At 46.9% G+C, this 132,247-nt stretch overlaps 1 protein-coding gene and 2 long non-coding RNA genes across 9 annotated transcripts; 2 read left to right on the top strand and 1 right to left on the bottom strand.

Annotated features, from left to right (window-relative positions):
- Positions 1-11,301: 11,301 nt before the first annotated feature.
- FLI1 (Fli-1 proto-oncogene, ETS transcription factor) lies at positions 11,302-131,943 on the bottom strand. 6 transcript variants are annotated; one of them, XM_070623409.1, is made up of 10 exons: positions 131,661-131,943; positions 130,383-130,463; positions 62,145-62,356; positions 52,897-53,051; positions 48,418-48,621; positions 40,165-40,230; positions 18,491-18,556; positions 16,779-16,838; positions 14,551-14,598; positions 11,302-13,291 (listed from the first exon to the last, which is right to left on the bottom strand). In XM_070623409.1, the coding sequence occupies exons 2-10, from the start codon at positions 130,419-130,421 to the stop codon at positions 12,762-12,764; spliced, it is 1,380 nt and encodes a 459-aa protein (XP_070479510.1). In that variant the 5' UTR covers positions 130,422-130,463; positions 131,661-131,943; the 3' UTR covers positions 11,302-12,761. The 6 variants fall into 6 exon arrangements, with proteins under 6 accessions (XP_070479510.1, XP_070479513.1, XP_070479512.1 ...); XM_070623412.1 differs by lacking the exons at positions 130,383-130,463; positions 131,661-131,943 and adding an exon at positions 125,548-125,649; XM_070623411.1 differs by lacking the exons at positions 130,383-130,463; positions 131,661-131,943 and adding an exon at positions 124,270-124,726.
- Positions 89,115-100,268, top strand: LOC103551407 (uncharacterized). 2 transcript variants are annotated; one of them, XR_011540960.1, is made up of 4 exons: positions 89,115-89,203; positions 90,211-90,817; positions 97,771-97,915; positions 98,577-100,268. It is a non-coding gene; the product is annotated as an uncharacterized lncRNA (long non-coding RNA). The 2 variants fall into 2 exon arrangements; XR_011540959.1 differs by lacking the exon at positions 89,115-89,203 and having other exon boundaries at positions 89,990-90,817.
- LOC103551406 (uncharacterized) lies at positions 124,276-125,753 on the top strand. The gene is made up of 2 exons (XR_545006.2): positions 124,276-124,413; positions 124,973-125,753. It is a non-coding gene; the product is annotated as an uncharacterized lncRNA (long non-coding RNA).
- Positions 131,944-132,247: the final 304 nt, after the last annotated feature.

The following is a 132,247-nucleotide window of genomic DNA, read 5'->3' as shown; positions in this document are numbered from 1 at the left end:
TTTTAAATGGGCTGGATTCACAGAGGCTGGGGGAGGGAGCGCCGCGCGGGTGCAGGAGGAGGGGCGCGGCGGGGAGGGGGCCGCGGCCCTGGGTGGTCAGGCCCGAGCTGGGCCGAGGGCTGCCAGGTGGCGTCTCCCCTCGGAACCGACCCTCCCTGCCCTGGGTCGGGGGGTGGGGCTGCTTGATGGGGGCGGGAAGGGCTTCCAGAAATCTTTCTCAAAACAAAACAAATTACGAACCTTTCTTTGGTGGGCCAAATGTTGCTGCAGAGGTAAACTTCTAGAAACTCTTAGTGCAGCTTCCTCTTCCATCCAAAAGAGCATCTACCTTGTCAAATGAGGATTTGGGGATGATACAGAGCAGATCTTCAGAGGAGCCATGGGGCTTCCGAAACCTTACGTGTGAAGTGGGTCTCAGACTCTGCCCATCTCACACGACAGCTGTTCCTGCAAGAGTGTGCTGGGCACCCGCGGGAGGCCAGCATGGTCCTGGGCGCTGGGATCCAGCAGGGACCCAAACAGAGAAGACCCTGCCCTCAAGGATCTTCGGTTCCAGTGGGGAGACAGACAATAAGCAAATAAGTAGGCAAAATACTTAGACAGTGATGTATGTGACAGGAGAAAGGAAGTGTGTGCAGATGTTTTGAAAACTGGAAAGTGCCTTGTGTTTCAGCTCTGAGATGGAATCAGCTCTCCCGCTTGGCCGCTGGGCCTCCTCTGTGGCACGTGTCAGGAGGTGAGTCCACATGGTGGAAACGCCAAGAAGACTCAGAAGGCTCCATAACCGCTAGCTGTCCGGCGGTGGCACCAGCAGGCCTAAGTCCAAGTCTACCCACTAACGTAATTTCAGAGCCTCAGGACCCTCAGCAACGAACTGGGCTCCATCATGCCTACCTCACTGGGCTGTTGTAAAGGTTAAATGAAAATCGATAACGCACTTCACTAAATGTTAGTTCTTTCCTACCCAAAATGCCATTTTAGTCTAGGCCCAGTGGAGATGAAGTATCTTTTTGTAATATGATTTTTAGACTTTCCATAACATAATTTAAGATTTCTAGGTGAAACATGGAGGCCAAGTAAGTCCTGGAGGCAGGGGCTTGGGATTCCTTTCATAGGAGATGCTGCACTGGGTCATTCTGCACTGAGTGTCATCCTGACTCTGGCAGTAGGGATGGCCTAGGCCAGTCAGTCCGGGTGCCCACAGCTCCACTCAGGGAGAAGCCAGGGCTGCTCTGTAACAGGTGACCCTCCTGGCTACCGCCATTGACCTTGACCCAAGGACATCCAATCCATAGACTTCAACTAAACCTTGAGGTACTTGGAGTGACGGCACAGTAATTAGCTTAGTAAGTAATTAGCTAGGCACGCCTTCTCTCTCACACATGTTAACTGGGAAATCTGGAGAGATTGAGGCACTGGCAGTGGGAGGCCAAGTGAGAAGGCGTGAAGAAGGTTTCTCAGTCACGGGGATATAGGAGCATTCTTCCTTGGATCCCTTGGACTCCAGCAGCTTTCTTGTTCCAGGCTCCACGAGGCTGTCTGTCTAGTTTTACGAAGTTCCTCCCTCCTCCTCGTGGTGTTTTACAGTAAGTTCCCAGGACTCAAGGAAACCTGAGTGAGCGTCTATGCCTCACTTTTGGAGGGTCCAAAGATGCTCCCTTCTATGGAGTCTGTCTAAATAATGTAGAGATGTTCTTGAACTATGTGTGCCCAGGGGAGAGTGGAGGGAAGGGCAGACCAAAGAGATGCATGTAGTGTGCTCAGTGGTGTTAAGACTCCAGCAGATAAAGCTATGTCAAGAGTTTTCCTGCTTTATCAGTTAGGAAGGGCCTCCATGCTGTCAGAAGATCGGCTGTAAAATCCTGAAAAATAGCTTCTCGTATCCTAATACTGTTTTCTCTGTCCTGGGAGATGGCTGGACAGAGGGGACAGGGCTGATTTACTTAGTCTTTGTGCTGGTTGGGCCAGGCTGGGGCTGAATTTATGTCACTGCTCTTCATCAAGAATGTGGTTTTCTCCTTCTGCCGAGATGTCCTCAGCATTGATTCTTAGCTCTGAGCTTGCGGAGAGATTAAACTTGGGCTCAGGCAACCCAGTGGGGGTTGATGGCCCAGGAAAGATTATGATAAGAAAGGGGTGAGGGACAGGGACAAGGGTGGTGTGTTGGAATTTGGATAATTGAATTTGCTGTGCAGTCAGCAGTTATGACCTGGGTCATCCGCTGGATCTTTGGTCGTAAATCCACTAAGACCAGGAAATTCCTTGGTTAGGCCAATCTTTCCATTTTTTCTCAGAGACTAAGAGGGTTGAGGACTTAGAGACATGATTTTCACCTTCTAAAGATGCTGTGACTCTCAGTAAGCCGATCTTTTTGCATTAAGATTGTTAAACTTATGTCTTGGAAACCAAATATCAGTCTGCCTGTCTTCGTGTCATAGTTTCTCCCAGGAAAATCAGCGGACCCTCATGCATAAAGGACGTTTGTCGGTCTGCTCTGATTACCCAAATGCTGGAGGTAGAGTAGGTTCCCTCCAGGGACCCACTGCCTGTAAGTCACGAGTCTGAGGCTGTTGTTTGACTCCGGTTTTCTCCCCATTGCCTTTTGGGCATTTGCTAATGCAAAGCTGTGGGGCCATTTGTAGTTAACTCAACAAACTGAATAACTGGTCTCCTGAAATCTAGGTATTTCTTGCAAAGTAAGATTTAACCTACGTGCACATTGTATGCAAGTGATTTTTATGGTACCTCCCGGCATTTTCTGGAAACCCTACAAATACTCAGAATATCTCTCTTGGAATTAGCCACATCTCCTCATAGGTAAGGGGCTTGCACCTTCTAGGAATACAGGTCTCCTAAGAATGCAGGGCAGTTAGGAGGACTAACTCCTAATGGTGGACCATGCCTCTGGCCGTGTGGCTGGCTGTGAGGATGAAAACCGCTGCTTTGCTCTCCTGCTCTCTCTTCACTCCCGTCTCCCCACACCTTCAAAGGTTGGTGTTGAGCACAAGTGATAACCCTAGGATTGCGTGGCTGGATTGAAGCCACTTGAAAAATTGGGTCCATTGGAGTTTTATGTCTTGGCTTCTCATCAGGTAGTTACTGAAGTTTATAAAGATTCAGTGTGAGAGGAAAAGACTAAGAATTATGAGAAGTACTCTTTTGAAGGCAGGTTTAAGCTACAGTCCAATTAACTTTGCTTTTCAGAAGTTAGTGGCAAGTTCATATTTCTTCCCTGCAGACCAAGTACCTATGGATGAAGAGTTTGCACTCTCCACGTTTTAAAGTTCTCAGATGACTGTCTGGTGCAAATTGGTTTCCTGGTGGTCATATGTTCTATTATGATTTTTTTTTTTTTGGTGACAAAACTTTGAATTACTCAGAAAAATGCTAGATAAGTAGAAGTTCTTAAAAAAGACAGAGAGAGCAAAGGAAGGGAAAGTTTTCGGGAAAAGCTGAGGTGTCTTGAAAGTATGGCTAGAAGACATGTGATGCTAAACATTTCTGAAAGCCAGAGCTTCGGGGCAATAGAATAATCAGTGGGCAATGAAATCTGCATCTCCTGGGGAACCCAGCAACACAAAGCACTGACTCAGTGAAAACTGCCTGCCAAATCTGAGTGCTCTAGTCTTCTCCTTTAACTGTATCTCCCATGTTTATACTTTCTCGGTGTGTCTCTGGAGTCAACTGTGGTGGAGCAGCAGACACCTTACCCTGCCTCTCAGGACTGCTGGGCAGCTGGGCTTGGGACGTGCAGTTTGACAAACAACAGACTTGTATTGGACCCTTCTGTAAAGCCAGGCCCTGGCTGGGTGCTAGGAATTAAAAAGGAAAAATTAGACACAGTTCCTACCGTTCATGTCCTTGAAGTCTAATGGAGGACACGGACCTTCCAACACAAATGGATGCTGGGGTCTCGAATCGCTCTGTCTTAGCACTGCCCTACAACCAAAAGTAATTAAGAAACCATGCCATTCTTTACCCCAGCCTCTATCAAAGGACATTAAGGGCACAGCCCAGAGTATTGCTTTCCCACACCCACCAGCCATATCCCCCACCTTCTTCCAATCTCTCCCCTGAATACTTAGCACAAGACTTTTTATTTCAGTTTGGCCACCGATCCCCCATTCTCAACTAGCCCCTAGCTCGTTAGTCTCTCTAGTTAACTCCCATCCCATTCTCTCCTTTAGCCGTTCTCTAGATTCTGCATCTCAAAAGGTGCAGGGATGTGTGTGAGCGTGCCATTATGTGCACACGTGCACACACACTCACACACATATTTCGATGGGGGAGTGCAGAGGCAGGCAAAACGCACAAATTAATGAATGGTGTAGTCCCTTGTTCCCACCCATGGCCAGCATACACGTCAGTGAGATATGTGCAATCTTAAAAGTATATTCACAGATCTTCCCTTTTCCACTTCCCTTCTTTTCCAGAACTCTTTCCTTTCCATTCCTTTCCTTCTCATTTCCCTCCCCTTCTAGAGTATTTATTCCTGAAGCCATGAGGGGAGCAGAGCAAGGTAAGTATCTGAGTGAGGTGGTATCAGGGCCTGAACAGGGCATCCACGTGGAGTATCCTGGAACACGGTGTTAGTGCCCAAGTGGAATAAAGAGGGCACGATGAGAGACAGGAGCGCAGCCTGTTATGGGAGTTGGGGCTTGAGCAGATTGAGGAAGATGGAAGGTGTCCCTGCAGAGGAGTGGCCAGGATGGGAATCGACAGCTAAAGCAGGGAGAGGAACAGGAACACGTCACATGGGGTGGTGGTGCAATAGAGATAGGACACTGGTTACATGCAGGAGGATTGATAAGTAAGTGCATGTATTAGGCTCAATGGGAACCATGTTGCTCATTGTCAAATAAGAGAACCACTAATATGGAAAGGGAAAAAACTAGGGTGAACCGTGTGGTGTTAGGTGGGAAATGGATGCACCTGAGTGGACTCCAGGGTTTCAATATATACAGATAGAGAAATAAATATAGATATAAATGTCTATGCATATGTCACAGTTAATTTTATGTGTTGACTTGATTGGGTTAAGGGAAGCCCAGATAGCTGGTAAAACAATAGTGCTGGGTGTGTCTGTGAGGATGTTTCTGGGAGAGATTAGCATTTGAAACAGTAAACTGAGTAAAGAAGACTACCCTTACCACTGCGGGTGGGCATCATGCAGTCTGTTGAGGGCCTGAACAGAACAAAAAGGGTCAATTTTCCTTCTCTGCTTTAGCTGAGACATCCACCTTCTTCTGTCCTCAGATCTTGGCACTTCCGGTTCTCAGGTTTTCAGCGTCAGACTGGGACTTACACCGTTGTCCCTACCCCCATTCTCAGGCCTTTGGACTCACTTGGATTGAATTACACTACTGCCTCTCCTGGTCCTTCAGTTTGCAGATGGCAGGCTGTGGGACCCCTTGGCCTCCGTTGCATGAACCAATGCCTATAGTAAATCTCTCCTATGTATCTCTACATATCCTGCTGGTTCTGTTTCTCTGGAGAACACTAATATAGCAGGTGCATGTAGATAAATGTCTGTGTGGGTATATGTGATATAAATGTGTATATATACATTTGTTGCAAAGCTCTATCTACTGAGAAGGCCTAGGAGCAGTGACACTACAAGAGCAATGAGCACACCTAGCAGCCAGATATTGGCTTCTAAATATCACTTTCCACTAAAAGTAACCAGAAACCCCTGGAGAAGTGACTGATTTCAAGGCTGGGAGAGGGAGCCCAAAATATGTTGTTGTGGCTAAAACAAGGAAGTGCTTAAAGATTGATGGGAACGTGTCAAAGGACACAGAAGCCAGCTTGAATGGCCTCCCACTGGAACAATGTGATCATCAAAATAAATAATGACAAGACCATGTCATATCCAGTTAATAAGATAAGAAATCGTGAGTCTTTAGAGAGGGAAAAAAATGAATGGATACATTGAAATTTGATGATGAATGGGATATTTAGATAATTTCAAAGTACCTCTGCACAAAATACTTACTAATTACAAAGGAGAAAAGAGTAACTTCCCAGTGGAGAAGCCTGGCAAACATCACCTTAATCAAAACATCAAAATGAACTTCATCAATAATGGGATAAATTCAAATTGTATGCCACCCATACGCTGCAAGAAGAAAGCAGCGTCACCTCTGTGATGTTCCTGTCAGAGACGCCCAGCCTATATCCAATCGTGAGAAACACCAGAGAACCTCAGCTGACGGCCAGTCTACAAATCAACTGGCCTATAATGTTCAAAGTTGTCAAAGCCCTAAGAGTCAAGGAAAGACCTTGGGAGTGCACCAGGCTAAAGACATGTGACAACTAAATGCAATACGTGATTCCGGAATGAGATCTTTTTGCTACAAACAACGATAGTAGGACAATTAGTGAAGAGGGAATGGTGTCTGAGGGTTACGTGGTAGTAATCTGTCCTTGTTTGCTTTCTGATTTTCACGACTGTGCTGGATTATGCAGGAGAACATTGTTGTTTGCAGGAAAAACACACTAAAGTATGTGGGTGTGATGGAGCATCAAGTTGGCAACTTACTCTCAAATGGTGCAATAAAAAATGTTCTTTGTGGGACGAGCCTGGTGGCTTAGTGGTTAAGTTTGCACACTCTGCTTTGGCGGCCCAGGGTTTGCTGGCCTGGATCCTGGGTGTGGACCTATGCACCGCTTGTCAAGCCATGCTGTGGCAGGTGTCCCATGTATAAAGTAGAGGAAGATGGGCACGGATGTTAGCTCAGGGTCAGTGTTCCTCAAAAAAAAAAAAAAAAAAATCTTTGTACTGTTCCAATTTTTCCATGAGTTTGTAACTGTCTCAAGCTTTTATAATTTTTTTCAGTTAAAATAAAAGTATATTCAGGGGTCAGCCCAGTGGCGCAGTGGTTAAAAGAAGTATATTCATACTATGCAAAAGAATAGGGGAGTATGGTTTAACTCTATCTTATGACATCAGGGAAGAACAGAGACTGATACAGAGTTTTGAATGATAAGAAGAGCTACCTACCAAGACAGTGTCTTGCATTTTCATAGTTCTTTTCAACCTACAGAACATTTTTACTTACAGTGTCTTACTTAACTCCTGTGGTAACTTTGTATGGTTATGACTATAATCCTAATTTTACAGGTGGCGACATCAAGCTCAGAGGCAGTCAGTTATAATTGGGGCGGTGGAAATGCTGGGCTTCACACCAGCTCTCTCTGACTCTGCCCCTGTTCTTTATTTATCCTCTCAGCATCTACCAACCGACCAACTACTGGGTGCTGCCTCCACCAATCCAGCAAACAAAATAGACAGTCTCTCCTCTCATGGAGCTTACAGGCTGCTTCGTGTCTTCAAACAATGTGGAGCCAAGCTTACTAGGCATACGGTCCCAGCTCCTGGCCTCTATTTCTTAGCTGATTTAAAAACTCAGCCCAGCATTTCTGACAATGTGCACTTTTTGCATTCCTGCAGAACAATCTCATTTTATTTGCAACATCCTGCAGCTTGGCAGCATGCTCTATGGACTGTGGGTGTGCACAGAGCCAGGAAAGGGCAGAGACCCAAGTGGGGCATGGCGAGGGCTGGGGACGGGGAAAATGCAATGGATCTCCGGAAAGTCCATATCACTTCCACTTTTCACTCTGACCACAAAACAAAATCTAGACTATACTGAACTCCCTGAACAGAGCGCTCACCAGTTGCCAAAGACTTAATACGATTTCTTGGAAAGACCCGGCAAATACTAGCAGATAACAGTGATTATATATAAACCTCCTGTACAGTATTCTATAAAGGGTTTTCCACAGGTGTCATCTAGTACCTCACAGGAGCTCTTGAGGAGGTAGTACTCAGCCCCCCAGTTCATAGGTGCAGACAGACCAAGGTGAAGGGCCGGAACTTGAACCCAGGTCCTCTGCCTTACATCCTTGCTCATTTGTCTACATAAATTGCCTCTCTCCTTCCACTAAGAAAACACATGAGGTAACCCAGTTAAAATCCAGAAGTTTGGGTTAGCAATTGTAGGTAAGTGAGTGGTCTCACTGGAAACTTTTTCTGTTTCCCCCAAGAGCTTTTAAGCTAAGTGTAAATTGACTATGTGCTTAGGAATTTACCAGCTCAGACAGACTGAAACAATTAGACAGGAGGCCGAGTAAGAGCGAGAGCGGAGACAGACCCCAGGCATGCGAGCCGACATTCCTTTTACAAACTTCCCTCCAGATCCTTTCTCAATTGGCTGAAACTCTAGAGGTTTGACTGGCTAAACCACTTCCTCTCACAAGTGTCTGTCCCCCAGGGGAGCCTGGGGTTTGTAGTCTTGAAATCAGCTGACCTTTCCTAATCCTTTAGCTGGACTCCTGTCTGAAGGAGCACAGTATCAATTTCAGTAGCTTTCCCTGTGATGAAGGGGCCAGTGTGCTTCTTGCAAAACACAAAGTTCTTCCTGGATAAGAGTTGAAGTCTCTGTTTATTCACCAGAACCCAGTCCCCTGGGCCCTCATCCCAGGTCTTTACGACCTCCCCCCTCTCCCCCATTGATACTAAGCACCATTTTACTGCCTCCTCCTGAGGGAGTGCTGGACACGAGCCCAGCACTGCTGTTATGGTGGAGGAAGCTCCGGGAGGCAGATTCCCAGTGAGGTGGGGTAGGGCTGGACAGCAGGGGAACCAGGCTCGAGGGTTGCTTCCCAAAGTGGTACCTTTTCAATGGTTTTTAAGGTAACGTGTATACGTAAAGGTTGTTAATGAATAGATATAAGAGGATTGGAGTGTGAAATCAAGTCCACAGACCACTCACAGAAAGCGCTGCATCTTGATATGTCTTGCTTTTTGACTTCCTCATCAACCACTGCCTTGGCCTGGCAGCATCTTGGCTTAGTAGAGACAGATGTTCCTGTCCACCCTGGTGTTCCAGAACCTCCTGATCTCATTTGGCCTAAATCCATCTGAAGGCCCACACTTTATGTATCACCCATGGACTAAATAAACATCGTACACATTCCTTGTTCAACTGCACACAGATATTATTGGTTAAATAAAATGGCGATCATTTTAGGTGTTATTAAATTTCTAGTGGTCATTGACTGTTAAAAATGTTGCAAAACAACAGATATTGAAAATCTAGCTTCCTTTATGTGGGAGTTAGCAGTATTTTTTGACACTAAAAAAAAAGTGACCTCCTACTCCAAAGGGCTGTTGCCTAGTGTCCTAAACTGTGGGGAGCACACCTTCCATTAGAATTGCTCACAGGCTCACCGCGTGACTCTCTGCTTGGCTGGCAGTGTTTGTTAAATGGAATAACTGCATGGATAGGTACAGATTGGTTGAGTGGGTAACATACTGGACTAGTGGCCAGGATGAAAAAGACCCTGAATGTCCTCTGTGACTGGTCAGCTGGATGCCCTTGAGTAAGCTAGCAGACCCTAAATCTGGGCATTACAGGGGACTAAATGCCAGCTCTCACTCTATACAAATGCTTACAAGGAGAAAATGGTGTCCTGGACCTGTTAGTGGACCAGCTTCCTAAATGTGGAATAAATCATTGGGCACAAATTCAAGGAGCAAGATTTGGCCAAAGTTCTAAGACTTTGTAGAGATGATAGACCTAAGCCAGTAGTTGAACAGGGCATATAAAGAAAACCTCTTAAAAGGGTGAGCTCCCACTGGTCTCAGAATCCATTCTTCTTACAGCAGTCAGAAACATGTGCCTCTATTTTCCCTAATGAATACTTTGCAGATTTCAAAAGTGATGGGTAAATTGCTTGGCCTAGATGGAGATTTACAAAAGAATCCAGCTAGACTATTCTTAAACATACCCGGCCTTTATCATTTCTCTTTCTATGCTTGGGCCACTAATACCAAGTTTTTATTTTCTCCTTTCTTAGAAGTCACTAGAAAATCCATATAGATGTATACATACATACTTATTCCTCTAAAGACTAACTTTCTTGTTGAGTGTTGACAGTAAGAGATATGCAACACAAAGAAAAGAAGAAAACATTAGAATTTCAGTTTCGATTTATTTTTATATTGCTGTTTAAAATTGTGTTCGTTTTATAATACAAATAATAATAATGTAACTGTCGAAACGATTTATAAATCAATGTGCATTTATTGAGAATATTTGTTTAGCACATTTTTTAATGGTAGGGAGCAAGTTAAAAAAAGTTGGAGACCAATGTTCTGGAACACATCTCATTTCATTTAGGTAGACAAGTTGTCTAGAAAGTACTCAGTGTTACCCAGGGAAGATTATAGGGTTACCAATGCTGTGAGTCGAATTTCTCACAACATCAAGGAATTTCCAGGTCTCATTCATTTTCATTATAAAATAGAGGAAATGAAAACAAGCTACCTAACAGTGAAGCAATTTGAAGCAAGTTTCTTCTTTGGGAAGAAAAAAGACCTTAAAAATCTGCACAGGATGTCAAATCCTGGCCTGGGACCAGATGAAACTGGGCCATCTTATTCGCTGTTGGGAGTATCAGGAGAGCGACCACTTGGGTTTGAGGCGCTCGGTGGATGCAACAGGATGCAGTCTAATGGACAAGGGCCATCTTGGATGGACCTGTTTGCTTTGTTCTGGTTTTGGACGCAGGTAGCCAGGGCCTTGGCTGTCATCCTATATGACCCTTCTAGGCTGGAGGAAGATTGAAATAACATTAAAAAAGTCTCTGCAAACATAGTCAGCAGTGTGAAGGTTAATTTTAAGTATTGACTTGACTAGGCTACCGGGTGCCCAGATTCAACGTTATTTCTAGGTCTGTATGTGTGGGTGTTTCTGGATGAGATTAGCATTCGTATCTGTGACTCAGTGAAGTAGATTGCCTTCTCCAAGGCTCTAGGGCATCTTCAATCCTTTGAGAGTCTGAATAGAACAAAAGGCAGAGGAAGGAGAAAGTCACCTCTTGGCTTCCTGCTTGCCTCCTTGAACCAGGACCTTACTCTTCTCCTACCCTTTGACTGGGATTTACACCATCAGCAGCCCTGGTTCTCAGGCCTTCCGGCTCAGACTGAAACTACATCACCAGCTTTCCTGGGTCTTCAGCTTGCAGACAGCAGATGGTGGGACTTCTCAGCCTCCACAATCGCGTGAGCCAAGCCCTCATAATAAATCTCTATGTGTATATGTCCTATTGGTTCTGTTTCTCCGAAGAACCCTGACTATACAGACAATAAAAACCACATTGATTTTGTGCTTTCTGCCGTACTGCAGTGTGTACATGTGAAAAAAGTCTTCCTGGTGCAAGAGGTCAATAGAAAATTTCCCCTGGGAAAACCCGTTGACCTAAAGGTGATAAATGAGAAAACGGTGTCCTCAGTTCCGAGAGAAGAAGGCACAATTTATTTAGTCAAATTATTTTACAACATAATCTTCATTGACAGTTGTCAGCTTAACACTTAATATAGTTTTTAAAAAGTCAATGATTACTTGCAAAATTATATATATTTTAATATCTAAAAAATATATTGCATATATAGGGCAGGAAAATCCCTCGTCTCCACGAGGGAAAGTTTGGTTTTCTTTTCGAAGTTGTGATTATTGCGGTACGGTTATTTACAAACATTTCCAAAGCATTGAAGATTGAAATGGCTGCCTCTACAGCTCGTGCCCGCCTGGTAATACCTGCACCAGTGCTTCTCTTACTATAAGTCAGTGACTTAAACGTCTCCTTTACTTTTCAGTAATAGTCACATTATGCTTTTTAAAAACCAGCTATAAAAACGTACAAACAGCCCAAATGTACAGATTGACAAAAGATGTACAAATTACATTAAAAAAAAATAACGACTGATTTGATAGTAAAATTGTATTTGTGACCGAGGTCAACTCGTTTATTTATTCTTCTTAATTTTTTAATTATTTATTTTTAATACTGTGAGATATAGGAAAATAACTCTGCATAATTTATACAGTAAGTTGCCTTTTGATTGGTTGACCCTGGACTGATGGTCTGACAAGCGCACAGCGCTTGCGAATCTGTCTGTGTTTAGAAATCCCTAAGACTTTTCAAAGTTCTGGGACCCACTGTCATTATTTTTAAAAAAAATTAGTTACTTAATTCTCTGTCTTTCAGGAATGTCTGCATTTGCATTAACATTTCTTAGTTCCTATCTTGATTATTTCTAGAGAGAATGGTCAGCCTAGTGCAGACCGCCCACTGAGAGGGATTTTGCAATGCCCATGGCTTCTTAAACACACACATGTTCTTTCTTTTAAATTCCAGTTGGGTGAAAACTTCACTGGCCTTACAACCAATGTTCCAGTTGCCATCCACTGAAGTAGGTCCTCCTAAAATAAGATTATAAGCTTCCTACCTCTAGTTTCACTAAGTCTCAAACCAGAGCATAACTGGTTAAGTCCATGATTCTTTATCATACTGAACCCTACAAGGTCCATGATGAGACCCGTGTGTTGATATGAAGAAACTGCTTTGGTCATAAAAATATAAAGAACATTTACAGTTTCTTTCCCCAAACCATGATACACCCATTCCAGTAATCTAAATATTCAGCTCATAAGATGATAGGAGGTTGAGAATCCAAACTGGTGTACTGGCCAACGGAATCATCCATCTTTGTTCACGGTAGAGGAAGCAGAATCACCAACATTAAAAACAAAGGACTGTTTTTAAAGGACAAATACAAAGGTTCTATCCAACAAGAAAGAACATCCAGTTTTGTTTTCTCTTCAAGGCCACGTATGTCCTTTAGAGTCCAAAATATCCCAGGAAGTGTGAGGGACGGGCCTTCAGCTAGAAGGCCACCGATGATTAAGCTTCTAGTAGTAGCTGCCTAAGTGTGAGGGCACGTGGGCGTTAGGATGGCGGGGGACATTGGGGTTGGGGTAGATTCCACCTGTGGGGGAGGTCCAGTATTGCGACGCTGCTCCAAAGAAGCTGGAGGAAGTGACGGGCATGGAGGACGGGTGTGGAGGGACAAAGTTCACCTTCTGTTGGTGGGCGTGGTAGGAAGGCACGTAGGAGATATCAGAAGGGTACTTGTACACGGACGCCTCAGTTGGATGCGGCTGCAGGGCCTGGGCAATGCCGTGGAAGTCAAATTTGTAGGCATACCTTTTGCCGTGCACTTTAGTCATAATGTTTTTATCATAGTAGTATCGCAGGGCCCGGCTCAGCTTGTCATAATTCATGTTGGGCTTGCTTTTCCGCTCCCCCCAGCGCCTGGCCACCTCATCGGGGTCCGTCATTTTGAACTCCCCGTTGGTCCCCTCCCAGGTGATGCAGCTGGCGTTGGCACTGTCGGAGAGTAGCTCGAGGAGGAACTGCCACAGCTGGATCTGCCCACTTCCTGCAGGCAGCGAGGCAAACAGGAGAAAACAGAGTATCTCAGCCTAGGGAAGTCAGATCCAATTCCCTCAACACAAGGATCCTCTTGCCTTTTATCGGAAACCCTTCACATCTTTTTACATTCAGAAGTTACTTGGCAGCCCCTTCTTTTCATTGTTGATTTGTTTTTATGTTTACCACTGAGATTGGCATAATAAGCAAGGTTAGATCTTAAGATAATTTTCCCCAAGGCCCGGTAAAATAAAATGCACTGTGGGTAATGAGGGGATGGATGGCCCAGTACTAGCTGTGTGATTGTGGGCAAGCCACTCCTCATCTCTTTTGGCAAGATCTTTGAATCTCTTCTTTTATAAAGGCCTGAATCACAGTCTAATCTCTATTTAGTGATGACGTTCTCCCCAGCCCCCCACCCTGGTATTCCCTGTCTGGGTAAAAGAGAGTCAGGGCCAGGCAGGAGACTGCTGTCAGTGTCACACGGAGAAGGTTGCTGGGACTGGACTGCTCCTAGCAGAGCCCTAGTGCTTGGCTCTCACCTCTAAGTTCTACAGAGAAGAATGTGGGTGGAGAGAAAAGCCAGGGATGAGGGAGCGGGTGGCTTCTTTCTCCTCTGAGCAGGAACGGCCGCGCACTAAAGAATGGGCCTGGAGACACTGGCGGCGTTAGTTCCCTGGCATGGGGAGGTGAGGGCCTCGCTACTGCAAAGGGCCTACTAGCTCACATGATCGGTGGGCTTGCTTTAGAACTCAAGGCTTATTTGAGGCTTATTTTTAACAAGAAACCCTTAAAATACATTGTGAAATTTATCTGCAACTTCTCAGGGACATGCCTCTTTCATAAGGCCGGACAACCCTGCAATGCTTTCTAAAGTCGAGAATAAAATGCCTTTGGAATATTATTCACTTGTGCCTTACATGAGGAGGATAACTGAGAGCTCAGTGTAATTGTTTCCTTTTGTCCCCCATCTTTCCCTACTGAAACTTGTACCTGTGCCGTTTATGACTAATCTAAACCTCAGCGCAGATATGCGGTGCTAATATGCTTGTTTTCCAGAAGCATCCTCAGCTAATGGACATTATTGCCACCTAACAACAAGCCCTGAACTCTCCCTTGAACACTAGAGAAGCGGATGCCGAACATTCAAGGAAAGCGGTACAGGGCACTCGCCGGTCAGATGTCTGAACTTAGGACAGAGGTCTCTGTGACCTCACAAAGCTACAGAACGTTTTGGAAAGAAAAGCTTGCAGGCCAAAGGAAACTCACCAGGATTGGCTAGGCGACTGCTGGTAGGGCCCAGGATCTGATATGGATCTAGGGCAAGAAAAAAGGAAATTTGCTTCACAGTTATTAAAAGTATAAAAACAACAGCATTAACAATAAGAAACCTCAAGACTTTATGCTTCTATTTCAGTAGCATAGGAAAGGCTGATTTCAGAAAACTTTACTGTTTTACTTGCTGACCTCAAAGATCATGATCATGGTTAGGGTCTTCATCCCCATAACTACAGAAACAGCGTGGAAGAGTAACGGCATCATTTGTTTTACATTTGGTGCCTAAAATTGGCAGATAATGCTGTTATTATTTAAAACAGCGTGATGAAACCACTTGGAAAGGAGCTGGCTACGATTCAGTTATAACGAATAAGGTGAAAGACAGCTTATTTCAATGGGCTTCAAGAAGGTCTAATGATTCCTGGTCTTTAAGAGCTCTCTACCTGTTACCAACAACTTCACGCGTCTCTGTTTTCTGACGTAGCATAAAACACACGCCTGGAAGCCAGGCAGCCTGGTTCTGGCCCCAGCTGCACAGTAAACTAAATAAGGCCCTGCGCAAACTCTGGGTGCTAGCTTTCCCACCTGCAAAAGAAGTGGGCTGAGCTGCTGGGCTCCTCAGCTCCCTCCTAGCACAACATTCTGTGATCTTAAGCTTGCAAACGTCAACACTAACCAGAATTTGTATTTTTGCTATAAAGTCACAATTCTTAATGTCTCAGTTTACTTAAAACTTATGTGATTATTTAGCTATAAAAAAATCTCTGCAACATTGGTTTACGTGAGGTTTGTCTTTCTTTTTTCAGGTGAGGAAATCATGGCAGAGAGCTGGAACACCATTTGGCTGTGTTGTCAAATGTTTGCTACAAACATATACCAAACTCTTTTTACAATTTTAATTGCAATTCTTAAAAATCAATGTGGTTTTTGGATTTCTGCTTACAATCGTGAATTAACTTGAAGAGTCCTTAAGGCTACTTAATCTATGCTTTTCATCCACACAGTATGACAACTAAAATATTTTGGCAGGTGAGGTCTAATTTTGTTATTGTTGGGGATTCTTTAAATCCTCTATGCCAAATCCTCTCTCTGTCTAAAGTAAGTTCTTTCTTAACCTTGCTGATGAAATGTAGCTCAATTTTCTATCGCTCTGTCTTCAGTGGAGATGGAAAACAGCGTCTATCCATCTCAGAGCACATGGCTTCTTCAGAACTGAATCTCAGCTGTGTCACATAAAGAAGGCAGCTGCACTTGGGAGTGGGCACACAGCTATTTTCAGATCTATGAAGCATCTTCACATGAAATGCGAGGAAGACTTCTCAAGGGGGCAAACCAGGAAACTTGAGTGGAAGTTATAGGGAGGCGGACTTTGGCTTAAACACTGGAATTGAGCCTACCTAGGTAGTGAACTCCCTTTTGCTAGAAGTATTCAAGTAGAGGTGAGGTAATTATAAGCCTGAGATGTTACAGAAGGAGGTTATAGACCTGGATGTTTCTAAGTTCCATTCCAATACTAAGAGTCTCCAGTTCCGTGATTTGAAAAGTTCCCCTGCCTATTGTTAAGCGATCCATCATTGGATGAGGGCATTTTTGAAAGTAAGGTTTGGTGAAGCGTAAAAGGCTTGGACAGCAACTTGGAAGTCTGGAATAATAGCTCTAGTTCTCTCATAAACCAGCTGTGCAGCTTTTAGCAAATCACTTTACCTCTCTGGGCCTCAGTTTCTTTATTTTACAAAATGAGGCATTGGAACATTTAATCTTTTTTTTTTTTTTAAAGATTTTATTTTTCCTTTTTCTCCCCAAAGCCCCCCGGTACATAGTTGTATACTTTTAGTTGTGGGTCCTTCTAGTTGTGGCATGTGGGACGCCGCCTCAGAATGGCTTGATGAGCGGTGCCATGTCCACGCCCAGGATCTGAACCAGCGACACCCTGGGCCGCCGAAGCGGAGCGGGTGAACTTAACCACTCGGCAACAGGGCCGGCCCCTGGAACATTTAATCTTTATGTTCCTTTCACCTCTGATCTGAACAAGTCTCTACCTGATTCCAGTGCCTGTTACTTAATTCACAGATCTATTACAGAGAGTCTAATATAGACCCTCTATGAAAGACAGCAGTGATGACAAATGCACTATAGGCTTTCAGTCCTCCTCAGCTGACCATGTGCAATCAACAGCTGCATAAGAAGCAAAGGAGGGGTCACACGTGATGGACAGGTACCTGGCTGGGGCCGTTGCTCAGTATTCTTACTCATTGTCTGTGCTCCTGCAAGGGGGGGACCTGCAGCAAGAGGAAAAGACAGATGGTAAGCAGGCCGCTCTCCACAAAGGAGGAGAAACGTTTTGTTGAACATTCTCCAGAAGGACAGATGTGTGTTCTCATTCATGCATCCACTCGCTCTACTCACTCATGTATTCCTTTCATTTTATAACTAGTTCTCTAGAGTCTACCCTGTGCTGGCACTGATCTTGATGCTAGAGGTTCAGCAGTGAACCAGCAGCTCCTGGTAGGACTTTCATTTTAATGGGGGACAATGAGGAAGAGCAATAAATACATAGTCGAGCACGTCTAATGGTATTGGGGCTGTGGCTTCATTTTTAAATAGAACATTTAGAAAGGTCCTTAATGAGAAGGTGACATTTGAGCAAAGATCACTTGCTTCCTGTATTTCCATGTTTTGCGAGCTCCCCTCCACGGCGTCTCTCGCATACATCCTTTCCACTCCTTCCGGGCTTCTACATTGTAGATCTGTGTTGCTTCGTGCACGGTCTATAGCTTAGTCTGACTGGAATCCTCACCACTCCTCCCTCTCCCCACTGACCCATCATATGCTATTTAGTCAGTTTAATCTGCCGAAACCATTTCACTCCACCATGCAAAAACCTTAGCGACTCGTTGCTTAAAGACTTAAGGTCTATCTTCACAGTGTCCTTCACGCCCCCTTCCTTATCTTTCCAGACTTCTTTCCCTTCATGCATCCTAAACTCCAGGAATCCAGAGCGCTCACTGACTATCAAACATGTCAACCTTGATGTCTTTCCCTGGCCCCATCTCTCCTGGGAGGGGCTGTCCTCCCTATCTCCACAAGTCCAAATCCTGCCTCTCCTTCTAGAGCCCCCTCACATGACCCCAGGTTCACAGGCCTTCACGGAGCCCATCCCGATGGAAGGCGCCATGTGTGTGCATGACTCCTCTCCCCTGCTTGAGAGACTGGTCCGTGTCTGCCTCATCTTTGTGAACCCCATAGTGCCAAGTGCTGGGCGCAGAGTAGACAACACATATTATTGAAAGGCATCCTGGTTATTGCTTGGGCATTAATTTGTAATCCCAACCACTTTCTTGAAAGAATTTCCTTCACCATCCATTCATGTGCTTGATATTTTACTTCCTAGAGATAGCAAGATTGACACATTCTGGTTCAGGAGTTTATGAGTCGTTCTCCTTCCATGCTCCCTCAATGGGAGATTTTGGGTCAGACTTCAATACAAATTGATGTCTCAGACTCCTACCAGGTCTTCATCAGGTTATCCTCCACCTCAGCCTGTCATGAAACAGGCATAGGGACACTGGTGTGACTGAGCCTCAACAACTAGGGGAACAGAGTCATAGAGGGTCATCAACATGACGTAAATGACAGAATCCAAATCAGAGGCCTTTCATTCATACACAACCTAATTCTGAGAAACTTTCTAACTTCAAAAGTTCTAAAACTACACGCAAGGAAACCAAATTCAAAAATCTGAATGAAAATCCCATACCACGTTTCAAGGAGTGGGTATCACTGACGGGCCCTAAATGGGCAATTCATTTTGATGCCCACTCAAAAAGCAGCAAACAAATGTTGGCTCCAATCCCCCTTTATTGCAGGACCCTGTTCACCCCATCCTCAGAAGCATGTTTTCCTCCCAAAGAAAAGAGTGACATTTACTTACTTTTGTTGAGGCCAGAATTCATGTTATTGCCCCATCCTCCTCTCCTGACTGAGTCATAAGAAGGGTCTAATGAGAAACAACAAACAGGTCAATCAGCATCTCCTGCTTTTCAGAAAGGTTGCATGACAATTATCTTTCAGTGACCAGGGAAAATGAAATTTAATTCAGCAGTAACTTTGTAAGCATCACTAAATTCCAGAAGTGCCCTCTTCCCCAGGGGTAAGGCTGGGGTGAGTGGAAGGAACACTGACACTCTGATTGGGAGCCAAAGCAACGGGAAGAACCCTGAATTTCAAGGCGAAGGTTCTACCCCTCCCACTATTTGTTGTCACCATGTGGGTGAATCATACGACATCCCTGAGCCTCAATTTTCTTACTATGGAAATAAAAATTTATGTGATTTATCTACCTTATGGGTTATGGGGTTGTGCTAATGTTATGAACTGAAATGTTTGTGTCCCCCTAAATTCATATGTCGGTATCTCATCCCCAATGTGATGGCATTAGGAGCTGGAGTCTTTGGGGGTAATTGAGTTGTGAGGGTGGAGCCCTCACGAATGGGATTAGCGCCCTTATAAGAAGAGGCCACAGAGCTAAACTGCCCTCTTCTTGCCCTGTGAAGGTACAAGAAGTCAGCTGTCTGCAATCCAGAAGAGAGCCCTCACCAGGACCAACCGTGCTGGCACCCTGAGGTCAGACTTCCAGCCTCCAGAACTGTGAGAAAGAAGTTTCTGTTGTTTCTAAGCCTTCCAGTCGATGGCACTTTGTCATAGCAGCCTGAATGGACTAAGGCAGGGAATGATCAAAGGAGATAACGTATGTGAGGCATCTTAGAAAGCTTTCTACAAATATAAACTAATACAAGTTTAGAAAGAAAAAGTGTCTATGGCTGTGTAGTGAAGTCCTTTAAGCATTTCTGAAGAGTGGGCAGTGTCCAGATTAAAGACTCCATGGGAAGACTCTCCCAAAGCCCAGGCCCATGACGGTCACGGAGGCCACCTCCAGCCCTCGCTGCAGTGCGCTGATGATGTGCGGACAGCTCATGGGTGTGAGTACATTCCAGGCTCTCCTCGGCCTCTCAGGCTTTTCTCTTGAGAGTGGAGAGGGCTGGGCCTGATGACCACAGAGAAAGGACAAAGGCCAGAGGCGGGGCTGGAAAAGGGCCTGGAACAAGAAATGAGGGGATGGAGAGATGCTTCCAGCCTGGAAATGATGAGAGGCCTGCTTCCAGGTTGCCCTGCAGAACACTGCATTGAGCGCGAACATTTGCACTCCCAATCTCTTTCTTGAAAGAGTCCACACGCCTCCATGACTGTGTTCAGAAGCTGCTTAACTAACTGCCTGAAAACTCCCTCTTTTCCTTCTTACGGTGTGAGTCCCATTGAGGCATTTTGAAGGAATAGCAGAAAAGCTTAAGGATACAAAATTATGACTTTCAAAGTCTTTCCATGAACAACAAAGAAACCATAAAAACCATCCGAACAAATGGAGCACAAACCTCATCAAACGACAGCCTGACCGGGGAAACACAAACCATCCCTTTTGCCCCTTTGGAGCCTCTCAAAGAAATTAGAATAAGAAGTGCAAAGATGGATGGGCTCATCCGATTGCCTGTTCTCGTTGTTTCTGGCTAAGAAGAACCAAAAGACAGGGACAATTTTCTTGTGGAAAAATCCACGTGCGGATGCACATTCCTCCCGGCCCTGGAAAAGCCAGTGTACTTTTTAAATTACACTCTTTAGCAATTTGCATGAAAAGCAAAACAGAAAGTGAGGGGGTGGGGATGGGGCGGCAGGGCAAGGAAGGGGATAAAAGAGAGACGAAGCTTGACTCTTAAGTTGGCTGTTTTTTAATTTTTATTTGACTTTTTTTCCCCCACAATTCCTCCTGCAAATTCTTCTGCTTGCTTAAAAACAAAATAAAACCAAAACAAACCAACAAGAAAACCGACTTGTTTCTAAGCTTGCAATGAGGTTGAAGGTTCTTGTGGGCATTTTCTGGGCTGTCTTGCAGGGGTCTGCAGGGTGTGTGCCATGCTGGTATGAGCAAAAGGAAAAGAGAGAGTCTTCAAAGATGTTTCTTGGGGGTGGGGGGAGATGCTGGTGAGGCCTCCAATAATTTATTTGGAAGTGACTTCTGCAATGTACTGCGTGCTTGGCCATAGGGTAGAAGTGAAGTAATATGAAACAAGTTCTTCATCCTTGCATTTAAATATGAGAAGATAACTAAGATTGTGAGGAAATATGGGTCATGTGTTAAAGGAGTGATGGTGATATTAAGGCTACTGGAGGTTATGGAGGGAGAGGAAAGTATCACTGGGGCCATGTGATTTGAGTGAGACCTCTTCTGAAGCAGCGAGTGAGCAATGCAGGCAGGCACAAGGCAGAGGTGGGTGGTGAGATTTGAAAGTGATGTCTAGGGGACATTCATGAATGGAATTACATGACTGAATAGAGACATGGGCAAGGAGAGAGGGTTAGAAGAGAGGGCCGAGGCCACGTTCGAGGCCATGTCGATGCCAGCTAAGCAAGCTTAATGACCTTGGGTTACAGGCAGCGGAAACCAAGAGAGGTTTCGGGCACGCAGTAATACCATGAAAACAGGGTGTGGTGGAGAACGAAGCTTGTGCTGACGCGTAGGATGGATCAGAGAGCCTGGGGAGGGAGGTGAATCTAGCAGGAGGAGAACAGAAAGTGGAATAGAAAGTGACAAATTCATGCAAAAAGAAAAACCAAATCACTAAGTTCCAGGAATTGGCGTGTGTCATCCGAAGCTCTGACTGGACTTCTGACTTACTGCACTGATAAAATCTCTGCCTCAAAGTTTGCTAGTCAACGTTTCTACTCAGTCATTAGTCTACTGAAGGCTTCTATCTTATCTGAAAGCTATGGCACATCCATTCAGAAGAACCATTTTCTTTTGTAGCCCAACTTATGGCCATGGCTAGAGTTACCAGAGGCTTCTTATCAACTTTTCCTCCTATTTTTCCAGCTCCGGCACAGAGCAGGCATGCAAAAGTTCCAGAGCGCACGGCTGAATTCCCTCTGACCAACAGAGGGCAAGTGATGACGGGGCTTTTCTGTAACTCTGAGTGCCCAGTTGAGGCACGCAGTTGATGCCTAATTAGAGGGGTGCTCGGCAGCCCCCTTCTTTCCTGTGCTGCCTCAAGGCCTGAGGAGGGACCCAATCCTCCCGCAGGCTTGCCTCAGGGAGAAAGTCAGGCTGAGAGGACTTTCGAGGTCCCAACCAACCCTAAAGTCCTCTAGTAGGTAAAAAAGGAAGTGACAGAAATAGAGAGGCCACCAGCAATCAGCCTGAACTGTGTCCTCACTGTGACGTTAACAGAGCAACAAACAGCAATGGGTCACGTTGTAGGCTGGCATCCTTAGCCAAGACTCCCAGAGCAGCATGTGGGGTCAGAGAAACAAAGACCACGAGTCTCCCTCCCATTTGCTTTTTCATTCCCATATATTTGCATGAAAAATCCTGCCACTGGCACCTGATCCCACAAAAGACATCCCAGCTCCATTTACTGAGGATTTTAACAAACGTACTCCGTGGGCACTGGGGTTTGTGGGGACATCTACTGAAAGTAAGCTTTAAATGAAAACTAGTGTTTCTGGAGTAAGTTCTACTGCAAAGATAAAGCATAAAAATGGAGAAAGCCAAGGCCAAGAACTAAGGCCCGGCGTCCTGCCTTAGAGGTTTGAAGAACCAGGGCAGCCTTGCAGATTAAACGAGATATCCAAGTGAACACTTGGCCTGGGGCCTAGCACAGAGTCAGCCTTGGTAGAAGTGAGCAATTAATATTATTATTTCCATCATTACTATATGTCTTAAAAATGTCAGACCCAGAAACATGTTCGCCAGTTAAACACAGGTTAGCTTTCCCCTCCCCTCCATCCCCCTTACTCAGCTCTGCTTCTTGTTTTCCCTCTTATCACCTAATTTAATCAATAATTAATTCATGTTTGCTGTTGACTGCCCGCATCTCCCACGTGAATGTCGGGTACATAAGAGTAGGGATCTTTCTTCTGTTCTCTGGTGTAACCAAGCATCTAGAACAGGGCCCAGCACAGAGCAAGCACACAAGAAACATTTGTTGAATGAATAAATAAACTGGGCCAATATTTTCTCCTTCTTGCTAAATATACACACTTCCTCTTATTGTTTACTATTTCACTAGCTGAAGAGAATTCAAGGCCCCTAAATTAAGTCTCTCCACTAAATAAAGTCTCTGGACAATTCCAGTCTGAGCGATGAGGAGTAAAGACTGTGCTAGCCCTGTGTGCCCTCTGAGCCTAACGGACAACAGTCCCCCTCTTACAAGGCAGAGGCTAAAAGCTTGTCGCCACAGGGAAGTCAAGGGTGGGATGCCACTCATTTAAGTGGCCTGCATTTTATTTTATAGATTTTTAACAAAGTCATTGTTGAAATGAGGGTTTGTTTTTTTCCTACTAAAAGTCATGCAAGTAAAAACTTAGCAGTGTGGTCAGCTCTAGCTCCAGACACACAAACAGAAATATGTCTATAACCAAAATGGAAAAGCCTGGACTGGGGAGTTAACCCAGCGACTCACATTTCTGCACAAACACCATCCCTCTCTGGGCCTGACGCCTGGCCGTGTCAGGGCTCCTGACCCCTGCTGTCAGTCAGCTTGCAGAGTTCTCCGGTGGGGTGTGCCTGGTCCACAAAGCAGCCTGAGCGTGCACTGAGTGCCCCCCACCCCGAATGTGGTGCCTGCTGTCTGCCCTCTGAGAACTGACTTCTGAAAAGACAAGCTTAAGGAAGCAGCCAGGATATAGTGTTTACAGATGTGACAGTTAGGGACCAGCAGACCAGCTGAGCATCTGATCTGTGTGGTGAGCTCTGTGTGGTGGCAGATGGCTTTATCAGCAGAAAATCACACCCCAGTTCTGCCAAACACACTTTTTACTTCAGAGAAGGCTAACACCTCCTGGCTTTATAAAGTACCAGGATGACCAATCAAAGGGTGATCCCTCTTCACAGGAGTCAATGAAAGGGCTTTGCCTAGAATTTACAGTTTCAGGCAGTCCTGAGATCAACTTTTGCCAAAGCGAAGAGAGACCAGGGCCTTGTTCTAGAGAATCTGGGCACTGCCCAGCATTGTGGATAACTCAGCCTCATGTATATAATGGCCTGAACAGTATCTCCATTATATGATGCTCAGTGTGGCTGAATTTGACACTAAATGGCCTCTTAGATTCCAGGAGAACCTCCTGGGGTAGAGAAATATGAGCGTGGAGATTTTTTTCTGAAAAGTGCCTGTTGGAAGGGGAAAGCTTTTTCTGGACATGACCTTCTCATAGACATCGCAGTGTTAGCTCAGTTTCTGTGTGAAGCTTTTAAACGGGTCCTAGAAATCTGGCCAAATGTCTCAGGAAAGACATTTCTTTCTGCTCTGATGCCTACAGCTTGCTGTCTGAAGGCCTAATGTCCCAGGCAGCAGGCAGCTCTCCACTTTGTCATGACCTCACCCAGAGGCCCAAGATGCCGTGACACCAGCACACAAGAGCCTCTCTCTTCATCCCTTACAACATAAAGCCATGCTCTCAATTACTTGATGGAAAAAGATAAATTTTCCCTGAAACTTCTCGTCGAATTTCTGGTTGCTGCTGAAAAGGCTGGCAGTGCCTCACCCTGTTTATCCTCGGAAAGCCGGCTTCTGAAGGCAGACCTTTCTACTGGAGAATGGAAAAGGCAGCTCGTGCTCAGAGCAAGGCCTCGCTCAGTCAGATCCAGATGTCCTTTCTTGGAAAAGGGAGGATGCCAAAGGAGGAACGCTCTAAGAAAGGGGGCACCCTGAGACACAAACCCTGAACTTCCCAAGAAAGAACCAAGTCCACCCGGAGGAAGTCCCTCCCCCAGACGCTCACAGAGAAGAACTGCATACGGGAGCAACATCCTTTTTGCTGGTGGAGGATTGGGCTAAATGATCCTCTAAAGCCCCTTCTCCCTCTGAGATCCTGGGTTCTAACAGCCTCAGTCTTTGAGGAGGAGCAGGTCCTACTGGCCACCAACCCAGCTCAGGCTGCTTTCCTCTGGGCTCTCCTTCATGCTGCCTCTGATGCTGCACCCTACCCATAAAAGCCTGCTCTGCTTCCTGAACCTTCCCAAACCACAACTCAGGACCAACTTCCTGCCTGCTGCTGTCTCCACTATAACTCCTATTGGCGACCACACTAGATGTCTGACCTACTGGCCTGGCCTCCCACTTCACAGACAGCACAAAGGCAATGAGCGCCTAAGCTGTGAGAGTTAACGCAGGGTGCAGGATGCCCTTGTGGAGGGGTCCTTTCCCTCTGGGAGGCCTGGGCTCACAGCAGTGGTCACGACACAGCATTTAGGATCAGTGAGCCCTGGGTTCAGATCCCAGCTCTGCCATTTACCCTGCTGAGAGATCTTGGTCTACCTTTCTGAACCTCAGGTTCTGCTTCTCTAAAAAGGATTAATAAATGCTTTATAGGGTTGCTCTGAGGATTAGATAAGCATTCGATAAGGGGCAGTTGAAAAATATACACAATATGCAGGTAGTCTATACAATCTTGCTTATACCTCTAAAATGTTTATCTTTGTGAATCGAAGTTAAAAATCTCGTCAAGGAAGAGAAGCCACAAAGGAGGAAGGACAGTTCCATTCCTGTGCTCCCAGGTCAGTGATTCCTAAATGGGAATAAAGTGTGACTCTCTTTTAAAAGAAGAAAAGAGTTACACTGGACCCCTTTGAGAAACACTGGCTTAGAAGACAGTGAGGAGTGTTGGCTCTGGGCTGCCTGCTGGTAGATTAGGCTTAGGTTTTACCCAGCATCCTTCTTGCTCCCTCGACTGTCTGCTCCCCTGATTCCCTGCCCAGCTGGCCGTGAAGCTGAGAGCTGGGTCCTCACCTCATTTCAACCCGTTCTATAGGGGCAGCCCAGCCTTCGCCTCAGTGGCATCTTAAGTTCCAAAGAGCAACAGAAGATCTTGGCTTCCATCGAGACCTCAGGAGGAGGGAAACATCCAGGGAAGGCTTTCCTCAAACTTGGAACGCACAGAAAAAAAAACATCCTGGATCAGATTTCCTCTGCTGAAGGATCTGGTCCTGGAATCCAAACAGCCCCTCAGCGTCAGAACTGGCCCCGCTGTGTGGAGTATAATGGAGGCACTGTTTAAGATATTATATGCGCAAAAGGAAAAAAGACACGCGAGCAAAATGCTTGAAGAAATGGATGGTTTTTAAATACGAAAAGTTTGGAGAGGCAAACGGCACATTCGCCAGGCACAGCCCCGCCAGTCACGCGAGGCTCCCCGCTGGCCCCGGACCCTGCCTTCAGTCTCTTTCTCCCACGGGCTCTGTGTTTAAATGACACAGAAGTCTAAATGACCTCTTTATTTTGATAAAGCCTCAAAGTGGGATTTTTGGGCCAGTCTTATGTGGAAAAGCAATTCATACTGACTAGATTAGTTGGGTGTTTGCCAAAACCCCCCCTCCACATCGGGCCGTGTGGATGCAAGTAAATTGCATACTTCTCTGGTCAAATCTGCCTCAGGTTTAAGAGGATTCCAGGTAGGAAAAAGGAAACATAGCAGTTCACTTAGGTAACCAGGCTTGAGGAGCAAGGAGAGGTGGTCTGCGTTTAGCCCCCTGCTCTGGCTCTGCCGAGCGCGGGGACATGACCTCTTCACCGCGTTTTCACAGTGACGCTGCTCTGGCTGTTTGGCAATAGCTAAATACAATCCGCGTCTGCCCGACAAGTCCACTTTTGCATTTCTTTCCCCAGAGTTCTGCAGGTCAAGGCTCACCGGTGCGGGTCGCATATTCAGCTTTCTAGTGTAACTCCTTGTGAACTTACCTTTCTTGCTTGGTGATAACTTTTTGAAAGAAAGGGACTATGTCTTAATCACCTTTGTTTCCTTCTCACGCCCCAAGGCTCTTCTGCTCGCCCAGCGCTAGCTTATTGGACTTAATTGATATTTCGTGTCCTACCACACATTAATTCATTCAACAAAATTTTATTGAATGTCTACTATTGTGCCAGAGACTGCACTATGTGCTGAGAATACAAGGATGGCAAGACAAACATCTCTGCTCTGTGGAGCTTACACTCAAAGCAAATAGTAAACGACCTTGTATATTAGAAGGTGTTAGTGCTGAGGGAAAAAAGAGAACAGGGGAAGGGGAGCAGGCAGTACCGGGCTGGAGAGAGCCTCACCGACACTGTCCAATTTGAGCAAAGACTCGACCGTCTAATGATATGCACAGAGAGCTCTCCATAGCTCCACGGTTTGCTCATGGAAAGTGACTGGATTGCCCTGCGTTGCTCTCAAAGACCTTCTAGAAAGTCAGTTCCCTGTTATTAGTCCTTTATCCAGTAAGAATTACATTATGCTGGGAGACAACAACATAGCTTTTAGTTTTGTAGCTAAAAAATTTGTCAGGATCTTTTTGATGTTTGGGTCAGGGATAGTAAAAGAGTCTAGTCTATTAAAGAGCTCACCAATTTTTGCATATTTATAATCAGGGTAATTGCCAAATCTGTGGTCTTAGACTCACACTGATTTAGGATTGTCATTCAAATCAAGAAACGTAAAATCCCAACACTTCTGTGATTTGCCTTTTGACCTGCAGCTGAAGTGGTTTGCAGGAAAGGGCAATTCTCTAGGGTCCATGTGGGAGAAGTGGACAGGTGAGTTCCTCCTGAAGCAACACTCCATCTTTGTGGACAGGTAGGCGAGCATGAAATGCTTCCACCCCTGAGTCCTGTATCCACACATCAAAAGCACAGTAGTTAAAGGAAAAGAACCATCAATTCTCGGTAGATGGAATGTGGTCTCACTTATATAACAGAATCAGAGGCTTCTTTTCAGACTGGAAGGGACCTCAGACATTATCTAAACCAGACATGCAAATTAGCACAGGCCTGGAGGCCCAAAGCCTGAGAGAAAGCATATGTGGCCATATGAGAATTTTAATAGAAATTGAAAGTATGACTCACAGCACAAAAACTGCCTTTCTCTAAACTCCTCTAGGATATTGGGCAGGACTGATAATTATTTTACAGGCAGTCCAAAGACATTTTAAGCTCAAAGATTTTTCAAAATTATACCAAGAACGATTTTCCTCTCTTTGGAAGAGTGGTACCTAAATCTTATCAAGCATAAGGTTGTTTGTGGTGTTGGTAAGGGCTCTTAAAGATTTTCATGGGCAGGAATTCCATAATTTCTCTTTAATCCATTCCAAACAGGGAAATAGCTCATTGCAATGGAAGAACTCCGGGTTGGGGTCTCAGAACTCCTTAGTTTGCCTCCCACCTCTGCCAGTTATGAGCAGCGCAAACTCAGCCAAGTGATTTAATCTCTCTGAATCCCAGTTAACCTATCTGTAAAAGGTAGATATTTGGGGAAAAAATGATTATTTTAAAATTTAAGAGTATGGAAAAGCAAATGGCCGATTTAATTCTCGCAGGGTTTTGTTGAGAATAAATGAGATCTCACAGGTGAAAATGCTTTATATATTCCAAAGTGTCCTATAGAATTACAGCTGCTATTCTTTTCCAGAGGTTAATTCATTAGCGATAAGAAGTTAATCTTTCTTGTGTCAACCAAAGCTAATTTCTTCTGGTTCTTTCTTTAGTGGAGCAGAAGGATTGAGTAAATATTTAATTAAATCGACAAACACTAGATTTTCCTTCCCCAGTGAATCCATCAACTGTCAATGGTATTTACTGAACATCTACAGGGCTGGAAAAAAGGATACAGGACAAAACTCACAATTCGAGAAGACAAGGTAATCTGTAATTAGGTCCACAGATAGTTTGTGAGTGTGGTAGGGCTCTGAGAAGAGATCGCAGTCTTTGGGAGTAAGGAAAAAATATCTTAAAGAGGCTAGACTTGAATTGGGCTTTGAAGGGTGTGTTGGATTTTGATAAAGTAACAACCCTACTTAATTTACCACTTTCTCTTTAGAATATGCCTCACACAAGAATTTGAACTTCCGCAGAGAGGGAGGCATGGTAAACTTTTTATTGATCCTCACATGTGGGAGCTTACTTATCCCTGAGACTAGAGAGGAAAACCCCACCCAGGTCCTGGTTAGTGTTTCTAGCCATAGGACTTCTTCCTCAAAGACTTTATCTTCTCTGAAAAGGATGTTTCATGAGAAATATGTTCTTTATTATCTTAGATAGGGACTTCTCTGAAGAGAGTAAATTGTTACATCCACAAAAAGAACTTGGGAAAGGTTTTTATATTAAAATAACCAACAGTGCTATCTGCTATCTATGCCTTAACTTTTCTCTGGAAATGCCCCTAACCCTACACTTCTGTCTGGCAGGAGAGAAGTTTCTCTCTCTTTCTCCAGATAGAGAGATAGACCGATAGATAGATACATAGAAAAAATTTGGCTTATGAACATGAGACTGAACAAGCTTCTTTTAAATATTTTCCAGCAACTGCTGCCCCCCAAACAACCTCCTTGCAGAATTTCTAAATCAGTTTGTTTGGCAAAACAAACACATTTGGAATATTCTGCATGGAGATGTCTACCAGTGGGCCATCTGGATCTCTTGTGGAGCTGGCTTTTTCTTTCCAAAGTACATTGGGACCACACTCCTCAAAACAGCCAATAGGGGTCACTTCTAGTTTCTATTACAAACCAAGACCACATGGTAATGGCAATGGAGTTACATCAACCGAGGCCAATTTCACTTTGAGTCTTCACTTTGCTATCTGAAATGGGATGAAACGTCTAAGTCAAAGTGAAACTTAGTAGAGATGGGAGGCCTAAAATAGTAATAGTCAAGAGTCTGGAGATGAATTGGAAATTTGAAACCTGCATGGCCTGCTTAGTAAATATGAAATTCCACTGAGAAATTGGTGTAACTGTGTTGGAGCTCCATCCCACTGAGCATGCTTGGTCATGGGAGGCCCCTCCCTGGCAGTGGTGGGAGGAGTAGTTGTCTGGCTGAGTCTGGAAGGGTGCTCCAGGGGTCAAGTTGGCCCCAACTACCTTTCCCACAGCCTTGCGCCGCTTCCCCTTCCACCTCTGAGGTTTACTTAAAGCCATTTTCCCTTATTAAAATGCAGCAGGGTTCATGCATTCATTGTCACCATCATTAATACCGCAGAGCAAGTTGGTGCCTATCAGGTTCTTGAGTTCTCCAGGGAGCAGCAAAGAACAGCTTTGATAAAAATAAAGACAAAAGACATGCCCTAGGAGGGCAGAAAGGCCAACGTGGGGACTTTTAAGCATCCAGGAACAGGACCAGGGGTTGGGGTGTCTTCTGGCACAGGGATAAAAAAAGGCCAATACTGTGGTAGCAGAAAGGATGCTGATGCAGGGCACTGAAGGCATATTTCTCCTGTTAGGTATTCAAATAAAACCCTGGCTCTCAATGGTGGGGTGGTGTGGGGGAGAAGATTTCAGAAGCTATGGAAGGCACTTATTCTAAGAACACAGATGCTCAGTTCCAGCTTCCTCCCTGGCTACTTTGCCTACCAAGGGCACATAGGAATTGACAAGGGTGTGTGGGGTGGGGTGGCTGGAGCATCCTGGCCTGTGTCTTTAAAACGGTCCCAGGCGATTCTGATATCTTTGTTTCTCCTCCTATGAACTATGGATCAATGAAGGAATTTTATCGAGGCGAGGGACTGCTTACCTGTTGTAATTTGAGAGAGATTTCACAACTAGATTTATTGGACTAATACCCACCCGCCCTTGTTTTTTGACTTAAGCTTATTGCATTCCTTATTGATAGAAAGAGTGTTCTCGATCTCATTTCCTTTTCTAAATCTCTTCTTTTTTTCCTTTATTCTTTTAAGTATAATATTAAATACAAAAGGAGATGCAATGTTATGCAAATTATAAAGCACAACAATGAAAAGAACATCTGTGAAACCATCTAACAGGCTTCTTGAAATGCAAGAACTGAGAGTCAGATTCCTGATTTTTTGGAGCAGCAGAGGAATCAATTAATCTAATCATATCATCTTCACAACTAGATGACATCAGCTTCCTGGAAGAAATGGGCCTTTCCACGAGGTGGTGGATGGAAGAGGAAGAGGTGATCGTGGGGCCTTGTCACTGCCTGGGTGGGCAGGGGGCTGCGGTAACAGACTCTGCTCTGATTTGGACTAGCTTTGTGATTTGGGCTTAACCTCTCTGAGCCCATTTTCTCATATGTGAAATGGGAATAATAGCAGTATCAACTAAATATGGTTATTAGGAAGTGTAAATGTGACGTGAACTGAGAAGTTCTGGGCACACAGGTAGCCCTCAGTAAATGCCAGCTGTTATCATTCTGGGGGAGGGCGATAAGCAAGCCAAGGAAAGGAAGGTCTCAGTGAGCAGAAACAAAATCTCCCCTGCAATATTACTTTTGCTTGGCTTGGTCCATCCTCGGCCTCTTTTCGCATTGGCACACACAGCAAGGCACCCAGACATGAACAGCCTCCAAAGAGAGTTTAAGCTGATAGAAAATGGGCCAAAAGGGTGAAGTTGGAATCATCTTGTGATTGAAATCTGCTCTTTGTAAGCTCTTCCCTCTATTCAAGGATGGGACAGCTTCAGAGGAATCACCTTGGGGTCAAATGAAGGGGACACTGAAGACAAGGTAGAGAGGAGAGGCAAGTGCCACACAATGTCTGCTGGGGATGAAGCCAAATGTCACTCTTGTATTTAGAAACATCACGAAGAGTTAGTTCTACAGTGAACTCCTGGGGAGTAGTTTAAGGCATTTTGCCTATAACTTTCATCCATCCATCCAATGGCCTTGACTAAAACACAGTGCCCACCTCCAAGAAGCTTCACGTCTTGCAAGATAAAAGACTGCTAGGAGAGCCTCTGTTGAATGTTGCGTTCAACAGACAGACAGTGGGTACAGGCAAAGCGCTGTGGGGAACGGGTGGGCAAGACAGACTGAGGAGGTGTCATCTGACCTGGGCCTTAAAGGGCGAGTGCACCTCCTAGGAGATGAATTGGGGCCGGGGGGTGAGACTGGGTGGGTGGTGGTGGTGAGATGAGAGGAAGGGTATGCCAGGTCAAGGGAGAACGGGAAACATTCAAAATTCTGTCTGAAAATAGACTAGACAGGAATTGGTTCACATTTGAAGGACAAATTTTTTGGGGAGAAACTCAATCAGCAAAACTGTCTTCTTGGGCAAAGCTGTCACACTTCTGAACCCTGAAGTGATCTAGACTGTTCTGGGACTTGTGCTTCTGGAGACGCGCAGAGCTGAACCTGGACGGCCTTCAAATATGCACACGCTGGAAAGGTTGGTTTTTGCCTCACAAGCCCTCATGCTGTGGTAGCAAAGTCAACTGGTCTGAGTGACCAGAGGAGACAGGACAGAGAAGTGCCCGCTGAGAAGTCTAGGGGCTCACCCCAGATGTGCCGTCTGCTTGGCACAACCCCAGGGGCTCGCGGCTCACAGGCGTGTGCCCCTGTGTTCTCTCCTGCAGTGAGATGCACGGTGGTGTATTTCTTTACCGTAATCAATTAATCTATCAAACACAGAAACTGAGGAGAACGATCATTGGAAGATAGCTTTGTATATATTTCCCACAAAATCCTCAAAGGAAAAAAACAGACACAATTCCAATTATTCTCAAGACACATGAGCTTCTAGAAATAAGGGAATGCATGCCTTAACTGGAACTAAAGAAAAAAAGAAATGCACCCCCAAAATTCCTCTACACCTGCCTCTAGTAAGGCAATAGTATGATACGGAAAGTCGTTTGCCTTGTTTTCCCGGAACAAATTTACACTTGTCTTAGGAAGCAGGCTAAGTGTTTCCAATGATTTAGAGAAAGCGGGTCCTAGGCACTGTGCAACCCACATATGTGCGATAACAGCGCACACCCACACCCAGGGAAAAAGTCACAGTTCTTTCACTTAGAGGAAGGAAGGATAATGGTTACTTAGAAAGTGTCCCAGACAAGCTGTCAAACTGAATTCAGAGAGCTGGAGTCTGACTCCGGGACAGGGCTGGCTGGCGAAATTCCCTCGGGATTGGGGTTTCCTGCCTGCTACAGCTTAGAGACAACGAGTCTTTGTTTCCAGCTCCCTCTCTCTTTTTCTCTCTCTTCTCTCTCTCTCTCAATCTCTCTCTGGTGAAAAACACACACACACACATACACAAAAAGACATGCAGCTCTCCAAAGAGGGTCAGATCGAAAGTAGACAAAACATTAACTCTGGAATTTCAAAGGAAAACAATTTAAAAAAATAAAACGGAGAGAGAAAGCTACTGTCTATTCTATAATCATAAATCTTGCCTTTGGACCACAGAAACAGCACACACTCACACACACACGCATTCAGCAATCATCCTGCTTTTGCTAAAAATGGATTAGGGGTATTTCATCATAAAGGAAAAACATATAATGACAAAGTTCTTAACAGGCCCTCCTGTGAGGCCTCAATACCCTCAAATTTTAAGTGCACGTTAGTTAACATAGACAGAGCCTGTGGAGCCACATAACCTGCTACATAAGAGATGTTATTTACTCCCTAAAAATAACAGGAGATTACCTCACAGTATTACAGGCCTTTTCCTACAGGCACACATGTTCCAGACCAATCCCCCATATGTTACCCTCTCCAGGGCGACATGCACACAGCCCGTGCCCACGCTGCACACTGTGCTCACCCTCCGCTCCCACACACACCACACTCAGGAGGCTGCCCACAGCCCACCCTCCCCCACATGCCAGACCCCAAAACACATCAGCCGCCGTCACTGCACCATACACACAGCGCACAGGGTTTAGCAATAAGTATTCTGCCCTCATCTATGTTTTCTCTCATCAAAAGAAAACTTCTTGAGGCATCTTTTAAATTATGGAAAATTTCAAAGACGCAGAAAAGCAGAGAGAACAGTCCACTGAACCCCAGAGGGCCCTTCATCCTGCTTTAACAAGCACGAACACACGGCCAATCTTATTTCAGCTCTGCTCCTGCCCACATCCCCTCCCCAGCCCCGACTAATTTGAAGCAAATCCCCGGCTCTTGGCTCCTCTGTCTCACAGTAAGACGTCCAACTGTACTCAGTCTTTCAGTTTTGACTAAGCCTCTGAGAGTCCCACCCAAGGCTCCCTTCCTCAGGCTCATGCCACATACTGAAGCCTTGGTGCGTACACAGGGCACACTCATACACACCCCAGGAACTCACCTGCGCCCCTTCCCCAAAACCCAGCCTGAACACGTGTGGCCCCTCACCACAGCCCCTACACATATAGGACAGACCTAGGCACAGTGATTGGTGTCATTGGTGTCTATCATCTTCCCTTTGTTTCACTATCTACTTCTAGTGCTACCATGCTGTATGTTCTAGAGACCTTCCATCTTTGACTATGACCTCTAAAATTAAATCATAAAGGACACCCCACAGAGGATGTAAATGCAGGGGGAAATGGCAAGATTTGGTGATAGATTCCCCATTTAATTTTTTACTGACCCATCATCTGTATCTCTCTTTGACTGTCGGCCCCTTGAGGGTAGGTGCTGGTTGGGCACCCTATTTCCAGGGTTCAGCCTGGTGTCCTGTACACAGTAGGTTCTTAATAAATGAAGACATGAATGAATGGGGTGGAGGAGGGCATGGATCACAGAGTTTACATCTAGTCTTGACTAAGGTACTGAGTGACTTCAAGTTCTGTCCCTTGCTGTTTACTCCCTGTGTGATCTTGGCTGGACCCACACCTTCTCTGGCTTCACATCTCTTCTGTCCCGTGAAGGGTTTGGAGTGGATATTCAACTTTAGCTTTTAATAATTTTTCATCTCTTCATTACTTTCAGAGAACTTCTTGTATGTAGCATGCATTTTTCTATTTGATTATGTGCAGTTTCACATTATTCCTTAATAGTTCCATATGTGTATTTCCCTACTAAGGTTTTAAGCAACTTGGCGGTCTCATCTAGGGTATTATCATGCCATATGATATGGTACGGATTCCCTCACAACCCTTGGCATAGTGTTAGCATATAACAGACCTTCAAAAATATTCTCATTGTTTTTCAATAATAATAGTAATTACTGCTATAATTCGTGGAACTATCTTGTATCAAGCACTTATTGCTGTGTAGACCCTGTGAATACTATATCATCCCTGAAGGGGCACTGAAATTATCCTCATTTTATACATGGGGAGACTGAGGCAGAAAAAAGTAAGTGACTTTTCCAAGGTCAGATAGTCTGTTTGTGCCCAGAGCCTGAGTTTCAATCTCTATGCTATACTGCTGAAATAGGACATCAAGACCCACCTCGGGTAAATGGAGAGTATTAACTAAAGAACGTTTAGGATGTCAGATGCTTAAATATGTTGAGATAAGGATGTGAGAAGCAGCCTGGAGGGAGGAAAGAACACCAGCGACCTAGATTTGAGTCTTCCTCTGCCCCCAAACCTGGGTGACTTCCAATGAACCCTGAACTCTCTCTGTGCCTTGTTTTCATTACATACAGAATGGGGTTAATAACAATACCAGTCCTGCCTCTCACGGTGATGGGGTGAGGTGCAAATGAGATAATGGATGTGCAAATGCTTGGCAAACAATAAAGGGCTGCAGAAAAGGAGTTGTCGCCCTGTGCACAGGCCCCCCACCATCTGGAAATCTTGAGAGAAGCAGGGCTCTCGTTAGCAGGATCTTCTGCGCCAGTTGGGCATTTCACTAAAAGGACGTGGAAAGGGACTTTCCCCTGCTCTTTTTGCCATACTTAATGTGTAAGCAGACAGACGTTTTATCCATCAGCCAAGGCAACTGCTGGAGATGGCTATTCTGTGGGCAAGCAATCTCCCGGCAGTGGAGAAGCGGTTTTGCATTCAGCAGCGGGTCCTGAAAGTCTTCCCAGGCTGGGGCTAGAAGCTCAGTGCTCCACCGGCCACGGTGGGTTTATGAGATCCAGGAGTTAATAAACAAGGCTCAATGTCCTCTGGCTTTGGAGAGTCAGAGGTATTTAAGCAGACCCAACATGAGGAGCTAAGGAAATGAGGGTTTAGGCATGCAAAGCAGCTCTGGAAGAGAGATCTGCTGATTCTTGCATGCTGATCTTCCAGCTGAGTACACTGGGAGGGCCCCAGGGCAGGGTTTATCGCCAAACAAGGTGGAGCCCTGACCTGCGCTGGTGCACACGCCCTGGCACCTCAGCATGGAGGGCAGAGAGAACGGGGTTTGGAGAGTCAGCGGTCCTGCTCCAGGGCTCGTATGCGCTTGGAAAGGCCACTTAACTTCCAGAAGCCCAGTGTCCTCCCTATAAATCAAGTTACCAATACCGTATCTACTTGTCAGATACATATAATAAGCACATATGAGAAAGGAGTTTCTGAGATGTGAAGTGATATACTGATGTAAAGTTGTTAAAATCATTAATAATTACAACGTCATCAATGACAAGGATGAAAAAAACCTAATCATGATCATGTGGTCCCTTCACTCAACCTACATCTTCCTTAAAGTACCAACAGGCCTTACTCCTCCTTTTCTAAGTTGATTTGGGATCTGGAAAGGTCAAGATCAACCATCCAGTGCATCTCCAAGAAAGCCTGGGGTGGCTCTGAGATGGGGCTCATTTTCCTCTTTCCGGTTTGCGCCTGCACTGTAAAACAGGGCTTCCCAGTCTTGGCTGCAGGTTATGAGTAACCTGGAGAGCTTCAAAAAAATTTCCAGGGGCCAACCCGGTGGCCGAGTGGTTAAGCTTACGAGCTGCACTTCAGGGGCCCAGGGTTTTGCTGGTTTGGATCCTGGACGCTGACATGGCACCACTCATCAGGTCATGCTGAGCGGGCGTCCCACATAGCACAACCAGAAGGACCCACAACTAGAATATATAGTTATGTACTGGGGGGCTTTGGGGAGAAGAAGAAGAAGAAGGAAAAAAGATTGGCAACAGATGTTAGCTCAGGTGCCAATCTTTAAAAAAATAAATAAAATAAATTTCCAATGCCCATGTGTTACTCCTAGAGATTCTGAATTAATTGGTCAAGTTTGGGGCCTGAGCCCCGTATTTTAAAATATTTTTTATTTAAATTTTTGTGTGTTTTTTATTGTGGTAAACAGCAATAACAGAATTTACTATTTCGACCATTTTTTAGTGTATATTTCAGTGGCATTGAGTACATTTACATTGCGAAACTGCCACTATCAGAACTTTTTCATCCTTCCAAACTGAAACTCCGTATCCATTAAACAGCTCCCCATTCCGCCCTTGTCACAGCCCCTGGAACCACTGTGCTACCTTCTGTCTCGTGAATCAGCCTCCTCAAGGTACCTCGTATGAGTGGAGTGATACAGTTTTTGTCCTAGGGCATCAGTGTCTTTACAAAGCTCTCCAGGTGATTCTCGGCAGTTAGGGCTGGGGGCAGTGCCCAGCAGGGCTTGTATATGAATTCATCTTTGGAAAAGAGAGTAGTGCAGGGACGGAAATGGAGATAATAGTCAGAAAATTGCAGGACAGAGAAAAATAACGGAAAAAAATTCAAATCTCTGCCCAACTACATTTCAGCCAGGTTATTGTTTTCATGCCAAGTCAGCTAGAAGTGAAAGGCTGTGTTTGTCAGGGAGACCATCTAAAGGAACGGATTTGGAATCCTACAACCTGGGTTTGAGTCCTTGCTCTGCTGTTGAATAGCTGTGTGCCCTTCAGAGAGCCACTTGATATTGCTGAACCTCACTTTCTCTCTCTGCAAAATGGACATAATCATATCTTCCTCACAGGAAGGCTGCCTGGCTCAAAAGCACAGGCAAAGGAGGTGAACGTGTCTGAGGTATCACAGAATCCTACACACGACAGTTGCGCTGCTACTGCAAATAGGTAATAATACCTTCCATCCTAATTTGTTTTTTTAAGTGCATTAGCCTTGATACCTAAAGGTAGAGACAGCACAACGGTTCTAGCTAGGTCCAATCCATGACCATAGGTTATTTAAGTCAAAGGGGCTTAAAGACTTATAAATTACTTTTTAAAATCTAGCCTCACTTCCTGGGTACAAATAACCCTTAGAGAGTGCCATCATTTTCAAGAGACATGCTGGAAGGGTGATCGTGCCATTTTAAAGTAAAAAAAGGCATTCCTATTTGGCAAGTGCCTTGAAGAAGCATTAACAGCCATGTCTCCTCACCTTATTTCCTTTGTGCTTCCTGCCAGCACCTGCCCTTTGTGAAGCACAGACACACACACACAGCTCTGGTGCTCTTGATGAACTCTGGGTTTGTTTGTGGCTGTGTGTGTCTTATTCAAACAAGATGGAGCCAAGGTTGCATGATGTCTTCTTTTTATTTTTCCATTTAACATTTTAAGAAATAAAAATAGCTATCAGAGAAAAGCAGGAGAGAGGTGGGGGGAGGCTGAAAGGAGGGAGGGAAGCTTGGTGAGCTTTGTCTTGCTAATGTACTTTGTTTTGTGGATGATGGGCCGTTCAGACAGATTCAGACCACCTCACAAGGCGGGAGGCGACAGAGCAGCAAGACAGCTCAAGTGGAAAGCTTGCCTGGGACAAAAGGTGCACCTGCAAAGCACAGACTTAATCATCTCTAGAGGCCAGGGCCGATGTTGGGAGATAAATGCCCAGCACCACCTGAATGAAGTCCTGGCAGCATGTGCTTGCCTGGATACTAAAGTTAATTCATCTCAGAAGAGGGGTTGCTACACAGCCAGAGCGAGCTGCCCTTGCAATAGCCTGAATGAGCCCAGCAGCATTACTAAATGCGCTCACCTCACACAAAAGGAACAGGGGAAGGAGATGCAGTACTGCAGGTGGAGGAAAGGCTGAAAGCTAGCCCCGGAAGGAGCAACGAGTTGGTTATCAATGCAGTTCAACTCAGATGAATTAGCTTCTAAACTGAAATCTATATTTTAAGCCCGATATCAGAAATTCTCTCATTGGCTCTGCCCCAGAGCATCATTGGTTAATTCTGATATTGTCAGCAGGGCTTAGCCTGTAGAACTGGAGGAACATTCAAGGATTGCCTGTCTTCCTTCTTTCCTTCTCTCCTTCCTTCTTCTGTCCCTCCCTCTCTCCCTTCCTTTCTTCCTGTCTCCTTCCTTCCCTTCTTCCCTCTCTCCGTCTAGTCCTTCTCTCTTTCTTTTCCTTCCTTCCAAGAACTGGATCTCTATCTGCAATGAAATGAAGTTCAAAAAGTGAAACAGATCAAAACACAGTGGTTCTGAATGAAAGCAGAGCCCTCACCCTGTGGCTCCCAGGACAGCTCCTTAGAAGTCAAGAGCTGGAGTCTGGCTTTGACTTACACTGATTTAGTTCAGCCCCTTCATTTGGCAGAAAACTGAGGTTCAGGGGATGAATTGATTTCCCCAAAGTAAGCCAAAAGAGCCCTGACCTCCAATCTAATGTGTTTGTCACTATAATACATTTTCTTTCTTATAACATTTGCAACACGATGTTAAGTACGTAGGTCATCAAGTCAAATGTGGCTGGACAATAGAATGAGTCAATAGAACTTCAGTTTTCATGGCAAAATCCAATAAATCTGATTTGGAAAGGCAAATAGTAGCATAAATAGGCCCGGCCAGGGTGGGGCAGAGGAGAAGGAAGCAAAGGAGAAACACAAAAGTTGGAAAGCAGATTCATCAGGTTGTATATTTCCTCTACTACGTTTTCTGGTTATAAATTGCTAACAGGAAACACAAAGTTCTAGGTGATTCAAGGTGTGACCTTGGCCAAGGCAACCAGGCTCTTTGGGGCTCTGTTTCCTTCATAACTCATGAGGATTTTGAACCAAATGGTCTCTATGGCTCTTCCCTTAGAGGAGCCTTGTATTTCTCAGAAATATTATGCTGTGCTACGTTGCATGCAGCCAACAGTGAACACTTCTGCCTTCTTTCTATGTTATGGCAGGGGTGCGTTACAGAAAAAGTTGAGAAGCAGAGAGAACCAAGGAAGAGAAAATGCCTGACATACTCTTATTCATTCTTCAAGCCCCCAAACAAAAGTCCCCTCCTCAATGGATTGTGCTTTTGACTTGTGCAGATTTTTCTCACTTACTGTGTTTCCTAATAACTATTTGTTCACATTTTCTTCCCCTAAACCAGGTACTATGAATTACTCCCTTGTTTAAATGCCCAGACTCTAACATAGTATCTGGAGTAACAAACCCTCACAGTGTTGTTTCATAAATAAAGAGGCTGAAAATGCTATTGTAATGTTTGCTAAACTCCTCACTGGCAAAAATCATTTGCGGAGACTGTTTTTTTTCTCTCTCTCAACCAAACCAAACCTCCCAGACAAAATCCCCAAATCACCACTTTAAAAATGAATTGGCATTGCTAAAATTTTTTGTAGAAACAAAACCCTTAAAATGAGGTATTGGAAGAATCTTTGAAATCTTCATTTCATTATCTTCAACAGAGAAAATCCCAAGTTTCAGCTTTGAAAGTGAGCAGTATTCATTTCATTCTAATTTCAACACATCTCCTTTCATGGAGTAACACCTCAAGTCATATCTTTATATCATTACAAGATATTTTAAAACCTTGTTGTATTTTTGCAAACAGTGGCACAAGGAGGTTAAGCTTTGGCTTCTCATCTCATATGCCAGAAAAAGCTGAGTGGAGCAAGAGAGTCAGTGCATAGACCTCAGGTTCCCTACACCAATCTTAACAGCATGGAACAGTGCCATGCCTGGTACTGTAGAGAATTCCAAGTGCGTGAGAGAACAGACTCACCTTCTTTGACACTCAGTCTTGAGGACTGGTCTGTGTGGGAGGTTGTGTTATAGGCCAACAGTGAACCTGAAAGGCAAAACAAAAGCAGGTTAGAACCAAGACACGCTTCTGAGATCTACAAGAGTAGGAGATGGAATGAGAAGGGAGCGGGGAGAAGAAGAGATGGGGCGGGGTAAGAGGGACACATGACTCGTTGAGAGAAAGAAAAGTTACCGTAATCCACCATGGGAGCCAATCACGGAGGACTGTCATGGCTTCCAGAGTTAGGGTCCGAGTCAGTTAGGACGGAAGGCTGTGGGTGGGACACCCACGACCCACCCCAGCAGCCACATTGATGGTTCTGATGTTCTTGGGGTCCACACTGTGTCATGGCGGGAGCACAGGACTGGGACTCAGAACACCAGGGCCTGTCCTGGCTCTACTGCTAACTCCCTGGGTGACTGTGGGTAAGTGGCTTGCTGTGTCTAGACCTTGATTTCTTCCTCAGAAAAATGAAGGGGTTGAACTACAATGGGGATTGGCAAACTTTTTCTCTAAAGGCCAGATAGTAAATATTTTAGGCTTTGTGGGCTAAATACAGTCTCTGTCGCACATTCTTGTTTGTTTTGTCCATGGGCCAGAGTTGGCCATCTGTGGCCTGCAGCCTGTAGTTTGCCACACCCTGGGAAGCCAGTACGATTCCTTCCTGCAATGACAAGCTTTGGGTTTACGGTCAGGCTCTTTCGTAGGTGGGTGAGGTGGCTGGCAACACTCTGTTAGTGGAGGGGGTGTTGGCAGTTGGGCAGGGGTGGGGGGTGGTACTCCCAATAATAACTCTTGCCTCCCTTTGCACATGTCTAAGAGAATACAACTAAACAGGAGGCGAAATCCACTGAATTTCCTGTCATCCCAGAAAACTGCTCTACAATCTTAAAATCAAACTTTAATGTGTGACTACTCCCACCAGGCACTAGTCTGGGCATTTTAAAGGGATGATAGTTTTTCCTGTTGCATACAAACAACATTTTCCCCTCTTTCCTAAAACTAGATTTGTTCCTTAGTTTCCAGCGAATTCAAGAGTTGTATTTCATGACACGCAGGCATTTTTGCGATTCTCCTTGAGATTCTCCTGGGGAAACTCTAAAGAACTATCAAGACCAGGGCTGGGATTTGCTTTGACAAAGGACACAATAAGCTTGACATAGTGTTTGAGCCTAAACAGTCGTTCTAAACCATCCCTTCCCTGCTCTCTGGGACGGAGTGCACTGACTCGGGGGCCAGGGCTTGGCGCCGCGAATGGGCTGTCAGACACTCTTCGCTTTAGTCTCAAGTCATGGAAGGGATGCAGGAGCAGAGCTGCTGCCTCGCCCAGCTGTGGGCGTTTGGTTGTGTGCCTCAGAAAACGTGTGCCCTTCCAGGCCAGATGACGAGGGGGAGAACTTTATAAGCATCATCCAGCTGCCCAGAACGTTTGACTTCTGGCTTGAGGAACTGTTACTTCTAGTTCAAAACAGCTCCAGACAAAAAAGAAGAGCAATAGAGGTGGTATTGAGATCACCATATGCCAAAGTGTAGATATGTGGATATAATTTTAGAAATGAGACAGTCACACGCATGTAACATCCAAGAACCAGATGTGTTTTGTTCTTTCACACTCAAAAATGTCAAGGACAAAATGAGGCTGCGACAACCTTATTTTAATATAAGTTGTTATGCAAATGAGAGTTTAAAATTCGACTGGCCTCTTACCACTTGGTGGCTTTGTGACCTCCATCAATTTTCCTAATCGCTCTGAGCCATGCTCCTCATATATAAAATGGGCCAATAATAACACGCACCTAATACGATGTTGTGAGGATCGAATAAAATAATACATGTGAAGTGCTCAGAACAGTCCTTGGCTCATAATAAGGAGTCAATAAATGCTAGCTATTATCATTACTATTTTTATATCCCGTCTCCACAGACACCACAATTACATACAATAAACCCTTTATAAAAGAGCTTGCTGAGCATTCGTCTTGTGCTCTGGAATTAGAGTTATGAATGGGTTCTGCTGCAATAAGAAATAATCCTCCATGACTGGAAGGAGGTTAAGAAATGGACCAAATGTTCCAAGAGAATAGAAAAAAGTCTCAGGAGTAAGACCAAGAATGTCTGCCTCTCCATCCCGACATTCTCTCCCTCAGGCTGAAACCTCATGGCTGCAGCAAATAAAGAAAAATGATGGTCTCAGAGGAGCAATCTGCCTGAGTCATTGGGCCGATTTAGCTGAGAGCACGAAGCTTAGATAAACCACATTGATTAAATTTCCCCTTGCTGAAAGTTCTTCTTTGGGCACACGTGAATTCCACAGGAAACTCCCAGAAAGCCTGGAGAAAGGGTCATTTGGCCTCTGCAAAGCTTGCATGAAATACATATTTCATGGTTACCTAGGAAAAGGATTTCGCCCTGAAGACTCTTCTTGGTTCAAGTTTCACTCCTCGAAGGAGAGGCTGCTTCCCTGAGGAGGGGCTGGTCAGGGCATCTGACCCCCCTCCCGAGGACCAACACTCCCTTCTCTGCTCAATTTTATGTCACCAGGTCCTCAGGCTACAGAGGGTGGCAGAGCTCACTCTTCTTAAGGGAACTTGTTCTGATGGAAGAAGGTCCTCCCTGGAGCCTGGCCTCCCACTCTGCAGCTTTGGGTTTCTTTCTCTTGCTTTGAGGCTCCTTCTGCATGGGGCTAGTGTGCTGCTGAGCTCCTAATCTTTCCTGACACCATCTTGTGGGAGCAAATGGCTGTGATGGGGAGGACGGATGCCAAGACGCTTGGACGCCTACCATGTGCTGGACATCTATTCTCACTTAATCCTCACACGAGCCCCGTAAAGCCAGTATCACGTTATTCCCCTTTCACAGATGAGGAAATCAATATTCAGAGAAGTCAAGTAATTTGCCCAGGGTCACACAGCAAGGAAGGCCAGGTGGCAGGATTCCCATTCTGGTGTATCTACAAAACCTGCCCTCAGTCCAGCAGACCCTGCGGCCCCCAGGCTCAATCTAAGAAGCAGACCAAACTCACATGATGCTGGAAATCAAGACAGGAGTCACCTCTGGGAGGGAAGGGTGGTGAGGAGAGAGGGCAGAAGGGGGCTTCTGGTCTACTCCCGGACCTGGCAGTGCTCGTCCCAGGAGGGCATTGACTCTGTGATAATTCCTTGAGCTGTGCGGGTATGACTTTTACTTCTCTGTATGTTACACTTGAATTAAAACATTTGGTTACTTATTTGTTTATGCATGCCTGCAGGCATATATGTAGGTCTATTTATTTGGGGACCTGAAATGCATGGAGTGGCTGCTGCTGAGAATGGGATGGCCTTCCCAAAGTGAAAGCATGAGGACAACGTAAGTTTCCGTTTCAAGTCCTTCCGTCACTGGATAAGGATTAGGGATCTGAAAGAAGATGGAAACCAGCAGAGTGAAGCTTTGCAGGCGTGGGGTAGAGCCCCAACAATCGGGCCTTCTGCACAGCTCCACCTCATCTGGGACACCTGGGGGAGGGGAGACAATGCTTCTCAGAGGGCCAGAGCCTTTGTCTCCTGCCTCACAGGGAATTCATGCCCCCCTCCCTGTCAGTCAGCATCCAGGGGCCTCCCTTTTCTCTGGGCTGCCATCACAGTGGGGAGGGGGGAGGGAGGAGAGAATAAGGCCCTATCCTCTAAACAGAAGGCCTGGCGGATTCCTGCACCTAGGGAAGTCTGGACTTTTGTTCTGCAGGAATCCTGTTCTCCTTTATTGGTCAGGCCCGGGCCTGGAAGGGATAATACTTCACCAGCTTAATTGCCCGGACCCATCACCTTTGCCCGACCATCTGAGGCTGCCGGTGGGAATGCCGCAAAACGCAAAATGTGTTTTCCATTAAGTTTAAATTAAAAATGGGAATCAAGATAGATACCTTTTCTGTGGTCTCCTTGTCACATAAAATATATTTTATTCTCTTGTGCCACCACTATTTGAAAATGCAGTTTCTTAGGATTTTTCACAGGTCAGACCCAAATATACATACAGAAGACAACTTTTTGTAAAATGAAAAAAGACTATTTTTCCTTCTTCTGTCTCTGACCACCCCCACCCAGGACCTTTTGGGCTCCCAGAAACCCCAAACTCCCCCCAGTGGCCCTGAGTCTGAACTGCCAGTTGGGGACAGCTCTCATTCCTTTGAGGGCCGTCCCAATCTTGCCTCGTGATGCCCAATCTCACTTCCCACAGCCTGCCGTCTGTAAATATGGCCTCTGCCAAATGGGGTGTGCCTGCAAGAGATACTGGCCCGGCCACCAGTCAGGGCCGAGCGAGGGGCGCCGCGGGCAAGACAGGAGGACAGGGTTAGTGTGGTGATAGGTTTGGCTTAATCTGCCTCATTCCAGGAGGCCGCAGGAAAGTTTTCGGAAAGCATTTTATCTCTCGGTACAAATAAAAACAGAAATTGCTGTGGGGAGAGTGGCCTGGCCCTCAATGTGGAACCCCAGGGGAGTGAGGCTAACTCAGAAATAGAGAAGGGAAGACAGGTGTGGGCAGGTTAGCTGCACTGTCTGCTCGGTCATCCCACATCAGAGCATGAGGCTGTGGGCTGGGCTCCACACTGGGACTTCAGAGGCCTGGGTCTTAGACGCCAGTCTGTCTCCACTGGCTGTACACCTTTGAACCAGTTTCTGAGGCCCTCCCCACCTCAGTCACTTTGGCTTTGAAATGGGGATTATAAATAGTTGTCCACGTGGTGTCCACAAGGGGGCATCCTGTCCATGTAAAGTGAATGACACCTGGGGAGATGCACGCCTGAGCCCTGGTGTCCCCAGGGGACTCCAGAATGACCCCAAGTACTGTGAGCATCCTCTCCAGAACCAACCCTCCCCGTCCTCCTCACATTTCAAGTGTGGGTGACGTGACAGAGGGACGGGAGAGGGTACAGCCACTCTGCTGGGGCAGCTGAAAAGCCAAGGCGTGAAGGACAAGCACCTCCAGGCAGGCTGGGTCGATGCCAGGCCATTAGACATGGTGTGGAGGGGCTCAGGACATGGCTCTCTCTTCTCTACCCTGGAAAATACATTTTTTAATTTAAAATTTGGTATTTAAGATTTAAAGTAAACCTCCTCCCAGACAACCGGAATAAATACTCAGGTACCCTTTGCGAAAGTGTAAATTTGACGCCGGAGTTTATAATCCTACAAGGTTTCCTTTTTCCTACTAAACCCAGAAAGATCAGACCCTGTGGAGAGGCGCAACTATTTTGGAGTGTTCTGACTTACAGCTAAATGAGAAGGTCTCCAGCTCTCCTTTTTTGGCTTTCCTCAGCCCTACGGTACTTCCTCCATCTGTGTCAAGGATCTCAGCTTTTTTCCTTCCACCTCTTGCCAAAGTGGAAGTGTTTGAACCCCAGTGTCCTTCTCAACAAAAGGACAGATGACAAAGTGCAAGGAATGAGCATCCCTTCCCCTTGCCTCGATCGGCTGCCCCAACCTCTTTCTCCAAAGCACTGGCCCCCCGCCTCAGCACAAAACACCCCCTGGAAGTCAGTCTGGAAAAACAGTGAAGTGCTTGAGGGCCTGGTGGTGGGCACTGGGGAGTTCCCGGCAATCCAGAGAACACACAGTCACCAGGCACGTGACCTCCTGCAGGAGTCTTAGCAGGCCAACTGCCACCCAGCGCCAGGGGGTCCCAGAAGTTGGACCCTGAGCGTACACATCAATTAGAAAGAAGCAGGAATGAAAACTTTTTTCCACGATAGCAGCTCATTGTAAGTTGAGGTTCCTCAAAGGCACCTAGACTATTACAATACTATGCTGAGGCAAGTTGTTTTGAACTTTAATACAAGCATGTTACTTTTTGCCTTTGCACGCAGACATGGTTTTTATATGAATGCACAGACCACTTTATATTCAGCGGTTTCAGTAAACATTATATCATATACGTGCTTTGTTCTATCTCCTCCCAGCTCTGGAAATTTGCCCACTAAGAAGCTCCTTTCTGAAAACTTCATATTTTTGTTGCTTTGGGGCATCTTCCTTAATGTCTATGAATATTCTTAAAAAGAAAGAAGGAAAGAAGAAGCAATCCACACTTTTTCTTGGCCTGCTACCTATACCGGCAAAATACCAAACTCTCTGGCCTCCACTTCTTCACAACCTGCTCACAACGTTGCGCCTTATTACCTGCTTTCCTCCAGTAGGACGATTCCTTAATGGTTCACAACGACCACCTTCTATAATTCCTGGACCTCTGAAGCACATGTTAGTCTGTGGCTGGGGTTCTTCTGTGATAGGAATTCCTAGTGGGGATCCAGGTTGTTTACGGACCTGCCAGAAAGCAGGTCCTAGGGATCGCACGGCATGAATGGGCTTTTCCCACATCAAGTCAGAATGTGCTTGAACATTCTCCCAACAAGGGCTCTGCCATGGACCCCAAAATTATTGGGCCCTTTAAGTGTTCCCAGCATGCTGTCATGCTGTTGCTGTCTATCTCTTCTCCCACAAAGGAAGAAAAGGGCCAGAGATTCCTGAACCTCCTGCCATATGATGCCAGGAGAAGCGGAAAGGCAGAACTGGTCAGTGTTTTTGCTTTGCTGCTCTCTCCTCACGCCCAGCTTGTGTGTGCCCACCTCCACCGCCTGCCCTGCCTACCTAGCCTCATTGCAGGACTCTGTGCAAAGGTCCTTTTTAAAAAATCGTATAAACACTTAAAGACTGAGAAATACAGATCATTAGAAAATGCCAATTCTCCAAAGCTCAGAAACACTGGGTGGAAAATTGCCCCTTTTTTTGAAATTGTTGTTTCTTGGGCTGACCTCATGTTGCAGCAAGAGTCAGACATGAGGTCACTGCTCTGCAGTTAACACATACTGCATCATCCACGTTCTCCCACTGGTTACCAGGCACCTCGGAGAGGTGACTGGAAAGCCCCGAGGCACCGGTGGAAACTTCCGAGGGCATTTTTTTAATTTGTAATTTTTACAGCCAGTGTGTGTTGTCCCCACCCCATGCTGCACACTCTTGCAGAACAAGACAGAAGACTGCAAGGACCACAAGTTGAAGACCCACCGAACAATGGAGAGCAAGGGAGGAAGCAAGCAACCCCAAGCCCAGGAGCCCAGGAAAAGCGGCACGCTCTGTTCTAGGATCTCGGCTTTGAAGGGGCTTCAAAATCATCAAATTCCTTCCTTGCCAAGCTTAACTCCTGCAAGATTCCCAGCAGCCTTGGCCACTGACAGCAAATACCACATCCTGAGCCGTCAGTCTGTCTTTGGACAGGCCTGACTGTCAGAAAGCTCCTGCACAGAGTGAGCCCACATCTGTCCTCCTGTCACTTCAACGCCCAGATCCCAGTACCATTTTTCTGCCACAGAACAACCCTTCAGTCCTTGGGGTCATGATATATCACCTGGCCTGGGTTTCTGGTGAAGAGTTAAGGCCAAGGATGTTAGTGGGCCTAAAAGGATTCTGTTCCCATCCCTGCGTATGTTTCCTATCAAATCAAGTTCATATCAAAACGATGGGAGCTTGGGGCTGGAGAACCATTGTACTGAATAATCCTCTGCACAACTGCCCACTTGCTTTCATAAACTCTCCCTTTCCAAAGCTGTTTTCCTTCTGACTGTACCAGGAGAACACTTCCAACAGACCCTAACACGCCTGTAGCATCTGCTCCTCTCCCTGTTGAGCAAGGCACGGTGTGTCAGTAGCATCTGGAAAAGGTGGAGTTAGGAGGTGCCAGAGTAACCCCAAGGATAATAGGAAGTTAACATGTATATTTTCAAGACCTTAAATCCCAAATCTATGAATCCAGAGTTTCCTGTAGGAACTTTAAGTTCTTGTTGGAAAATACCAGCCAGGGTATCCATCTATTTATAATGACAGAGGAAGTAGTTTCTGGAAAGGGTTCTGATGGGAAGAGTGTGACTAGCCTCTGGCAGACCCCATTGGGCCCCAGCTCCTTACTTGTTCTCCATTCCTTATTTTGTTTCCCTTGACACTACAGGACTGGGTCAGCCCCCTTGCAGGATCTGTAGGAGCCAACGTGACCTTGGCAACTCCACATGCCCCGACCTGCAGCTCTTGTAGCATCTGCCCCACAGAAACCACCGCAGGGGACCCGATTTCCTTTTCCTGGATTGGCTCTGTGGGGAACCAGTCTTCATGCATTCGGAGCCAAGCCCGCCTTGCAGAGTCTTCTCCCAGCCCTGGGGACTTGGGCTGCACCCTCGGGGGTGTTTCACTGCCCAGAAACACACAGGGCACTTACTTTCCCTGAGGTAACTGAGGTGTGACAACAGCACTTCCGTGTTGTAGAGGGAGGTGGCTCGGAGGAAGTCCTCCTTGTTCATTTTACACAGTTCCTTGCCATCCATGTTCTGGAAAAACGTTGTGTCGATCTCCATCAAGCTATATTCCTTTATCGCCCACTCCAGCCACTGCCGCACGTGCTCCTGTGTCCACAGCGTGGGGTCTGTAGAGAAGAGGACCTGTTAGCAAGGACTGCAGGCATAGGGGCTCCCTCCGCTTCAGGAAGGCTAGGCAGCATCTCCCCCACACCCCTCCTAGTGGGAAAGTGGGTTCCCTCCCAGAACTCCAACTGGCTCCACTGCACCTGGTGCTGCCTGAAGCACTTACCAGTCTGGGGGAGGTTGTAGACGCCTCACTCTGCATCCTCACCCAACATTCTCATTAAAGTTTTTGCAGGGCAATTGAAACCTTTGCCTGAGAAATGGCGACATTAAAATGAAAATAAACACAGTTCCACAGAGCCAGGGACCAACGTCTCTGGAAAGGGAAACCATCTGTATCTTAAGAACACCAGTGATTTCGCAGAACACCGATCTCTCAGATGGCTACAGAAAAGTATGCACGTGTGTACACTTTTACTGCAATTCCATTTGTGTAATTGGAAAACCCAGTGGTGTTAGTCTTTAACATAAATCCAACCTGGGTTTTCTCCTTTTGGGGACAGGTGTGTTGAAATTTCTACCAGATCATGACCAAAATGTTTTTAGGGTGTTTAAATCCCCAAGGACGAGAAGTGGTGTCAGAGAAAGAAGAGGACCTCGCCCTTGAGTGAACATGAACAGTTTAAGGCGGAGGCCATCTCCATGCAGGACCCTCACGGCTCCTTCTGAGCCAAGTGTGTGTGTGTGAGGGGAGCGTGTGTACTTTGAGCACTGGTGATGAGTTCTAGCAGGTTCCACAGTAGGTAGAACGCTTATATCTTATCACTCACCACAGTCTCTAAGCCACACCTTTCCTTGGCAACCAATTATTAGTGAATTCAATAAACACTTTAAATATGCTCATCATAGAATAAAACTACACGGCTCTTCACCTCATTAAAGATCTATCTATATGAAACATTTAGGCAGAAAAGCACACAGGTAAGCAACAGATGTGGTGGTGGTAGTTGAAAGAATCATAGGTGGTGGGGAAGAGTGTGAATTTGGAGAGCAGTGGAAGGCTTCCTGGAGGAGGGGAGGAGACTTGACATTGTATGTCAGCTGTCAGCCCCCACTTCTACCCAGCCTGTTTTATAAGCATGTTTATTGGTAGGAATGTCTGTGCTACCTCGCAACCACCTCACCCTCACATTCTAAGAGTCTGTGAAGGCTGTTGGTAAATGTGGGAACCAGGTTTGGCTGATGAGGAGTGGCCGTGGGAAAAGGAGCGAGGTTCTGCTGTCTCCCTCACACCCTGGAGCTGGGCTGCCAGCAGCAGATTCTCCAGTGCTTTTTCTCAGAGCTTCTGCTGACTGCCCTTGTCAGGCCTGGGTTCTCCACTTCTCCGTGGTTTTCATGTGCGACAAGCTGGGTGGTGGGGGCCAAGTCTGCTTTGCAAAGTGCCCAGCACTGGCCCACGTGTGGAGCCTTGCTGTATTTGTGCTGGAGGTGGAGCAGGTGGCAAAAAGTGATGGGATAGGAGAGGAGAATTTGGAGTCCAGGTCACAGGCTGCTGCTGGATGTCATACCGACAACCCAGTACCCGGTGACCAGTACTAGCCCAGATTTGGGGTACCTAGTATGTGCCAGCTGCTCCCCGTGTCCTATGTTTCACTTATTAAGAATATCCTGCAAAACGGCTTTTCTCTTTATTGTGCAGATGGAAAGTGGAGTCTTGAAAGGTTGGGTCCCTAGCTCAACTGTAAGTCCCAGTCCAAGCTGGGGTTCCAATCACAGTCCTCCCAGGACTTCACTTAGTTGAGAGCGAAGGTCGCCTGATCCACAGCCTCTCCTCTCACCTCCTCACGGTCCTGCCTGAACTCCCCTGTGAGTTACTGAGTTATCAGCCCAAACAACGGAGCTCCTCTTTGAGCTTCACGATACAAGTCTGTCTGCATCTCCCTCTCTCTCTCTCAGATAAATTTCTCACTTTGTTTTACTCTTTTACTGGCCAGAAACAATTAGGCATGGACCACTGGTAAATGGAAATAATTTTGCACATTGCAGAATTCTAAAGAAAAATGGCGGGCGGGTATGTGTGGATTATGTAGCACATTGTTCCGTCTGATCGCCTTTGCTTCTCCTAATTCCTTACTTTGAGATCCAAGGCCTCATATACAATAGGACACCATATATTTTATTTATTTTATTATTTCCTCCCTTGCTTCAGGCTCTATCACAATATTATTTCTCTCCCTTTACAGCACAATGAATTATAAATCTTCCACTCCGGATCACGCTAAACTCTTCCAAATGTATTTCCCGGATGATTTAGTCCTAGTTTCTTCCCATTTGAACTTGGAACTGGTGATTAACTAGGGCCCTCATTTATACTTGTCTTGAAATGCCACCATAAATTCAACCAGTTCTTCCACCAATGTTGTACTGCCTTGATTTGTAGACCTGCCCAAATGAGACTTTCCCTCACGTCCAGAAAGCTGACCTGGAGAAAGCCAAAGTGCCTGAGGAAAAGGCTTAAAGATCTAGCCAGAGGTAAAATAATGAAGTAAATCCATAGCTAGTGAATTCAGTACACAAAGTGCTTTAAAAACCCTTTGATATGAATTTACACTATTTTCATTATTACTGCTATAGTTACCTTGGCTCACTGAAGACTGACATCTGACATTTTGATTTTCCTTTTGAAAGCATTTCAACACTAATTCAGAGCTGAAGATTCATCTAAGCAGTCTGGCCATTTTTGCCCCCTTTCTCCTCCCAAAAGTGACTACAGAAATGAGATGGTGTCAATATTTGACTGAGAGAGAATCTCTAATCCCCTAATTCTTTAATCCTCAAGAGTCGCTTCCCATGCTGGCTACCGTTTGGCAAAGCAGGCAGATTGATACCAAAGGAGCAAAGGCCTGGGGAGACTTGGCTTTGCTTTGAGGAGTGTAGAGAGGTTCCCACCAAGCTTCACTACAGTTTCATTGTCTGCCTTCTTTTGATGAGAAGGGAGAAGACATGGTCTTCTTGGATGTTACAAATGCACCTGAGCTAAACGTTCCTAGCTGGTGTCCTGAGGGAGAGAGGAGATCAAACATGAAAAGATAGGAGTGATGTAATGTAGATAAAGCGGTTGACATGGTGCCTGACACCTGGAAAGCACTCAACGAATGGGAGCTGTTCTTCATCTTCCTTTGTAAGGCCATATGCTTGTGGAAGAAGGGAAACTAAAAATGCTTTAGGAACAATTCCCAAGGCCTATAGGGCCCAGAAGAATTCCCATTAGCCCATCCCTCTCCTGTCTCCCTTGTCCCCATACCTCCCACCCCCTGCTTCATTGAATTTGGCCCCAAACACATGGATTTAGCCATAGTCCTAGGAGCTGGTGAGATAGTTTTCCATGGAATGCAAACATGGAGGGCCTAGGAAGGAGAGGCCCATGACAAAACCGCGCCTTCCTGACCCACAAGCAAATTCCTTGGGATTACCTCAAAGAGAAGTCTAATCCTCTGCCCCCAGACACAACTGCATTTACACTTTTCCAAATGGAAGGGGTTTTGCCTTTTTGGTAGAGTTATTTTGGTAAGATTAACTTTAATCCCTGCCCTGTAATTCGCTTTGCTTAAGATTGGATGTTCTTTTTCCTGCTACCTGGCACCAACTCTACACGTTGCAGTTTTCAAACTCCCTTTCTGACCAGGGGCTGAGCTTGCTGGTCCAGCCAAGGCAATGTCCAGCCAATGGACTGAAGGCTTGAACAATGATTTTATTTTCTGTAACCAACAGCACCAATACCTAGGAAAAATAGGCTATTTTTACATAATGACATAACTTGCTGCACACATGTTAAGGCCCTCCACTTGTTAAATATAGTTATTTCTATTTTGAAACTGAAAGAGCCGGTTGTAATTTGGGAAAGGTGGAAGCCTGCAGATGCCAGGAAGCACCGCCTGATGGACATGACAGACCTCTGTAGCCACTTTTCTCCCTAAGGCAAGGGCGGGCATGTCTGGGAGTTCCCGGGACTCCTTTTTGGTTCAGATGGCCTTGCCTCTGCTCTCTTTGCAGGCCTCATCCTGTGGCACCAGGCACTGATGTAAAGTCTGTGATGTGACCTGTTTGAGGGTGGGGCTTCTGGAATCTACTTCAAGGTTCTGGTGACAGTGGGATACGGTCTTGGAGGGCAGCTAGAGAGAAAGGTGAGAAGTGCAGCCTCCCCAACTAAGCACTCCCATAGAGAATAGGGTACCAGGTGAAGGTCTAGATGCCCACTGGGACAGGCCTGCCCCTCGACTACTAGCCCAGAAGAGTGAGGACATGGATGCCAGCCAGCAGCCTGGTTCCCACAGTACCTGCGGGGACAATGACCCTCCTCTCGTTGGTGGTCATGTTGGGAGGAGGGGGGCCGTTCTTCTCATCCATGTAGCTGTTGTAGTTCATGGCGTTGGACTCGCCTCCACCAACTAGCTTGCTGCATTTGCTAACACTGCAGTCCACCGGAGACTCCCTAAAGTGAGAGGAGACAAAGCCCAGAGGAAGTCAGCGGTGCTGCTGCCATCCACACAGCACAGGCAGCTCGCCCTGGCGATCACTCAGACAACCGTGGGGACCTTTCCGAGGCCCACCTGGTGTCACGACGATGACAAGGATGCTGCTGATGCTGCCTTCCTTCTGTCTTCCATGCCGGCACCAGAGTTTTCTTCACCTCCCAGCCCAATCCTATAATTACAGTACTTACAAACTTTTGGCAGCTCCTTACTGCCCTTAGACTAGAGTCTGAACTTCTTGGTACGGTACTGCAGCCCTCCCCATCTGCCTGCAGCTTACATTTTCAGCCTTGTTTCCCGGCACCCTATACTTCAGAGGCACTCGCACAAGTCCTTGCTCCCCGGTAGGCCTTGCCCACACTCCCATAGCACTTTATTTCGGCCTCGGTTCTAGGACTGGTCATACCACGTGATTATGAGCCTTGCAGAATTGGGAGTTTCCTGAGATGGTATCATTACCTTCTTTCTTTAACCTCAAGTGTCTTATTTAGTGCCTTATATATGAGGCAAACAATCAATGTTTTCTGAGAGAATTATTTCTATCTCATGTACATAATTTTAACGCATTTCTCATATGTTGTTCTACTTGAACTTCCCAATAACCTCCAAGATAGGCATGGCAAGTGCTAGTAGCTCCTTTGTATGGTTAAGGAAACCAGGAGGTGAGGTGACCGGCCCAGGGTCACACAGCTAGCAAAGGGGTAAGCAGGACTCAGGTCATCGGCATTACACTTCTCTATCTAAACACACAGGAAGAGAGTTGGTTGCTACGTGCAGGAGGAATAGAATCCAAGAATTTCAACCTCACAGAGAGGCCGTGGCCCTTGGAACATTTTGCAGCGCTGGCCACCAAGCTCACAGTGGAAGCATGTGGAAATGCACAAGGGGCTGAGCAAATCGCCCAGCCTAGTCTTGAAGTACTTAGCCCAATTAGCACCTGGTATTTTGCAACATAGCAGCAGAGGGGCAGATTATTGGCTTCAGCTCAAGTGATGAGCAGCTGTCTGGAGAACTGAGCTGACACCCCACTTATCCCACTTGTGACCACCTTGTGCTTGGGAGCAGGCTGGCAGAACACTCTATATCCACCCTAAGCTAGTGTCATGGGTCCTCCGGCTGTGCCCAAGGGAAGTGCCATCCTGCCCTAACCTAGCTTCTACCCAGCCACTCGCAGCAGCAGGACCACAGGAGACGACTAGAAGGCCAAGGAGGGGCTGCAGCCGCGGTTACATGGAGCAGGAAGCACCAGTTCTGGCAACCTGGGAGACAGCCAGTTCTTTCGAGAGCTCCAAAGCAGGCCTTCAGACCAAGGAGTTCAGATAAGGTTCAGATTACAGCCGTCCAACTCGGCCGCAGAGCCGCTCCGGGCTTTCCTGGCTACTGCCCTCCCTGGCTCTGCTCTGGGCAGGACAACTCGTCCAGAGGCCTTAAGGAGCAGAGTCCTGCCAGAAGGGGTCCCACCCATCCCACACCTTGGTGGCGGCAGCTCCACAGGCAGAGAGCAGTCACTAAGCAGAAGAGAGAGTAATAGCCCAGAAGAGGAGGGGCTCGGCTGGGTGGGGGAGGCCTGAGCACATTTATAAAGAAAATTAAATGAATTTGTTTCTTAATCTGAAAGGAAAAAAATATTGAAGATCACTTATCATAGCTAGGAGATAAATGCTCCACTGAGATATTAGAAGTCAGACGGTAATTTTTTCCTGATGTCTTACAGAGGGGAACATGGGCTGAAAATGAAAATAAGATGTATAACTTACACATGTTAGAATTTAAGGTTTTACTATTCGCCTACTGTTTTTCCAGGCAGAGAACCAAGAACCAGCCGTCAGAGCCCCAGATTGTTGAAGGTTTAATGTCCCCATGGCAGTCGGAGGGGAGGCAGTAGCACATCGGGCTTTTCACCAGACTTCGGCCCTTTGGCTCCTGCTGTTGAAGGACTTGGCCTGAGATGAAGCAGTCCCACAAAGACCCTAGTCCTGTGTCTGAGCCGAGCTCTGGCCCAGCTCCCCGCCCCCCGCTCCCCAAGGCTACCGCAAGTGGGCGCATGCGCACACGTACACATACGCCACATGCAGGCGCACACACACGTGCAGGCACGCACACCCGCGCACACTCCAACACACGGACACGCACACCACCACGGTCTGGCAGCCTTCCCCAGGATACTTGTCCGTTGTGAGACAACCCAAATGCAGCAGAAGTTTGGAGGATTAAGTTGGCCTTCAACCAAGAGAGCAACGTTTTCACTGGCTGGGAGCTCCGTGGCAGAGGGTGGGGCTGCCAGAGCACACATTTGCCCTGGGGGAGGCCGGAGTGCAAGGCCAGCGGACAGGGGCGAGAGAACTTTGAGCGAGGAGAGCCACGGGCCGGGGCGGGCATGGAGGAAGAGGAGATGTTCCTCCGCGGGCTGCGCTCCCCTTTGGGAACATCGGGGAGATGAGTTTTGAAAAATTCTTTTCCACATCAGCCCGGCCTCTGGGGATTTCTGAGCCCAAAACTGACCCCTTGCCATACAGAGGTAAGAAGTCAGAACCTCAGAAATCACTGAAATGAAGTGACCATTTATGTGATGGGCACCCGTGGCAGGGCCAGATCCTGATGCCAGGAGTGGAGAAAAATAAATTTGCAAAGAGAAAACATTTGGTAAACCTGCCCGGTATGTCACCTGCTAAGAAGAGGAGCCATGAGCACCGTGGTGAGCGAGGCACCTGCTGGGGAGGTGGGTGTTAAGGTCGCAGGAGTGGCCAGCTCCCGGAGAGGACGTCAGAACCATGGTCAGGACCTGGCCCTCTTGCTGGGGTGACCACTGGGGCCTACCGTGGTTGGCACCTCCTTATTTTCTGTCCCAGAGAAGATCTCATTTTTTGGTTTCCTCCTCTCTCCTTCCTCCAGCCTCTGTGCATGCACCTGCTCCCCAGCTGAGCAAGGTGATCTGTCTGGCCTCCCACCCTTGGGTGTGTCTCCTCTGGAACAAGGCCCTCTTCTTGGTCCCAGACCCCTCTACTAGCATTTGCAAAGAGGCACCCTCTAGGAGAAGCCCTTGCACCCCGCCCCCCCCCCCCCCCCCCGGACCTCACACTTGCCCAGGCCAGCCCTCCTCCCACTGCTCCAGGAGAGAAGGAAGGAGAGCTATACCTTTACTGCTGGCCTGCCACACTCCCCTCCATTGTCGAGCTCTGGACCACTGTGCCTCTGCAGACAGCACGGCCTCGCATGGGTCATCGGCCTCAACAGCTACTGCTAAGGGCGAGTACAGGTGAAGCCCAGCATAAAGGCTGCTCTTTATTGAGGCAGCTGGCGCCTGTGAAGAGGCTCCATGAAAACAAGAGCGAGAGGGAGGGGGAGCATGCATGAGGAGAAGAGGTTTTGCCGTTCAGCTTGCCTACACTGCTGCTGATTTGTATTGAGACCTGCACTTACAGCTAGCATGGGGTCGGGGCCCACAGGCAGCTGATAGCCCTGGGACAGGTGACAAGAGGGCTCGGGGCTGCCACAATAGAGCAGGGAGGAGGTGGTGCTCCATCGCAAAACAACAGAAAGCCATGGCAGGGGAGGCTACAGCAAAGGTGACGTGGGCCCTGCAGACTTGTCCTTTATTTGCAACATAAAGTTCTCTACTCCTCTGGTTCTATTTTTGTGTGTTCAGTGCACATTCCTTTGAAAATACTGCTAGTGATTTCGAAAAGTGCCTTGCAAACTGTTAAGCTATTTAAAACAAGGTGAGAAATCTTGAGTGTTTGGGTGAAAGGAGATTTCAAAGACCTCCAAAAAAGATTATCCCTTTAGACTATACAGACATCTTCTCTGCCTTCCCTTTCAACTCAGAGCTACTTAAGTCAGGGGACATCAGCTGGATCCACACAGCCGCAGCCCAGGCTGACTGACTGTCAGTGGATACCCAAGGTTCACACAGCCACTGTGAAGGCTCAGGGGCTGCCCGAGCCACCTGGCTGCATTAGGACCTATCACGTGTGTCTTCCACGTAAAGTGTACATTGTAGAAAAATTAAGCAGTCTGTATTGTCTTTAGGATTTCTGTGGGATCCATACTTAGATGTGTGCATATGACTTTTTTGCTTTTGAAAAGGAAATGCAATAAGTTAAAAGCAAATTTCAAGAAAAGAAAACACCCACAATAAATCCATCACCCTAACCCAATAGCTATTTTCGTCTCCATACGTAGTAGATGCTCATAGCTTCTCCGGAATCCTGAGTACGGCTTCCCCCCTGGGTTATGTGTGATGTGCTTCATACTGCAGGGCTCGGAATCTTAGGAAGGCCCTTAGAAAGGCGCTGCGCTGTGCAGTCAGAGAGGCAGAAGCTGCAGAGCACGTGAGGCTGATCTCCCTGTATGTGAATGTGAAGTCTCCAGGTGTCTAATACAGGCATCCAAATTCTTCAGCCAGTCTAGGAAGTGTCGGGGCAGACTGACACTGGACTCAGGTCCGGGCATACAAGGCAAGCAAGTCCTTACATTTCCCCTCCATAAACCGATATTCTTCCTTCATGGGACGTTTTCCCCAATCCCCAGTCCCTGTGGTTGACACAGGATGCAGCTGAGAGTTATTTGCAGACCACATCTTGGATTAAGTTGCTGAAGTCTACATCCAACACAAAACCTATGGGCCATGCTGTTTCAGGAACAACTCATCCTAACGGGCTCAGCCACAACAGGAAGATGTGGAGAAAGAGAGCAAACCTCCCACAACAAGGGCAAGCTAGACTTTCTCTGAGCTCCTCAGACCTCAGTCTCTCCACTTGACCCTGTGCCCCTTGTCCAAGTGACTTGCTGCCAGAATAAACAGCAAGAAAGGCATTGTCGCTTTAGGTACACAGAATACCTCCTCCAGAGACACAAATATCTATGGGGTCTCCAATAAGCATTAAGAAATAACTCAGAAACCCAAAATGTCAAAGAACGTGGAGAGAATTTACTGTGAATCACAGGATGTTCTAAAACACTCTGGCCCAGAGCTGTCCAATCGAAGTAGAATGTGAGCCACATATATAATTTTCAATTTTCTAGTAGCCACATTTTTAAAATAGAAAAACCAGGTGAAATGAATTTTAATAATATATTAAAATATATTAACTCAATACAGCCAAAAGATTATCATTTCAACATAATCAATATAAAAAACAATTAATGAGATATTTGACCTTTTTTCCATACTAAGTCTTTTAAATCCAGTGTGTGTTTTACATTTAGACTACATGTCAATTTTGGATTAGCCACCTTGCAAGTGCTCAAAAGCAACATGTGGCTAGTGGCTACTGCATTGGACAGTCCACAAGCTGAAAGACCCCAAATCGTATACTCTGCTTTGGTTTTCTCATCTGAAGTTGGGAACTATCTTTTGCATTATGGTAAATCAGCCCTCTGAAAGCCATCAAATCATACATAAGAAAGAAAATGCCAGGGCTGGTCCTGTGGCCGAGTGGTTAAGTTCACAAGCTGCACTTCGGCAGCCCCAGATTCACTAGTTCGGATCCTGGGTGTGGACTTATGTACCGCTCATCAAGCCGTGCTATGGCGATGTCCCACATAGAGAACCAGGATGACTTACCACTAGGATATACAACTATGTACTGGGGTTTTGGGGAGAAAAAAAAAAAAAGAGGAATATTGGCAGCGGATCTTAGCTCAGGGCCAAACTTCCTCACCAAAAATGTAAAAAAAAAAAAAAAAAAAAAAAGGAAAGAAAATACCATTTGCAGTAATTCTCAGGGAATACAAGAAGCACAGTGTTGAGGATGAGAGATTTAAATAGCCTGGCATCCATTTCATCATGTCATTTCTTTTTGCATGATCACATAATAGGACCTGACATGGTTCCATCCTAAGCAAAGATATTTTTCTGAAAATCCTTGCTCCCTGCTACCCACCAGTCCAGCTTACTTGTGAGCACTTAGAGAATATTTACGAGGTGCTGGCAATGGTGGTACCTAACCTGAGCAGCTCTGAGAGTCCACTGTATCTTCTTCATTTCCCCAGAGTAGGGGCGAGAATCCCTCAGTTTTTCGGAACCCACTTTGTCGTCTGCCTGTGGTCTGGGTCAAGACAGGCAAATCAGAAGCAGGGGCTGCTTTGTGCAACCAGAGCCAGGTAACTATCGTGTCTGCTCCCTGGGTGTTCACACAGCTCTCCTCAAGCTGGCTTCTGTTGTGACCAGAGCCAGGGATGAGCTGGCAAGTAGTTCTGAAAATTTATTTCCTTGGGAGACCCTCTTCGCCCAGGATTAGGTCTTGGAGTGCTTGAGGCTTCCCTGGTAGTGTGGAGGGAGCAGTCGGCTCACAAACACAGCCTTGCTGAGCACAAACACAGGCTGCATCCGAGGTGCGGTCAGGAGACCGCAGTCTCTGTCCTGGCTGACACACTACTGACCTACAGGGCTTTGAATAAGCATCTTCACCTTGAGTCCGGTTAGCCACACATTCATTCACGGATTCCTTTAACAACAATTTATTGAGCACCTCTCATGTGCCAGGCGCTGCTCAGTAGACAAAATAAAGCCCTGCCCACATTTCAGTGAGAGACGTGAGGAGAGCTGAGAGGAAGACTCAAGGCGAGAGAAAGACTGACGGGGTGCCGTTTTAGATTGGTGGTCAGGGAAGGCCTCTGAGAAGGTGAAATTCGGGCAGAGACTGGAAACAAATGAGGGACAGAGCCGTATGACTAGATAGATTAGGAATGTTCCAGAAAGAAGGAACACAAGGGGAGAGACTCCAAGGCAGGAGACTGCTTGGGGTCCAGGTGCAGCTAGAGTCTTGTGTGGCTGGTGTGGAGGGAAGGAGTGAGATGGGGGGGTAAAGGGGGGTCAGAGGGATGGGGGGCCATGCTAAGCGCTCTGGATTTTGTCACAAGCCATTGAAAGATTTGGAGGAAGACAGTTAAATATTTCGAAAGGATGACTCTAGCTGCTGTCTAAAGAAGAGACTTTGGGTCAGGCTGGTTTGGGAGGCATTGCTGAATAGCCCTCCTCGCTGTCGGGCGGGTGTTGGCTGAAATGTGAGGATGAACGCAGAAGCACAACACACAGGCAGAGAGGGAGGGGTCGGAAAGGTGGCCCACTTGGCCAGGAATCAGAAAGCCTGGGCTCTGGTGTGAGATTTGCTTCCTCTAAATCCTTAGACAAGTCACGCACCCCGGCAAAGCCCAATTTGCCTTTATACATCAAAATGCAATTACAGTATCTATCTCGTGGAACAATAGTGGGGAGCAAATGAGAAGATAATATGGAAAGATGTTTGACAAGCTATGTCCTACCTATACTGTGAGGAACTCCTCATCCTTATTATTTATGTGGAGAGAAACTCATTTGAGGGGCTCCTGGCTCAGAACCTCTAAGCCTTCCTGAAATCCTAGATTCTGGGAAGGTGGCTGGAAGCCCAGCCCTGGTTTTGGTTAGAGGGATTGAAATGTGGTAGGGCTGGGTGTTCCCACGGGCAGGTCTGACACCAGGGCTGTCTGGAGGAGTCTCCTTCCAGCCGCCCGCTCACTCCCTTCTCTCTTCTCTCTCAGACTTGTTTCCTTAGTGACCTCATCCACTTTCACAGTTCAAACTCTTTGGAGATGATGTCCAAACCTAAATTCCAGCCCCACACTATTATCTGAGCTTCGGTTTCCAAAGCCTGGTAGACGTTTTTATCTGGATATTCTACTGATTGCTCACAACGAATCTCAGGGAACATTGACATCTCTTCTCAAAGCATTTCCTCTCCCCACCTCTTTGTGGTTGCGAATGGCACCATCCTTCTTGGAAACATCCAAGCTTCAGTCATCTTTGATATTTTCCTCTCACGTACCCTCCCCCGTCACACTTCAATGTTTATTCACCTAAGCCCTGTCAATTAGCCCTTGCATATGCCCCTCAAGGATCTACTCCTTTTTATTTCCATAATCATTACCATCCTTCTAGTTCAGAACTTTATAATTTCTTATCTGGGATATTTCATTAACTTCCTAACTTTCCTTTCTGATTCTCCCCTCCCTGCCCTCTGTATACAGTGATTGTCAGCTCTCTAGTCTTAAATCACAGCTCTAATGATGTTAAATGTCATGTCTATGCTTAAAGTTGGTGTCTGCAGGTGGAATAAATTCCATATTTTCTTAGCCTGCCATTCAGGGCCCACTCTCACTTTCCATTCCTCTCTCCCTGTGCTGTAGGCCCATTGGATTACTTGATATCTCATAAATGAGACCAATGTCCTCTCTCCTTCAAACCTGTGTTCATGAGGATCACTCTCGCGATATCGAGCTCTTTCTGAGTCCTCGGCACTGTCCTGGGTCCTTCCCTGCAGCAGCAGAGTTAACCCTCCTGACAGGCCTGTGGAGAAGTCATACTCCAGCCCGAGGGAGGAGCAGAGGAGGCTGGTGCTCAGAGGGGAAGAATACTTGCCTTTGGCAGAGCCGGGACCAGAACCTGGGCTCCGTGTGCACCAGGCCTGCTCCTCCTGCCTCGGTGACTTGTCTCTCCTCCCTCCATTTCTACAAACAAAGCTTACCTGCCCTGGCCACCACCAACTTCAAACACATTTTCCCAGAGCGAGGTGTCCTCCCTCACCGTGAGCCTTTAGAGGCATTCACCTTTGTCGTCACTTCTGGACTTTCACTCTCTGAGTGACTCAGTCCTCTTGCTCTGCTGAGGCCCACCCAGAGAGGTCAAGTACTTCAGGACAGGGAAGGGCATCTTATGGCTGAGTTATCCCCAAGAGAGGCTGTACTTGGGCCTGACACAAAATAGGTATTCCATAAGTACGTGCCTAGCATCATAGGCCTGACTCTAACCTGGCCTCTGAGGGCTGCACTGGGGCCCAGAGCCAGTGGGCTTCCCACCCCTGCACTGTCCCAGCCCTTGGTGTTGTAGTCCTTTCTTGCCTCATCTCTCTCTGGACTGATTCAGGCTCCCTGGTCAAGCACCAGAGCCCCGTCTGCTGCAGACACCCTAAGTGCCGCCACTTAGGTCAGCTCTGTCAGGCTCGTCACCCAGGGAGCAAGCAGCTGAGCCTCCACAGCCCCGGAGCCTCAGAGCCGCACAGGCCTGGCGGGCTTACCTGGACCCATTCATGTGGTCGTACTCGCGCTTGACGTTGACCCTCACCGGCTGACTAATCCACTCCTGCTGCGGTGGGAGGGGGTTGATTTTGTGGGGCTGGCCGTAGTCAGGACTCCCTGAGGCGGTCATGTCGGCCTTGGGGAGATGGGCCGCTGCTCCGTATGCGGAGTCGAAGAGGGACTGGTCGTCGCTCACCACCGACAGAGCCTCCTGCAGGACCAGAGAAGGAGACAGAAAGCCCAGTGTCACTCTTCGTCACTCAGACAAGTGGCACTCTCGCTCTGAGCTGGCAGGGTGGCCCAGGGCTGCTCCAGGCAGCTTGTCCGGACTGCTGATAGACTCACACCCTTACCCTTATGCAAACTTGATGGGTTCTTTGCAGGTTACCCTCAGTGAGGAGGGAGTGGAGTGGGGATGGGGGACCTACGGGAGTGTGTTCATTTGACGGGTCTGTAGGCTGCGACCCCCAGAAGGGAGGGTGGGGAGCAGGAGGCTAAGAAGGGTGTTGACGCAGCGTGCACACTAGTGTTGGGGCACTGCTTGAGCGGCGGGCTCTTTCAGGCAGAAGCAGCACTGCCTCTCACGAGCTGCGTGCAGCAGTCAGGCTTGAGGGGATTCAAGACAGCATTTATTTTATAGGTGAGGCCAGTGAGACCCACCCAGACAGGGTGAGATCTAACTCAAGGTCACACAAGGGAAGGGTGGGGCCCAGGGCTGTGGCCCCCTCTAATTTCGGTTTCCTTATCTGTAAACAGGAGCAAGAATTGCTCTTTCAGAGTTGATAGGTGGCTTAAATGAGAAGATTCGGTACAGGTGTCCAGCTTGTAAGACATGCGCAGCAATTGCTTAGGGGTTCTCGAGGAGGGGCTGTTGCATCTTATACATCCACCATTCGGAGGAGGGCCTCCTGTCTCCCCCAGACAGAGTGCTCATGCTTTCTTGCCTGACTCCTTGAAATGACAGTTTCCAGTCTTAAATCTGATGATTTAGGCTGCCTAAGAATGGTGGCGGAATCTCGGCTATGTGGTAGGGGGAGTCAGGGGAAGACCCTGTGAAAGAGATTGTTGTCTCCTCGCTCATGCTTGCCCATCCCCTGACCAGGTTTAGCTTGTGGGGATCACAGGTTGAGATGGAAGCCTTGCGCTTTCCAGAGATCTTCTACCAACCAGAGCATGACAAGATTCCCCATTATTCCAAGTCACATCAATCACAGGGACCCCAGGTCACAGACTGGAGCGTGATGTTTACCATATCACGTAATTCCACCAAATTAAGTTGACCACTTTTCAGAAAAGAAGGTAGTAATCTAGAATTAATTTATAATCTATAGAACCTATAATTATACAATCTATAATTGTGCAGAGGAGAAGGACTAATACATGGAACATGCTTAGAACAGTCTCTGGCACAGAGTGACACCCAATACTATTAGCTACGATGATTGCTAGTGTTCAAGTAAAGGTTCTCTTAGGCCACCTGCTAGGGGCTAAATTGTTCCCTTAAAGTTCATATGTTGAAGCCATAACCCCAGAACCTCAGAATCTGTTTTCAGAGATAAGGCCTTTAAGGAGGTGATTAAGTTGAAATGAGGCCCCTAGGGTGGGCCTCAATCCCCTGTGACTCATGTCCTAATAAGAGGAAGATATTTGGACACAGAGAGAGACACCAGGGATGTGAATGCACAGAGGGAAAACCACGGGAGAGGCAGCGAGAGGACAGCCACCTGCAGGCCAGGGAGAGGCATCAGGACCTGCTGGCTCCCTGATCTTAGACTTCCAGCCTCCAGAACTGTGAGAAAAGAAATTTCTGTTGCTTAAGCCACCCAGCCTGTGGTATTTTGTTCTGGCCCTAATACACCAGCTTTACTTAAGCCCTCTCTATAGCTGTAAAATTATAATCTGCTCCACCAGCTAACTGTCACCCTTTCTCCCAGGGCCATTCTTAACCCCAGCAGGAGGACAGCCACACTTCAAAGAAAAAGGCTCTTCTGGGGCTATTTCCGGCTGGGATCAGGGAGGCATTACTGGAACATACTCCAGGAAGTCTGCTCCTGCACCAGAAGGCTTATGTATAGTATAGATATGGCCAGAGATGGCAGTTTCAGAGCTCAGCTGCCTGCACAATATTGAAAGGCTCACATCTCTCAGCCAAGTGGGTGTCCTTTGATTCAGACCTAAAATCTGCTGGATCCTTCTTCATTTTTCACCTGCTGACCTTGTGTCACGCTCAAAGAAAAGCTGTGCTTCTTGGAACCATTTGTCTTTAGGTTATTATATCCATTCCCCATTTCAGTTAGGGATCAGCCCTGGCTCCACATCCCCAACCAGTTTTGAACTGTCATCCAGGCACACAGTATTATGGTTCCAAGTTGAAAAGTATGACGTTGTATCTTCCAGGGGGCTAAGTCTGAGGCCATGAAATTCCTGGGGTTCTACACTTGGAGCAGAGATGTATTACCACTTAGGACCCATAAATGCCCCTTTGTTGATAAAGATAAAGAACATTCATCAGTTCTGCTACAAAAAGAGACTACATTTAAGGAATCGGGTATTATCTTTGGCTATGAAGCGTTGCTTACATAGCTTGCTTGATTGTGCACAAATCTTGATGTTTCCAATTAAAGAATTTCTTCCATCCCCCTTCCTCTAGGCTAGGGGAGAAGATGACAGACTAACTGAGGCAAGGAGGCCTGGGGGACAGGGCAGAGGATAGCAGTGCTCTGGTGAAGGGCAAAAGATCCCTACCATCATTATCCCCAAAGAGGGTAGTCTAGGATGCAAGAGAAGGCAGGATTGCCAAGTCCAGGGGGTCTAGCAGATGGCAAAACCAAGGTTCAAAGCAACAGGTTGCAACAGAGACAGATAAGAACCCCGCAGGGTTTCTAGAAGCAGATTGTGGAGAGACTTCTTAAGGAAATGAGAAAAAATAATTTACAGGACAAAGTGTAGATGGGGTAAAGGGTACAAAACTTGTTTGAACCCATTTTGGAATAGAAGTTTCCTTTAGAATATAGGCCACAGTCAAAGGGAACTTCAGTCAAGAGGCAGCATCACAGGAGGAGAGAACCTGATTTACTCCAGAAGACCTCTAGCTCCGCCTGTTGATCCAGTCTGTGCAGGGGGCCCGGCACGAGCCTTCCCACTGCATTTCTCTTTCAGACTCTTTCCTCTATGGCTCCATACCTCCACACTCTTCCCTCATTCAGTCCACCTTGCACATTCCCTGGTCAGATCGAGCTCCCTTGAAAGTTGTAAACACCATTGCCATCCTGTCACAACCTCTGCTCGAATCCCTCCTCCAGCTCGCTTGATAGCAACCACAGCAAATCTAGTCTCATCTGCTTGTTTACCAAGAACTCCCATTGGCCCCAGCTGTCCATCCTTACGTTTCCTGACTTCCCCTACTGCAGCTCCTTCCAAGGATCCTCGGAACGAGCCCTACTCACATACGCTTTGTGTCGGAGAGGCTGTAGTCCTTGCTGGAAGCATCCTTCCTGTACCCTTTCACCTGGACGCACGTCCACCTTCCCATTTTGTAAGGTAAAGGGGATTCTCCTTACTCCGTGAAACCTTCCCTGATAATGCCCTCTGACTTATTGGAGTTTCTAAAGCCTGGTGAGAATACTGCATAGGTACACACACACACATACACATGTGCGCGTGCACACATACACACTCTTTTCTGTTTGCAATCATCGATAGGCAAAGGGATTTGTTTTTCTATAACAGTATGGAGAAAAGAATTGGTGGTGGGGGGAGGCTGGGAAGAGAGAAGAGATAAAGGAAAAGGATTTCCTCTCTGGCCTGCTGGACTGAATTAGAAAAGCTAATATGGACGAGGGAAGGGAGATGAGGGTCACCAAGTAGGAATAATAGATTTGGGGAGACTAGGCCCCAAACAAGCTGATTTGGGACCCTGGTAAAAAATTAGAATTAGGGAGAATGGGCTCACTGCCTCTGCAAGGAAATAGCACCCCTTCTGCCATTCCAGGCGGAAAGCTTTGGGAGCATCCCAAGATCACACCTTTGGCAAGTACATGGCATCTTTTTGATGGGCAGTGGCAGTGGGACCCTTCTCCAGACTGTTGTGTGGGCAGCAGGCACAATGAGGAGAGACATGCCTAGGGCAGGAAAAGGCAAATGTGGAGCATGGCTCCGGGGCACTGCAGCTGACAGACCTGTGTGAGAGCATCATGTCACCGCTGGGGACTCACATGATAAGGGTGTAGGCACCAAGCTGCTGTGTTTAGCAGGGGAGCAGCTGTTGAGCTGATAGGCATTTCAATTACATACTGTGTAGCTTGTTTCATGTGTACTATTGTTATTTTATATATGTCTTATAAAGCTGTTTAATTTTACTTAAATTCTTCAAACTTTTTAAAGTTTAAACATAAAACTCTGACTTGTACTTAAAGCTCTATACAGGAATGAGTACATTGTTGGTGTTCAAGAACTTTTCACTGAGGAATTAAGTATTTCACTTTGGGTTGATAGACTGGATATAGAAAGAACAGCATAAAAATTCACTAACTATTCTCAGAGTGACTAAATTCCTTCAGTTTTCAATGATTTCGCTTCTATTGACTTTGGACGCTACACTGATCTTTGCATTCGGAGAAGGTAAGTTGTTCTTTTAAAGACTTGTTGAGTCCAGGTTGTTTTAGCATGTGCTACGTAAAAATTGACTTCACAGTAGGAAAGACAGAAGGTGTGGGCTCCCTAGTCCTGTGTGGTGTTCAGGTCTGGGGTTACTCCTTGCCCTAGTGACTGTCACTGTGAGAGGAAGCCCTGAGTTGGCTTAGTAATTGGATTCTGAGAAGCTCTCTTCCTCTGCTCTGCTGAATCTTGGAAAGGCTAGGCCTGTAATTCAGGATGCTCTGGGCCCTCAGCCACTGAGTCCTAGACTCAGAGGGAGGCACGAGGTCCTGGCACATGAGTACTCCACTTGACCTGTTTACCAGAGAGCTCAGGCAAGGACAACTACTTGGAGTGGCAGTTTGAGGTCGAGCTAAGTGGATGGCCATATTTGCTTGTAAAAATGCTGACCAAACTATGTCAGCCTTCCTTCCCTTGATCCCCTGCTGGTCCAGGGGGCCAGCAGAGGAACACAGCTAATGAGGCACTTGTGTGGGTATGAGACTCTCCTTCTTGCCCAATTTGGATAAGGTGCCTTTAACACATCATTTAAAATATCCAGTGTTCTCATTATAGAAAATAGATCAAAGTAGCAGGCAATTATCAAAGCAATTATTAAGGGCAAACACTGTTTACATGAGTAATCTAAATTAATCCTCCCAGCAATTCTATGAGGGATGTACTATTATCACCCCTATTTATTCAGATGAGAAAACAGATATTCAGAGAAGTGAAATAGCTTGCTCAGGTCACACAGCAAATGAGTATGATCTGGGATTCAAATCCAGGCCTGCTGCCTGGTGCTTCCCCACCACCATTCACCTCCCAATTGAACTATAAATGAGGGTAACTCTTGGGTTTATGGTAACTTTGAGCACCATCTTTGGAGTCAGAGAGATCTGAGCTCCAATCCAAGCTCCATCGGTTGCTCATTAGGGCATCATCTAGTGCAATTTATCTGTACTCTGTGCACTTTGTTTCCTCATCTGAAGAAAGGGGATAGCGACAGTCCCTCACCTGGTGACATAATCCAAGTGAAGGACCTAAATCAAGTGCCTAAAGTTCCTCGGACATACTAAATACCCAAATTTTTAAAAAAAGTTTTAAAAGAAGCCCAAAGGTGAGAGATGGTGCAGGAACCTTTGAGTTGGAGATGCGGGTAGGGGGCAGATAAAGCCAGAAAGATACTTCCTTCTTCCCTGTGTTGGTTACCTAAAAGTAACCAAGGTTGCCTAAGGTTCAAAATTAGCAGGCTTGGAGGTAATAGTTAGATTTTGAAATGTGAATTCCCTGGGCTTCTAGAGAACAAAGGCTACTTTGCTAATCTGTGTTTCCACTCTTCCTTTTCAAACCACGACAGTGTTCCACTGCAGCCTCAGTCCTCTCCATCTTTCTGGCTTCTGACTTCGGGCCTCTAGGTGGCATAGATAAGGCTCTGTTAAATAACCGTGCAGATGAGAGGAGGAGAGATAATCAAAATATCATGTGGCTAGCACCTACTCATATTGCTGTTCATACATCATGCACGTAGTATCAAAAGAATGCCATGTGTATGTCTGTGAATTCATTAATTAAAAAAACTTCACTTATTTTGGAATTTGTCATATATATTTTTTCTTTCTTTCTTTTTTAATATTAGCAGATGTATCTTCCAACATTTATTTTTCCATAGATTAAGTCAAATGTTATTTTCCATGTGCACGTCTGTTGAATGATAGGGGGATGTGGTCAGAGCATTGCCACATGATGGCCTGGCTGATATTAATGATGAGCGAAGAATTGCATCTCCAAACAGCTTAGCTGAAGCAGAGATGGAAACGCCTCCAGAGGAGCAAGAAAAGGCTGAAGAGGGTGCCCTGAGGACGTCCTCATTCTATTCAGGAATACAGGAAAGACAGTTCTGCCACTGTCCAGTGTGCAGGAAGGATCCTTATTATGAGCCAAATGGAGTTCGAGGGGGAGAAGCCCCAGACGCCATCGCCGAGGGGAGACCCTTTGCCTTTGCTCCTCCTCACAATTAGGCTGAGTTTTTATGTCTAGCACAGAGAATGATCCAAGACATGGAGCCAGAGAAGCGCTAATTCCACTTCGTTTCTATCCCCTTCCTTACCCCTGTGCTGCCCTGAATCTTGGAAGGACAGGTTTCTGGCTGATGAGCTTTGCTGCAGGCGAGTAAAAGGGAGGCCAAAAGCAACCACACCAAGTTCCCGGCTGCTGCCCCTGCACAGTGGGTCCACTTGACTCCCAGACCAGGACTCTGGAAAGCTAATCTCTGGGTCACTGCAGGGAGCACCCTAGCCCTGGCTTTTTATTACATTCTTTGCATAATGACATGAGTCCCTTCTCTTGCCAGACAGAGAGCATACAAAATGCAGACAAGACTCTAGGGAGCAAAGCCCTCTGTCTCCTCTGCTTTTGGAAACCAGCAGGCTTTGCAGCAGTGGGAATGCTGGGGGCAGGGAGGGGGCTCTCACCACAGTCACATCTGAAATGTCAAGAAAGGGTGGCTACTGTTGGTTAGTTCAAGCCTTTTGCTTCTCCCTCTTCTCTGATTGCCAGCCAAGTGCCCAATTCTTGCTCATTATTTCCATCCTACTGAGGGCAGGTGGTAAAAGGGAAGAGAAGGTAAATTCTTTGAAAAGTTGGATAAGGCAGGCGGTGGAAAACATCCATCGGTCACCAAATAGTCCCTGAAAGTGCCTCAGCACAGAGCACAGTGTGGAGCTGCCTGGCTCGTGTCTGGCAGGTTGTCTTTGCCCCAAACGGCCGAAGCAAGATTCCAGTCTTTGCTGCTCCCTATCAAGAGGCAGCCCCTATTTCCCTTCCCCTCAAACCTAGATGGGACTGTATGACTGCCTCAACAAATGGAAGGTGGCAGGAGTGAACTTGCATGACTTCCAAGGCTAGGTGATAAAAGGAATCATGACTTCCACCTGCTTCTTATTCTCTCTTGGGCCACTAGTCCCTGGAAACAGTCAGCATTCTGGGAGGAAGCCCAAACTGGCTCAAGCAGAGAAGCCAAATGGAGAGACCCATGCAGAGAGGAACTGAGGCCACCGGCCACCAGCCAGCACCAACTGCCAGACTGGGAGTGACAAACCTTCAGATAAAGGTTGACAGAACTCATGAGCATATTGGTTGTTTTACGCCACTAGATTTTGGGGTAATTTCTTATGTAGCCATAGTGGAACATCTTACGTTCCGCCACCGCACCTTCTCCTGACACTTCGATCAGCAACAAGAGACCCCATATTCAAAGGAGCTAGAGCACAACTGTCTGAGTATCCTTTCCACTGTGGGTACTGGCACTGGTTGGAAGGAACCGGCCTCCCCACTGCCTAGATGGGGAAGCTGAGGCACAAAGCATAACCTCTCCAGGTTCACACAGTGAGGGGGAGTCGATCTCAGCGGGAAGGCCTCACTCCTCTGATCACCACACAGTGGAATGGCCGCCAGACAAGCAACCAGAAAACAAACAAAGAAAACCAAGCAAGGACCATTTTTAAAAACTACAACAAATTGAACAAGTATTATTTGATAACATGAAGCTTACAAGGAACTTTTATAACCATTACCTCGTATAGCATTTTTAAGATGTGAGTTAGGATCTTCATATTATTGAAAAGGAAACTGAGGCTTAAAGAGGCTCCGTACTTGCCTTAGGCCCCTCCCCTAGAGAATCTCCAAGCTGGTGGCCCGAGGCAAAGCTTATGCCCGTCCCCCAAACTGTTTCCGGTTTGCTAACTCTAGTCCTAAGCTGTGCCACATGGTCAGGTCTGTCATGGAAACTCAGAACTCTCAGCTGATTTCTAAAGTATCTGATTGAAATTTATCTCTCTCCCCAGTGCCCTCTCCCACTCCCTGTCAGTTCATCTTCACTTACTGGGGAGGGGGCTTCTGCCATGGATGACCCGGAGAAAGGCAGCCAGCCAAGTTCCCAGAAGAGGGAATTGGAGTCCTCTGCAGATGACATTACTTTATTTAATGGAGTTTAATAAATTAAGGGGCTGAGCCTAAATGAGTTCAGAGAAGAGGGTCTCAGTTCTCTAAAGGCATGCCATGTGACAGAATCCAGCGCTGCAGCTCTGTTCATCTTGCTCTCTGTTAGATGCTTCTCCAGGTCTCCCGGGAGTATTTGCCTTTGCCTGTTGACTTTGAGTTTTCACAGTCACTTTTTTGACCATAACCACATTTAAAGGGCATCTCTACAGATCAAAGTTAAATTCTCCTCCCACAGAAAATGATTTTACTGCTGAAAAGAAAAAAGTGCCAAATACGGAAACTAATAGGAAGGAGGAAGGAAGGTTAGTTGGAGCCCCAAGAAGGGAAAATTTTACAGGATGCTTTACTTCTGTTTCTTTACAATGGGTCTAACCACACTTCAAGATGCTTTTCCCCCAATGACAGTGGGGATAGCAAAACGGTCAACAATGATCTACTGTGTAGGATTCGTTACATTTAACAATCTGTGCCCGAAGGGACAGGGCAGAATGAGGATGGGATGCTGAGGCTCGCTCGCTATGGTTAGGAAGCATCCATGTTCTCTTCTGTGAAATCAAGCCCATATTCTTCAGCCGGTTCTGAGGGCTGGAAGAGTTAAATAAAGCCCTCGCTGGTGTGAAAGGTGATATGGAAACTGTCAGCCATCAAAACAAAACCACAGATGCCATGGGGAAGGTCCCGTCCTGGAAGGTCACCCAGATACTCCAGCAGAAGCAGTTTGCTATTTATTTCACTGCTCATCACTTGCATTGGGACTGTATTCTGCCTGATTTCATCGGGGTGGCTGTACCAGTTATCAAAAATACTGGAGTACTCCCATATGGGTGGCTGGATTGCTCCTTCTCTGAGCCCCTCCTTTCTCTTCTTGGCCTGGGGAAAAGTAAAGGGTCAATGATTGGCACAGCAGGTCCTCTGGGACCCTGCTCCAAGAGAAGGAGTTGGTGCCCTGGCACCCATGCCATATGGGTGGTTATATATTGGAGTGATTTCCCTGACCTGGAGAGCAGTTTTCTGACGGCAGAGGTGGTGGCACATCACTGAAGATATGCGCTGGGAGCAGCCTCTTTCCCACAGAGGGTCCATGAGTGCAGCAGAAGGGGTCAAAAGGTGAAGGGCAAAGGAAGCAAACCACTTCATCGCTCTCTTCACTCGATAGGGTGCTGTTTTGAAATCTGTTCCAATAAAACGCACTGGCTACCAGCTGGGGCAATGCTGAGTTTTATTGGCTGTGTGACTTTGGGCAAATTATCTAACCTCTTGGTTCCTGGAAAATTTTAACTGTCTTCTACTGAATGTTTAATCCTCTTTGACGATGATGAATGGCCACACTGCCCTGACTACAGAGAGTGGAAAACTTAGAAGAATCATCCTCCATGGGGAGTGGCTGCAGTGTTTCCTCATAGAGTCTGTATGTCACCCACTGCAGGGGTGACAGATGGAACAGCCTGGGAGCCAGGATAAAGTTCCTGTGCTTTCTGATTGCTTGAGAGTAGGGGCTCTAAGAATTTCCTTTGGGGCTTGGTCTTTATGGGTCTGGCCTCATAGCTGGACCAAGAGGATCTCAACTGGTCTATGGTGACAAGAGAGGACTCTGAGTGACCAAGGGAAGTGGGGGAGTGAAGCAGTTCAGATCTGAAACAATGGATTCCCCCAGGGGGCAGACACTGTCCACCAGGGGTGGAGATGACACCTTCTGCAATTTTTTGTAGGCCTTGGAGAGAGGAGGAAGTGTAGGTGGCCTGTGCCCTTAGGTACTTCTTTGACTCCTGAGGTCATGGGAACGTTCCCATCCATTTTCCTCAAAGATGAGTTCTGCTGCGAGAGGCACCCCAAAGAGAAGAACCACGTCAATCTTCTTCATTGTTTTCATCCCCAGTTGCTTGCACAGTTCCTGGCACCTGGTAGATGTGCAATAACTGTTTTAATGGATAAAAAACCCAGAGCATGACGGAAACACAGACGCTCCCTCCTCCGCCAGTGCCTCTACCAACAGCCAGACTTCCTGTTGTATCTCTCAGCTATGAGCAACTTCCATTAAGCCTTGCACCCCATTAAGGATTGTCCATTTTTTTTTTTTAAAGATTGGCACCTGGGCTAACAACTGCTGCCAATCTTTTTTTTTTTTTTTCTGCTTTATCGCCCCAAACCCCGCCTGTACATAGCTGTATATCTTAGTTGCAGGTCCTTCTAGTTGTGGGATGTGGGACGCCGCCTCAACGTGGCCTGACGAGAGGTGCCATGTCTGCACCCAGAATCTGAACCCTGGGCCACTGCAGTGGAGTGCGCGAACTTAACCACTGGGCCACGGAGCCGGCCCCTTGTCCATTTTTTTTTAACCAGACACACCCAGTGACTATTTCTTGTTCAAATTTAAAAACGAAGCCACTGACGGCTCCCCCTCAACAACCACTTGAGGTCCTATTCCTAGAAGCTATGATCTTATCCGACAATATCCTCATGTGACAGTTTCCACGGCAACCAGTGCCCTCAAAATAACAGGAAGCCCACGAGGAAACATGCACACAGGGGTGCCCTTTGCTCTCTTCTTTCCGCCTATACCCAAGGAGCTCCCTGGCAGGAGGACGAAAGCAAAACCAGCCTCAACAGCAGGTGTCCCATCTCATGTGCACAAATCGGGAAATGTCTGAGCCCCGGCTGGCACCAGCCAGGGAGAATGCCATTTCAACTCAATGGACAGACAAAGCATAGCATGAAACTCCATTTTATTTCATTTCCTCACAGGGCACTGGGGAAAGAGGAGCCCCTGAACATATTTCCTGGTTCTTAATGGCTGTTTCCTTTCCATGATTCATCCTGAGGTGCAACACTTGGTGACCTCATGCCCATCTAGTCCTGAGTGTGCAGGATTTCCAACTTTCACATCTGGATGAACCATTCTATCCAAGGTGTTTAGTTCTTTTGTGGCCCCAGGGCATATGGTTACCATATTGTTACAGTGACAGGTGGCAAAAATTTTGAGGATCAGAGTAATGGAAGGAGGTGGGTGCCAGCCATTTTCTGGGCTGGCTCAGTAGCCAGCCCCATCTCTGCCTAACTGTTGTGCTTATTTTATTCTGCTCCTCCATTCCTTTTGCACCCTTGGTTCATTTTTCCCTTCTGCCTTCTTCACTTATTCCTGCATCCTGCTCCCATTCCCTCTCTCTCTCTTACTCCTTCTCCTGCATGTTAATGCTTTTTTTTAAATAGTTTCTCTTCTTGTCATAGGAGACCTCCCACCACTTTCTCACCAGCACTCTTAACCTTTAGACATCTATTTAATACACTTTTCTTGATTGCTCTTTGGGTGTCTGCAAATACCTATGTGAAAATCAGCTTTGCTTTCCCTTTGCTCAATCAAGCTGTCTCTGCATAGAACTGCCTTTCTCATCTCCTCTGCCACATCAAATCTCATTTATTCACCAGACTCTTATGGAGGACCTACTACGTGTCTGGCATTAGGCTTGGCAAAGGGTATATAGGGCAGAGGAAGGCGTCCTGGAAGAGGTGGGGCCGGAGATGGGTGGAAGGGCACCTTCCAGAACACCTCAAGTTCCATCACCTCCTCGGGGGAGGTTCCCTGCCCCCTTCAGCCCACCACAGTCACCTCTCATTCTGCTAAAGTCTGTAGCACTTTCTATCTCCCCCACGGATCCGGCACTTTATTCTAGACTGCCTTGTCACCTTGCTTTTATTTTTATTTGACTCCCGCCTTGTATTGTAGTTTTTCATAGGTTTATGTTCTGTCTCTCCAACTGGATCATAAATCCCTCAAGGATGGATTTTCTTTGTGGTTTGCTGTAGACATTATTAACACTTCCTAACGGAGCGCCTTGGTTCTCTCATCCGTAAAATGGGCACAACGACGGAACCTACTTCAAAGGGTTAGTGTGAGGACTGAGTGACCATTTGTGAAGAGCCCTCCACTATGTCCCTGCTCTCAGAGTGTCGTCACCACTGAGATGTTGCTCCTGGAGTCAGACTGCCAGGATCTGAATTTGGTGTTTACCACTCATTTGTTCTGTGACCTTAGGCAAGTTCTTTAATCTCTCTGTGCCATAGTTTCCTTTTCAGTAAAATAGTGATAATAATAGTATTCTAACTCATGTCTGTCACATGGTAAGCCCTCTCTGAGTTTAATCTTCTTACTATAATTCACAAGTTCTAATATAAGAAAAGCACTTCATTTCTCTAGGCCTGTGTCTTTACCTATAACATAAAAGGACTGAACAAGATGACCTGCAAGATCCCTTCCAGTGCTTCAATCCTAAAATCTGTTAGTGGAGTGATCCTACAGCCCCATTTCCCTGGGACAGTCCCAGTTTATGCCTATTGTTCTAGAAAATGCTTAATTGTGCCTCCTTTCACTCTTAACATTATCCCGGTTTGGAGCATGCATTACATGGTTGCCCTATCTGTGAGTAAGCGCGGATATCTCAGTGTGCCTAAGGCCCATCAGTTGTCATCCTTGCTCTGCCTTCCAGGAAGAAGTAAGGGGAACCAAGGACAGCCTGGTCTATACACAAGAAGCCAAGCATCGGCTCATCTTGGCGCTCAAACTCCATCTCCGGTACACAGCTGGTCTTTCGGTTGGCAGCCACCCTCAAAGCAGTCGCCCACTGGGTTGGCCTTCATCCTTGTTTGACTTGAATGCCAAACCTAGGCAGTCTGGCACTGAGCCTCCTGTCTCTCGGCATTCATCTATAGGAAAAGCAGATACTTTGTGAACAAGTCCTGCCATGGCCTTCCAATGAAAACACCTCAGTGGGATTACATGGAGATATTTTCTTTGTCAATCTCAGTAAAACTATTTGAACAGAAAACCCAGCTGAAACGCACCGACAGTTCCTAGGGACTTGGGACTGATTTAGTTACTCTAAAAAGGGTACTTAGTGTTCTACTCTTGGAAGCTTCTGGAAGTACTAGCTTTGCCCAGTGGGAGCCACGCCTGTCTGTCTGTCTCAAGGACATGTGCCATGGTGGCAGTGAGGCTTAATCCTTGACATTCCAAAAACTCATGGGAAATGGGAAACTAGTCTCCCAGGTGGGATGTCTTGAGGAGATATCCAAAAACCTCATCAAAAAGCTTGTCAGCTCCTTTTTCCTGCTTAGTTCCCTTTCCTTCAGGATCCACTGTGAAAGGTTGTCAAGTTCTTGTACTGCTGCTTCTGTTTGGGTCTCTGCATGATTGGCACCTCCAGGGTTCATTATGGGCTTGGTGATTTTCATGAGAAGGCCCAAGTCGATGATGTCAAGCTTCCCAACTCTACCCTTTTCGGGAAACTGTGGGGAGCAGTTTGCCCCTGGGGGAACCTTGTGGTCACCTTGCTTCTTCTAATCCTGAACCAGGAAAGGTTTCAGGTCTAACAGCCTGCATGATTTTTAAAAAGTGTTGAGGACTCTGGAAAAGAATAACAAAAGCATTCTCTTCAACATTGTCTTATAATAAAATCAGAATTAAGAAACAAAAGTTTATCTAAACCTATTATTCTTTTACATGGAAAGAAATTGAACTCTTTAATTTGGTTCTCTAGACTACTGCTGTCCAACAGAAATTTCTGTGATAGGAAATGTTCTCAAATCTGCACTGTGCAATGCAGAAGCCACTAGCCACGTGTGGCTATTGAGTGTTTGAAATGTAGCTAGCGTGACTAAAGAACTCAATTTTTCAAATTTAATTTTAGCTAATTTAAACTTAAACAGCCACGTTACTAGTGGTGACCATACTGACCAGTATGAGTTCTAGACACTTGTGCTTGATGGCAAGACTACGTGCTACTCAAACCATGCAAAGGTCACTTTGGATTTCTTTAACCTGCCCTGTCTCATTATGAGATCATGAAACATATTTGTCACAGAACAAGCATCCATTCATTGATGCATTCATTCATTTAACAATATTTATTGGACATGTGCTATGTACAAGGCACTGTGACAAAAGTCAGGAATATGTCAATGGAAAAATGACCCTACAGAGTTTTAATGGCATTTGCGGATTGTGAATAGGAGGGCACCTCCCAGATAAGCCAGCAGCAGCTCCAGATCTGCTGTGTAATCAGGGCTTCTGCTCGCAGGCTGGAAGGTAATGGAAGGAGAGGGGGGAAGGGAGGAAGAGCCTGAATTCAATACGTTGGGAGTTACGGTACATTGTGAGGATTAAATGAAATGAGAACAAGGTCTGCAAAAGAACTCTGGAAAGTGTAAGACATTGCATTGTTAATATTATTGTGAGCTCATGAAACAATCTGAGGCGATGGCTTCCCCAGCCACCCAGTGTAGCATCTCCTAAAGCAATAAAGCAGCTGACCTATTGCCTCATGAGGAGGTGGCAGGACGTGAAGTAAAGAGAGATGGCACAACCAACTGCCAAGGCAGGGGGATTTCAGACGAGGGGGGAAGGCAGTGAACTGAGCAGGAATGTGGCTGAGGGGCAGGGCGTCAACACTTCATTGACTGTCAACAAATGTACTGCGAGGGACTTTCCTGGTCATAAATAGCCAGCTAGGACCTCAGGTAAACATTTCATCCCATTCTCCAAAGAGCAAACAGCAGGGAAAAGGGGCATCGGCTCACCACCACCACCACTCTCGAAGGCTGATTCCTATGGGATTTGCAAGGGCACTGTCTCTATTCAGTAAAACCTTGTGGCTCCCACTGCAGGTCCTAAAACACTCCTGAGCCTTGAGGGGTCTGGAAAAGCAGCAGTAAGATCCTGCAGTAAGATGCCCCGTATCCTGACTGCCTGGAACTCAAACTGCTTGCTCAGGCCCCAGAGCCCAGGTCTGAGTGGGCAGGGTGACAGCAGTTCAAACCAGAGCTCACAGATTGTGCGTTCTTGGCCCTGTAACACGTCACCGGTGCTTTTCAAACATCCAGCCCTTAGAAGAGGAGCAACTCTGACTCGCACGCACAGCCTGCTGGCTCTGGCGTGCCAACTCCGCCTGGTAGCCCTTCCCTTTTTCCCTCTGGGTTAACAACAACATTTGCATGAAAACAGGATCTTTGCTGCTGCACATTTTCTCCCTCTCTCCACCTCCCATTCTGTTCACCTTGTCCCGATCCCTCCCAGGCAGTGGCCCAAACATCGTCTAAGCAATCACCTACCAGCCCAACTCTAAGAAGTGGCTAAGAAGTGGCCATGACCATTAGGACGCTTCAGATTCCCTTACCCCTCTGAAGAGAGGACTATACAATACTAGCCCACTCCAGGCCCCAGCTGTCAACGTTTGATGGTATCATCTAACTGATAAGAATTGGTCTAAAACGCTTACTCTTATAACCCAAAGGGATTACCCACCTGTAGTTTTAGAGGGGTTTCCCCTTCCCTCCCAGCAGACTAATCTTCCTAATTATTTTTAATTTAGGCTAAGGTTAAAAAATTTGCATTCTCTAAGCACACAGAAAACTAACTGAGGCAAGGAGGGCAGAGGAGGGGGTAAAAGACAGTGGAACCCTGTCAGCCAGCCGAGGAGAACCCCAGTGAACCACATTGATGGGGCCTTGGTCTTTCACAACCCAACATTGTTCAAGGATTTCTCGGACTTAATTCCAGGACTCCTAGTGGGCCATACTCCTGTAAGCACCAAATGTAGATCCAAGGGGAAAAGTGAATAGATGGAAAAGATGTTGTCTTAGATGCCGTAATTTGTTGTGATAACAGGTTTATTCTTTCAGGCCTATGTGGATCCCTCGAGAGCTTTATGGAGCACCCCCTTTCAGTCTGGAGATAATCTGATCACTTTCCCTCCATGTTGTATGCAGACACATTTTCCAATACTTATTTCAATACACACCTTCTCTTCCAACCCCCACTCTGGGTCAGAGGGTTTCTGGGGAGATTACTCTCTGCACTTACGGAGCACAGACATGCACAGAAGTTGATGGCAAGGAGGCATCTATTTCCTTCTAATATCAGCGCATATGACTCAAGGCCCGTGTATCCCTCACACGTGGGGACAAGAGGCCCAGCCAGAGGGTCTGGCCAGACCTGATGCAGCTCAGACGTGGCCCTTTGCTCCTGCAGCCAGAGGAAAATCCTGTCAAAATGGCTTAACGATCTTCTAATATTTCCATGCAATTAAGGCCACATCTGTCTCCCAGGCCCCCGCACTCTTTGCTAGTGCACAGACATGAACCAAACAGTCTGTCTTGTCGATCTGGAAGGTAACAAAGAGCTCCATTCATGACTCTAGGCACTTTCACCGGTTTTTTTTTTCAAAGTAAAATAGAGTTTTCACTTTGAGAATAACCTGTGTGGCAAGCAAGCGAAGGATTTTTCCCCCCTAATAAATCAAATTCAACAGCCTAATAAAATGCCGGCTCCCCCTCTCTCCCTCCCACCACACTCCCTCCCACTGTCCCACTCTGCCAACAATCTAATAGAGAGTAGTGGGCACACCCAAAGGAGGTAGGGGAAGGTGAGCTGGGAGCAGATGAAGGGAGTGAAAACATCTTTTGAAGGTGCCATGGGCTTGTTTGGCAGATTGGGGACTGGGATGGGTGGAGGTCGGCGGGGGGGCGGTGTGCAGTAGGTAGGTGGGTTGTCTGTCTTCCCTTCCCCTACTGTACCTCCTTTCTCAGCCTTTCTGGGCTTGTTTCAAAATACTCCTTTTCTTCTGCTGCTCCCTCTACCCACTACCCATCCCCAAATATTGGGTAAACCTTCTGCTTCCTTCTTTTGCACAGGGAGGAACAAGAGAGCCATATTCCGAAGGATGGAGCAAGGGCTCTTGGGCCACACCTGCAGCTGAAGCCCTGCAGGAGCTTGCCTCTCCTCAGAACCAGGCTGAGAGATCTCCCCCGTCTTTGAAGCCTCCAGAGAGTGAGTTTGCAGGAGATAAGTGCTGATAAAGATCGGGTTTGGTGCTTATCCGCAGCGAACACAATCTTTTGAGGTTCTCTCTGCACTCACAGGCTGTAGAAGCTCTAATCAGAAAACAGAAGGGAAAATGCAAAACCAAGCAGGATTTGCTGCTGCTTTTTCTTCTTCTTTTTTGTTTTGTTTTGTTTCGGTCTACACACTGGAAAGCCCAACATAGATACTGTGACACACGGGACTCCAGAGCAGAGATGCAACCCTGGGTCTTTGTTTTGTTCAACTTCTTTGTTCTGACATTAATGGAGGAGATATTCTCAGTCCTGGACATAAGAGGATGAGCCAAACATTGATAACAATGACAATCTGCCTATAGCATTTTCTTTTCCAAAGTGCTTTTAGGCATTGCATTATCTAGTCCTCAAGATTACCTTCTAAGGTAGGACAGATGGTTTACAAGTGAAGAAACCGAGCCTGAGTTAGGCTATGTAATTTGTCCAATGTCACACAGCTTGAAGTGGGGGTGCCAGGAGTAAAAGCCAGATTTGCTGCCCATAAAGCTGGGTTCTGCTTGTTCTATCCCATGCAGAGGCTCAGCTGGGAGATACCCAGAAATAAGAATGGGCTTGAACCTGGGTATCCCACCTGGAAGCGTTTGGAAAGCTTGGTGGCAGTGGCTGAACTGGGGTAGCGGGGGGCTCTGAGCTTTGCAGCATGTGAGTAATAGAAGAAAGGCAGAGCCTTGGCGGCCCTATATTTCAGTGCATTGTTTTCTTAGTATGATATTAGCAAGGTATTATCTTAGTGGATATTAGCAAGAAGCACATGCCGAAGATGTAGCGAGAGTAGAAAGAGCACCGGAACAGGAGATCCAGAGCTGTGTCTGCTCCACCATGACTAGCTCTGAGGTCTTAAGCAAGGATTACTTCTCTGAGTTTCCCTTCTGTAAAATGAGGAGTGAGACAAGATGGCACCTAAGACAGAAGGGTGGGGAAGAGGAGGGTAGCATGGAGAGTATTTGCTCCTCCACAAACACATTCTCTAAAAATGGTACAACCACAAGGACAGTTTTGGGTAAAATGTTGACATGACTTGTTAAGACTAAGATGAAAAGCACAATGGTAGAACCTGGCTACACGTATCCCTCCCAGCTCTGAAGTTCTGTGGTGCTGATATGGGAGTCTTCAGCTCAGGGAACTATTGATGGCTATTCATGTCCATAAAGATAATGAGTTATTTCCACACAAATTTTTACTAAGCAATTCTGCTCCTGATTGCCAAGTCCGCAATATTATGGATCATAAAAAGCCTCAAGTGACCATCTGCAGTTGGATAGAAAGGAAACCATCCATAAAAAACCGCACAATTAACAGTACAGCAAAAGTAACTGGAACTCAGCCTAAAAGAGAGTTTCCTGTGGGAAAAGGTGATCTATTGTTCAAATGATCTATCTTAGGAACCTCAATGGTCACTTCTAGGATGGGAAGTGTGAGGCAAGGGGCTCTAACTTTACCTCTATTTGAATTTTTCATAAGAATGTAATGGTGTTATTATTTCATTGAAAATCAATTTTAAAAGATCGGTAAAAAAAGGAACATCTTGTTCATGGCCGAGTTCATGGTTTAGAGACCAGGGTCTGGACGAGATTCACGCCAAGGGTTCACTTGAGTTGTAGAACTCGCTGACCTTGGAGGGAAGCCCCATGCTGCAGACAGCCAGTGCTCAGGGGTGGCGAAGCCATGTGGAGAGATGGTAAACATGCCCCATTTGTGTCTATCATGCAGGTATCTTTCAGGAATACCTTACTTCGTGCTTCGTATTCTGTTGCTTTAGCTCCCATTTAGTGTGGCCCTGAAGATAACCCTGGGAGGTGGGTCAGAGAGGATACCTTCATTTTATAGGTGAGGGGATGGAGCTGTCCAGCCCCCAGGCCTCCTTTCCTTCTGTCTGTTCTTTAGCAGAAGGCCTTTCTTGGGCTCCCACTGAGGACCCACACCATCATCACTACATCATCCAGTAGGTAGCTGGATTCAACAAATTCAGTTTGAAAAGGGTCTTCAGAGGTCCCTGTTCATTTAAGAGCTAAACTACTGGAGAAATACGCCCCTTGAACACAGAAAGATAACTACACTCTTTTACATACACTTACAGATCCTTTAGAAAATATTTGCTTGGCATACGGGGAGGAAGGTTCAGAACTATAATCAGGTTGGTATCGTCATTTAGGACACAGACTCGGGGCTGGACTGGTCTGGGTGCTGAGTCAGGCCCTGTTCCCAATGACAAGAGGTCTTAGTCTTTTTCATGGTCCCCCACACACACCTGCACACACACAGATACCCACAAATTACAATGCATTTTGAAAACCACTAAATATTGCACTATAAATATTTCACTTATGCAAATAGAATATAGCAGAAAGTATGCATGTAGACAGTGATAGTTATCTATCTTTTCTAGAATCAGAAAAATAACTGTTTCTTCTACTTTTCTTTTGGTCATATATACAGTATTTGCTGAACATTTGCTTTGGAAAGACAGTAAACAACACAGTTTATTGGTATACGATTAGCCATAGGCTCCTGTTTTTAGATGTTTTAGTAATAGTGGAGATTTTTATCTGTACCTGGCATGTTTTGGGTGTGTCTGAGGTGGGTGTGTCTCAAGAAACCTCTCCAGGTTCCTAAATTCTCAATCAAAGTTACTCGAGTGAAGAACAGATTTGGGATATCAAACCAACAATTAGGATTTCAAGTGTGCCAAGCCTGCTACAAGTACATATCTTAAGATTTCAGAAGCCAGAGGGCTAATCCCACCATCAAAAGCTGTAGAGTACTAATTCATATTACCCCTTTCCTTGGACTTTTCCTGAGTGTAAGAATTATTACCAAGTCTTCTTTTTCTAACTGATTGCCCTGCATATATTAAATAGATGTGTACAGCTCATCAGAATGGAAAGCAAAGAACAATGTACTTATGCTGGGTGGAGTGGGGGCTGGGTACCTGGGGGGTGGTTGCACGTTCAGCTCAAGTAGCTTGCATTTCCTGTTTGGTGGGGTTGGGTGAGGGTTTAAGGAGGAAAGTCTCAATGCTAAACCAGATAGGTGGCCTCATTGGTGATGCCTGAGGAACTGAGATTTGTCTTCTGGATACCAGATGGAGGTTTTAGTATTAGGAAACTTAAGGATCAACCACTCCCCAATTCCAGCTGCTTGCTTCCATTGTCCTTTGTCCTATCCCTTCCAAGGTCCCTTTAAAATTGGATTAAACAATTTCTCAGACCAGCACATGAGACGCTTGAAGGAAAATTTAAAAAACATCTTATTCTTAATACTATTTTCTGTTTGCAAGAATCATATGAATTTTCAAGGGGACCTGGTAGATGGGAGTGGGGAAGGCTCAGAAAGGCCTATGAAGTTCATAAGCACTTTACAATCTATTCTCCAAATGCAGCCAAACTCAGACTCTTGGTTCACTCCACTACCTAGGAAATCACAATCATACAGATATCATAAAGTTACCTTTTATTTGTCTATTTATCTACAGGCCTAATAAAACTGATAATCACTATGATTATTTCTTTATCATCAAACTGATCTCTCAAGGAATTATACCAACTCCACAGTCACAATATTCTCCTAAATTGGAGGTCAGCCCCCTGAATATTAAAACCAAATGGTATCTTAGGAAGTACGTTATTTTCTCTGATTTCTCCAAATCTTAGAAATGATAAGGTTACCTTAAATCTTTCAATACAAATGATAACCACGATTACCTTTAAGTTCTTGTAGAGGAATACAAGCATACAGCGAGGGGCCAGAACAAAGTCCTGAGCTGGTCTAATTCCTGTACTCAGCTCCCTTTCCCTCTGTCTCTTTTTAATGGAAATGGCAGAAGATGCATTTTCTAGACTGATTTTCCTCCAGACTGTTTTTATAGCCATCATAATAACTGAGAGTTTTAGACTGTTTTATAGTTTAAGACATTTATCTTAATAGGAGCCTTCCCACACCTATAATCTTATTTAACCACCACAATAAACTGGACAAGTAGGTAGTATTATTCCCCTCTCCCATTTTGCTGATGGAAAATGGAAGGTTCTGAAAGGCTAAGACCTCATTCCTGGTCACAAAGCTGGTAAGTAGAAGAACAGAGTCTAGCCCTCTGGACTCCAGATACCCGCACTTTCCACGGGGCCACCCTTTCTCTGATGCATTCTATGCCCCCAAACACTGTGGCAGTAAGTACATTTATCTTTTCAGATTGATGCCATTTTTCTTTCCCGTTTGATCTTGCCCCTTGGTTAGATTATAGGCAGTTTTAAGGCGAGATCTTTCTCTGTTAGTTACCACCTTAACTTGCAGTGGGCCCATTTGGGATCCAGAGACACTTGCTGATGGATGGCATGCACTGGACATGAGGCTGCTGGCTTTGACATTTTAAAACTGCACACTTCCTTCAGTGACACAGCGTGCCCAAGCAACAGGCCTCACTGCCATTTGCTCAAAACCAGGAAGCGAAACTGGCCACCAAGAGCAAATGACCACCAGCCAGAACATTAGTGCAAACCAAGCAAAACACGCCAAGAGACGGAGCATATGGGTCAGAAGGACAAACACAATCAGTCTGCAGTTATCTGTGAAGAAATGTAACACAGTTCTTCCTCTCACCCCGGTTTGAGTCACAATCATCCCCAACTTTTAAACAGGTTAAATTGTGTACCTATAGATGTGTTCTTGCACAAAAGCCATCCTTAGACCTGCCTTTTGCTAAGATCTTGGTCTCCACACGTGCACAAGTACTGCCTTCTCTAAACTGTTTGGTTGAATGTTCTGAGAAGGACAAGGCAGGCTCTTTAATGTGCAGAACACGATTTTTTCTCACATTTTCCTTTCTATACCTCCTCCCTCCCACCTCCTGTCTTTCTTTTAACCAAGTCAAATCTCTGGCAAATGGCATTAAGTATTTTAGTGTGCGACTGCAAAGGGGTTTTCTGTCTGGGGTGGAGCTGCTTGGAGCTCTGGGAGCCTGCTGTGGCATAGGTAATAGTAATCTGAATTCTTGCATCTGAGCAGCAAGCCCGGTCACGATCATGTGCTCTGTCCCTGCTCTCCTCACTATGCTGATTGCAACCCAGATAGGAGGAGCTTGTGGGAGCTGATGCTGCTCTGAAAAGAGCCAGTTTCTTCAGCCTTTTTCATTCTGATAGGCCATGACAAGAGGGAGAGAAAACAAAAGACACAAACTTCTTTGCACATGAATGCATCAAGATGTGTCTTTCTGCATACCTTTGTTCCATCTGAAAGGAAGGGAGGTAGCCAAAGAGACATGGCCAATTAGACAAAGACAGATGGGCACATCAGAAAAAATTCTGCTGGATCCTATATTTGCACAGCTTCAGGAATTTTCAATGCACAGTATCTTACACCCCACATGATGTTCCTGTCAACTGAGTTCAAATGACAAATGTGGTCTTTGTAGCTCAACATGTGACACCCAACAGATTCTAGACCAAGGTCAGCTTTGCTGTCTATAACTCACTTTGCATATTATTATTATTATTATCATCATCATCACCATCTATGCTGGCCCAATAACTTGGCTGTGCTCACTCAGTATAAGCCAGGTTGGAAGGAATAAGGAGAAGCCAAGAAAACGTGAACGATGGAAATGTGTAGAGCTACTGAGATACCCCTAGGAACAGTAGTCCTACTTGTTTTCCTCAAAGTTCCTGGGCTTGCTGCATCAAAATCACTGAGGTGTTGTAAACACGAAGCTTCCAGGGACCATTACAGGTCTAGTGAGGTTGACTTTCAGGAGCCAGAGCCCATGAGTCAACACTTTTCACACTCCCCGAGCGCGTCTGAGGAGGACAAAGGTTTCAGAAGCTATGTTAGATGCTCAGTGAAAAAAACTGTTCCACCATCACATTTGTTGGAAAATGCTACAGACTATACTGCCCCTGACTTCCCTTGGAGATTCCCGATGTGTATTAGCACGTGCTGGGTTCAGATCAATCCTGAGGCAAAGAGGCCTCTGTAGTCTGTGTAACACAGTGCTTCCCACACTGATTTGAACACAGAATCCTGTTCACATAAAGCACCTTTGAACCTCCCTCAGACACATTTTGGAAGCAATGAAATGCCCTAATAGAACCTCTATCACAAGTCATTGGAGGACCCAACTCCCTACATCTCACTTTTCTTCTCTTTTCCTGCCATAAACCACCCAAACCATTGTGAGAAGGAGGTGTGGTTCCCTGGGCACAGACAAATGCACACAAGTACAAGAGAGTAACTACACTTATTGTGTAATTGGTTGCTTCTTATAATCATAACTTGCTTTGGTTATGCCCCGGAAGCAATGTTGCATATTCCTTCCTCCCATCTTCATCATTTACGTGTAAATATCATAGCTTCAGAGGGGCTTTCCTTGAATCCTACAATGGAAACTGTATACAGCCTTAAGCTTTCTCAGAGCACTCTTAACCTTTTCTTCATTCGTACATACCACATTTATAATTATATATTCCTTTGTGCAAATGTGTGACTTATGTCTCTCCCCACTAGACTGAACTCTATGAGGGCAGGGGCTCTGGTCCAGCTTGTTCTCCTGGGGACTCAGGACTTAGCACCGTGCTTGGCAGACTGTAAGCACTCAACAAATATCTGTTGCTTGAGTGAATTACAGAGTTTTAATTTAGCAATTCATGTAGAACATGAGAGTTGACACGATTTAAACTTAGAGTGGTTCTGTCTGCACATCAGAATTTCCTGAAAAGCTTTTTAAAAACGCAAGGTTCTACCCAAGATCTCCTATCTGAGAAGGAGGAGAGGCACGTGTAGGAATAATATGGCAGTCACTGGCTTACTGGATGGAAAAAGGAGGGTACTCGTCCATTTTATTCTAGTCTCTTCTCCCAACTTGCTATAGGTTTTGGGCAAGTCTCTGCATGTTTTGGTGCCTTAATTTCACTGTTCAGTATAGTGGGAGTCCCACTTGCCACTCCAAAATTACACCATGAGATGTCTACCTAAGCATTTTGAAATCCTAAAATGAGAGGCGATTCTGAAGTTCGTATCGTGGTTACCATATCTAGCATGGCGGGTTTCTAGCACATGGCTGCGACTCTCGGGCTCTGCCAAATGATTTTTAATATAACTTCAGTAGGGAAGTTTTTTTACTGACACTGCCCCTTTAACAGAAAAAGGACTGCTCAACTTGTTAACCACTCTTTCTTACTTGACCTCTTGTTTTGTGGTGCAAAAGTTACACAAGCAGACCGTTAGACACAGACACGCATGCTGGCCCGTTGGTGTTTTTTGCAGCGACATCTATCTCCAGCTAGGCAACCTGTGCCCAGAGCAGATGAGAGCATGCCTCGCCGACACCCTCAGGCAGGCCTCAGGGGCTCCCTGCCTGGGGCAGCTGCCGCAGCCGTGCTGAACTGGTCCAGCCCAGGTTGTCAGCAGCACAGGAAGCAGAGGGCACGACTAATGTACATGTCACCGTGTGGCTTATGGTCACAGCCTCACCCTACCTTCGAGCCTGCACAAGCTGCAAGAGCAACAGGAAATGGCCAAGGGTATATATAGCCACATTGTGTTTATCCAAAGGTGCTGTTTTGCACAGATTATTATGAACTTTTTCACTGGGAGAGGACATGGCATCTGCCTTTTCCGCAGGGCCTCCTGAGTTGCTTGTAAAATTAATCACTCCACCTGAGAAGGAAGAGGGACATTACGCCTTTTTGGTATCTTCATTTTCAAGGTGAACAGACCAGTGCACTTTCTTTTCCAAAGGATTTCCGGATCCATTCAACCAAGGCTCAGAAAGGATGGGAAACAGCAATGGGAAAATGCAGGATTTCCATGAGCCTCTACATACAAACCATCTGGGAAAATCATTCATTCTGAAACTCATTAATTAGGCTTTGCTTCCCCCCATTACATTCTCCTGGCAAATAAATATGTACCTCCTTTCATGGCGTATCCGTCCCACAGCCCTGGTCTAGCTCCCCCAAATCCTACCAGAGGCAGAGCCAACAGAAAAGTTATGGGTGTCAGTGCTTGCGGGGCCCAGCACCACAGGCCACCTTTGTTCTCAAAGGGGAACAGTCCAGAGCAAAGGAAAAAGGTCTCTCGTTGCAGATCCCCACCTAAGGCAGAGCCCTTCCTCACTGCTTTGAAAGTACTTCCTCGGGGTGCCAGTTTATTTATCAACGTTCTAGACTAAAACACACCTTCCTGAGCGGGGCCATGGCTTTAGCAGTTCTGATGGGCCCTTTACCTTGCTCCTCTCCCCTGCTGAAAAAGAGGGGAATGAGTATTAGGAACAGAGGAGCTACTGAAATCCTGGTCTCACAAAGGTAGATGTAAACGCTTGGGTCTAATGTGCACACCTGGGTGAGCTTGGGCAAATTAGGAAAGTTCTTTGAGATTCAGGTTTTCATCTGTAAAATGAGGATAATGAGGTTGTGAGGCTTAGATGACAGAATACAAGTAAAGTTTTTAGCACAGAGGCCACACAATCCAACACAATACATGGTAGAAGTAGTTGGGGTGGTAAGAATATGAAGTTGAAGTGGGACTTTAGAGCAGAAAGAATCCTATGGAGAGTTGACCCTGATTTCAAGATTTTCAACTTTTCTACGTCCTGTAACTTTTTCTACAAACTCAGTTGGCTGGCTCACTCAGCATGGATAAAGTCTATATTCTGAGATAGGACTGCTTAGAAGGCAGGGGTTGGTTCAGTAGAGTTCCTCAGAGCCCTCTCTAATGGAGTGCCACTTAATGAATGTTCTTGGTTATTCCTATTCTGAAAAGACATTAAAGTTATAGACGCATTTTGAAAAAATAGGCGTCCCTTTAGTGCAAACATTCTGAAGAACAATTTAAAAGTTTTCCCAACTTCACAGTCCCACCAGCCAATGCTGGGACATGTTCCTCCAGGCCGGTTCAGAAGAACCCAGCTCAAGAAGCAAGAGGTGACTGCTTCTGGTTTCCATCCTTTGAAAAAAGGTGGCAGATATATGCATCTATTTTGTTTACTTTCTGCTAGGCACAAGGAGGTCAGAGGGAGCAAGGGGACCCAGGTTGTACCGAACCTTGTCTTGGTTCAGGAGCCCACTCAGCAGACCTGCATTTCCCATGGAAAGCCGACGTACCTCATGGCTGATCCTTTTCTTTTCCCACCTCTTTAATTGTACTGAATCCCAAACCATTGTTCAGTCTCATTACTGAAAGTTGAGCACAGGGGCCAAAGCCTGCGGCTGTGTGTGCCTGAGATTAAGACTTTTATCTGATCTTCGACAACTTGCAGAGGAAATCCTGTTCCAAAACTCAGAGCCCCCAGCGAAAGGTTGCCAGCAGCTCTTCCCTCCCACCTGCGAGATAAATCAGGACACCTGAAATGCTAACACGGGCTCATTGTTTATAAATATAATAAATTCACTTCCTGTCACTCTATTGATCCCTTCCTACTTTTTTTCTTTTAAACACAGAGCATAACAAAGTCTCTTGGCAGAGCCCGGCTGGGTGTCCTTAGTGTCCTCCTCCACAGCAGGTCACAAAGCAGAGGTGCCTGCCTATCAGAGGACTCTCCCTGCAGGTGAAACTCAAATTGCTGTCCGGGTTCAGGATTAGGAGTCACATGGGAGCCCGGCCAGTGCTGCGTGAACTGCGTCAGGCGAGGGCAGCCCTGTCATCACAATGGAGGCTCGATGTGGTTGGATCAGAGAACACCAGATAGAAGGGCTGTGCTCTGGCGGTTGGAGCAGAGGCCGTGGAGGGTTGTAGGTTCCTTTCAGTTCCCTCGCCCCACCCGCTAGCCAGGGGGCTGATTGCCTGTGGTTTGTTTTGCCGGGTTTGTGATATCCCGCAGCATGCTGTAGGGCATGCAGGCTGACTTGGTATTCAGGTAAAGGTGGCGATGTCCACGAGGGTGGTGGGGAGTGGAAACCAGATACTCCCTGTAGCTGAAGGAAGGCATCCCAAGACAGAACGTGCTGCCCTGATTCTGCTCCTTTCCCCACCGCTGCTCCTGCTATCACTTCCTTTACCGCAAAGCAGGAGCAGGTCTCTTTATCAGCTAATCCACAAGGGCTGGGCCGGGTGCCTGCGGGGAATACACGAGAAAGAGAAGGCACAGCACTTGCCTGAGGGAGCTGATCCTCACAGGGGCCACAGGAGTTACGGAAGAAGTGATGTGAGAAAGACGTGAGAGCACAGGCAGGTACAGGAGCACCGCCAGCGCAGGCCAGAGGGGAGGTCTCCTCGGGGATCTGCCACAGCCCAGGGGTGTGCCTCAGTACGCCCGCCGCACAGCAAGGGGGCGCACAGACAATTCCTAAGGCCTTTTGGGCTCTGGCATTCCGTTTCTGTGACAGCCCCTGCCAGATAATTCTTAAGGATGAATCCGGACCCTGCCGCCTCCTAAGGGAGACTGGAAGGGCCTGGCCTCATCAGCTCCCTTGTGCCAGGCGCAGCCACTCCGCTTGCGGGCAGACCGAGAGGCGGGCAGCGTTAGCTCCCTGGAAGGAGAGTGGTGGCATCTGGGGCTGCACCGTCAGATTCCTCTCAGAGGAGAGAGCTGCTTTTTGTTTTGTTTTGTTTCAGCCTGCGAGGAAAATGAACTTGCTAGTCAGTATGGAACTGCCCTGAGGGGAAGTGAGTCCTGGAAGGGAACCTTCACTTCTGCCCGGGGCAGGCCAGAGAAGAGAGCAGGGATGGTGCTCTCTCCACGCCTTCAACTCCTTACCGCTCTACTTAAACCAACGAGAAGCAAAACTAGGCCAGGCATGGAAGACAATGCCCATTCTGCTCTGAGATGGCCACGGCTGGCACCTGTGACAGGGGCTGCTGGATGCAGTGGCATGCTGGAATGGGCTCATCTAGGTTTGTGAGAGCTGACTGCCACGTTCTTCCCTACTCCACAATGAGTGACATCACCTCAGTAGCTTGCAAACGGCCACGTGGGAGTATTTACACCGTGGAAATAGGTGAACGCTACACAAACCTGGAGAGCTGGTTGTTAAACAATCATCAGCACACATGGTTGGATGGACCTTCTTCTTAATCAAATGGGGACTTAAATCCAGGCACGGGGCCCTCAGGCTGCAGCAGGCCGGCTTCTGAAGCCCACGTATCAGCTCTCTTCACAGCCACCACCGTATACCTAGCACTTGGATTCACCCAAATCTCGGCTGACTTCATCACACCAAAGGTTTGAACCAGGGCCTGTCCTGCTGAGATTAGCGTGCAGGCATCCGAATTCCTTCTACTCTTCCCCTTGGGGATCTAAAGCAGTTTCCTGTGGCTGCTTTTCTAATCTATAAGCTGTAAAATATCTAATATTAGCCACTATCCATTTAGGAGCTACTCGTTGCCAGGTACAGAACGAAGCACTTCGTGTGAGTTATCTCATCTAATTTCATTCTCACCATAGCCTTATGAAATAATCTCCTCCTTTTATGGTTTGAAAAGGCGAGGCTTGGGATGTTACCCAGCTTATAAGTGGCAGAGCTAAGAAGTGAATTCAGATCTGTCTGATTCCAGTGTGCTCCTTCCAAAGTCCATGCTCTTTCTACTACACAACATGCCTATGGTTAATAACATTATTCTTCCTTCTTGAAAATATATCCAAGTGATATTAACTCTAGATAGGACCTTCAAGTATGGCAGAGTGCCTAGGGCCACGATGCAATCAGTATTACCCTTCCCCAAGATGAGCCACCCTCCCCCACAGAACACACTTCCTCTTCCCCCTGCTCTAACCCAGCCGTTGTCCCTCCCCTCCTTCAACCTCTACTCAGAAGTTACTTCCTCCTTGAAGCTTTCTCTCATTAACCCCACCCAGTTGTGATCACTTCACCAACTTTGCTTCTCCTCAAATACTTACACTTAAATTTACACTAGATTTCTTTTGCCTCATTTTTACAACTGGAGTTCCTTTGGGTCTTCTTCATTAAGCAGTAGTTTCTCCCTCTCTTTTGTCCTTCCCACAGGGCCTGGCAATGAATGTTGTCCACAGGGGCCTCTTGGGGTTGGCCTCCTTTGCCTTTGTCTGTGGGTCTATGAATGGCCTGCTCTTCCCATCCACAGCAGGGTGCAACGGCATTCTCCTGATGATCTGGCCAAATGACTTAAGTATCCTCCTTGTTCTGACCAAAGACACCATTGGTATGGAGCTTGGGCAGGAGGTCAGGAGAAAAAGCCCAGGCCACTTCTGTGTCACTCAGGGACTCTCCTTTCCAGCCTTAACATTCAATGAAACTTCTGAGAGGACTTCTTTTGTCCAGTCTTGGGCCAGACAAGGACTTGATTCTTTCTAAGAGGGTCTTAAGCTTTCCCATCACGTCCTTCCTACTTCCTGCTCCCTTAGATTGACTTGAAGGTTGAAACTAGCAATGGAGTAGGAGTTTAGGGCTGGGTTTGAGGAGATATCTTTTTCTTTAATCAATGCTGTTCTGAAAGGTGTGAATACATAGGTGACTATGAGTGGGTGTTAGCTGGGCAGGATGGGGCTAAGACAGGAGTTGGGACACAGTTGCACATATTACTAGGTGTTTCAAAAGCTTCCAAGTAGACTTAGAGTAGAGGCTGGACCTTTGGTCTTCTGGAAGAAGATACTAGTAACGTGGTAGAAGCAGCTGGTCTGATTTGCATTTGGGAAGCCAGAGTGTTTCAGACAGCTCAGCGGATGCAGAGAGTCATTCCTAAGAGGGCTTCCCTGGCTGGTTAGGACTTCTCACTCCTCCCAAACTCCTCTCTGGCCTTGTCCCCTAATCCCCTGTGCCCTGGACATGCTATACTTCCTCTCCACTCTAAAGGCCCAGCTGTGGTCCTCAGACTCCCTGCTTCTGCCTTTCTGATGCGTTAACAGGCTTTCCTCCCGCCTGGCCTACCACTTTTAGACTGGCACACACGGTTTTCACAAGACGGGTTTTTGTGGTTTGGGTTTTTTTCCTTCATAAGTTTGCAGCTGCTAGTTTTGAAACCACCAGCCCTGAGGCAACTCAGTCAAAAAGAGAGCAAGAGAGAAAGAAAAGGAGAGAGAATAAAAGAAAGGGATGACAAGAGGTCTTTCTGTAAATCATGTATTACATTCAAAGGCCTGTGCGGCAGTCTCGCCCTTGCTTTGCCTTCTCTGGAGGCTCCAGTTAGTGCAAGGCTCCCACAAACCGTTAAGGTCGCTGGGCATTTGCCTCAGGTGGATGTGATGAGGTGTGCTCCGAATTCCGGAGCCCCTGGCTGCTGTGCTCACAGGTGAGTTGTGAGGGTTGAGACTTTTGGTTATGATCTGAAGGGGACCTCCAGCTTCCTGTACTGCTTGAAGGTGTGTACATGTGTGGATGTACCAACACGTGCATGCTGAGGACAGGGAAGAGGGGAGGGGGAGACACAGGAAGACCCTGATTGCATTGTCAAGTATTATGTAGGGATTGTGTTCAGGCCCATCTATGGGACAATTTTCATATGCAAACACAAGTATTTGGCTGAACACAGACTCGGAACAAGAAGAGGAGCCAGAAACAAACAAATCCAGAAAAAACTCTTCACATTCAGGTGTTCCCTTCCCCCTCCCACATTCACTCGCATTTGTGGCAGCTAATTATAGTTTTTATCTAAACCAAGAGAAGACCTAGCGTCACAGCCTAGAGTCATACCACTGGGCAGAGCACTGAGGCTTGTCAGGAAGGCGAGATGTCAAGTTTATTTTGGGTGGCTTTTGCGTGTCATCTATTTGCTGGCATTCCAGCTTGAACCCCAGTTCTCTGTGGGCCTCACAAAAGCACTTTTGCTGGTGGAAGAGGGAGAATCGTGGAAAGAAAATGAGAAATGGTTGGTCCTCCAAGTCAGGCCTGCTTTGACCAGAGAGGGCAGGGATCAGTCTGGGCTGTGGGGAATTTCACAGGAATACGAACAAAGGAACGTCAACTTCTGTTTGTGCTCCTCCTAGAACAATGAACCCATTGCGATCTAATATCAAAGTGATTTGTGGTCATGTTTGCCCTCACCCTTTCTCTCTACTTGCTCCTCCCCAAATTTACTGGGGGTCCCTTGAGCGCTTGAGATATGTTTTCTTTGCATGACCTGTAGAACTACCCAGCACAGTGAGTGCTCTGCATGTAGTAGGTGCTGTATAAATGCTTAGTTAATGCAACTGAACGGAACACTGGTTGTCATACTCTAACAAAAATGTGTACTGATTTTCCTGTCATCTACAACACAAAATCCAAATTCTCTCCAGGCTGGCATAGAGGTTTCTGAGGGTCAGGCCCCAGCCGTTTTCCAGCTCCGCGCCTGCTGTCCCATGCTTGCGGCTCTCTTCCTACCCCGGCACGCCCTTTCCCACGGTCACGCTCTGCCATGCTCTTCGCTCTCCCTGGAGGGAAAATTTGTCAGGCAAATTCCAAGTCACTTTAAAAATTAGCTCCATTGGTACCTGCGCTCCGTGAAGCCATCCCCAACTCCCAGTCCTTTCCAGCACACCGAGTTGTCCCTTCAGTTGGTCTCTTGTGACACTTTGTACAGACTATTGTGAAAGCACTTGCTCTTCTTGAGTGTGAATATTCACTTATGCCTGCTTCCTTCAGGGGACTCTGAATTAATCAAAGCCAGGGTCCAGGTCTTATGCATAATTGCATCCTCAATGCTGCACACTGCCCAGAACTAGTAGGCGCTCAACGAATGTTTGATGCTTAAATCATGAAAGAAACAATGCGTTCCATTCGTCCATTCCTTAAAGTCTGAGGCAGAGTCTTCCTGTACCTGTCCTCCTTCTTTCCTTCTCTTTCCCACACGTGGCCACCTCCGGGAGCTTAGCACAAACGTGGTGCCAGGAATGCAGTTCTTTTATTTCCATTTCTGGAATGTCTATATTCTTGTGCACAAGTTCCATAAAATGACCCACAGCCACTGCTGCTCACCACATTTCTAGGTCTCCAACATTTGTAAAGACATTGACTTAGGCCCTTTATCACCCAAAGATTTAGACACCCATGAAGATGAGCTTTCCTAGGTCACAGTGTGCCTCCTCCATGAAGCCTTCCCACACTAGCACAAACCCACAGGGATTTTTCTTCTCATCTCAATTTTTTCGGCGTATCCAGCTTATACTGCCTGATCTCCCACTTGCTCCCTGTTGTCTTTAATTGCTCCACTGCTGTTTTGGACATGTATACAGTTGTCATGGATATTTTTCCTCCTGATTCTTTGGAGACTTCCCCACCCCACGGTTCACAATACTTGATATGTGGTCAGAATGCAAGATGAATGACTGTGTTAGCTGTCCCTGCGCTGACTTTCTGCGCTCTGCGTCACTCCCCAGACTGCGTTTTCCCAAGGGAACTTTACCTCATCTGACTAGCTCCTGAGCAGGCAATATTAATTAGCAACATCTCAATGACTAGAATTCCTGTTATGGAATAAATCTCCAATAATTTACATGTTTTCCACCCACGTAGTTGCACTTTACTGTGAAAGCCATACTACTTAGGCCCTCGGTTCAAATATTGATAAAGACTGTAAAATTGAGGCCAACGTAGCTAAGTAGGCCAGGTGGTTTTTTGGTGTTTACAATCACCAAATTGGTGTCTCTAGCCTGCTCTTCTCCCCGTCTGAACATCCTCATCCTGCACTCCTGTGGGGGTGCCCTCCCTTCTCTGGGTTGGGCCTCTCTGAGAAGCATCCCTTGACAGCTTCTCCTTTGCCTTCTCGCCTTCCCCTCCCCCACACCCTGTCAAAACTTGACAGGTTTGCCATATGCACAGGACCTTGCTAAGCTAAGCTCTTATAGTAAATGCAGTCACTCAAGTCATCTCGCTGGGTAACTTGCATTTTGACATGAGTCTCCCAGAAGCACAAAGGAATAAGCTCATGGTGACCATTTCAGGCAGATGGGATACTGGTGATGGAGACTTCTGGGGAATGAACCTTTCAGAGCCTCCCACCACGGCTACCTGGGATGTCTACATCTTGGGATGCCTACATCTAAGGTCAGCTGTGGACAGGGGAGCGGTCCCCCATCCCCTCCCTGCTCCAGGATGGTCACAGGGTCTCTGACTCTAAAGCCACTTGGTGGGGAAGGAATGGAGGTCTCCTCAATAAATACCTGGCCTGAGTTATCTGACTTGGAATTCAGGGTGTGGAAAGTCATCCAAATGCCTTCATTCCCCAAACCGAACTTCTAGAGAGTCTGCAGCCGGCAAGTTTCAGATTCATTTGCGTCAACATGTTGTTTGGTTAATGCAGCTGAGCATCTAGGCCCATTTTCTTAGAAACAGGAAATCCCAGTGTGCCAAGAGTAAACAGATCCCAGCCCCCAAAGGTTTGAGTTCATTTAGGAACTCCCTGACCACAAGGGTCTGTGAAGCTGTGTGCTTGAGCCAGGCATGCTCTCCTGCCCATAATTGATCTCGCACAAAGGGATGGTCTTTCTGCAGCTCAGCAGCTGGAAGAGCTGTGAGCCTGAACCATGATCTAGGGAGGCTGGGAATAGGCTAAGGACAGGATCCCGATGTCAGACATAAGATAGAGGAGTATCAGGGGTCTTTTATAACTCAGCAGGCATTTCCCCTGAAATCCCCACCACAGACTCTTCAATTTTGGGTGCTTCCTTTTTCTTCCTTTATATCTACCATAAGAGCAGGGATTTTGTCTGTTTTATCCTCCATTCCATCCCCACCATCTACTACAGTGCCTGGAATAGGAGGCACTAAATACGTATTAGTAGAATGAATGAATGATTAAGTGGCACCATGTGAGTCGAAGCATTAATGAAGGGCTTGACCATCCCAGTTCTGGCAGACATCATGCAGATGTTGCTGGTCCTGAGGGGCTCACAGAGAATTCTTGCTCACAAACTGGTCAGCACCCACTTGGGAAGGACAGACTCTACTGAAGCTGCCAGGAGGTTCCAGCTTCTCAACATTTCGTTTGTTGAGCAGCTAGGTTAGTCGGGGCTGGAGAAGAAGAGATGGTTGACTGGGTAGAGGGGGAAGTGCAGGGGGTGGCCAGATGGGCTCCTGCTGCAGAGAAGTCCCTCTCCCTGGTCAGACAAAGAGCCCTCAGAAAGCTACCTTCCCAACCTCCGCCACACACGCAGAAGGCGGAGAGGGCCTGGCTTCGTTCTGACGAGGAGCCTGGCTGACCGTGTTGCTGTGAGGGGCAGAGGAGTGGCAGGCAGCTGCCAGACGCGGGAGTCTCTGAGCAGTAACTGCAGAGCCTGACAACGGAAGAAAAGAGGTAACTCTTCTATTATTAGTAGTTGCTTTCCACGTATGTGTAAGCCAAACAGCTTATGAAAGAAGAGGCCTCACGGTAGCAGGAAATTCAGAGTTGTGGGTGTCTCTGTGCTATCAGATCAGGTCCCGGGTTTGCCTGCAATCAATCCAGTGTCGGCTGGGCTTCCCAAGGAGGTGAGCCAAGGCCGCCCCGCCTCCCCGTGCCTCCGGCCTATGGGCCTGACGACTCCAGGGGGACTCTGTGACTTCCTTCACATCTACATCTTGGCATTTCACATGGGTTCATTTCTAAAACCTATAAAGATTATTTTATTAAAATAACAAAGAAAGAAGTCTAGGCTTGTTACAAAATGCTATTCCAGGTCCAGAAGTTAGGGAGAACCAAGATGATACAAACTATTCAAAAGCCCAGCATTTACCATTCATTTAATGGTTTACTGTACATCCTTTAGGAGTACAATAACATTTCATGATACAGGAAAATATCCATAATTTAACAGTACGAAAATAAAAGGAATTCACAAAACAATATGGTTATGGTTATATAAAAATAAGACATCTATATCTATATATTTTCACTAGGAATACTGGAAGGAAACACACCAAAATATTAAAAGGTTGTTTTCTGGGTTGTGAGCCTATGGGTGCTTTTGCATTTTTCTTTTGTAATTTTTCTGTATTTTCCAAATTTTGTACAAGGGTGACATATTACTTCAGAAATCTTTATTTAAAAAAATACTTAAAAAATAGATAATACGCTTTACGAGTAAAAGAAAAATTTAAGCCAAAAAACCGAGAAGGAAAGAAGTAGCAGTATATTTAGCATAGGCTGGCCAAGGAGGCCGATTCTCCCAGCGCTGGATGGATTTGGACATACCTTTCCTTCCCGTCCCTGACTCGCCCTCTCCCCTCTTTTCTCACCCTGACACAGCCCTGCTCATTCAACCGACGACTGTGCAGTGCTCCAGTCGCACCTCGCTTTCCTACAGCACCTGCCTGCCCGGCATTCCTTCCTAGCTTATCCCAGGAAAGCAAGGGAGGCCCAGGAAGCAAAAGAGATGTGCACAAAGGCGAGGGTAAGTCTCGGCTTGTCACTCAAAACCACCCGAGTTCTCTCCAGTTCCACAGAGCTCATCCTGTGTGCATCCAGACCCCTCACTGCCTTTGTGTAAAGCACCCTTTGACAGTTAAGTAGGGAGATTCCAGTGACTTCCAAATGCCACAGCTATCTGAAATTGGGTGCCTTGGGCTCCCAGGGGAGTCTACTAATTCAAGGTAAAAATAAATAAATTATAGTACACATACGTACACTCACATATATTTTGTACACATCGATATGTATGCATGTGTGTGCATATATATACACATACACATCATGCACGTATATGTACGAGAAAGGAGGGGAGAGATCAAGTGCACACACACTCCTCCCCCATTTGCCCTCACAACATTATGAAATGGTATATTTTCTTCATCTAACTGATGAGGAAACTAAGAATCTAAGAGGTTAAGTGGCATGGCCGGAAGTGGCAGAGCTAGAATTTGAACACAGTCCCGCCTGTCTCTACAGCCTGGGCTCTTTAGCAGAGAGCCTCTCTCCTTCCAGCGTTGCCATCCCCGGCAGCCTGCTGTGATCGCAGTGAGTCCCGAGACTCCATAATTACTGGGTTCGACTTGGCCTCCAGAATAACCATGACAAAATTTGTGGAAATGTTCACAACAGCTCTTTACTTCCAGGTTCTGAGATCAGAAACGGAAGTTTCAAAATACCGAAAGTTCGTTTATGTTGAACATACTGCTTAGGCTAAAAGCAGGAAGTCCAAGAAAGCCTGATCTCATGAGGTTTTTCAGCCCAATTTGGATCCACATCTGCACTTCTGGATTTTCCACTGAGTCCAGCCTCAGCTGCTCAGCAGCTCCTCCCATTTCACTGACTCTCCGCCTCCAGCATGGGGTGCTGATAAATAAGAAAATCTGCTGCTATTAACTAAGATTTACCCCGCGATTGGCCAGTTGCAAGGTGGTGAGCTGAGATAGGCTGTGGGGGGAACAACTGAAATTCGAAAAATATGCAGGTTTCTTTTTGTAAAGCTGAAAAAAACCCCAAGCTCAAACAAACAAAAGCTCTAAACAATAAGTCATCCAAACAGCGGCCTCTGTTCTTGTCTCCAGGTGCAGGAAACAAGTGGAAAGGAATCTTGCCACCTACTCCTTCCCTCCTCAGACCTGGTCTCCTATTGGTCAGGCTCCAGCCGGGCTGGGAAAGGAAGGGAAGGTGACGGCGCTCAGTGGCCTGCCTTAGAATGCCAGTGTTGGGGGAGCCCCAGAAGGTTGGAGAGAATCATCTCCATATCCTGACTCCCACTGTGTGAGGAATTTTGGAGAGCAAGTCCCTCATGTTGTGGATGAGGAAACTGAGGCTAGCAGAAGTTACAGGATTTGCTTAGGGTCGCACATCTGGTTGACAGCAGGTGCTGGCATTGGAACCCGAGTCTACCGCATCATGTTGCCTCTGTTTTCAGTTAGAATAGCTGCCCCTCCTATGTCTCAGCAGTCAAATGAGTCAATAGACATGATAGAGGTTTTAAGCGACAAAGTATAAAGTGAATGTTAGCTGGTACAGTTTTACCTATTCCGGTTGGTGGGGTAGACAGTACAGCTGATGCTATCTTTAATTTGAGTCCCTTTCCATTCCAAACATTGGATTATCTGGGGATGCCATTTTCTATGAGGCTTCTCTGCGAGAAGGGTTCAGAGGCTTCCAGGAACACCTCCCCTCCGCCACCATCCCTGGCACCACCTTAGATGTCCCTTTGGGAACAGCTGGAGGACTTTGGATAATAAGAATCCACAATGCATTGCGGTTTGGGCTTCTTTACTCATGGTCTGGAGCATATTCTCTTGAAGCATAATTTTGAATCAGCCACACCCAACTGAAACAACCCAGGAGAGGTAACAGACCGCATCATAGGGCCCCCCCCTTTTCAGTTTGAGGAGCTCAGGCACCCATGGGTTACTGTCTCGCCTTGTAACCCTGCTCAAACTGGGTGCAAAGAGGCCCAGCATGACACAGTTAGTGGCTGTGTGACCTTGAGCCAATTATTTAATCTCGCTGGGCCTCAGTTTCCTCATCATAAAACGGTACTTGCCACGTATACCTCATGGGTTGGGGTGGGAACTAAAAGAGATGTTTATCAAGTGCCCCGTGCACATGTGGATGTGGGCTCCCCCCACCTTCCCTGCAGTCCAACACCACCCCTTAGGGTAAAGCCAAGGACCCAAATGTCTTGGAAGAAGCAGCTCTGAGCCCCAGAAGAACTGCCAGAATCTGGAAGAACAAGTTTTCAAATTTGCAGTACACTTTTTTCTTCCTTCGGAGGAATTTCTTACACTTAGCAATCATTAAATAAATACCACCTTATAGCAAAACCTTAATGAGTCTGCTTTCCTATTAGAGAGGGCCTTCTGGGATTTTCCTCTCTCCTTACACAGGTCCTGTACTGTTTCCTTAGCCACATCACAGGTGCACATTCTTCGCTGGGTACTCTGGCTTGGGGTGCACTTGGAGCAGGGGTGAAGAGGGCAATCTCCCCCATCCCTCGAAGTTGCAGTGGGAGGAAACGGGGCCTTTCATGTGGCGGGGTCAGGCATTCTCCCCAGAGCAGTACGTTCCCCGGAAGCCAAGCCGGTGGGCAGAGGCCGAGGCCGCCGCCGTTTCCTCCCCACCTTGGAAAATTACACAGAGTGCCGCTTTGCCCACTGACTGCCAGGCAGATGGCCTGCTGCTTTCTGAAACTGTCCTACCTCCTTGGGATGAAAAACAACAATGTGCCATGCCCACAGTAACGAGCTTGCCCTTTCCTCTTCCTCCTCCCTGCACTGGAAAAAGCACAGGATCTGTAAACAAGTCATTAGATTCGAGATCCTGCCCAATTTAGACTCTTTGTCTCAGTTTTCTCCAGAGTAAACTTGTGGACACACCCACCCAAACCAAGCAAAGCCCAGAAGGAATGCAGAGCCCTGTGGCCAAGCTAACCACAGCTGACCCCACGGTGCCCAGGGCTCGGCTCACTCCCTGGGCCGGGAGGGAGAGCAGGGAGCCCAGAGAGCATCAGCTCCATCAGGAGAAGAGCAGTGCGCCCAGACTGGCGACCAGCCAGGACCTCAGTCTCGGGGTTCAATTCCTCAACACAGTTTTAATTTTGGAAATGCCTCCCCAAAGTATCAAAAATCAAAAGTCCACCTCCTTTGAAGTCTGGCAAGAAAACCCCCAAGATCAGCTTCTCTTTTATTCCTGTACTTCCCGTACAGGCAGGCTTCTAGAAAACAGAGGTTGGAGAAAATGAAAGTCAATGCCAAATACTAACCAGACAGAAGAGTAACTGCTTTTCCCCACGGCCCCCCACCCCCAGCTCTGGCATTATGGGCTGGGGAAGTGGGCCCCTCTCCTGCTGCTGAAGATCTGTTTATTCTGCACTCCATAAAGGGAAACCAGGCCCTTTTCTGACATTTTGGCTTGGAGGGGGTGGGGAGAGAAGGAGGTCTAGAATTTAAACTCAAAACCAGATCAACTTCTCTAAATCTCCTGGTGCTTTTTCTGCGATTCCTCAATGGGCCACATTGTGAGAATCAGGCTTTCAACTCTCCCAACCCGCGTGCCTCCATCTCTAACAGTCTGGCTCCTAACCCCTACGAATGCCATAAACTGCAATGACCCCTTCTTGACTTCCAACCGTGCCAGTACTCCCAAGATGGAATTAGGGACAGATGCGCTCACAAGCAGCTGGGCAGCTCCCCGGTCCCACTGCACCAGCAGGCTCCCTCTGCCTCTCTGGCCTGCCAGCAGGGAATTCTCTGCCTATGCCCGAAACCTTGCTCTCCTGAGTGGACGGTGGCTTCCTTTAAACAATGAAACACGGAATTTCCTCTGTCCTGGAAGTGTTCCGCTTGTCATCCATGTTATCCTTATCAGCAGACCACAATGCAGTGAGGGGAGGCCCCAGTGTGCTCAGGACCCATGGGGTATCATTGCAAAATGTTTTCTTCGCTTTTTCCTCTGCCTTGAATTCAAAGCATGACCTTTCCGAGTGGAATTCAATCAGGTCATCTCTCAGATTCCCCAGTGGGGAAATAGAAGTAGCACAGCAAAGTCTATTGTTTCCATTTCGAGAAGGTAGAAACTCTGTTTTCTCTCTATAGCATCCAACTAAATGAGGTGGGATGAGGGATAGTGGAGGTAATAAAAAGGCCCTTAAGAATTGTTTAAGATCTTGGTAATAAAACACAGCCTAGATCTTGGCATTCCGTCTCTACTTATGTAGGCCGGTTCTCAGCAAACGTGATCGACGCCCCAACTTCTTCAATCGCTCAACACGACTTTCACTAGTTTGGATGCAATTCATTTTCTTTTTGGACAAGTTGGAAATAGATTTTTTTTTCCACTTTGAACAACAGGAGAGCAATACAGTTAGGAAAAGGGGAGGCATGTGGGAATACCAGAAGACCAAAGGAACTGCAAAAATAAACTTCTGTTAATGTTAACACTCTTGTATTCCAGGGCAGGAATAATTAACTGTATATGTTTAGTTACTTAGCAACCCCGAGCTCTTATTCTGAAAAGCTCAAAATATTTCACGTATGTAGTGAGTACAGTCTTTGGGATCAGACAGCTACATAACTTTTGGCAAGTCTCTTGAGTTTTCTCTGCCTCAGTCCCTTTCACTGGTAAGTGTGTCTAATAATGACAGGTTCCATGGGCTGTGGTGGGAATGAGGTGCTAAAATGTATTTAAGTGCTCAGGACAGTGCCTGGCTCATTAGTAACTACTCAGTAAATATTATTATCATTATTATTATTATTATTGACATTACTGATACCTCCTGCCAAAGTTGTTGTAAAATAATAATGAAGGAAAGGGCACAGAAATTCCAGAGAAGATCTTGAAAGCCAGTCCCCGTTCTTAACCTCTCTAGAGTCTCAGATCAGAGAACTTTCTCTGAAATTTTGGCAAACACCAGATATAGATAGCATGCCTCTTGTAGGCGTTTTTGTTGATCTTGCAAAATGCTTTTACAGCCATCTTTATTACATCACTTCAAGGTAACATTATCATTGGCAGAATCTCCTTGTTCTGCAGTGGAGGAAACCAAAGCATGGAGACCCAGGCCTGTGCTTAAGGACAGACAGCACTTCCCCTCAAAGCCAGCAAGCACAGCTCCCAGAGCTCTATTTGGCAAAGAGCTGCCTTGCTTTGCCAGTGAGGAGGTATACCAACGGAGACCACGTGATTCCACAGGCTAGGATTTTCAAAGGCAGAAGTAAGCCTTCTAGAACCTTCTTGCCCTTGAAATTTCTGGATGCATTGCACATGAAAAGCATATAAACCAATATATATGTACTGTATGATCTCAGTAAAACACTAGTCTGATAATATCTTCAAAGATAATTGTCCTCTCACAATTACACTTTACTTGCCTTTACTGAAGAAGAGAGAGGCTAAGAAAATGGCTTATGGACCCACCGATAATGCCTGGAGAGACTATGGACAGAATGACTAAGCATGTGACGGTTAATTTAGCAATGCTACGGAACAGCCATGCAGGAAGGCAGCCTTTTCAATCATTCGCTCATTCACCAAAGATGTATCAAAGACCTATCCTCTTTCATGATTATGCCTGTTTATCATTCGGGGTTCAGTCTAAATGTCACTTCCTTAGGGAAGCCTTTGACCTCCGAGCCTAGGTTAGGTCCCCATATTAGACTCCTGTGAAGCACCCTGGACTTCCCTTTTCACAGAGTTCTGCACTTATAATAACTGGCAAAATATCTGTTTTCCCTGCTTGACTATAATTTCTCTCAAAGCAGGAGCGTTGCCCATCTTTCTATACTACTGTATCTTAGCCCCTGGCATACAGAAGGTACTCAATAAATACACGAATATGTGCCAGGTGCTGAGGTCTCAAAGACAAACTGCAGAGTGTCTGACCTCAAGAGCTTACAGCAAACATTAAAAACCCACACTGAATAGACCATTCATATGACCCAGCCATCCCACTACTGGGTATCTACCCAAACAATTTGAAATCAACAATCCAAAGTAACATATGCACCCCTATGTTTATTGCAGCACTATTCACAATAGCCAAGACATGGAAGCAATCCAAGCGCCCATCGACAGATTGGATAAAGAAGATGTGAAATATATATATATATATATATATATACAAGGGAGTACTACTCAGCCAGAAAAAGGACAAATTCATCCCATTTGCCATAACATGGAAGGACCTAGAAGGAATTATACTAAGTGAAATAAGCCAGTCTGAGAAAGACAAACATCAGATTATTTCACTGATATGTGAAATATAAACAAGTACTAGGACAAAGAAAATAGTTCAGTGGTATCCAGGGGAAGGTGGATGGGGGGTGGGAACAGGGGGTGAAGGGGGGCACTTATGTGGTGACAGCCAAGAAATAATGTATAACTGAAATCTCACATTGATGTAAACTAATATGAACTCAATAAAAAAAAAACACACTAAGATGCTTAAGATGATGTCACAGGAGTCACTAAATTACCATGGTCACAGAATTGTATTCTACACACACTTCCTCACCTTATTCCAGATACAATCTGAAAAGAACGAAGGTGGAAGATTTCAAACTGAAGAGAGATTTTTCTGAAAATGCGTGGGCCACAGAAATATCAAACTAAAGATGGACTCTACACGTAATCAAGATGGGACTATTAAAAACTCTAACTGGGCATTTCTAGGGCCTGTGGGTTGCTCTGGATTTTACATTTCTGGAGGGCGAGTGTGAGTGAGAAGCAGGACCATGATGCTTCATCACCCCTAAAACCATTATGGAGAGTTAGACTGCAGGAATCTTTGCCTTATTTTCTCCGTGGCATCCATCCAGCCTGGTCTTAAACAATTCAACTCAGAAATCTATGCCACAGATTCAGTGACAGACACAGGACTGACCTTCACAGTAATATCAACCTGAAGACTTCCGAAATGAAAACCCCCATAGTCTGCTCATTAGAGAGGCCTGGTAATGAGGTCAGACCTCCCTTTGAGAAGGACTAGGGGGCGTATTCCTCACAGTAATTCCAAAGCCACAGCAGGTACAGCTTGCCATATGTTCCTATTATCCATGGGCAATGGCCACGAAGGAAAGAGAGAAATTGCATCTTGTCTTGGAGACAACAAACACGTGGACCTGTGTGACAAAATGTACCACAGGACAGTACCAACTGAGGGACCACTCACTGGAGGAAAATTAGGGTTCAAAGACCACCTCTCTAGCTAGTTATTTGCTAAATTAAGTTGCTTTGTTCACATTTATACTTAAGGAGAAATCACCCTACAATGAGTTATATGAATCTGGGAACTAGAAAAGCCAACTATCTATTAATAGGATGGAGCCCTATGATATAGGAAATAATATTCGTGGTGGCATAAGGCATTAGAGCTGAAAATGACCTTACAAAGAACTTAGCACAATGCCAGTATTTTAAAAATGGAGAACCTTAAATCATTACATTGTATAGGATTCTCTTTGGCCAAGGTCATTTTTCCATGAAAGGACATCCAGAAAAAGCTCACACCTTTCTTTGACAGTGCAATATAACTTAATCATAATCTGTGAATATCTTTGTGATAAATTCCACATGCCTCCACTTTATAGAAGGGAAAAGAAAGCATTATATTCTTAAAGGTCAGTATAGAATTGAAAATGAAGCTGGGAGACTAGATGGTAGCCTTAGTTCCAGCTCCAGGCCAACATTGGCCGTACCTGGGTAATGCTGGACATTCACTATCCATTTTGTTTTGCTTTAATGTTAGTCCTAAGAGTAAATGGAAACGTTGGTCTTCATGTAGACAACACATTGCTGACTCAGATAAGAATAATCCGTGTGAATATATCCTCCAACTGAATTCAGATTTTGAGACATTTTTGACCTGAATTACATAGACTTACACTGTCTGATGTAGGAGCCACTTGCCCCATGTGGCTGTTTAAAGTTAGATGAACTAAAATCAAATGAAATAAAATTCCATCTTTGCAGAAAGCCCTGATAAAGACGGTCTTCTACTTTCTTTTGCCTTTAAGATAAGATTAAGAAAGTTGAGAAGTACTTACGAGGTTTCCCAAATCTCTTATCCCAAAAATCATGGAAGAGCCATGTCTCTCATGAAGCTTCCTACTCATCAACGCTTTCAAAAGAGAGATGTTTGAGCCTTCTACAGCCCAAGAAAACATTGTTCCCTTCTACCTAAATCAAATCTAAAACCAGAAATTTAGAATTACTTGAAAAAGATTAGAAAGTGTTACACTGGCTAATTCCAAGTCTGTAAATGTTTAAGCAAGACATAGGGCAGAGTGAAGAGGGAGGGATGCTGAGTTTGTCCAGAACCTTTGTACAACCCAACCTCACAAAGAGACACCACGGTCAAACAAAAAGAGTTTCCTGCAAGGCTGCATGTGCTTCTGTTATGTGAGGCGGTCTTCATAACTTGAAATATATATATTTGAGATGCTAATCTCTTTACCCTCACTCCATGGTTTTGGTGTAGAAAAACACAGAATGCTCCTTTGATGCACCATCAAGATCTTGGTAGTCGTTTGATTTCATGGGGAAAAAAGCAGTAAGCCTGCTCTTAGCCAGGTTGTGGTTCCTAAATTACACAGGTCAGTATCTGAGTAGCTCAATATCCAGCCCCGTGGACTTTAAAATCCCAATTCTGTTGGCTAGGCATAAAACTCTAATCCATAATTCAACACGTTCAGGAAAAAAGACCTAAGGAGAAGCTCTTAATCTCAATCCTAAATGTGTGGATGAGCAATTTAAAATGAAAAGGGTCACTTTATTTTCCTTTCTTTATCTCTTCATTACTTAGCTACTTCAGTGTGGGTAGAATATGGACAAACGCTCTTCCTCTTCGCTTCACTTCTGGTCACATAATCATATTTGGTTTTGTAGTGCAGCATGGACTACAGATGCAACCTTTCCTAAAATATTGATGATGCATAATGACAACAAAGACTAAACCCGCCCTGTGTAGTCTCATTACATGGGAGGCGAGCTGCCGACTCCAACACTAGCAGAAGACCAGCTTCAAGTCAAATTACTTTCTGTTGCCCCTTCACTCACACTGAAGTCAGTTAAACCTGAGAGTAGCTTCAACACAAGACAGACCATCACAGCCCAAACTCACTTACAGTCTTTGATCATGGGAGTTCAGTTCTACAGTCCCTCTTAAGTTGGAAAACTCTTCTTTCTGGAAGGCGATGGTGAAGCAGAGCTTATAGAAGAACTGAAAACTCTATTATCCAGCTTCAGGCCTGGCCCTGTGTTCCCTTAACCTATTGCCGCCAGGACACTGAGAAGATAACAGAGGAGATGGCACAGGCGAATGTAGGGGGAGTCAGTGGGTGTTTAGGTGTTAGATAGGTATTTTAAAACTATTCAAAAGGCAATTTTGCAGAAGATATGTGTTTTGTATTCTAGGAGGGCTCTTGACTCTTTAAAAGCAGAGATAATCCTAAAAAAAAACTGAGTAGCTTACATTGGACAGGAGAATTTTGTTTCTCTGGTGTTTTCAATTTCACACAACTCTCTTTATCAGCAGCACAAGCCTGGCATTCCTGAAGCTGCACTCATATCCTGCCATCGGTTTTTACGTAAAACCCCCATTGATTGGGGTGGGAGTTTCATGAGTAGAACAATGGCCGGATATGAGGGAGGGAAAGGAAGAATAGGTGATGTTTGGTCTGTCCTGGTGCACTGGGAGGGGAGAGTGTCTATATGGGCAGAGATGTGAATACACAGCTAATTGACGAATTTAGCCAAATGCCAGTAAGTCTTTGGAATCATTAAAGCCAGAAAAAAGCAACCCAATGAATTCAATTTAAGCAACATTTATTATCCGTTATGTTCAAACACTGACCTGGATGAGAATAATAACTAAGATAATAATAACTAGCATTTACTCGGCACTTTATAGTTACAAAGTGCTTTCACACCCACACTTCTTTTGATTTTTTTAATTAATCAGTAAGGCAGGTAAAAAACTTAATATTTATTATTATTACTATCATTTCTATTCTTATTTTATAGATAGGAAAGGAGAAGATTAGAGAAGTTAATATCTGGCTCAAGATCACACAGCAGGTTTAAACCCAGATTTTCACACTTCGGATTGCACATGGCTTTCATGGAACCAATCTGCCACCATCACGATGACTTGCAAAACACTCCAGCCTTTCACTGCTAGCTTTAGTACGATGTTTGGGTCCCCTGTCTCAGGCAAGAAGCGCCACACAGTACACAGCATTCCCACTTTACATTGTGTGCACACAAAGTTAACACTTTGTAACTCCAGCTGACTGAATATTGCTAACCAGCTCCCAACAATGAAGAGACGAGGGTGATCTCTCCTCAGAAAAAGTCCAAGTGAGGCCCAGAAATGGAAATGTTGCTTGATTTACAGTTGACAACAAGAACAACTGTGTAATGAGCCACCCAATAGTTAGTCATATTGCAATAATTAATTAAAGCTTTTCTCTAAGAAGTTCAAACAACTCTTCATTCCAGACTTTTACCAAATCCATGGGAGAAGAAGACTGTCCTTCCATTAGTCTTAGTCATTTTGGGTGGATGGAGAAGCAGATGTTAAGAAAGGGAGAGTAACTTTCCCAGTGTCACCCAGCTAGCCTAAGAAACCAGGAGCACAACTCAGATTGCCCAAACCCCGTGCCACTTTAGCACTTTAGAGGGACTTATACAGACACAGAATGGGTCCTGTCCCAGGGGAGCATAGGTCTGCTTTGTCAGTGTCTTCTGCATTTAGTGCAGAAGTGTACCCAGGTAGGTTCATCATCAAAGCTTTTTCATGACTATGAGGAAGCAGATGGAGGATGAGGCTTGCCATAACTGCAGACAACTAGCTCCCTCCAGTCAGAGGGGAGGTGAAGGTAGTGTTAGTATCTGCAAAAGGTCATGCCACCGGTTCCATCTCCAATGAGACTGACCGCTCAACTGACAGCTCATTGATGCTGACTGGCTGCATTATGAAGGACACTTATGCTCCATGTAACACTCCCCTGACCCTTCCAGAGGACCTGAGCTCAGAGCCACCCTTCTCTCCTGGTGATGGACACACGAAGGTGCCCACCTTCAGTGATGCCTGATTTTTCCACAGGAGTTCACCTTCACTGAGGCATCCATCTCTTCCTTTCCCCTTGTAAATGTGCTTGTTTTGTGCACACTGGTAAAACATTCTCTCCTGTTTCAAATTATTTTTAACAATTAAGCATGCAAATGTCTACGCAACATTTATTAAACTTCTGTGGACATTTAGGAGTAAAAAGGATGAACCAACAAGAATCCGAATCATCAAAGAGCTCTTACAAAACCAGCATTTTGAGCCTTTAATTGGAAGTGAATCAGAAACAGGCATGTGAAATTTCCCATGAAATACACACAGGGTTTAAAAATCAAAAGAAGGGTGCTCTGGGCAGAGAAGAGTCTGGGTCATACCTCGTCTGAACTCATGGAAGACATGACTGATTCTGATGAGTTCCAAACCCAGCACGTTGCTTGATGGTAGCTTGTCTATAATACCGTCTGGGGGCAACATCTGGGAAGGCAGGGAGGGATCACCATAGTGTTCCTTTACCACACTACATACCCAGTAAGGATACAGAGATCCACAAATCTCCAGAAGGAAGAGCATAGAGGCCCTAGTGTTCAGAGCAGCAGATCCATATGCCTGGATGCCTTCCCTAGGCACCCTGGGAAAATGCTCCACATGCCAGTTTCCTGAAAAGACATTTACAGGAAAGTAGTCTGCTTTCTCCTTTCTCTTTCTAGAAAAGTGCAGAATGTACAGGTACCCCTGAAATCCTTGACCTCTAGGGAAGTCCTATGTTGCACCAAAGACCCTACTTGAGCAAGATTACTTGTGCCTTTGACCCAATATGCTCTTTTTGTGGAGAAGGCGAAGATCACAATATGGTTCTCCACAGAGAGCATTATCAGGGCAGGGGGAGTTGTGTGAGGTAACACTTGGATCTCTGCTCTAGGATTCCTGACTAAGCATGGGTGGGTACAGGGCTGGTGGCAGAGTACAGTGCCAGGAAAAGCAAGATCTCACGCTCATACATATAAATGTGGTCATGCTAACCTTCTCCCTTGGCATCGCCAGAGCAGGTTCTGTGGGGCTGAGCACCCTAGTCATGCCCACGCTCACCCTCACACACTCCTCTCATGTCATAGTTTCTGAGTTAACTTCTTTGAGAATATCCTTTCAACCTATTTCATTTGGGAGAAATCAGTATGAATTACCCATGATGAATTAGCCCTCTTGTCTTAAAAATACGTCTCTTGTCAGGGGAGCTACATTTCAGCCTCAATTGTTTTCCATTCCAAATCAGTGATCCTTGTAAAGAGAAAAAGCTCCTTTCATAACATTTGGGTGGCTGCATGACTGCTTAGCTGTCTAAGTGGTTCCTATGGAAAATTCCATCTTCGCTTCCCCAGGAGTATTATGCCAATGGTCAAGAAATAAGATCAATGCACAAAGAAATCATGAGTACCTGTGGATTTAATAAGTCTTGATATCTTTGCTCCTGGAAACATCCTCATTGTGGATTGTGTTGTCTGGGCATATGAATACCTGAGTTCTGCTTCTAGGGTCTCTTGCCCAGTTCTTTCCTTTAGACATATCACATCTTGAAGCCTCAGTTGTCTCTTCTGTGCAATGGCGTGTTATGTTCTAAGAGTACTGGGAGGAGGGGGGTACTATAAGTTGGCAACTGTGATATTTGCCTTGGGAGATATGACAGATACAAGCAGCTGTCTTAGCAGTGCCCCCTTGTTACCCTGGATTATGCCTAAAGGTCTTTCAGAAATAACGTGTAGGGTGGGTGGTGAGGCCAAGTGGTGATGAGTAATATGGCATACTCCTGACAAAAGAGGAAACCAACACCTTCATCCCAATTTCTGGAATTTCTTCTTCAACTGACATCGATAACACTTTGGATATACTTTGAAGCTTCTTTTCTTACATGTGTGTTTCTAGAGCTACAACCTCAAACACAGATAGGTTGAAATCTCTAAATAAGAGGGTTTCTTTCCTGGCCTGTTATATCGAATTAGGATAACAGAGGAGTAAACCCTACACGGAGAGGTGTTCCAGGTATCTCTTGAAGATGCGTGTGGGTATGGCATGGGGGATGTTCATGTAGTGTTAGTGAGGAGAATGGGTTAATTTTCCCTCTTTGAATGAAATCAAGCTACAAGTAGGATGAGTTCAAGTGGCTCATTGACCCCTCATAATTGCACATGGGGCCCATCATGATGCTGTATAGAATGCTGTGAAAACTGCAAAGGCGGACACTCAGCCCTACGCATTGAGAATGAAAATTTTAAAATAATACGTTCTTCAATACTAAATTATGTTTGCTCCCAAGGATCCTTGGAGCTATGGTTTTCTTTGTTCTGCCAAAGGAAAAAGGAAATACATCAGGAAGCTGGGCCAGTCCACAGGAAGTCTCACTTGGGCTGATAAAAGGAACTAATGTGAGGTGGCTGTGGATGCAGTTATAAGTCAATCAGCCTTGAAATAACAAGAAGTGCTATTCAGGAGAAACGGGAGCCTGAAGTTAGCCTTTCTCGATGATTTCCTTTTAACCTTGCAAAACATTCCCTTCTTTGTGTTTTTTTATAACCCCCCCAACCTGTTTTTTTTTTTTAACAATGTGTTTAGTTTGTGTGTGTACATGAGTGAAAGAGAATAAAAAAGGGAACAAGAGAGCAAGAGAGAGGGAAAGGTAGGAGAGTAGAGGAGGAAGCATGTCAAGTCAAAGAATACGCTATTCTCTGCTGAGCTGCAAACCGTTTTCTCTTTGTCATCTCATTAGCTCCTTAAAGTAAAACAGAACCTGTTGGTTCCAGCCTTGCTTGCCTGCTCTCCAGTATACCTGCAAACAAAGCCAGGCAGCCTCTCTCACCTAGGAAATACAGGGCTTAGATCCCCCTGCATAAAGGGTGGCAGAGAATTGAGCAACACCATGAATCTGACCAGGGCAGCCTGTGGGTGGGGGTCACTTAGACTAGAGGGAAAAACAAACAACAACAAACCCTAGGTGGTCCTCAATCGATGGGTTAGGTATGAAGCCTAAACTTTATGGATGTGTGTGTCAATCTGGCAAGGTATCACAGTGGCTAAGCTCTATGAACTTGGGAGGCAAACAGGATTAGGTTCAAATCGTTGCTGTTCCACTTTCTACCTGTATGACCTTGGGTAAGACGCTTCACCTCTCCAAAATGAAAATACCTACATCTTAGCATTGTTATGAGGACCAAACGTGAGTATGTCTATAAAGGTAAAACAGATACTAGCACATAGTAAGAGCTAGACAAATAACTTACTCTTTTTCTTCTTATAATTGCTCCTTCTCATTGTTACTCCTCCTCAGATGGAAGGTGAATTTCTTGCTCTTAGGTGAGGAGTAGGGAAAGAAAGGCCTTAGCAAGGGCCATTGGGGCTCATGCAAAATGGTGGGCGATAGTTTCAAACTGAATTGGGGCCTTTCAGGGTTGACTGTGCCCATAGCACAGCACCACCACTTCCTGTCTGAAGAAGAAGAAAAAAAGCCTTCCAGAAAACTCATTAAGAGGCTCAAAATTCTTCTTGGACATCAAATAAGTCCTCAAAATATTGTTTTTTTAAGAGTTAAGTGTAAATGAATCAAAACCAGACGAATTCAATTTCCCTTCAATTAAACAGGATTTTTTAAAAGTCCAGGGGAAAGGCGCTTGGGGCCATATGCGTTTGGGGTTTTAAATGAGACCAAATTTTGGAAAAGAGTGTAAGACCCCAAAGCAGAGTCAGGCCCTATTCTTAGTTTGTATTAATGTGAAGGGATTAGCACAGCTCCAGTGTCACTCGGTAATAAAAACAAGCAGCTCACAGAAATTCACAAAGCACCTCCTAAGAGCCCCAGCCTTCAACTGGCCTCAAAGATCACTCCATAACTTGGCCCTGGGATTTCGGAAGAAGAGCCACGTGGGCCCAGATAGAATGTCTATGAGAGGTTCTGTCATCCACACCCTTAAGTAAGAAATGTTTTTAAAACCTACCCAGGATCAGAGTCTTAAGAACATGGGAGCTCAAAGGAAATTTTGAAATCATACCTTCATTTTATACATGAGAAAAAACTTTTCTGTTTTTTAAAGATTGGCATCTGAGCTAACAACTGTTACCAATCTTCTTTTTTCGTTTCTGCTTTCTCTCCCCAAATCCCCCCAGTATATAGTTGTATATTCTAGTTGTGGGTCCTTCTAGTTGTGGCATGTGGGACGCCGCCTCGGTGTGGCCTGACGAGCAGTGCCATGTCCACACCCAGGATCTGAACTAGCGAAACCCTGGGCTGCTGAAGCGGAGCGCGTGAACTTAACCACTTGCCCATGGGGCCGGCCCGAGGAAAACCTTTAACGCAAGAAATTTTACGTAAATATTGAAGGAGTGAAGTGACTTGCCTAAGATCCCATAGCTCATCTGGGGTAGAGCTGGGGCTAGAATTCAGGTCCCCAGATGCTAGGCTGGACTATTTCTCTTTGTACTGACTACAAAACAGGGTCCAAAAGTATCGGAGATCAACTCATTTGGGGTAGAATGATGTTGCCCAGCCCAAGTTTTTATAAGTCATCCCTCTTTAATTTTTACATCAGTTTTTTAAATTATAAAAGTAAATATATCTTAGTGATTTAAAAAATCAAATAGTACATAAGTTTGTATGTGAGTGTGAAAAGTAAGAGTCTACTTCTCCCTGCCCAGAGGCAAGCACTGTTCATATTTTCTTGTATATCCCTCCGGAAACCGGCCATGCATAAATAACCACACGTATGTGTATGTTTTCAGTTTTTTACAGAAATGTAACCACGCATTTTGGAACTTGCTTTTTTCCATGTAATAACATACCTTGGAGATGAGAACTTTCTAAATCAGGGTAAAAAGACAACTGATTTTATTCCATTTAACAGTTGCATTGTCTTTTCTTACGTGAATCTTCCACAATTTATTTATCTAGTCCCCTAGTGATGGATGCTTACACTATTTCCAATTTTTGACATTACAAACAACGCAACAAGAAACATCTTGTACATATATCTTTGGTATCTCAGTGAAGATGTCTGTAGGATAGCTTTTTAGAATTGGAATTATTATGAAATTTGTATAAATATTTAACATCTCAATAGATGTTTCCAAATTACCCTTCAGAATGATTGTATCAAGTTATACTCCCACCAATATAGTAAGAGAGTGACACGCGCCCTTACTCTTTCTAACATGAGGTATTATTATGAAGCTGTTTTAATCCTCGCCATCCTCATAGGTGATATGTTGGAATTTCATTATTTTCATTTGAATATCTTTATGTGTGTGCTTGAGGTTCTTTTCATATATCTATTGGCCATTTACATTTCTTTTTCTAGAATTATCTATTCATAGCATTTTAATCTATTTTCCTGCTAAGTTGTCTATCTTCTTCTTATTGATTGATAAGTAGTCTTTGTTTATTAGGACATTTGCCCTTTGTTTCATGTATGAGAAATACTCTTTCTCAGTTTCTTATCTATGTTTTCACTTTGTTGATGCTTTTTCTCCATGTTAATATATAAATAAATAGAAGAAGTAAAGCTGAGAAAGGGAGAGTAAGAAGGAGTCTTCTTGGCTGAAGCCCTGTTTTCCAAAAGTGTCCATACAATGGACTAGTAACACCATGAGTGAAGGGGCCATGGAAACTATAAGCTGGTTGTTACCCTTGGGAAAATGTGCCTAACTTTCCTTAGATTGAAAAGCCACAAATAAAGATTTCCCCAGTGAGTACTGCTTCTTTTGGAATCACCAATAGTCAGAGCTTAAAATCAATCAGAAGACAGAGAAACCTCTACTCTCTAGAGGTCTGGAAGAAATAGGATAGGCATCTTGTTCTTGTTCATCTCTGAGGAGTTCTGCTGAGCACTGTGCCCGGCAGTATCATTCAACTTTGGGCTGAATGAATAGATGAATGCGTATGAATTGAGATAAATGAGTACGGACAAAATGACTCTGCAGGCATGGGAATTTCAATCTAAATGGATGAATTTATATGCAGCAGCACTAATTTAAAGACAACTCGGTAAGAGGAATAATTTTATAATACTAACTTGTTTGTTTTCACATTTCTGCTACATGAACAACAGTGCAAAATCATTCACTCTCAGACCCCTTCACACATAAAGTCAATAAATACTCATAGATTCAGACCTCACAACTATGCTACTGGAATGTTAGATTCCAGTAGACATGTGAATCCCACCCATGTCTAGAAATTCACTTACAGATGCTCCCACGGCCCCTGTAATTCTGACCCCTTGCATGTGTGCACTGAGATGAGATGGGACATAAGGTCTCTCTTTACCTTGGACACAGCACTGTCTGAGTAGTGGGCCTTGCTGTTGGGAAAGCATTTCAGTTTTCAAGCCCACATTCTCTTGGAGTGGCTTGAAAAATTACATACTCTGAGATTTGGACCATGAACTAAATGGCAGGCACATTGTTCCCCCAAGATGGGAACTATCTTCAATATTTCAGGATTTTGGTTCAATTTTGTAGATACAAGCAATTTTGAAGCTGCTGTAAAGTTGATCTGAATTATCTGAAAATGCATCTGGACACTTAATGTCTGATCCTACTTGGAATGATGGTGATAACTGGTAGGTTTTGGTTTATTTGGGTGAAATGTTGGCATTTCTAAGTGAGGTGATGGGCACAGCCAACCTATGAAAGTATGTCAGACCTGTCTGAATTTCCATAGAAATTTGATTTGAATCTCAGGGAAACAACCTTTCCTTTTGTCTCTTCTCAGTTACTCTCTGCTGACTCATTCTCAAAAGGAACTAAAGTTGTAGCCCAGGATAGCTGGCCCAATTGAAAAAACAGCTTGTGGTGAAATCTCCAGAACACTGCGAAAGAAGACACATTTAAAGGAGTGAAAGGATAATCATATTTTTATGAGATCTGGTGAAATAGAGTTTCTTCTCCCTCCCCTGACTCCATGTTTAGTAAACAGGTATCTTTAAAGACAGCCGAAAGCACGGGCAGTTGCCTGAACCTATCCCTGGATGTCTAATCCTCACTGCTACTCACTTCTTTTGGCCTCTGATAAGTGATGGAGCCACTCCCATCTCCACTTCCTAAAGAGCAGGATGAGAATAGGAAGGATCACTTCCTAGGAGATTTGCACAGCTATGTAGGTCATCCCTCTATTAAAAATGTTGTGGTTCTTCTTTCCATATATTTTATAAAACCCAAATTCTTTGTTATGATATTTAAGGTCCTCCAGAATCTAATTCCAACCAATCTCTCCACTCCTACCTTCTCCTTCATATGCATTCCCCCACTAAAGTATTCTACTTTCCTAGAAAGCCCTTACACCTTATCTTCCTGTGTGAGTCCTACCCGTCCCTCAAAGCCAAGGTCCAGCCCACCTACGCCGAGAGGCAGGGAGGCTGGTGTGTGTAGAAAAAGCAAGCATTCTGGAGTCAGAAACACTGGGCTTGAAACTCAATTCTGTCATCTATTAGATGCCATCTTAGGCAAGTTACCTAACCTCTCTGAACTTTGACTTCTCCGATTTAAAGCGGAGATGTGATGGTGTTGCCTTGCATAGGGCTGTGGGGAGGATTAAACGCAAGAGTGTATGTGAAAGTGCTTTGTAACCAGAAGGGACTACATAAATGTTATTATTAGGTCTTCTCTGTCTCTCCAGTTGAAACTGCTCCTTCCTCCCTCAAGGCTAGCATGACACTCACTGCGCACACATACACACACATATACACACACACACACACGCACACACACGCACGCACGCTCGCGCGTGGCTTATCCTCCTGCTCAGTCTCCAGGGCAGCAGCCTTTTTGCCACTGGCATTGTATCTTAACAGCACTTAGTCACCCAGTTCAGTCCCTGCATAACAGTCATGCAAAAGACCTTAGATTTGCATGGTTACTGACTTGCATTCATAAGGCTGGCATCAGTTTATGATGCCAATGGGGCTAAGGGTACAGATTCCCAGAAGGCCAGCTTTTCACAGAAAAGGGTTATTCTATGGATTGTCTAATTCTGTCAAACTTCCAAGGTACTGGCCCTGGGAACGACAATGCAGGGATAGACAAACCCTATTCATTGCCTCTGAGGAAACATCTCTGTACACAGGCTGCTGATGTTGGGTCTGCCAGGTGAGTAGAAGAATTAGAGTGACATCACTTAGTAATACCATGCCACTGGTAAATTAATACATGAATGGGATGAACACTATAGATATAAATCATTGAAGCAACAGAAAATGAAACAGGGTGTAGTCTTCTGCAGAGGAAAAGACACCTGCACAGCTCTGAGATTACTAAAAAAGCTATTACTACTGGCTGAAGATTTTGTGCAATTGTGTGTGTGTGTGTGTGTGTGTGTGTGTGTGTGTGTACATAGTGACCAATGTCCTTTAGTCTTCTCAATTTGTCACAAAACAACAAGCAAAAGATAGACTTAGAAAGACTGTTTTAAGTACAGGCCAAAAAAAGAAGTCATGTTTTTCAAAACAAAACAAAAACATTATTCTATACCTACATAATGCAGCTGGTTGTCTAAAATGAATGAAAATAGGAGATTTCCCATTCTAATCCTAGATGGTTGGTTCTTAATCTGCAAATCTGTTTATCAAGCTTCAGACAGAATGAGACTTCTCCTAGAGAAGACTAAGACTTTGCTGATAGCCTGAGTGTTGACTTACAACTTGGGGATGTTTTCTGAAGTTTGAAGTAGGATAAAGGCCTCAGTCCATTAGAAATACTGCTTGGTGCTTTGTCATCATAAAAATTTTCCCAACTTTTTTTGTCGCTAGGGCAACTCAGTACTAGCGTTAGACTAATGTTCCATTTCTAGAAAATAGCCTTGGTTTAAATCAATCACTTTCTAAAACCAAAGCCAACTTAACTGGTTGACCCCAAACAGAAGGAGATATTGAAATCCTAAATCTTATTCAAGACCTACTTTCCACAGAGTCTGGAAGGTTGGTCCATAAGATATGTTCTAATGTATTGAATATATTTTATTTAAATAGTCAAATATTCAATTATTAAAAAAATTGAAATAAGAATTCACCCACCTGTCCTGGTCTGTAGAGGGGCCTATTGGCTATTTAAGTAAAATATTGTATTTTTTGTTGCCTCCTGGTAATGAAGACCTTACTTGTCTACAGGAAAAGAAGGATTTATTTTGGAAAACAGTTATGTAAAAATCCTATTCAAAAATTTGGAATTTTTTTACAGTACGGAAACAATTTAAGATGGTAGTAATACATTTTTCATTAAATAACAGAAGTGTCTTTAGTCCGAAGTACCAGATTCTTCATGATTTTTTGTTTAAAGCCTTCTCGGTCTGTTTCTGTTTCTTTCTCTCTCTCTCTTTCACACACACACACGCACACACATACACGCTGCCTCCAGGATTCTATAATTCATAATAACGTAATGAGAGCAACTAAAATCTTCATGGTATAGTGGAAAGAACACTAGCTTGAGGGCTAGAAGCCTTGAATCTTCACTCTAGCTCTGTCCGTAGCTGGTGTGTGATCTTGGATAATTCACTAAGCAAATCTGGGCCTCAGTGTCCTCAATCATAAAATGAGAATATCAGCTAAATAATCTCTAAAGCACTAAAGTTGCAAACCTGCAAACTTAAATTTGAACAGCAGCAGAAGTGGAAGGCAGCTTTTTTGCAGAAATTATTCACAAACAAACCAGGATTCACCATTTGGTTATTACCTGAGGGGAGCAATTCTATATGGTCAGGGGGACAGATAAACTGATGAGTCTGTCTTGTCTGGAGTTCTCACGAACCGAGGTGATATGAAGGTTAAAGGTCGGGGGAGGGGCTGCACTGTTCAAAGTGAAGGCAGCATCCCTTTTTGAGGACAGAAGTCAAGTCTTTGTCCCAAGTATTCCTCACTCTCCTGCTGAGTCCTGGGATACCATCCTAGAGTTTCTGGATGGGACAAGCATGCCCACTCAGTGATAGCCTGTGCTCCTGGCCTATCTGACACACGGCCTGGGCTCTCTGCTGATTTCCAGAGCCCGGATGTAGCTCAACCGCTCTTTCCCGTTTTGCTCTCCCATCATTTGCTGCTTGGACGGTGCTGCCCTTTTCTGAGGTAAAGGATGAAAACTGATGGTAGTTTTGCTCAGTTGTGACTCTGTTCAAGGTACCCTCCCTGACCATCCTGGCTGATGCAGCTCCACCACTTTCCGTCCCCTAACCTGCTTTACTGTTCTTTGGAAGACGTATCACACCCCGGACATAGAGTCATGTATTTACGTGTCCATCACCTCCACTGGAGTGTAAATTCCAGCAGAATTTTGATCTCTGTTTTATCCTTAAAACATAAAGCAAAGCCTTGGAACATAATAGACACATAATTAATATTTGTTGTATTGATGAAATATGTATTATGGCAAATCCAGACCATGATTTGATTTTTTGACCAATTGATCCCCATAAGCCCTATTCCCAAGGAGAAATTCAATCAATGCGCGTTCAACTAAAGTACCAGACTTTATTTGATCCTTACTGTGACTTAGGGCAAGAAGGTACTTTGGCCTCATTTTATAGATAAGGAAACAGAGACTCAAGGAGCTAAGTGCCTGGCTGCAGAGTATGCAACAACTAAGTAGAAAGCTGAGAATGAACCCAGGTTTTCTGACTCCCAGTCCGCTGTTTATTTCCCTGTTTCCCTATTTCATTCACCATGTCTGCACCCTCTCTGACTGTTTCCCCATCGTTAATGGCACCATGTGTACTGAATCAAGCTCCCATAGATGAAATAATTAGATGCAATTGAAACCCGCCTACAACTAAGACGCAGTTTTTGAAACCAGGTCGTTTCTTAGAGCAACAACCAGTACCACGTGCTTTTCAACACTGATAATATCACTTTTCAATGCTGATAATATCACTGTGGGGTGCAGGGGCAGGGTGGGGCGTAAATATCGCAAGTTAACTTGTCTGTAGCAAAAGAAGAGTGGAATGGCTCCCAGAAACTTTGGTCCTCCCAACGTGATGCTCAGAGGAGACATTCTTGGACAGGAGAAGCGAATGTGATACGGAAGTACTTATCATAACAGGGGCAACGAGATTGAGATTTTGTAGTCACAGAGTTGTGCAAGTTATGCATAAAATAAAGGGCTTCTGCAAAGAAATCCAGACTTGCCTGACATCCTGGACAAAATACCTCCTCAGTGCTGAGACCCATAGGTATTTGGAAATATGGACACGCCTTATATTTGAGGAAGAAATACACAGGTGCACAAAAATCACATCCCAGAATTACTCAAAGATGATTTGTCAAGGCCATTCAAACTGGGAACACACATTCTGGATTTGTGTCTAGAAATTAGATATGGTATACAGTGTCTTCAGATCTCTATCAGTATAGACAGGACTTTGTGGACCTGTAGGTACATGTTCGTGTAAGAGCATATGAGCATGATATTTTAGGAACAAAGAGGATTGGAAAGATACATTGTAGAGGTAATTTAGTCCCCCTGTTTCATTTGCACAACGATTTTGAAGCTTAAACAGGCTTAATGGACTATGCATTCCCACATGGAGACCAGGAGTCAGCTGGCCTCTCCTTGTCCACTGGCCTCTCCAAGCACAGAGGGAGTGGGGTCTGGGAACCCCGAGATCCAAAGGAAACTATAGCTTTCACACAATTTAAATATCAAAGTATACACTAAAGACACACTCCTTCAGAGCTTTGGAGACTGAAGATAGCTTGAAAACCACTGCTCTGAGGCTGAGTCTGCACAGCCAGCTAAGCTGGATGAGAGACAAGGGTGCTCCTGGGGAGAGTCTGGAGGGCCTCACAGGCTCCCGCCACCCAGAGGAGAAAGAAGACCTTTACTCCCATCCTCGGCATGAGGCGCCAGGGGCCTGGTCTAAGCCTGTTCTCACTGCCTGCCATGCCAATCCCTATGTTGTGTATCTAAAGAAGTTAGCACATCCTGGGTACACAGACCACAGCTTCCTCCCTTTGCTGAGGGCCTGTGCTTAGAGGTCTGAGCATCGTGGAGATATTGCTTCACTTCTCCTTAGGGTGTCCACATCAAGACCCTGGAGCCATCTTACCACCCTTCCTGATCAGAGGGGGGCCTTCTAGGTAGGTGGTATGTCCTTACGAGGGGGAGTTTTCTAGAGTGCAGCATCTTATTACTAAGGCAAGAAGACAGAGACATTTGCATGCACGCATCAACACGAAGAGAAACAGGCATAAAATGACCAGTGACCACCCACCCTCACTACAGGAGTCCTCTCTCACCCACTCCTCACCCACACACTCTAAAGTGGAGGAACCCAGACTCACACAGGCTCCGCTCAACCCATTACAATCACTTATCTCATCTCCAGATTTTCAAGTTCCTTTTGCTGGTGCCTTTTACCTAAGTCAGCATATTTCAAACTTTCAGAGAGAGAGAGAGAAAAAACCTTAGAAAATAAAAACCACTACCCCACCCAAATGATAAAAATCTCTTGATTCTCCAAGCCCAACATCTTAGCCCTCTCTTACTCAGCCCAGGGTAAGGCGTCGGTTTCTTTGGGTTCTGGGGAATGGCTGGCTCTGCCGGTCCCCACATCACCAGCCTAATAGTTTTTCCAGACCCACGGTTGCTTGGTGGTGTGCGACAGCCTCGGAGCCCGCTTCTGGCCCCATTCATTCCTCTCAGTCCTCTAAGGCCAGTCACATTAGGGGGTGTCCCTCTTCTCTGCTCCTGGCCCCACTTCCCCCTTCCAGAGGAGTAGGCAGTCAACCCTCCTGAAGTCTGACATGAAACCCAGACCCTCACCCGTCTCTCTGCGCTGCAATTTGCAAACCAGACCCAGGCGTGAGGTGGGGTGAGAGCCCATCAGGGGTTGGGGAGTAGGATTTGGCAGGGCAGTCCCGGGGTCTCCGACTCAGAGCCAGCCACCTTAGAAGCGGCTCGGCTCGGAAGGGCGCGGGACCCTCTTTGAGAAGACCCCGGGAGCCCTTGCCCTGGAGCCAGAGCCCGCCCGGGCGCGCAGTGCGGGAGCCGGGCGCAGAGGAGCGGCGCGGACCGAGGCTGTGGAAGGATATTTCTGCCGGAGAAGCGGCGAGGCCGGCCCGTTAGTCCCGGGGAGCCGGCAGCTCCCGAGCGCCGAAGACCGGGCAACAGAAGTACCAAGAGGAAGGGAAACCAGCCCGCGCTGACATGTAAACAGGGGCTTCCATCTGGAGGAGCAGGCTCACACAGACCCCCAGACATACTCACTTGCACCCCGATCCGCCTGCAACCAATCCACTCGCCCGCCCGGGGGCCCACCAGGCGGGGACCCGAGCTGGCGGCGGCTGTAGCTCTCGCCCCCGCCGCCTTCGGCCTCGGGTGGGAGGAAGCCGGCCGCCAGGCGAATGCCCAGCGCCGGGGCCAGGGCGCCCTGCTTGCCGGGTGGAGGGGTGGACCCGGAGGTCTCCGGCCTCTGGCTTCGATCCACGCCGGGGGTCCCCAGGCTTCACGCCGCCCCCGCCCGCAGCCCCGCCGGCAGCGCGGTGGGAGGGGGCCGGGCTCAGCTTTGGGGCAAGAGGGGCGAGGGAGATCGCCTTCGGCGGGGAGCCGGGCGGATCGCCCCCGCGAGTGAGACTCGCCACCGAACGCGGGAGGAGACGGCGCGAAGCCGGGGCGCGGAAGGAAGGGAGAGTGGCCACGTCTTCCGGGACCCCGGCGCCCCGCGCCCAGTCAGCCTGCCTCCTCGCCTCCCTGGCCGGCCCCGCCGCTGCGCGCCCACTGCCCCGTCGCTTACCTTAATAGTCCCGTCCATTTGTCCAAGTCTGCAGCCGAGCCCCCCAATATTCCACACATTGACCCGGTTACAGCCTGACCTCGCAGCCCCTTCGGATTAGCCCGGCGCGGCCTCGCTGGCGCCCTGGGCCCTCCCTGCGTGCCCCCCGCGAGCGCCCTGCCCTCGCTCCCCTGTGCACGTTTGTTGTTGTAGCGGAGCGAAAAAGAGACAGTTAACCGGATGAAACTTTTTTTCAGCTAATTTTGGGAAGTGACTTCACTTTGCGAATCGGGGAGGAAGTCCTATCTCTCTCTCTTTCTCTCTCTCTCTCTTTCTCTCTCTCTCTCTCTTTCTCGCGCTCTCCTCTCTTCTCTCCCCTCTGCTCTCTCTGGTCTTCCCTCCCCCAACACCCCCTCTTCCTCCCCTCGGCTGGTCCTGCTTTTCGCATCACTCACAGTATATAAATATACGTGGAGATGCCCAGATACATTCATGTAGTGCGCACACAGGATGCTTGCTGCTGGGAGATAAGAGCGAGCTGGGAACAATGCCGGGGTCTACGCCCGGCGCCCGCGCCCTGATTCCCGCAGTCTGCACCCCCGGCACCCCCAACACCTTCCCCCCGAAACTCCAAAACCCAACGTCTTTGGCCTCCTTCCTTTTCCCGGGACTGTTGGCTGAAGGTGGCCCTCCTGACTCATTCACTTTCCGTTTCTTCCCACAGATAGGTTCATTAATGCTTTTTCCAGCCGGAGTCAAACTTTTTTGGGGGTTGGAGGGCGGGAGAGATTGCTCGCGCTGGGGATAACCTGGAGCCCGCTGTCCGGGAAGATCCCGACGCAGACCGAAGCAAACCAACCATTAAAGAATGCATCCAATGGGAACTTTTCCACTCAGGCCCACGGCTGCCGAGAGGCGGCCGACTCCCGGAGCGGCTCACTTATCCACGCGGACTCGGGGCGGTTTCGGACGGACTCCGGCCGTCGGGGGCGCAGACTCGGTTCCCAGCGCATTGTTAGCAGAAGGGTGCCCTCGGGGCGGCGCGCCTGGGCCCCTGCTCCTGGAGAGCTCCCGGCGCCCACCGAGGGTGGGGACTGGCGGTACCCTCGGCCGCCTATCCCCACCTTCTAGGTCAAACCCCTCGCGCCTACCCGGACCCCACGGCCCAAACCCCGGCACTCAGGCCAGAGCCGCCTATGCAATGCCACCCCTGGCTCCAAGAAGCCTACACTCCAAGCCTGTCAGCAGGTCTCAGGAGCGCAGCATGCAACATCGCGGCACAGACTCGGACTTCTCACCGGGCGAGACCCGGGACCCCTGCTCCGGACCATCACCCCCACCCAGCCGTGAGGCCGTCCTCCCCTCGGCCCGCCTAGCCGGCCCCGCCGCCCGGAGCCGTCCCCGGTGCCCCTGCAGTGCTGCCGCACGCTCCAGTTGAGGCAGCTACAGGAGTCCCGGCGCAGCGAGGCGATTCCTCGGGCGCGCTCAGCCTAACTCCCTTCTCCCCGACTCCCAAACAGGTTACCTTGTCCACGCTCTCCAGACCACGCTTTGGACTTTCTCACTTTTATTTAAGAGTCGACCCGGGGAAGGAGGAAAAAAATCCACAGGAGATCCGAGTCAATTGGAAAGAAAAAATTTCAAAAGGGTGTCCACGGCGGCGAAAAAGGTGACATTAATTCTTTATTTCTTCAGGAGCAATTGAGCCCAAGAGCTCGCTCGCTTGGCTCCCTCCCTCCCTCCCCCCACCCGCCTCTCGAAATTAGTCTCATCAATTCAGCTCCAATTTTGGGTTTGAATACAGACACGGGTCTGAACGTGACCAGACCTGGAGTGGCGGGTGCAGCCTGCCAGCAATTGAGACTTGGTGTGTGTACGGAGGAGTGGAGTGGGGGTGGGAGAGGGAGGGGGTGGGGTGGGGTGGGGGCCGGGCCGACCCCCCCCCCATCTCCTGTCTGCTTCTCAATCCAGGGGTCTGCTCCGGGGCTCCCCTGGGACCGCCACATCTGGTTACCGCTAGCGGGGTCAGTCCCCCCCTTTGCCTGGGGCCACCAGTTCTGGAGTTCAATTAAAAGAAATCAGGCTTAACCCCTTCCTCCCCTCGGCCCGGCAGCCCGCCTTCTCACTCTTCCCTCAGCGTTTCCACATGCTTTCCAGAGAGGAAAGAGGTTAAAGGGAAAGGAAGAATGAATTACATCCTTTCAAACCCCAAATTGTTTCCTTTTCAGCCCAGACTCTGCCGACCTTCAAACGACAACAGGGCTTTCAGGAGGGTGCGGGGAGACAGCTTCGCACCCGGACCTGGCCAGAAACCCGGAACCCGCAGCCGCTCTGCCCCTCTTTCAGGCAGAGGGGACTCCGACTTCATCACCGGGAGGCCCCCCGGGTTGCTGGGCAAATCCTGAGCGCGGTGATGGCCACCCCACGCCAGCTGCAGCTCCCCTGTCTGCACACACTCCTCCCAGGGCTTCAGGAGGCACATCTGCGCTGAAACCGTTGGCTGAGTTTCTCTTCCTAACTCCTGTTGCGCCTGGCAAATGCCATTGTCTTCACTGCGCAGATCAGTACAGTCACCCCAACATCCCTAGCACCCCCAACTCCTTTTAGCAGGAGATGCCTCTCCCATTGGGAGTGCTCAATATGAACTAAAATGAGGACCTGTCCTCCTCTTTTAGCTGAGGAACTCAATAGCACTTTCTGTTTCTGCCTGTAAAACCAAAGCTATGCCAATTTCGTAATTTTGAAGATGGTGATGGTGGGGAGGGGCTGGCATAGGCATAACTGTCACCCCCTTGTGACTCACCAGCTGGCAGTGGTGCCATGCCTTTTGCTATTCACCAGCCCCGCCATGAGAAGCTTCTGTCCATTCACAAGGTCCTCTGCCCAGAAAGAAGAACCCCGAAACTCTGAATAGCTCTCTGAGGGAGTATAAGATTGCCTCCATCCGGTGTAGACATGCTGGGGGGCAAGTTTGCCCACTTACGTAACACTGGGTTTAATGCTCAACTCTATGGCTGCTGCTGCTTTTTTTAAATCCCGAAGGGGGAAAAAGCCCTAACCAAACACAACAGTAAACAAGTTTGCCCTGTTTAATGTGGTTACCACCAGACATCTGGAAAGATGGTTTGATCCTGGCAGCTCACATTGTTTTCACGAGCAGCCAAAGAGAATATTTTGAATGTTTGCATTGAGACAAATTGATAGAGAGCTTGTGGTGAGGCCGCTACAAATGAAAACTTTCTTGGAGTTGGTGTGTGTGTGTGCGGGGAGGGTTTCTCCTTCTCTCTCCTCACATTTCTCCCCTTCCTCCCTTTCTCTCTCTCCTCTCCCCTCCTCCCTTCTCCTCTGGCCTAGCTAGGGACTGGTGCCCTGGGCCCACACACTTGCACACACCCTCTTTCCTGGCTCATCAGAGACTGTGCTGCCTCTCCCTTTCCCAGACTGGGCAGGGCTGGTGACCAGGAGCTGGTGCTGGGTACCATCCCTGCCACCAGCCCCACCTGGCTTTCAAGTCAGGGGAAGCTCACAGCTAAGGAAGCTTGCCAACATTTAAAACAAAAGCTACCCACTGGGAAGTCGGGGGGGGGGGGGGGGGGGAGGGCAACAAAACAGCCCACCTCACATTTCTAAGTGTAGGGTCACTTATGGGAAGCATGCACAAAGGGGCGAATATTCAGCAAACATTTGGATTCGGAGCACTTTCATTGGAACTTTGATGGGATGGCTTGCCTTGCACCATCCGCACTTGACAATATTTTCAAAGATGCGGAAGTCCTGCTTCCCCCGGGAGTCGAGCGGCGGGGTGAAACGTGTCTTGGCTCGCTCAATGTCAGCCCTTTTGACCCGGTCAAGACTTTCCAGACACGGCTTCCCGGGCTTCTTCGGTCCCAGCCTGGGTTGGGGGTGGGAAAACGCGACAACTGTTGCCCGATCCCTGGGGTGCCTCAGGACCTCGAGACGGTCCTATTGCTTGAAACCCTGAAAGATGCCAGGCCTGGTAGAGCGTCTCGGGTGGATCCTTCCCCCTCGGTCCTCCCTCGTCCCCCGCCCCTCCGGTCCAGCGCGGGCTCGGCGGGTATTCGAGCTGGCAACTGGCGGGTGGGGGGATGGGGGGGGAGTGAAGGCGGGGGAGAGGCGGGGGCACGGGGGAGGGATGGGCCAGCCAGCGCCAAAACTCCAGACTGCGCAACTGCAGCTTCAAGTGTCTGGCCCCTCGCTCGAGGCCATAATTAATTTGAGATTTATTTTTATTGGAGAACTCGAGTCTCGTCTGACCTTAGCCAAACAAGGCAGCTCGAGCCGCCCCTGGATGCGCTTGAATGCCGGGGAATATTTCTGCAGGAAGGCTCTGCAGGCGCGCCTGCTTTGAATTTGTTTCTCAGACTTCATCTACTCACAGATTGAAGGAAGATTTAGAGCCTCTGCTCGCCCTGCCCGCTCCCCACGCTCGTTCTTGCCTTAGCGCCAAGCGGGTTCAAAACGCAACGTGGGAGGCCGCTGTGGCGGGAGGGCCGGGGCCCGGCAGGCTCGGGAGGGGGGCGTCTCCACCCTTCCAGCCCCGGGCGCTCCCGGGCTGGTCCCTAGACCACGCGGCGTCGATGAGGAAACCCCAAGGGAGTCCGAGGCTGACCAGAGAGCGCAGGCTGACAAGAGGTGGAGACCAGCCAGGTGCCAGGACCCTCACCCAGTGGTGGCGCCTAGATGGGGGCCCTGGGGGAAGGGAGAATTCCAGGCTCTCCGGTCTCCCTCCGGCCTGCCTCCCAGGCATCCGAAACAGCATTCATTCTAAGTACAGACGTATGTCCTTGAAACGCCGCTTAAGGACCTGCCAGCCAGATGCTGGCCCTGGGTCGTATTGCCGTGAGCATGCCTGGGCTACCAGCCTCCTTTCGTCGGGTGGGGGTGTCACCCTCAAATGCAGCATGGGCGGAATCCGCAGGCTGGTTGGTGGGGGAGCAGCGGATGCGGGAGACTCGCAAAGAGGGAAAGTGGAGGACCCTGCCAGCCTCGCGTGGGGCGGGCAGCGGCCTGAAGGGATGTGCTCTGCGCGCTGGGGCTGAAAGTGCTTTGCATGGTGCAGGCACCGCGCAAGTACGTGGTCGGGATTACTCCATTGGGTCTCCTGCGCCCTCCACCTTATATCTGCAAGTGGAGCGTGCTGGTTGACCGTTCCCACTGGGGGACCTGGCGGCTTGGGTTTGAATTCTTGCTCTACACCTAGCAGCTCTGTGGCCTTGAACAAGTCCGTTAACCTCTCTGTGCCTCAGTGTCCTCATCTGTACATTGGCGTTATAATACGACGCACCTCAAAGGACTGTCGTAAAGATGAAATGAACCTTTAGCACTTGCCTGGCAGTCAGTACAACTTTGCCCTTATGATTTGTATCTTGGCCCTGCCCCTTGCAAGCTGCGTTACATTATTCCCTCAATGCCTCACTTCCTCATCTGCAAAATGGACTACCTCCTACGGTTCTTATTAATATTAAAGTCAGTACAAATACAATGCTTAGAACAGGGCCTGGCAAAGGTAAGCATCTTTACGTTACCACCATTGCTCACCTACTGCGTGTCAGTGTCTTAAAGTTGCCGGTGATCCCCCTTTGCCTGTCCCTTGCTCCTTCCAGCCTCACATCCTTCCTGAGCGCTCCCCTCCGTCCCTCCCGCAGCTCTTTGCCGGTCTCAGAACCCAGATCGCTGCCGGGTGGAGGGGGCACCCCTGGCTCCTGAGGACCTGGCTCGGCCGGCTCCTGGGGCCCGGGCGCCTAGGCCCGCGGTGTTTGTCAACAACCTCGGAGCGGGTGCCTGACGCAGAGTGGCAGGGGCTTGGCAGGCGGGGACTGTTTGTGCCCCTCTGGCAAATGGTCGGCGTAGAGAGCCGGCGGAACAGACCCAAGATTGTCCCTGCCACGCAGACCTTTCGCCGTCATCAATGCACCCCTTTGTGCAACAATACAAACTTTGTGGCTGCTGAAAAATCCATTTTTTTCCCCTTGAAAAGAGCTCCTGCGGTGAGTGGCTCCTCTGGAGGCCCACAGCTCCCAGACTGCCGCCTCTCCCCCTCCCCCGCCAGGGCCGGGTCTGCTTTCTCTCTGACCCTCGACCTGGGTCAGGTTTCTGGGCTCCCACTTGCCTCTCTAGGGTTCGTCATCCCCGAGGTTTTGGGTCTCTAGGTGTGTGCAGACCCGGGGGTCCGTGTGGTGGGAGAGAGACTGCAGTTCCCCGCTCCGAGGCCGTCTGCAGCCCCTGGGACAGAGCTATTCGGCTCGGCTCGGAGAGAGTGGGGGTGGGAGGCGTTACAGCTTCCTCAGCCTCAACCGGACACAGCGAACCTGAGCGCGCTGCAGTCTGACTGTGTATGCTCTGCCTGGCCCTGGGAGCCATCTGTCCATCCATCCACTCACTGATTATCGTCACATTGATTCACTCATTTTTCATTCATTCATCGCTGATTAAACGCCCTTCCCGGCCGAGTCTCCAGGACCTGGCTTCCCCAAAGTGACTAAAGACTCCTTCAGACCTCAGGCGGGGGTAGGGAGGGCGGGAAGATGCTACCATGTGTCAACAAATTTCCCGTTAGAGAAATAGGAGAGAGTTGGACGCCTAATTGGCGCTCCCTGGATCACATTCGAGAGTCCCCATCCCATCGAGGCGCCCGCGTGCCGGCAGACGGCCCTCCTGGCCCTCGCCTTCGCGGACGCTGGCGGGAGCGGGGCTGGGGCGCGCGGGAGCGATGGGGGCCCACTCGGGGGAGGGGTTTCGGGAAGGAGAGGGCGGGGCCGGGACCTGCGGAAGGTACGGGTAGGTTTGCCGAACCGCGGGGGCCTCCCTCCCCCTGAAACGGGGAAGGTTCAGACAGTCCCCGGCGCTGGGCCGATGCCCGGCCGCAGAGAGGCAGCGCCTGGGCGGCGTGAGGACCTCGCTGACGTCCCTACTCCGGGCAGGGCCTCCAGGTCCGCACCCTCGGCCCCGCCCCGCTGGCGGATTTTCATTAAACGTGTAACCCAGATGTCCTGGCCTTGGTTTGTTTACATTCTTGGGAACTGTTCTGGAAAAAAAAAACAAAACCCTTCGATATGATGTCAAACATGGCGATCTGCGCTTTCGAGGCGCGGGTGGGGCCAAGGAAGTTGGGCTTGAGGACGAAGGGGTGTAGAACCAGTAGGAGAAGCGCATCCCCTTCGCACACCCGCTCACACACGCCCACAGGCATACATGCACACACGCGCACATTCGCACTCTCACACGCCCGGACACACAGACCCTTAACTCAGCGAACTTGCTGTGCGCCAGCGGCCGGCGCACGGCCCACCAGGACCCGACGCAGGCTCACGGGTCCAGGGGCTGGCGTCTCGGCTGCCCGGCACAGCCTACACCAGGCTCACTCACGTCCATGCTCCCAAACAGAAGCGGCCAAGAGCGTTACTACTCCACCAAGGGTTCCCGCGGGTCTGCGCCACCCTCTTCTGCTCGGGAGCGCCCCTAGCCTCGGCCCCGTCGGCGGAGAGAGCGGCCTGCCACCCTCCCGCCCCGCTCGTTTCCCCGGGAAAGGGGAAGGCACCGTAGGCGGAGGGGTGGGGCCACGACGACGACATGGGAACTGGGGGTCATTACCTGTTTAAAGATGCTGTCATGTCTTACCTTGACGTAAGACGGTGTGTCAGGGACTGTCTGAAACATCTTGGTTTGGTGAGGAGGGGTCGGGAAGGCCCAAGAACCAACCTGGATAGGAGAAATCTCAGTCACCCTCGAGTGGAGCAAGGGTGAGACGGCGGGGAGCGGGTAGGGGTGATGGAGGGGGAATGCAAAGGGAGAGGAGGACTCGGGAGCTGGGAGGCTCCATAGCCTGGACCTGCTAGGGAGGGCCGGAGAGGTCAGGTACCAGTCGCCCTCCCTGTGCCTCTGCCCCCAGGCTTCAGCCTAAGGGATGGTGAAGACCAAAAGCCAGCTCAGGCCGTTGGTTCTCTTCCCGCCTGCCTCAGGGCCTGGGTAGCTTCACGCCTGGGTAGTTTCACACCTGGGGACGCCATGGCCCATCCTGGCCAGAGGAGGAACGCCAACTAGGATAGACGTAGGTCTCCTCTTCCACACAGCCCCAGGCCACAGGCAACAGATATTTGCAGAGCTGCCAATGCTTGGGCCCTCTGGCCATAGACCTTCTGCCTGACTCCCCCACCAGCCCTAGGACTCAACCAGGGTCCAGCTGTCCGCTCTTCCCTGCTAGGGGACTGCGTGGGGAGGCAGGCTGGCTCAAGGTTCTGGAGGTCTATGGAGGCCCCTTTCCTAGAGCCCCCAGCTTCTGGAAGAAAGCAGGTTTGCGGGCAGAAACCAAGACAATGGATGAGGGACCTCGTTTTTAGTGGCAGGGGAGATGGTGTCTGAGGTCTGAATATTTGGGCTGGACACAGCAAAAACTCTAGGCTGCCAGGTGCCTCTGCGTGAGTCTCTCTGTCTTGCCAAGTCTGGCGTCTGTCTCTCTGTTTCCCCTTCCTTCCTTCTCTTAAAGCATCTTTAACGTGGCAGGGTACAGCTTCTCCAGCAGCCAATGTGTTTCTGATAAACCACTTTTCTCCCTACTAACAAATTCCAGCTTTTTGGCTCCTGAAGGCACAACAGACACACACTAGTTCAGGGACCAGGTATGTTTCTCTGGGCTCCTAGTTTCCCATTTACTGCCCCTTCTCCTGCTACCCTTGCTCCTGAGTCTCCCCCATTTGTTTTGAAAGTCTGAGTGAAATTTGCAAGAAAACAGAGAAGGAGGAAAAAAAGGAGAGGAAAGAACACAGTGGAGAGAATGAGAGAAAGAAAGAGCCCCAGAAAACCTCACATTCCCCAACTGCAGCTAGAGCAGACAGCCAGTGGAAGGAGGCATCGCTTGACCCTGCACCCCCCAGAGATCTCACACAAACGAACACTTACCTTAAGACACCCTTTCCTGCTAAGCCAGCAGGAGCGGAACTCAGGCAGCTCCAGGATGTTCAAGTTGTTGGTGCAGATTCTCTGGGCTGGGATCCCTGGCAGTGCGGAATTAAACCTGCTGGCTGCCTGGAGTCATTGTGCCTTCCTTTCCAGCGCATCCAGGCAGACAGCCTCAGCCCCTGCGTGTCCTGGGGGCTTTGGGAACACTCAAGTTTGTCTGTGCATCCTGCAGCTTTCTTCTCCGCTGCCTCACTCCAGCTCTCTCCGTCTCACTCCCTCTTCCTTTCTCTTTTCCCGTCTTTTAATTTGATTTCCGTTTTCTTATCAATATTTCAACTGCCATCTGATGAATTGTTCTAATGGACCGCCACCCATCTGCCCCCAGCTGCTTTTCCTGAAACCTCCCTGTGTTACTAGGAAATGTCAAGGGACACTCGAAACCACACACATAAATGTAAAGACCTACAGCTATGTAAAGCCAAGAGGAGACATGGAGACCCAGGCCTTCTGTAAACTGATTATTTAGTTTCAAATCATTGCTCTGCAAATAATCATTCTTTAGACTTAAACAATATGAGTGAAGTTCT

This window comes from Equus przewalskii, chromosome 6, assembly GCF_037783145.1.
Source record: "Equus przewalskii isolate Varuska chromosome 6, EquPr2, whole genome shotgun sequence".
In the NCBI taxonomy this organism is placed as follows: Eukaryota; Metazoa; Chordata; class Mammalia; order Perissodactyla; family Equidae; genus Equus; species Equus przewalskii.
This window is presented reverse-complemented; position numbering and strand designations above follow the sequence as displayed.

Coding starts and splice junctions, on each gene's coding strand:
- FLI1 (XM_070623409.1), bottom strand. CDS start 130,421: ATGTTTCAGACAGTCCCTGACACACCGTCTTACGTCAAG. Junction 14,599..16,778: donor TGAGCAACGGCCCCAGCCAG/GTACCTGTCCAT, acceptor TTCTTGCCCTAG/ATCCATATCAGATCCTGGGC. Junction 13,292..14,550: donor CAGTCGCCTAGCCAATCCTG/GTGAGTTTCCTT, acceptor CGCTGCCTGCAG/GAAGTGGGCAGATCCAGCTG.